General features: G+C 35.8%; 1 protein-coding gene across 1 annotated transcript; it reads left to right on the forward strand.

Moving 5' to 3' along the window:
* Window positions 1-39,574: 39,574 nt before the first annotated feature.
* On the forward strand, window positions 39,575-118,021 carry LOC309802945 (nucleolar RNA helicase 2-like; the record flags this gene model as incomplete). Its single annotated transcript, XM_082618794.1, has 2 exons — window positions 39,575-39,606; window positions 116,165-118,021. 2 exons carry the CDS (start codon window positions 39,575-39,577, stop codon window positions 118,002-118,004), a joined length of 1,872 nt encoding a protein of 623 aa, XP_082474920.1. The 3' UTR covers window positions 118,005-118,021.
* Window positions 118,022-144,179: the final 26,158 nt, after the last annotated feature.

The raw sequence follows: 144,179 nt of genomic DNA on the forward strand, positions 1-144,179 counted from the left end.
CCTGCTAAGATTACCTGGAGAGTTGTAAAGTGGCACTTTAAAGCTGACTGTTTTCACAGTTCATTGAAATTTGAAACATACAACATGTTGCTACTATGAAATCCGAATGTGGTTGTAATTTGAATTTTATTAATTTTCAAAATTTGGTTTCTATTTAATTTGTACTTTTATAGTTTGGTAAAAACATAAGAAATTTTTTTATCTAGTTTTGTGTCTCTACATATTTAAATGATATTAAAAAAACAGTACAAGGAAATATTATGTATCTGTATTTTTCTTTTAAATAAATCCATATATTTCTTGATTTTGAAAAACAGCTTGCTATGTACACTTTTAACCAACGTTTTGTGTCATAAGAGTTACATACTTGTGTCTCCTATTATTATTTCTCTATATTTTTCATTTTATTTCATTTTTTTGCCTTAAAATTAAGTCATAGCCATTTGATGCTGTATTTGACTCATAAAGGCTTACAAATAGTTATATTTAACTGCAGATTATACCTTATGAGAGTAGAAAATAAGCTCTTTTTTTTGTTTGTTTAGTGCTTTCTGCCTTGATTTCTACTTTGTGTGGAATTATGACTCTTACCTCCCCTTTCCTTCCCCAGCTTGTATGTTTTTGTCTAATATGACTTTGAGCATCCCTTTTATTTTCTGTGACATTTTGTTAGGTGTATTTTGTTTTGTTTTTGTAAGTAACATATAGTTGACTTTTGATTTTCCATCCAAACAGAGGTTGCACATTAATAGTGGATGCCAGCCCTTATCCATTTTGTCATAACAGATATGTTTGCTCATCCCTATATCACCCTGCTCTATGCATCATTTATATTTTCACTTTCTTTCTTTCTACACCCTGACCTCTGTATTATGTTCTCTTTGAAGTTAAATTTTAAGTTGACTCAGAAAGAATCCAAATTCAGTTTTATAAACAAGAATAGGAGCAGTAAAGGCTGAAAGCAAGTTTCTGACCTTCCTTTTTCCTCCCACCTCCCTGTGTAAATAGCCCATCTGTCAAAATAAGTTTATAGGTGTGGATAGGGGCTGGGGTGGGGTGAGGGCGGGAGGTGATTCCATGTGCTTTTGAGGTTTTGAAGTATCTGGAGAAACTGAGTCTTCATTATGTGGTGTTGTCAGGCTTTCCCCCTGGGCAGACTGGAGCAAATGTGTCATTTATCTGAGAGTCCTTCTAGATAAATGCAGGATAGAAATCTTCCTGTCCATTTGCTGGCAGCATTGATGGGCAAACTGCTGTCAGTGTATTTGGACATTGACAAATACTTTGGAGTGACTGGAAAGGAAAGAGGGGGCATGTTATCTTTTGTTTGCCTCAGGAAAGGATGGATGACAAAGGGAGGCAACCTCACACACGTCATTCTCGTGGGGACTTCATCTCTCTAGCATGTTTCCTGTTAGACTATTGGCATTAAAGTGCCATGACTTCATCTCAACCCATGACTCCATCACTGTTACAAAAATCCCAGCAACTTCATCTATAAGGTTTCTTAAAACAGTACCTTTGGAAAATTTACCATTTCAAACAAAAACCCATCAGGAAAGAATCCTACAATCCATTTAAAGAGATTTAAGGGAATTAAACTAAGCTAAATAATGAGAACAAGAATGTCCTATTTAGGCAGAATTAATAAGAGGAAAAATAGGAAACATTACATCTTTAAGAATTTGTTCAAAGTTTTGAGAAACATGCTTATAATATTTAGAATTGATATTGCTGCAACTGAAAGAAATGCAAATCAAGTTGGTGTTAAAAGTCAGAATTTAAGGACTGGTATGGCTAATCCAGGTGCTCAAATTACATCACCAGGAGTCAATGCCTTTTCATTGCTAACTTCAAATGTTAACTTAATTTCCAGGTAGTATCACTACATGTTGATCTTACCAAATTCCAGACCTTTAACCTATCAGTTTCGAATCCAAGAGAAAAAGATCTATTAACTAACAGACTTAGAAAACATAAAGATTAAGCATTGAGTTTCAGTGTATTAATCTGGCTTCTCTATACTTCCAAGAGACAGAAGCTCTGGGAGAAGATGAATAGATAGATTTTGAGGGGGATAATGCCTCAGGAAACTAACTGTGCTCTCACCAGAAGAAGCGGTAAGCAAAAATCCCTTCTTATCATTATTATTAAAACTGATGGTGTGAGTCCCTGTATATTATTTTGTTAATTTTATTAATTGTTATGTAATAGGGAAGAACAAATCTGACTCCATATTGGATCTGTTTCTTTTACTTTAACCTTTGTATTCTATTGTTGTTGTTACAAGTTAATCACTAAAGGGACGTTGCCTACAAGCTTAGATTATACATGGTGGCCCATCTCTGGGAACCCTGCCTCCCACATTATGAGTGTTAAGCTAAATTACATTTGTTTAGCTCACAAGAAACGTCCTGACCAGGCCCACCTGTGAGTGCTTCAGGAAGAAAGAAATTAACACATCCCCTCTGGAGTCTGACTGGAACCAGGACATTATCCCCTCCCCTTTTAGTATAAAAGAAGCCTGGATTCTAATTTAGATATGGTTCTTTGGGACACGAATCCACCATCTTCTGGGTCTGCTGGCTTTCTGAATAAAGTCTCTATTCCTTGCCCCAACACCACGTCTCTTGATTTATTGACTTGTCCTGTGGTGAACAGTACAAGCTTGGGCTCAGTAAAAACTGTATTATATATCTTCCTTTTTCTTTTCTTTCTTTTTTTTTTTTTTTTTGTGGTACACGGGCCTCTCACTGCTGTGGCCTCTCCCGTTGCAGAGCACAGGCTCTGTTCACACAGACTCAGCAGCCATGGCTCACAGGCCCAGCTGCTCCGCGGCCTGTGGGATCCTCCTGGGCTGGGACACGAACCCATGTCCCCTGCATTGGCAGGAGGACTCTCAACCACTGTGCCACCAGGGAAGCCCTATATATCTTCTTATAAAGAATTATCATTGGCATTTCCAATGTGATTGTTATTCCTATTTTTTTTACTTATCTCAGGGCTTAACTGATTTAAATGTCCACAAATAGTCCTTTTATTTCACTTTTTTTTTACCACTTTTGTGTTATTATTTGTAGTTCTCACTTAGCAACCTAGAGTAGGGATTAAACATTTTAAAAGGATTTTGAAGATGATATATTTCCTGAAGATTTTTATTATTGAGAAAATACTTCTGTTATAGTTCCATGGAATGTAAAATAAGTTCACCATAATATTTATGTACTAGTATATATTTCTTAAGCTACCTACCTCCCAATTCTAGGGAGAAAAAATTAAGGGATCATGTAATTCTGCTTTTTACCTTGCCTTAGATGATTGGACCAAGGGGAATATTAACTATCAGCTGTCTAGTGACCAATCACATTTTCTCTCTAACACTTGAGACAAAGACCACGGGCAGCTATTGGAGTTAGCTACCATGAAAGGTCACAAAAAAGCAGGGTCTAGTGTCAGAACCATGACAAAGCCAAGTGACAGTCACTCCAAAGTTGTTGAATAACAAAAACTATGACTATGAAATAGAAACTGACTGGTACAGAAAAAGAAGAAAAAAGGCTGATGTGAGTCCAGGAGAATTAAATACATAACTGTCTTATTTCTGGATATATTTCAAGTTTGGAAATTTGCAGCTTCATTAGCTTTCCTTGAGACTTTTGTGTTGAATCTTGTAGTTCAAACAGGTACTTGACTCTAACAATGAGTCATTTTGCCTAAAACACCATAGGCTTTTCCCACTGTGTTCTGGCATCCAGTGTTGCAGAGTCAAAGCTGCCATCAGCTTGGTTATGTTGTATTGATTTTTTTCAATAAATACATATATGTACTGAAAACATATATTCTCTTCCTTATGATTGTCTTAATAACGTTTTATTTTCTCTAGTTTACTTTACTGTAAGAATACAGTATATAGGGGACTTCTCCGGCAGACCAGTGGTTAAGATTCAATGCTTCCACTGCAGGGGGTGTGGGTTCAATCCCTGGTTGGGAAACTAAGACCCCACATGCTGCACAGCACAGTCAAAAAAAAAAAAAAAGAATTCAGTATATAATACATACAACATAAAAATATGAGTTAATTGACTGTTTACATTATCAATAAGGTTTCCAGTCAACAGTAAGCTATTAGTAGTTAAGTTTTGGAGGTGTCAAAAGTTATATGTGGATTTTCAACTGTGTGTGGGGTGAGCACCCCTAATCCTTCATGTTGTTCAAGGGTCAACTGTATGATACTCAAACTCATTCTAGGGCACACAGATGTGTAATAAAAGAAAAACTATATATGAAATAGTAACAACCAATACTTGGTCATAACTCTCAGTGAGTTCATAGTTTACTGGTGGAGAATGACAAAACTAGCTTTAATTTTATTTTATAAATGGTAAATTGGCAATAGGAACAGAGAATGATAGGAGTATAGAGTGAGGAAAATGCATTAAAGAGAGGACATTACCTCCTGAAACAGTGAGTGGTTTACCTTGTGTTGTCTCTGTGATCTTGACCTCTTCCATTACTAGTCTCTTTAATTATTTAGTGAGTAGTAAATATACTTTCATTATGTGTAAATATTTTTGTTATCTCCAAGGTGTGATGAAACCGAGTTTCTGAAACTCTTGACTAGAAAATGTTTAGGGAATGATGGTACTCCTGGTCTGTGGCTCAGAAAAGAATCTGGAATATATAAAATTCACATCATGCTATTTAATTCAGAGAGAAGATATTGCACTCCTGCTGTGAATGAAACCTCCTCGCCGACAGGTTTTCCATTTGTCAGCTCTGACAGGGATAGATCAACATATCCAATTTGCCTTCCTTCTCGGTTAATTTTAATCCAGAGAGAGACACTTGTGCACAAGTGAGGGAATAATATAAACTGTGCTTATCTTAATTTGCTGGTACCTGTTTGAACAATTTTCTCCTTTTCATCTCAAGTTGATCAACATGAGTAAGAATTGAAAGTGTGTAAACATGTTAAAGAGTATAAAGAAATATAAAACGTATGATGGGAAGAGATTCCACTAGCTCCATTAGAGAACTGAGGAGACAAAATCAAAGGAGAAGAATATCACATAACAGAAAAGAAAATTACAACAATGTGAATACTGGCATATATATATTTGTATATATATATATATATAATTTATATATTATATATACATATGTATGTGTATAATTTATTTGGAAAATTACTATGCCTTTTTCCTTCTGAATAGTTAAAATTTATGTGTGGTCTATTGTATTTTGTGACTTTTTTCTTAAGTTTTCTAAGTGAAAAATGTACCTTTTACAACAAATGCTATAAATAGAAGTGCGTACAATGACACAAATCAAATTCTTACTATTCCTTTGGAAATTGGATAACTTAGGAGAAATTCAGTATCTAACATTTAAAATAAAGATTCTTAGAGTTATTTCACAGTAAGACTTCTTTGAAACATTTTTTGTTAAGTACATAACAATACACTTGGTAAATAAGAGGTAATATATATTGGTATTTTTTCAAACAGAAACAGATATATACTCTCACCACCACCCTCTCCCCACACATACACACACCCTGATTTCCATTTTTTATTCTGAGAGCAGTTCCTTTCCTATCTGACTTTTAGTGCTATGTGAAACCACTGCCATATGGAGAAGTAACTCAGCTGGGAGAATTACAGTCTGATGCTTGCTCTTCTGCTTTAGGGCCTTATTAAAATTTTAATTTTACAAATAATATGCAAGGCATATATTCAAATGATGTGGAAGCTTTGAGGTAAAGATGGTACTCTCAATGCAAACAAGATAATCAGATCTCATCAGGGAATCCTCTGATTCTTGATTCAAAACAAAGCATTGTTTTCTCTGTATTTGTGTGGTGAACATTTGAAGACATTCCCTTTCATGGTAGTTAGATGAAGTGGACCAATAGAGGCAAAGACAGTTAAGTAGATAGGTAGGTAGGTAGTTGGGTAGATAGATGTTGAAATTAAATTCCTCATGAACACAATTCCAAATCCATATCTATGATTTTAAAGGAGAGTATCAAAATACAACTATTAAATCAAGTAGTTCAGGGATATGGTTTGAATGTTCTGCAATAAAATATTGGTTAATACAGATGGACCCAACTTAAGATGGTTTGACTTACAATTTTTCAACTTTATGAGGGTGTGAAAGCCATATGCATTCAGTAGAAACCTTACTTCAAATCCTGAATTTTGATCTTCTGCTGCACTATCAATATGCAGTCCAATGATGCTGCGCAGTGGCATTGAGCTAGAGTTCCTGATCAGCCATGTGATCACAATGGTAAACAACTGACACATTTATAACCATTCTGTACACACACAACCATTCTATTTTTCACTTTCAGTACAGTATTCAATAAATTAGATGAGATAGTCAACACTTTATTATAAAATAGGCTTTGTGTTAGATGACTTTGTCCAACTGTAAGTTAATGTGTAAGTGTTCTAAGAATGTTTAAGGTGGGCTAAGCTATGATGTTTGGTAGGTTAGGTGTATTAAATGCACTTTCAAAACATATTTTCAACTTATGATGGGTTTGTAGGGATGTAACCTAAAGTAAATGGAGAAAGATCTGTATACTATATTGGGTAAGCAATATCTTCCTCAAATCTCTTTTTGTTTCACACTCTGTTGCTGAAAAACTGTATATATGAAAATATATATATACAGTCATGTGCATGTATATACACACATTTCTGCCTTAATCCAGCATTAAAAAAAAACAAATTTAAAAAACTTGAGACTTCTATAAATATAAAAATATCATCATTCTGAAAAGCAGGTCTCATTTCCTTATATAGAAACTGACATATAAGTCTAGAAATTATAATTAATTATATGACAATTTCCTAAAATCCTATAATTCGCTCATGTTCCCACCAAAATTTGAAAAATGTACTTGTTTTCTTGGAACATGAATCTTCCTCCAGAAAGTAAAAATTGTGACCAAATAAAATTCAGATAAGTAAGAATTCACTCAGACTTCATGATTTTAAGATTACAATTATCAATACTTTGAATTAAGACAAGAAGGACATCTACCATAAGACACCATGGATTGCCAGACACAAAACACCAAACCAAGGCATGACATTCTAAGACAAGTGGGAGATTTTGTCAGTGAGTTGGTGTAAACACACTTTCTAATTTCTGGTGTTCATCAAGTACTCCTCTTTGTTTTCCACAAGCTCACTGTCCTCATACCAACTGAGTCATCTTGTTCTATTCTATTCTATTCTTTTTTGTTGTTGTTGTTGCGGTGTGCGGGCCTCTCACTGTTGTGGCCTCTCCCACTGTGGAGCACAGGCTCCGGACGCACAGGCTCAGTGGCCATGGCTCGCGGGCCCAGCTGCTCCACAGCATGCGGGATCCTCCTGGACCGGGGCACGAACCCATGTCCACCACATCGGCAGGCGGACTCCCAACAACTGTGCCACCAGGGAAGTCCCTATTCTATTCTATTCTAACTCCTATTCTATTCTATTCTATTCTATTCTATTCTATTCTATTCTAATTCTATTCTATTCTAATTCTATTCTAATTCTGTTCTATTAATTATATTATATTATATTAATTCTATTCTAGTCTATTCTATTCTATTCCTAAGTGATAAATAATAACCAATATGCGAAAAGTGGGTCATTAGTCTCCTTTGAGTAGACACCAGGCATCCACAGCTTAAATATGTAAAGCTCTAGGCTGACAGATACAGGCCTGCCTCTGTATCAAAGCTGAGTCAAAAGCAGGACCCTAAGTGGGAGGGGAGGCCCTCTTGAAATTCTCAAGGAATATGTTTCTTTTCTCTGGCAGGGCTTTTAGCTCTTTACTGTGGTTTCTTTCCTGCACTGAACTCTTAAAATTCCCTTGATCTTTCTAAACCATTTAAAAACCATCATTTATTTAAATCTTCAAACTTGTCATGTCAGGAAGTATTGTAATGATATGTATGAAGGAAGTATGAAGAGAAGTGTAATGTGTGTGTATGTGTGTGTGTGTGTACTTGTGCAAGTCAGTGTGGCAAGTACAGAGAAGGATCATCTGGTAAATGAAAAGGATATTCTAATCAGAGTGAAAACACCGGTCTTCTGTTTTTAGGTGGGAATATTTTACCATTGATCTGCAATGTGCATCTTCTAGTCACAAGCCTTCCAACATTAACATGAAAGAATTGGAACAGAACAAATCTAATATGGATTTCAATTTTGAGATTCTAAGATCCAAACACACAGATCTACAGTAAACACTAGTTTAAACCATTTGACCAACTAAGATCTTCCAACAAGTGATATCCTAGTATTTTCTGGTAAACAAATCAACAGATTAATAAATGTCTAATGTGAGCCAGATCATAGGACTTGGGCAACTGTGCTTGTTGGAAACACACTCCTTGTTGTACACCCTTCTATCTCTGTTCTTCCCTACAGTCATTTGTAAACAATACGGATGCATTATTTGGGCATCAAAAAAATATAGACAATCATTTTTAATCTGAGTGCCTGTACAAGACTCCTTCCCATCCCAGGATCTGCACTTAGCTGAGGAGAAAGATCAAGACATGCGGTGATAAAATTCTATCACCTGATAGCATCTGAGGATCAGGAGAGTCAGGGTAGGAGGTTTGGAACCAGAGAGACCCTGGGTTGAATTTTGCTCTGCCACTGACTGGATGTGAATTTTGCTCAAGTTTGCTCATAGGGTTGCTATTAGGATTCTGTGAAATAATCTATGCATATTATTTCTTTACCTGCATGATTTCTGTAGATAGAAGGACAAGGCCAAAATTTATTTAACTGAATCAGGAAAAAACCCAAAAAACAAACAAAAAAGCAATCTTATTTCCCCCTCTCCTTTCTCATATTTTCAGCAAAGTGCGAGTTCTATTGGACACTTTGAAAAGGTGTGATGTCAAAGCGGAGCAACTGGAACTTCTGATGGAGAAGAGCTAGAGGAGGAAAAAGAACTGACAGGACCATTTCCATTCTAGATTCAGTCAGTACGGCTGATTCAATCTTCTTTATGGAAAATAATAATAATAATAATAATACAAAGAATGTATATCTGGTGAAAGCAAATATATGAGTCTCTTGAAAACTGATGGTCTCTGTGGAAGTTTTTACAAATGTTCTTCATTTTATCACTGTAGAAACAACAAGAGGAATTTTAAAGAAGGAAGCAAGGATTGGGTAGATATTCAGGCACTCTTAGATCTTGCAGTAATATACCAAGTGCTATTTTTCTTTTTTCGGTACACGGGCTTCTCTCTGCTGTGGCCTCTCCCGCTGGGGAGCACAGGCTCCGGACGCGCAGGCCCAGAAGACATGGCTCTTGGGCATAGCCGCTCCGCGGCACGTGGGATCCTCCCGGACCAGGGCACGAACCCATGTCCCCTGCATCAGCAGGTGGACTCTCAACCACTGCGCCACCAGGGAAGGTCACCAAGTGCTATTTTAATACATCAGAGCATTACCCACGTGAGTAGGAGATTTTGAATGCAAAACGGCCAACTGAAGTAGGAATAAATACAAACTAACAGGACTTTAAAGGCAATATGGGATAAAATATCCTGTCCCGTCTATAGATTTTATACATGCATAGTGATTTTATTATTTTATTAAATTAAGTAAACATTATAAAAGCTGAAATAAAAACTGCTTTCTTTTTCAGGGATCACCCCTCTTTCATTATCTGAAAGACATACAAAATAATGCTTAACATCTGGGTTTCTCCCTTATTTAGACTGTCCATTGTAAAATCTGCTCTTCAGGGTATAGGGAAAGAGGAAAGATCCCGTAAGCATCCATAAACACTAGGCTTGTGAGATCTCTTACCCACAGCAGTCTAGTTGAGGATTCCCTGATCTTATAGGAGGTATGCTCCAAATATTTGTGTGTTAGGTTGATCATGGTGTAATGTAGGCATTATTTGGAGCCAGAAAGAGTTAGATTTGACCCTGAAGGCCTCCATAAACTGCTCTGTCATGTCGGGCATCATCAGAGTGCATAAATTTCTTGCATTTCAAGTTGGAGATCATGCAACCCCTCTGGGAAGCTGTTGCAAGAAGTATATATAATGCATGTCAAACACATAATTGTGGTAGCATAGAAGTCATCATATAGTATATTTGTTTTAATATTTGAGGTATCATGCAAAAAGATAAGTGGAAAAAAACTATAACTAGTGTCTGATCATTTGGTATACTTTGGCCTTATTTCAGAAAAGTATGTATAACAACAACCAACCATCTGTTAGCCATTCCCATTCTCCTAGGTAAGTGATTTTGGCTGTCCATTGTAGTCTATCTGCTCAGACTTGCAGACACTGTATTACTTTAAGTTGAAAAATATGTTGCATGCTCTAGTAATTCTTCTGTTCATTGATATTTATCCCAGTACCCATAATAATGCTGAGAACACAATAGGCACTCAATAAATATTTAAAAATTCATAAATATCTAATTTTTATAATTTTTCTTAATTCAGACTCTAAAGCAAACCTAGTTAGGTTTAATTCCTAGGTCTGACATTACCTTGGGCAAGCTACATAACTTCACTAAGATTCCATTTCCTTATCTATAAACAGTGATAATAAACCTCATCTCTTAGGACTTGTATATAAATAAGTTAAATGATATCAAACATTCCCATAGTACTTGAGAAAGAGTAAATCATCATTAAGCTAAATATTATTATTATACCTTTTTAACATTGTGTCACATATCAAATACACATTATAGTGAATATCAGATACAGGTCAATATTTGTTTTTTCTGGAAAGAAAATAGAAAAAAGAAAAAAAAAGGAAAAACTATCTTAACATGAAAATTTGATAATATACGTTCTAGTTTTCCAGTGAAAGGTAGGCTGAGAATATATTCGACTATTCAGGGTGTTACAACAGTTAATTTTTTGAATGAATACAAGTCAGTACTTCTACAGAGAAGTAGCAGCATGCCCTGATCCTCTCTAATGAATCATAACAAAAGAAAAAATTCAAAATTGCAAGGTTGTGCTTTCAAACAGCCTACTAGCATTTCCTCCAAGAAACAGTGATAATTGTATAAGGAATTTTTTCAGGAGTCTAGAAATGGCCTCAAAATCTTCCCAGCACACTCCTGAGAGCCCACACAAAAGATACAACTTATTTGTTATGAATGCTTGGCCTTATTTATCCAACTAGAGAATCTATGGGATGTGATTATTTCCTGTAATCTTGTTTGCTCAGAATTAAGCAGAAAAGATCATTAACTCTCAGTCAGAATACACAGGATCTTTTCTGATGTGTACTAATGCTTGTTAAAATAATTCCAAATCTTTAATCTCGAGTTTCCTTTTCTCTGATCAGTTCTGGTTTATTTATATGAGCAACAGCTGACTGGCTTAAAAATTAAATTACTTGTCTCGAGTTTTCAATTTTAAAATGCTTGTTTGTTTTCTTGCAGTTTGTTCTTTACTCTTAGATGATTAATCGCAGTGACAAGCAGGGATTTTGTCATCACTCTAGAGTACTTTTTGCAATCAATTAAACAAGAATATGAATAGCATTGTATACTACAATATATGTGTTTTCTTTTTAAAGTCAATGTGAATCATCTGATTGTTCATATAATGTGACTGTATTTTAAGGAAATAATTCATTTCCTCTTGCCTGCATGTTGCTATTCATTTTGAAAGCTGGTAATGGTAATAACTAACTTGGTTTCTTTAAGTTGAAGTTACAATGATGACACTTGCATGTGCAACTGTTCCTGAAGAATGAGCAATTTTTGTTATTTTATTTCTAAATTGATAAAGTAGAGACAAAGTACATTTTAGTCCTATGCCAGCATACATTCAGTCAGTCGGGCATCTTTTTAAATTTATCAAGTCCACGTTATACCACCATATTTAAATTTACCATGTTTATGGGAGAAATCATATCAACATATCAAGCATATCCTTTCTCTTTTATTTTTATTTTTGCCAACTTACTTGTAGAGGCATAGTCACAAAGTTGGGACTACATTGTTAATTTATCCTAGTTTGTGATGTCTTCTTTGCTCACTGTGAAATGACCTGAAATTTGAACCTGCATCCAAATTGTAAAAGATCCCCAAATCTATTTTAATTCCCCAAGTATATATAGTTCTCCCCAAAGTGGTATCATTTTAATGTAAATAGTTTAACCCGCTTAGTGCTCATATTTTAGACTCTGAAGTATTAAGTAGGAAAACTTTCAAATCCAAGCTTCTGTGAATGGATTTTTATTTTATCCTGTGCCATACATGTCTATATTTTAAGGCTCTAACTCTTGCCCCTTTCCCCTGTATTTTTTACGTAAATGTATTCTGAGCCTAATGTGTTTATAACTATTAAATGCCATGTGTTGGTCTTCTGTGCGATAATAAAGTACATCCGTGCCTTCCGAATTTCTCATGTTCACTGTCCTCCAATCAGCATCTGCAAATGTAACCACTTAAATCTGATCCCACTGTCTGAACCAGTTACTCAGATAAAAGGCAGCCAAGATCTAAGCCCTGCTCCATGTGGAACTCTCTTAATGCTTCCCCCCAGAGTGGACATTGTTCCTCTTACCAGGAGTGTCTGTTTTTTGTTTCTTTCACTCATTCTTTATCTACTCCCATGTCTCCTCCTGGATTCTTGCAAGCTCTGTCTTAAGCAGGAGCCAATTATGCAGAATTTAACCAAAGGCTTTCTGAAATTCAAACAGTCCTACCATAGGTACTGTCATTCTCAACACTGCTGTTACCACTTCAGATTGGAAAGGATGTTAAAAAGGCATATCTGTTTTCTAAAACTAAATTTATCATTTCTGTTTTAGTCACTGGGTTAAAAAAATCACTATTTCATCAACTTATTTTTTAAATCTTCAATTATTAAATATGTATTTGTGCTGCATAATCCTCAATAAAATTCATCAGATTTCTAAAAACTTTACTTGATTGCTTTTCTTTGAATCAGCTTTAAGCCAATGGACGGTTCTGTTTTGTGCATTTTTTTTCAGAGCAAAATTGTGATATCAGCATGAAAGTAAAATACAAATTTTAAAAAGCTCTGTCACAGGAATATCCAGGTTTTAATTGTGGCTACTCTTAGCAATAAGCTGGAGACTTGCATTAATATATGCTCTTCGAAGCTGTGTTTCATTAAGCTTGTTCCATGACACCTCATTTTTCTCCTATCTATGAAAGCATGGCTATAGTCATTTCATTCTTCACTATGTTAAGAAGATTTTATTTGGAATCATTAAGAGGACTAAATTTTCTCAAGTTTAATTCAGGGACGAGAGTAGCAAGTAGGCTTGTTTTGGCATTGAGTATTCAATAGACGTTCCATCTGAGGTCTAGGAGTGGTAGTGAGCACTTGATATGTGCTTTAAGAAGATGAGAGGTGATTTCATATTTATTTTCATGCTCATGCAGTCTTTTCAGGTAGGTGTTAATATTTCTATTTTTTTCAGCTGAGAAAATTAAGATTTAGAAAAGTCTTAGTAATCTGCATAAAGTCCCACAGCCAAACTATTAAAGCTTGCATTCAAACATCAGAATCATATGAATCTGAACTATATTCTTAGCCACTGAACATATACTGCTCCAGAAAATGTGCATGCGTGCACATGCACACACACACACACACAGACACACACCTGACTCAGAGATTAATCTCACTCATGAACTACAGATCAAGAACCCTTGTTCCAAGTTAAAGTGAAAGTTGAAGGGGATCTTGAGATTTCTTCTGGGTCAGGTACCACATTTTACTGAGAAAGGGAAGGAAATTAGAATCCAGGACAGAAACTCTATCTTAGGAACTATCATTGTTTTCTGCTGGACAATAGGTGGTAATATTTTTCTCAAACCAGAGAGTAAATATCTTGGCATTTGTGGACCATTATATGGTCTCTATTGAAACTACTCAGTTAAGCAGCTGTAGGCAAAAGTCAGCCATTGACAAGAGTAAATGAACGGATGTGGCCAAATTTGATCTGTTGTGGTTCCCACTGGTGACTCCTGGTCGAGAATACACAACATACTGTAGTTCATGGGAGCTTGGGTTTTGTCATCAGGATACAGGAGAAGGCACAGGAGCAAAGTCATGATTTTAAACTTATTCTACTATGGTAAGTCCCTCAGTTATTATTTATTGATATGCTTTATCAAGAATACAGGCTTCTCAAGGGAGCTCTGTTACTACCAACAGAGACCAAACCATGACAACTAGGTTTTCACTCTGGTAATGAAAATAGGTATCCGTTTTTGGCTATTTGAGGGATAAAACAGAGAGTGAACTTTCTGAATGTAGAGCTTCTCATGTACTAACAGTATAACATTTGGTGTGAGCATTTGGTAGTGACAAGTCCTGGAAGAAATTAGTCACATAGTTGCAAGGCTCATTATTTATTAGGTTTTTGGAAGAAGGATAACATGAATGTGATGTCCAAGGAAAGAATTTCACAGGAGATGTAGAAAGTTTAATGGAAATATTAGAAATTAGACTGTGAAATGGTGTTTGACAGCAGGCCTTTAAAATGGTCAAATTACAGGGGAAAAAAGAAGTTGATATAAGGCCCAAGACATAAAACAGTAAGTTAAGAACAGTAACAATTAACAAAGAAGGATTTGAACATAAAAAAGTGAGTATATAAATACGATATACCTTTTGAGTAATTTATTTCAAATGAAGCACTTGCAAAATGCATGCATTTGGTCTTGTCCATCTCAAAATGCATGCATTTGGTCTTGTCCATCTCAAAATACAGGTCAAGAATGAAGTACTTGGAGGTGGGAGAGGAGGACCAATAGGATTATTGTTATGTGAAATTTACACATGAAAAAACGTTCATGTGACAAAACTATTACCTAATAGTGGTCTCTAGCAACAGCTTCATAAAACTCTATCTTACTTCTCCATTTCTGTGACCTCCTCCTCTTTTTCACCCAGTCAGACCTCCATGTGTATTAATTGTTGATCAAGTGGTTGTGAACACCTTATAGGCTTCTCATTAGACTCAGTCACCTCCAAAATTATGACTACTGCCAGGACAGCTTCTGTATAATATGAACCCATGAAGCAGGGAAGGGACAATGTTCTGATGTTTGCCTGGCTTGACATTTATACACATAAAATCGTTTAGAATTTTGTTTGTTTCTCTGTTTTTTCTGGGGGCTTAGTTTTACAAGAACATACAGATGTTTCCATTTCACCTAGAGAAAAAATATGTGCTATATAATATCGAAGATAGAATTTAATTGAACCCATCAGATGATGATAAAGAAACAATGCTACACTTCAGTTGACTTAACTGCAGCTTTGTCCTTGGCTCTTTTCCTCCCAGCACCCTGTGGATTTCTTCCATGGCCTTTCCCCTCTTTGAAGTCAGTGGGATCTCTGAGCTTAGAAAAGTCACCCAGAGTACAGAGGTGCACAGGACAAGGCTGTTTGACTTTCTGCCCTCGCAAGGATCATGGGGTGGGTGAACTAGTAAGCAAAAAGAGAAAAAAAAAATGCTAAACTTAGTCCAAATGCAAAGCAAGCATTTCTTTCTTTCTTTCTTTCTTTTTTTTTTTTTTGAAGTTCAATATTGTTTCCTTTACTTTTTTTTTTTTAATATTTTGTGTTTTTACCTTTGCCCTTCCTGTTTCCAACAGGGGTTGGAAGTGTTTAAAACTCTTCAGAAAGCATGCTCTGTTGATATTTCTAACAGGGACTGGAGCAGAAAGTATGACTTATGAACTTCTACCCCTTTGATGCACTATCACTGAAGCTGGGAGTGCAAAGCATGAATGTATCAGGCTTGCATTAGCTCTCAAGGGACTGCCAAGATCAAGGAGTGTTGATGGGAATTTCAAAAGATGAATAACCAAGCAGACTCCTTCAGTGTGCATTAACACTAATAATTATTAGAGGGCATTACCCATGCTTTCCTTAAAGCAGAGATATTTAATGTTCCTCTTTAACTGTATATGGGTTTCAACAAGTATCATTTATTAAAACACTTTGAATCCATAAAAAGAAAGATATCTTATAAACCCTTATCATAATGGCCCATCACTACATTTTGATAAGCTGTTAGTATTTATTAAACATACAATTACTATCTTATTAAAATAAAAGTTAATGCCGATTAGAGACACTTAATATATTACTACTTTGGCTAGTTAATATCAACCTCTTCCATACTTTCCAACAGATGAATAAAAAATTTAATTACTGTATGTTAAAATTTTCTGGGTAGTTTACTTTTACTGAACTACTGGATTTACTTTCTCTTTTAATCTTCTTTGACTTTCCTGGGCCTACATCAATTCACCTGGTAACTTTTCAATCACATAAGACAAAGACATTTCCCTTGGGTCTACGGTCAAAGAATATGCCTGAACTGATAGATGGATTTTGATAGCAACCAACTGAATTTATTTCCATTCAGTAGATGTTAATTGAGCACGGGTTACATGCAAGAAATGACGCTAAACATTTTAGGGAATAGAGGAAGAAGACTTAAGGTGACCAACTGTGCTGGTTTGCCCAGAATTGAATGGTGCCTGGGAATCGGACATCAAACCAGGACAGGCGTTTCACCCAAAATGAAGTCCTGTGCTTAGGAAGCTTTCTCAAGTAGACAAGGACAATGAATAAAGAACATATGCTGTAATATTAACTTTTATTAGATGGCCCAGCAATGCAAATAGTAGTCATATATTAATTCTGGTTTAGTGGCCAGAAAAGATGCTGCTAAAGTAGTTTTTGTTGCTATTAATAATCATAATTTTTGCCATATCTTGTTTTAATGCAAAACCTCATACAACGTATGGTAATCATGGTACTTTTCTGAGAATTCTGAAGTTCTGAGTAGCTAAAAAAACTGCACTAAGTCCTCCTTGGTGCTAGAAATTTCTTGGGGCTAGAAATTATAAAAATTGAGATAATTTGAGTTATATCTTCACTACCTAGTGCTTTATGTTTTTCAGAGCATTTCCTTAAATAATCTTGTTGGTACTGTTGTGCACGATACATAAGTTAATGCATTCACAACAATTCCATAAGATATTTCAAACTTACATATAGAAACACCGAGGCTTAACGTTAAGTAACTGGTCCGAGTATGAAAGTATAAATTGTAGCCAGGATTTGAACTTGAGCAGTCTAGCTTCAAAGCCCAAATTCTTAACCATAATTATTACCTGGCTTTCTGTATGAGTGTTTGCCTTTGGTATTACAGTAATTATTATTCGGTTTAACTGGAACTTAATAATCAGGAGGGTTATCCCATATCTATATCTAGCACAGCAAGCGAGGTATAGGCTTAAACTAGTTATCTTAAATTTTAGCCTGATTTTCTTTCCATTAAAATTTAGTTTAACTTTTGTTATACCTAGCATAATGTCAGCCCATATAATAGCATTTATTCATTCACCAAGTTATAGACAAAGTAGTGTTGGGGAATCAAAGGGATGCTGGAAAAATGATCACTTTCTTGGCATTTATAATCTAGCAGGGAGAGGAAATGTTAGTTTTGATTTGTTTTATTTTGGATTCATTTATTATTTTTTAAAAGCTGTGGTATTCTTAAGTAGATGTAAGCTTCATATGAATAAGGAAAAATACATAAATAAACAAAGGGTTTCCACTCTGGTTGAAGCAGGTGAGCAAGATTTAGAGCTCCACCTCCCTGGTGCTCATCTCCCTTCATCACCCAGGAGGAGGGATGAGCTGAGTTCTGACCAGCATGGCTTAGGAACAATTGCTAGAGATTCTAAGGCCATGGTATCTGTGATCATGTCTGGGTGAAGTAATGGAGAAAGATCTCACAGACCCGGTGGGATTTTATTTTGGCTTTAAAGCATAAGTAGTATTTCACTGATTCTACTTAGGGAAGTAGTTTTATTGTGTGGAGATGGTCAGCAAGAAAAGCCAGCTGTTTAACAAAATCAGGACATTTGCACTGAGAAATAATGACCAAAACATGGTGTGAGGTTGTAAATGGCTTGAATGTGACATTATGCCTTATGGATTTCTTGAAGAAAGAAAATAGCTAAAAACAGGTAAATCAAAGGGAAGAAGCTGAATAGTCCTCAAAACAGACTCAACATATGTGAAATTTTGCTCTCACAATGATGTAAATAACCATCACACTTAGGTCTTTTCACAACTTCAGGATAAATAATATTGACAGTACCCCTGAACTATTAGAAAGATCAAAAATTCAGTCAGACTTCTTTTTATTATTTTAAAGAATTGTAGAGTCCTATCAAACTAAAATGTTGAAGGTGTGCCATTCAAATCCCAATTTACATTTCTGGTCATATTCAATCACAGTCACCGGAACAGGAAAAGCCAAGGATTTGGGGATGAATTAGTATACCTAACTGAGTTGTATTTATTAACCTGAAGAAGATTAAATTAAGCAGAGAAATATTTAAGAGAATTTAACTTGGATGTCAATATTCTGATTTCAGAATATGCTGTACATATTTGACAATTTGAGAATTTAGCCAATCAGTCTAAATACTCGCAGTTCCTTTTTAAAATGTGTTAGTCTCGTTTTGCAACTTTATATTGAGGTCTAGTAAAGTTTATACACACTAAAGAATTATTTAAGAGATTACCATATATATTGTATTTATTTAATTTACAATATTTACTTAAGTATTTGGGACAGTTTATTGTCCCTTGGATAATAAAAGTACTTAAAAAAAGAAACTATAATTGTTCTATATATACAGTTTAAAATGTTTGAGAAGTATATTTAATAATTTTGTAAATGGAAGAAAGCTGTATTAAGGCTCCTTAAAAGTGATTGTTATCACTTGCCATACTTACTAACAGAGATTGAAAACAAAGCAGAACAAACAACTAAGTTTTAGGATATATAATATCAATAAATTTGATATTGAATATTTAAATCAAAATATTTACAAACAAAATCATCCTTGAGGACATCAAAACTCACATTGGCATTAGGTAGGTGAACTGAATTCACTATAAAGGAAAATACTTTCTGTGATACTTAGTAATTATGGAACAACTTAGAGATGGAGAGGTAGTTGCACTAAAAAAAAAAAATTAAAATGAATAGATAGAAAGCTACTCTGTGATTAGACACTCCCTGAAAACTAAGGAAAAATTGAGATTTTACCAGGTATCATGTTGATTTCTCAAGTGCCTTAGCCTTTGGACAACTAGGAACTGGAATTCTGAGGCAAGTTAGGATGAATACCATTACATAGAAGAAGTTTCCACGGCTTAATGGACCACTTCACACCCTGCATAACGAGTGCCATTATCTGTCTTTCATAATTTTCATGCCACCTCTAAAAACAAAGTGATTGAGATATTTTGTACTGTAATTAACAAGTGTCTGATGATTCCGGCCTTAATTTCACTTGATTGAAAAGTTATGGCACTCATGACTGAAAGTAAGTGTGGGCCACCATAGTTAACACCACATTAGCATTCAGTCCCAGTTGAGGAGTGGGGTTGGGGTGAGGGGTTGGTGTCTGCTGCTTATATTGCAATCATCCATTACTCCTGAAGCCTGCCAGAGGAGCAGTAGTTCTGTGGTGTTATGAATGACTAAATGATCTCCTATCATTTTAAATATGGTTGATAAGGAGATATATTGGGCTGATTTCATTAAATAGCTATGTAGCCCACACAGCCTAATAGTATAATTTGACAATCAAATTTGAAAGCCATTTTCTTTCCTACATAGTTTGGATCCCTCCAGAGGCAAACAAATCCCACACACTTTCAGCCACCACAGAGGCAAAAGTACTCATTTGTGAGAACCACATCAAGGCACTGGTTGGGGGTTTTCTTCAAAATGAAACATTTGCGGCCAGTTGACATTGCAGAAGTTTGGGTTGAGCAAACTGTATCAAGAGGGAAGTGTTTGCTGACAGTTTGACAAAAGTACATGTTGCTTTTGCTTTACCAGAGGAGAGGTTAGGCATTACACCGCCACTCCCAACGAGACCTTGGGGTATTGCGTAGCTATCCATTCACAGCTTTCACGGTGATGAATGAGGTCTTAGCAGATGCCTTGCAGAGAGGGTTAAAGAAGAATAGATTCCTCATATGTCTACCCTTTTCCCCTCAGATTGGACCAGGCAGATGATTAGAGAAAGAATGGTCTGGGCAGTTTAATGAAACCCATCTGCTTTGGCAGTTAACAGAAAAGTCCTTCAGAAGCTCTTGGAAAGTAAAAGCAATTTAATTTAAAAAAAACATATATATGTGCATATACATGATTTTTATGTATAATAATATGCTTATAGTATTATATATTATATATACACATATGCACATATAGCAAAATATGTATTTATTTATTCCAAGGAAAAAACTTTCCTTTTCTGCAGTCCTAGCTAGATGGCTATATTGCTGTATCTATATCCAGCATGGGTCCCTGACTACACAGTTTGGAACTCAATAAATGGTTGTGTTGATTGAACACAGAGGAAACTGAACCAAAACAAATCCAAACCATTTTAACCTGTTAGGTTTTCAAAACAGCATAGGGGATTTTATAGCAAAAGATAATTTATTGAAAATACCTGAATGTCCTGATGGCATGAGGTATTGAAATAATACTGAATGCTTGCTTTCTCACAATGCCTTCAGGACTGGTTTTCACATAGGATCTCACTGAGGCAGCCGAAAGCTAAAATAGAAGGGGTAAAATCATTATTTCAACCTACACACTTCAAAAATCATAGGTGATGTTTGGAAGAGATTTATTCTATACACACTAACTCAGACACTCTTTCATGCCATATGAACTATTTTTGTTTGAATCGGGTTTATATCAAAATTTAGTTAAAATCATTTTTATTCATTCTCAGAATTGAGTGTATTGCAAAATATAGATAAATATGTGTATATCATGCATATGTATTTCATAATGAAAGAATAAAACATGCAGAGAAATACTAGTGCCATTAAAAAAGTAAAAAGCATTAGTTTTTTCTGAATATTTTCATACTGAAACTTAAGAGTTTTTGATACTTTATGACATTTCTTAAAGTTACCAACAGTGTACCATTGCTGCTAGGCAACTAATATTTTTTTATAAAGAGAAATATAATGGGCTGATATATTGTAAATAAATTGAAATTTTAGGGAAGAGCTCTTAAAACAATTTTTATTTTATTAAATTTATTTTTATTGAATATATTCTTCATATAATGAAAGTGTTCATGAAAAATGTCCAGTTCTTTCAAAATCAGGACAAACATTTTTCAAATCTTTATGGAGAATAACAAGGAGGCTAGCCTGGGGATTACTTAACTCATAGCAAAATACATAACTTTTAACTATTAAATGATATGCTTATTCTTCTTTATGAAGAAATGACTCATAATATCACTTTAGAACATGGACTCTCATCTGCTTTAAAGCATAAAAGAAAGCTGTTTAAAAAAAATTAAATTGAGAACTTCCATGCTAAGACAAGTTGAATAAGTCATAAAAACTTCAGGGACCTTAAGGTTTACAACAATGGTTTTAAACTTTAGAAAGCACCAGAATCACCTGGAAGACTTTATAAAGCAGACTGCTGGGCTCCACCCCTGCAATTTCTGACTCAGTTAGTCTGCAATGGAACCGATCACATGTCTTTTCTATAAGTCCCCAGGTGATGCTGAAGCTGCTTGTCTGAGGACTATGCTCTGAGAACCACAAGTTTATACTACCAATTTGATCTTTGAATGTGAATTCACTGCTACTAATAAGAGAACAAAAATATGAAATGATGAGGTACATTAATCGTAAAGAAAGGAAAATGTTCTTCCATCTGTTTGAAAAATAGCATTTTTTGTTTGTTTGTTTCTTTAACTTATTTTGCTTGCCCAGAAAACCAAATAGGAACCAGGAAATTGGAGGAGGAAACGTGAATAAGCAATTTATTTGTATTTATAGCCATTGACCTTGGTGTAGAAGAGTTTTCCGAATCTCACACTCAGCCTTCTTAAGTCACTGAAGCATCCTTCTTTTCCATTTCTGTGACTTACTGAGATGCAATGGTAATTTTATATGGTTATTGTATTGTATCCTTCATAATTTTTTTTATCGTAACTCCATAACAGAACATGCTTTGTGTTATAGTGATATAATGTCTTGCAAAAGTTCTCATTTTCTTACTTATGCAAACATTATTTGTCTAAATTTGTTGGGACATTCTTAGCTCTCTAAACTGTTTCTATTACAAATTAATATAAATGTTAATGGTTATGGCTTTTCCTCTTCCTGACAGGAATTTCCTTGAATAGCCACAGTAGGCCTTACCCTGCAGGCCTAGCAATTATTGCTGCTTCATTACCTGGAACATCAAAACTAGGCATCATGTTTGGATAACAAGGGTGTGCTTTCATACCTGGTCCACAAACCAGTGTAAGCCTCCTTCTCCAAATGAGAGCAAAACCCACCCCTTTCTTTCTGTTTCTTCTCAAAAGGAATCTGAACTTAAGCCCCATCACAATAAGAGGGTGATTTTCTGGAACCCTGGGCTCCTAGCCCAGTTCTCACAACAACATAGAGACTCAACAGGAGGAGACAAAATGTAAGAATGTCATGGCATCATTTTTATATAATTTATTTTTTGTAAAATGATCATCTCTTTTCCATGTCCACCTCCCCTCTTTCAGGCAGAACGTTGATTTGCATAAGCACACTAGTGACTAATGTGTTGCTTTGGGAATGTCCCTCAACATCTCAGGGACTTAGGTTCCTTCAGTGGCTGTCTCTGAGTGCACTCTCACATGCTTTTCAGATTTGAAAAGGGAAGAGACCATGGTGCCAAGTAAAAGAAATTCCTATCACTATCAGAGTTTATAAAACAACTTGGTTTGAAGTCAAAATTCTGTGTCCTTCTTCATCACTAGGCATAATCCCTAGGAGCCGAAGCACAGTAGGTACAAATCTCAATATATAAGCAATGTGTAGAAAGAAAACAGTCCAGCATATAAAGAAGTTCACTTACTTCTAATTTAAAGAATGTCTCACTGGCTGCCTTTAAAATATTTTGTAAGCCAGTTGGATAACATCACTGAAGATGCTAAGTTCTTCACTGGCCTTATACATTGACCCCTGGTCCAGAAAACAAAATGATGTTCTGGGTGGTTTTTTTGGTATCAGAAAATTCAAGTTCATTCAGAAAGAATATCCCCAAATTTTCTTCCCAAAAATTCATTTTAAAGATTCTGGCAAATGATCATATCACAAATATGTGTCATATGGTGGTAGCTGTCTGTACATTTTTCCCCATGTATCCGCTTGTTTTGGTCTTTTGATGAAGTACAGTTAAGGTCTCAGGAGCCCCAACCACTTAATGGAAGTGAACAGCATTTTGAGAGACCCCAAATTTTCATCATTGAATCTATTTAGGGAGGCTGCACAGGAGTCATTCTTCTCCTAATCTCTTACTGATTTTCAATGTAAATACTGCCAGCCAGGCTCTTGGCCACAGGATTTAGTTACGCACTTCACTGAAAACCATGTGTCAATGCAAATTCAGAGGATAAACCAGCATGAAAATCCCCAAGGTCTCAGCAAGTTATAATTCAGCCACAGTATTAGCAAAACAAGATAACAATTATTCAAGAAATCAGCTGAAAGGTTTTTTTTTTAATTTAAATTTTTTTCATCTTTACAGCTGGGAAAAATGAAACCCTGCCTATTCTTTCTTGTAAAACGCACCCAGTAGAAGCAAAAAGTGATATGGTTCATTATCACAGCCATGTTCTAAGATGAGGCACACATATACACACATCAACCTACAGTTACACAAACTGCTTCAGAGTAAAGAGACTTCTGATGAGATTCAATTGTTATATTTTCTTCCAGTGTTTTTTTTTTTTTTTTATCATCTTTCAGAGATCAGAGCATAATTGGCATCCAGTAATCAAAGATAGATATTTGAAGGTAATTAGCCCTGGGCATTTTTTCACCCTCATTTTTGAACACTTGTCTCAGGTCTGACAATTTCTCTTCAATCCCACTTCCAGTGCTGTTGCTAAGGTCACTTAAGCTGAGATGGGCAAAGACAGAGGCTCTACATTTTATCAGTGTGTGAGGACCCATTTTGTGCTCAGAAAAGACCAACTATAATTTATGACTGGTAGAGCTATTTAGTTTATTTAGTTTAGGTCTAGAGAAATGAAAGTCTTTCTACTGTGTTGTAACCCTAAGAAGGCAGCAACCACCTGTGCACGATACCCTGGATACCTTGCAGTACTCATGAATCAGGGGCAAGACAACCACATGTTTCATTGCTGTATTTTCAGGAGCCAGAAAGAGAGGCACAGTTTTGGAAGGGAGACAGGGTAGCTGGTGTGACCGTATTTAGGAATGGCCAGAGTTTAGGAAAGCAGAGAGCATGCTTGAGAACTAAGGAGTCAGCCTGGTCTGGGTTAGAATGCAGGGTGTTCCTTAACCTGCTGGGTAAACTGGACAAGTTACTAAACTTTCAGGACCTCAGGTATTCTGACATAAATGTTTAACTCCTTGTTTCTCAAAGTGTGCCCAACATCAATGACACCTCAAAACCGCTGAATTAAAACCCACCTTAAAGCAAAGTTCCCAGGTGATTGTATGCATGTTAAAATTTGACAATTACTTCAATACCATACAACAGGTCCTGCATAAATGATAACATTATTAATTTACTTAGTACTGACTGTCTCCCTGATGCTGTGTTAGGCTCAGTGGCTATAATAGGAACCAGAAACTACCACTGGTTTTTACTCGCTTAGTAGGAGAAACAGATTTGAACCACATAAATGAAAAGGCTAACTGCAGTTTGAGATGAGGGCTCTAAAGGCATTGGAGGAGGCCTTCTGAGCATAAGGAAGTTTACTTGGGAAGGGGTGTCACAGAAGCTGTCTGATTATTCTTAAAGTTTGTCCTTAGCTCTGTTCAGAGAGACCCCCCCATGTCATTCCTTCTTTCCCAGAGTATTTCGGTCTTAATATCTTATGTGCTAACCAGTCTTGCACTTCTGAATACATTAGATCCCCTGAGGATTATACATTCTCTGTCTCCTCCTTGGCATCCAGTCCTGGACTTCCAAACAACTGTGTGCCCTGCATTAACTCAGCAGACATAAATCGCTCATTTTCTTCCTCAATGGGGCTCTCTAAGAAAGGATATTTAGGCTGGTAGGAGAGACTTATCTCTTTACTATTCAAGGCAGCAAGTGGAGCGTCTGCTGTAGCTCACAGGATTCTGAAAGGTCAAGCCCCCTTGTTGGACATGTTATATTATAGTTAGTACTTTCCCTTGGTTTATCCTCCTTTAAGTACTATTCTCGTGCTCCACTGAATCCTGACCTGCCCACCCAAGACTGCTGGCTCCTGAGTTCCCATATCAAGAGTAATAGCACAACCACACAAGATCACAATGAATGGAGAGACCCAGTGGGACAAAACCTCCAAAATAGGAAAATAGAAAAGAAGGAAGAGTCTCAAATCCGTCAACTTTTGACACTTGAATGCTGAAGCATCAGTATTAAAACAATGTTAGAGACTTATGGGTTCTAATGACCATACCACAGTATATGCCTTCCAGAAATATTTTAACATTGTCACTAACTGATATTTTTAGAGCATCTTATCTTGTTTGGGATTGTTCATTTTGTTTAGCAACTTACCTTTAAATGTAAATCTGACCACAACACTCTCCACTGCTTAAAGTGCTTCAACAGTTTCTATTAAGCAAAGTACACAAGGTTCAATTCCCTACAAGTCCCTTCATCTACTGTGGCCCTTTCACCTTGGATCCTGCCCACCTACTATATGGAAGACATAGAGATTTCCAAATATGTCTTATTACTCTGTGAATCTGAGCCTTATTCTTTAATCTGAAATCTACTTATTCCATTTCCTCTTTTTTTCATCAGTAGTTACTCATATCTCCTTGATGAAGCCTGTCCTGACTCCCTGAGAAGAACTAAGTAATTAGAAATTCCCAATAATGTCCCGATTGGCTATTTTATTACACTTTATTTTTGTTACATGACATATGATACACAAATATTTCTAGTTTTTGCAAGTTTTCACATTCTCTTGTGGCCTCAAAAGCAGACTTTTGAGTTGCTTATTCCCAGAGTATAATACAGGTTCTGAAGCATAGTATGCTCTTGGGAAAAATGTGTTCAGAACATCAGGCAGTAAAAATTGTGTCCATTTAACAGATGAATGAATGAAAGCACAGGGGTCATAAAATGCTTCCATCCATAATTGAAAGCAGTACAAAATTAAATACCAGATCCCTGCACATTGCTTGTTTTGTAATCAATGCTGAAATATTTTTAAAATCAACAAGAAGACTGTATGGAGGGAGACAGAAAGACAGCCCTGTCTTTCTGTATCACTTGCTTACAGCAATCCCGCAAGTGTACTACGTAGGCACTTTCCAAAGCTTTCAAATCCAATGTCATGTTAGGAAAATACTTTTTATTAGTGGTTCAACTTCCATGGCTCCCAGAGCAATTTGTAAATATTATCTTATCAACTCAACTAAGGTAGACAGGCTGAAAACATTACACTTATGCTCCAGATGAGAGAGGCCAAGGGAGTGTGTGTGTGTGTCTGTGTCTGTCTTTGTGTGTGTGTGTTTTGAGTGTAAATCAGCCCTCACTATGCTAACTCCTCCTCAGTCTGTCTCTCTCAGTGCATTGCTAGTTTACATGAAGCTTATCAAGATGACTGGGCAGAGATCCAGAGCAATCACTTAAATGACGCCCCTTCCAGGTTTCACACACTGTGTTCGTTTGTGTAATGCTGGAGGCTAGTCAACAACACAATTTCTTTCTATCTCCTTCTCCATCTCTGTATCAATGTCTCTCTTCTCTTTTCCACTCATGGCTTTCTATCAATACAATACCTCCTGTCCCTGAACTGGGGAAAAACTAGAAAGTATAAACCACATATTCTTTTCCCAGAGAGTTCACAATTTGATGGGATGCCAAAACTTGTTCACTGTTTCAATCATTGTTTGTTTATACGTGACAATAATTACACAGTCCAAACTGTATGGCAAAAATGCAAGTGTCAATATGGTCCCTACTACTTGAGCAGAGCTTCAAGGAGTCATCTTCTCTGTGCCCTTAAACCCTTCAATAGAAGGACAACATCTTAGTTTATCCACTCTCATTTCTTGTGATGCTTCAAGGGACTCCAATCATGCTGCTGGTCTCATATTCTCACACTCATGCTGTGGAGCCCTATATCGAGGACACAGGACAAAACTCTCTGGAATTAACCAAGCCCCTATAGTAACTATTGTCATGGTCTCTCCTGACCTAAACTGGACAGCCCGTGGCTCCATATTAGGTAAAATATTCACCCTGTAACATCCTGACCAATTACCTAATGCCATCCTGACAGCAGGAATTTTCTTTGTCTTGAGGCTATAAAAGTTGGCTACTAGCCCACAAAGGGGGTCGGCTCTCCCTGGTCTATCAGGAAGTCGACCCATTGTATTTGCAGGGCCCCTCACTCTTTGTTCTCCATAAACTCATTCTCTTCTAAAATGCTTTGTGTCTGGAAATTCTTCTTCCAACCCACGCACAGACCACAATACATGCAGCTCCCAATTCTGCTTTAACTCACGTTCTTTCTTCTGCTTAACACACCTTGCACATTTTACCTTCTCTACATAATCAAATTCTACCCCTCTTTCATGATTCATACCCCATCCCCACAAATAAACTTATTTCCTGGTGATTCTTTCTACCCCTGAAGACCTGGTAAATATTACAAAGGTTAGCATATAATTGCATATTGATTTATATTGTTCTCTATTTGTTCTGTGTATGCACATTTTATTTCCCCAAAGATGATCTAAGGCTACAGACTTCTACAAATATAATATCTTAAATTAGTTTGTATTCTCCAAAGGCTGAATAACAGTATGGACTCAATAAACACTTTTTGCTTAGGAGTTGGTATTGAAGCATGTTCATTGATTTTTCCTTTGCTTACACCATACACTCGCAGCTCCACACCTATATTCATACAGTTCTCTATGCCTGGGGTTTCTTCTCTCTACCCTCAACTTTACAAATTTCTACTTGTCCTGCAAGAGCCAGGGCACTGAAGTATTTCTCCTTGGACATTCCCCAAATTAATTTGTTTTATTTTCATGCTCCTATGATACTTTACACAGTGTCTATTTTTGCTGTAATTACATACCCTTATAATGTAACTTTTATAAATTTATCAAATTCATTACCATCTGTAGTAGACTGAAAAATGTCCCCCCCACAAACATCCACCTCCTAATCCCTGTAACCTGTGACTCTTACCTTATAAGGCCAAAAAAAAGGGGGGGGAGGGGAGGTCTTTGCAGAAGTAATTAAATTAAGGATTTTGAGGTGAAGAAATTATCCGAGATTATCCAGGTGAGCTCTAACTGCATTCATATCGATCCTTATAAAAGGGAGACAGAAGGAGATTTTAAATAGATATAAAGGAGGAGGTGATGTGTATGCAGAGCAGATACTTGAAGATACTGATCTTAAAGATTGGAATGATGCATCTACAAGCCAAGGAATGACAGCAGCTATCAGAAACTGGAAGAGGCATTCTCCCCTAGATTCTCCAGAGAGAGCATGTCCCCTCCCACACTGGTTTCAGCCCAGTGATACTGACTTCAGACTTGTGGCCTCTGAAACTATGAAAGAATGCATTTCTGTTCTTGAAAGCCATCTAGTTTGTGGTATTTTGTCACAGTGGCCATAGGAAACTAACAGGCCATCTCTCAAATTACTCAAACTATTTCTTATTCTTTTCTCTCCCCTACATTTAGCATTATACCTTCCTATGAAAATACACTTAAGAAATGCTTATTGAGTTCCTACTAGGTGCAAGGTATATGCTACATGCTCAGAGATGTCGATGCAGTGAGGATTTTAAAGGCTGCATTTACTCTGATGATGTTTTATTTTTTATATATCTAAACTTAAGCTTTCCCTGAAACACCAGATTTGAATGTCCAACTGCCTATTGTACTTTTCTACTTGTATTTCCAAACAGTGCCTCAACTTTAAAATCACTGAAACATAACTTTTGATAGATTCACTCCAACTGTATTCTCTGGATGTCACACTTCTACTTTTCTCTAAACTACCACATCAACTAACCAAACTGCACAAGGTACAAATCTTTTTTCTCTTCCCTCACCCTCTACATCCAACCCATCCCAGCAAGTCCTCTCGTTCCTGTCTCCAAATCACATCCTATATTCATTCATTTCTCTCCATCATCACCACCGTCACAGATTTCCACACCCTTAAGGACTACAGTGGTCTCTTAACTGATTTATTTGCTTCTACTCTTGTCCCTATTCCTTATAATTTATTCTGCATTCATTTTCCAGAGTGTTCTTTTAAAAGAGCAAACCAGTTGGCCTCCTATGAAAAAATACTCTAGTGTTTTACCACTGTAATCTTAGTTAGCTCAGGCTGCTATAACAAAATACCATAAACCTGGTGGCTTATCTGGAGGTTTGGAAGTCTAAGATGAAGGTGTCGGCCAATTCTGTGTCTGGTAAGAGTTTGCTTCTTGGTTGCAGAAGGCTATCTTCTTGATGATTCCTCACACAGTAGAAAAGAGTGAGGTAGCTCTCTGTCCTCTCCATATAAGGGCACCAATCCCATTCATGAAAGTTCCACCCTCACAACTTAATTACCTCCCTAGGTCCCCATCTCCAAATATCATCATATTAGGGGTTAGATTTCAACATATGAACTTTGAGAGGACACAAATATTCAGTTCATAACAACTTCATTTAAAAAAAACAAAACAAAACTCCAAATTCTTACTTCATCTCATGAAGTGTATGTCTCAGAGTTCATTCCCTGCCACTTTTTGCTCTGTTCATTATGCTCTAACACACTGGCTTTATTTTAGATTTTCAAATAAATCAAGCTCACTCTTACCTTCAAGTCTTTACAGTGGGCTTTGCATTTTCTGACTGAAATGGTATGTCCTCAGAATCTCTTGGTAACTTACTATCATCATTTAAATCACAGTCTTCAGACGTTAACTGGTACCCCTCTGCTACAAAAGCCAATTATAAATCTTTGCACAATACTTGGCACATTCATTTGCATACTTTCTATCACCTCCTCACTAAAAGGTAAGCTTCAAGGTAGCAGGAAAGCTCTCTCTTTCCTTTATCTCTATCTCCAAAATCTAAATCAGCATTTAGCATATAATCATTTCTCAATAAATATCTGTTGAAAAAATGGAATGCAAAAATAGGAGCCCATTAACAATACCCAATAAATGAATAATGTACTAATTCTAATATAAAAGGTATTCTTATGTGACCAGTCTGGGTTACAACAGGGGCACAAAAAAATATATTAAGACAGAATTTCTCTGCCTCAGTTCACATCAGCAGAACTGTGAAAACTCTAGACCAAAGGAGAGGAAGCCATCTGTCTTTCAGGAAGTGCCATATCCTTTCTGCACATCTTCAGTTTCATGTTACATTGCTGTCTACCTGTATTATTTCCATGTACCTGATCCGTCCTCCAAGGCAGGCCTTCTGCCAATACTGCCACCTGAAGATGCTCTCCTATTTCTCCTGTCTTGGCCTCTCTGGTTTACCTGGTACCTTTCACAACTCCCAGTGGCACCACCACCAGGGCTTCCCTGTATTTATGATTTTGAAGACACTGCCCAACATAGGCCAGGCAATTGACTGCTCCATTTCTCCACTCTCTGACACTTTTTTAACACTCACTCCAGCTCCAGGAAGTCCCTGCTCCTAAGGAAAGTTTGTACCATATGTCTGCCCCTTTGAAACCATTTGAAAGCGGTCTTGCCTCCTAGTCTGTCTGCTCACAAAAGGATCAAAGCTAATTACCAATCTAATATCTGCTTGTACTTTACTCTCTTTCCTCTTTCTCCTTCTGCTGTAGTTTGAAGACTTGGAAATTTGCAAATTTGGCCTAATACTTATTTAATTATTTTGTAGGAAGTTTTTTTTTTTTTAACAAAAAAAATTATTGTCTATATAGACCTTTATTCCCATTTTGTTTACTTATTAGGCCCAGTTTCTTTAACTACAAGTTAATTACATGAGATAAGACAAATAAAGATGTTCAATAAATGGAAGATATCATCATCATCATTAGTGTTATCATTAAACAATTTACAAGGGAAAACCTAACTTCCATTCTAACTTCTATCTTTTTGCAAATGTTCTGCAAATACAGTGAGTTTTCAATGTGTAAAAGTCCTTTTTCATTTTCTCTCAGTAATGAGTTGAAAACAGAATATTCTGTCAGTCAAGAAACGATTCTTGTACATAATGTCAAACATCAGATTTAATTTAATTACTTGATCAATACACCTTTTGAAGTTGTGCACACATAGTCTCATGTGCACTTCAAGATTACAGTTTGTGCCTATAGAAGGAGAGGAGAAAAAAAAAAAAAACAGTATCCAGCATATGATAGCAATTTCCCTTTGATCATGTCAAAAGGAAGACGTGTATAAAAGATGTGCTCAGCAGTTTATAAAGCAAATTCTCTCTCTCAATTTGTGAATATGGTCTATACTTATGTTCTCAATATTATAACACTGAAATATATTAACTCCCTCAATAAAATCTTATTTCTTCACACATAAACAATATTCCAAAATAACATGTATTATCAATAATACTGCTGATTACTTTGGATTAATAAAGAAACTTTCAGAACACAATCCTCTGGGTAAATTATATGTTTCAGATCCATACCTTGAAATCTCCAAATTCCAAAAAAGAAAGGAATCAGCTCTCAATTAATTAGAGGTTTGTCTTAGAAAAACTATATTAAAGAATTATACAAAAATAGAAATTTATTTCAAAAATGAAGATAAAATAAATCCAAGGGAGGTGATATAAATAATTAGTAAGAGGAAATATCAGAATTTTCAAAATTTAATGAATTAAAAATCACAATAAATGGAATTTCCATTCAAATTGATTTCAAAGAATATTAGGGATGTTTCTAAAGAATTTCTTACCTTTGTTTCAGAATCAGCCATCAGCCACTCAGTCAGTTTTTAAAGGCTAAAGCTATCCCTCTCTTAAACCCTGTCTGGGTAGATTTTAACGCTTTGCCTTTGTCAGCTGGGTCTTAAGCATTTTTTCCACTAGGAGGGTGCCATGGCTTTCTACAAATCCTTCAGGGCATAATACTCTCAGTCATGCAAGGAAACTTCTTCAAGCAAAACTATGATTTATTCTACCCTCTCAGCTCAAGTCTCCCCATAATCTTCCAGGGTCTTCCATAATTCTATACATCAAAGGGGGGAAGAACCTGTAATTTTGACAGCTGTGTTATTTCATTTTCAACCAAACACACTTTCTTTTTTTCAAGGATGAGAAACGAAATAAGTTCATATTGTTTTCAAAAGGAGACTCAACATACTTGGCTATGAAACAGAGGGGTCCCTTCCATACTGTCCCAGCAGAGAGTGCTCTGGAGCACTCATCTTCACCCCAACCACTGGAACTCACCCCATCACATTGCTGGGTGTCCAGAAATTTCTGTCTGGTCTCACAGTTATTCTGGGTTGGAAGACACTGTGGAAAGAGTTTTGTAGGGTAGTTAGGTGGGTAACCAGGAAATTAGTTGGTATGCTGCTGGCTGGATCAGGAATGAAGTTCCCACTCATAGGAAGACTGAGTTGTGATGGCATGAGCAGCAAGTGTCATTTTCAAGAAAACCAAGCAGAGATCTGTCAGGTACTCTGCACGTTCAAACATAATCCTGTTTTTGTTGCAGTGGTTCTTCGATTGGCTCAATCACAGTGACTGCCAGGCATTCGCACACTTAAAAAATTCTCCCAGCTCAAACCCCTACTCTTCTCTTGCTTCCCCAATCTCACCCAATGTAGGTCTCACATCCCCACTACTCCTCTCTACTGAGCTACTATTATTATTTTTATTATTATTCCTATCACAATACACGTAAGAGGCATATCAGGAAGAGCCTGTTCACTCATAACAACAAAACCAAACAAAACCACACAGAGCCAATAGTAATATAAATTAGTGCTCTCCTTTCCACAAGGAAAAGGGGACTCTGACTTTACAAATAACTCAGTCTGGTATTTCTTCCCAGGAAAAGAAAGGAGATGCTCACATTTCATTCTGGGGAAAAATGCCCTCCACGCCACTATAAACAGATGACCCCTAAAGCAGCAATGGAGAAAGCAAGCAAACTAAAAAAAAACAAAACAAAAAAAAAAAACAAAAAAAAAAACAAAACAAAAAAAAAACAGTTGACATTTCCAAACAATTAAACAAAAAAATTGAGTTTTCAGATCCCATTGTATCTGTCTGAACAGCCTCAAGTTTTTTTTTTCTTTAACCTTTCACACAGAGTTCTAGTCAAATTTTAACTTTCATCCAATGATACTCACGAGGCCACTGGTCTTCAGTCTAGAAACATTTTGATTCTCTAAATCCATTGACAATTCCAAGAATTTTTTCCTGTTGGTTCTATTAACTTGTAGTCCAAAGACTCATTTATTTATTTTTTTTCAATTTTGGGGCACTGATGAAAGTTTCAAACATATTCTTTTCACAGTTTTTCACATAAGAAGTGCCCACAAGGTTGATTTAATAATCCAAAAATGTGTTCATTCGTTATCAAATGCTAAAGCTAAATGTAAAATATATAGGAAAATAAAATGTGAGTGATTGTAATAACAGCTAATAGAAGTCAATAATTATCAATCTCACTGCATTCTGCCACATTAACATTTTCTCATTTTTATGTACACAATTCCCAAAGTAACAACCTTGAGCTTTTAAATGTTTGCTTTATAAATTTATATGTAATGGGCCTGCTAACTAGATACAACTATATACAGTTAAAAGAAATAGATTCTGTGGAAGTGAAGTATAGAACCTTAGTTGCTTTTTGTATAAAGAGCTTCTCTATGAAAGAAGAGCATTGGAATAGATGATTTCTGTGTTCCCTTCCAGGTCTTGGGATCTATGATGACTGTCAGGCATTTTGTTCATGTTACTTTTTGGAGACTAGGGGCACCATTTTTAATTGTGGTGTGGTCTGTTTTCTCAGTTCAATTTAGTCATCTGAAAAAAAGATACTATATCTGCACTGCCTTCCTTCAGTGAGTTTCTGTGAAAATATAGCATGTGGGAGTACCTTATGGGCTAGAAACACTTGCAAATCATGATGGTAGATCTACTGTCTATAGCACAAACTGCTACTAGAAAATAGAATTTAAGGATTAAGGTGTGCGACCTGACTAACTCTAACTCCAATTAAGTCTTTATCTCCTCAATGCCACTGAGTCTGGTACCTGACTCCAAAAATAGGGATTCAGGTACCTACTTTATGAGTTTATTGTGAGAATTGAAGGAGATAATACATGCACAGCTCTCATCACAAGATCTTGCACAAGTTAAGCACTCAATAAATGCCAGTAATTAGTTTTGTACCCTCTTAGCCTTGTAGGGCATGCAACTGGGCAGTGATCATGAAACAAAAAATTAAGAGAAAATAAATAAGAAAAAAAGATTTAATTGTACTAATTTCTTAGAGTGGCCATCTCCCAGAGGTTGTTCTATCTCACAAAAGAGGAGGCAGGACTAAATAAAAGTTAAGCCTGTTTGGATTCTTTCCCTTTCAAATGGGAAAGAACAGTGTATAGAGATCTCTGATCTCCATTCTCAAGGTACTGATCAATTATTTTAGGAGAGATGAAGATTGGTATACTAGCCCACCAGGCTGTTTTTTCCCCAAACTGTGCTTCCAAATAACAGCATTCCACAGGTGTTAAATAGGTGTCACATAAGAAATGATTCTGTGATTTAGTAAAGCACGGGGTATGCTGCATTAGACAAAGTTAAACACATTTCTTTCCTGTAAATTTTCTCAGAGGTATTAATAAAGTAACTTGCCTTATAAATCTTTGGAAAGGGAAAACAGTATACGATGGTTTTTAAACCTTTTTTCTGTTTAGAATCATGTCATTAATTTGGCACTCCTCACTGCTTCATTCTTTGCCTGACATCTAGTACAACTTCAATCAATGTTATTTGAACGAATAAATAAGATCCAGGAAGGATGAAGGGCAGAAAAGGCACTCAGAGAAGCAAATGTTAGAAAATTTATCTTTGCAGCTCACATGTGTAAGAAGAAAATGAGCACATTTTCTGGGGAATAAGGTTAAAAATAGAAACATATATTGACTAGAATATTATTTTTAATTGAGAATGGAGGCTGGAGGTGAGTAGATTTTCTATGGCCTAGATTATTTGCTATCCTTTAACAAAAGTTGTGTCATGAATTGAGGGGAGGAAGTTCTTAGTTTCAGTTACAATTGGTTTCTTCCACTGGAGTAGGATAAATTATCACTCTTATCTAAGGACAAGTATACAAACATTATTAGTGATTAATGCAATAGTCTACTCATCCCTTTAAATTATCCAGGCATCAGATATGATTCTGTGACCTCTAATGAAGGAAATTGGAAGAGGTAGGCTAAACTCAATCTGAACAATATTCCTTTCTGTTTGTTGTATATTTAATGGTCTTTAATTTCATCTAAAGTCATCCTGTTCCCATGATCTGGAAAACATCTGCATAGGGAACACTGGAAGCTTTTCACTACATCTGTTGAACGATTGAGAAGAGCACTGAACACCCCATGAGAGTCCTTGACTGTTACAGACGTTGCAATGTACCCGTCACTCTGGCAGTATTACCACTCCCCCTACACACTGAGCACTGGGTTACACAGCATCAAGACACTCTCTACACCTTCTAATGTTTCCCTTTTGCCCTCAAATAAAGGTCAGACTTGCTTGCATGTTTTATGAGGCACTTCATAGTTATCTCATAGACTCATCTCTCCATCTCTCTCACTCACTATCTATGTCTCAGTTATACTGGATTTCTTTCAATGTCTTGAATAAACTAGTTTTTATCTCATCTCCATATCTCTGTAAATGCTGTTTCCTCTGCCTGGAGTGGCCCGTTTCCAACACGCTCCTTCCTCCTTATCCTTCAGGTCTCTTTAGATTGAGCTTCCAACAGAGACTCCATATTGGCTTCCTTTTAATCGGTAAGGAGCTCCTCCTATGAATTTCAGAAACATTCTGTTCCTCCTCTAAGAATCCATTTATTATCACGTTGCATCCCAAACTGCATGTGTACTCATCTGTTCCTCCCATTAGACTTAGCTGTTATTTTTTACCTTTTTTATCTTTAAGGTTTAAGGTAATACCTGCTCCAAAGCAATTACTCAAAAAATTTGTTGAAAGAAGGAATAAAAATATAATGTAGCCAGGTATCCTCTAAATAAATAATCAAGTGCCTATATGTGCCCTGGTTATAACGTAATAAACATGGTGGACAAAGTCCACAAATGAATATGTAATATTATAAAAGCTATTGGTAAATGCTTATAATAATAATAAATGTTTTGCAGGGACGAAACAGTGGTTGAAAGGAGGATAAGGCGTATCGTACAGAGCTATGGAAAATAGGACTGGAAAAGAAGCAAAGTGTATTTTCAAAACAGGTAAATACAAAATAATAAAAAAAAAGAAAAACCGGCAAATTTCAAATCGAGAAAAGCCATGAATTTGTTCAGAAAAACAAAGGGTGTATAATATTGACGATAAATAGGTCATTCATTGGTGTTTATTGAAATGGGTTAATTTCAGGAGAATAAAACCATGCTATCTGATCACCAAAGATACTATCCCTCTTCATCTTGGATACATTGTTAGACTAACTTTCCAGCCTCTCTTATGCTTCTGCTGGCTGGAGGCACACTAGGATGAGAAGGTCGTGGAGCCACAAAATACAAAGGACCTGGGCTTCCAAATCACTGGGGAGTTAAAATCTGCCTCTCGATCAAGAACATACACTTCAGGTTGATTTGTGAGCAAGAAATATTTTCTACATTTTAGATTTTAAAATTTAGAACAGTGTAGTACAAAGATTATTATTATCAACTACAAAGTGTTTTTTAAAATTTTCAACTGTATACATTTCACCTTTTCTTATTCAGACGTTACAAAGACTTTGCTTTTATTAAAGATATTGGGGTTACTATGTTTTGTCTGTAAATACAGTTGCCAACACTAGTATTTTGTTTATATTTATTAGGGGCTATATGTAATCCAGAAGGAAAGGGAAGAAGTACACAACACTTAGAATATATAGATGCAGAGAAAGATATACATACATATATAGTATAGATATCAATAGAGACTCAAGCAAATGTTAAAACTACATAATGATTAATATTAATTTAAGTATAACCAAGCTCCTACTATAAAGAAGTATAGGGCTTTCCTGGTGGCGCAGTGATTGAGAGTCTGCCTGCCGCTGCAGGGGACACAGGTTCGTGCCCCGGTCCAGGAGGATGCCACATGCCGCAGAGCGGCTGGGCCTGTGAGCCATGGCCACTGGGCCTGCGCGTCCGGAGCCTGTGCCTCGCAACGGGAGAGGCCACAACAGTGGGAGGCCCACGTACCACAAAGAAAAAAAAAATGTATATTAGAGACCTTAACTATCACACTTTGCAATCTATTTGGAATGTTCACCACCCTCAATTGATAATCATAAGCTAATCATTTTACAGATGCCTACAGAACCTACCCTCCCTCCAATAGCTTCTGTCAAACTCATCCAACTCCTAAGAATATAGCACTAGTTATTTAAACATTTCCCTGCACTCAGAAAGAACTTGATTTTATACGAGTATACTCCAGTGGGAATTTGAGCACTAACTCTTATCCACTTTTACATTCTATATCATTTTAGTACATATAGGTGTTTAATTGGATTTGAAGGATATTTTCTTCTCTTATAACTTAAAGTACTTTACATCTACTTGATGTGCTTGGGAGGTGGGGGAATGATGAGTCCTGCAGAGATTAATTGCCATTGGAGCCTAGACTAACTCCATTTAAAAATCTAAACAGTGCCAAAAAGAAAGGTAGAAGTATAAGTTCCAAACAGTTGAGTCTGGGCTGGAAAACCCAGTTCTGCTACTTTCTGCAAGACTAGAAAAAGTAAATAAATAAATCCAGATAAATTTGAGAACATAGGTATGATAAATAGTAATGACTAGTACATAGCAAAAATATGTTAACACTTGGATTTGAACATCTTATCAATTAGAGCTAGGGAAAGGAAAGCCAGCAGTTTTTTAGTTTCAGCTACAAAGCTAAATAAGTAAATAAAAGTGCGATTTTTGTTCATTTGGATGTGTGACTTGGATTTGTGACTTTTCCATTCTCAAATCCTGACATAATCTTTACCACAGAAATGCCATGCAGCATCTGGTTGTAGTAGCATAGATAAATGTGCCGTTCAGAACAGAACTGAAATAATGGTCTTATTGTTTGCTTGCTATGTTTTAGAATGTGCCTTATGTGTTTAAATCTTTCTTCTTGTTACTTAAGGAGCACCTGAAACTCAGTGCTTTTATAATTAGCAAGGTCATAAAAATTACATAAGAATTATATAAACCATCCAAAGGGATGGAGAACTTTTCTTATATTCAAGATACAGAAACTGATTACAAATATAAACCTATCTATGTTCATACACAACAATTTAATCAAAATAACACCCTAATCTCAGGGGTAGATTTTTTCACTTATTTAACTTGAATATGAGGGTCATAATTCTCCTAATCAGATAACAGTGTATAGCAACAGAATACAAAGGGCCCACCTTATTATTGCTGTGCAATTATGTTAAACTCACTTTTTATTAATCTTCTACCTCAGGCACAGCAATAATTACTGATGCCAGAGTACCCTCTCACTTAATAATTGAGGCAGCTGTCATATTTATGAAGATGCCAGGGAAGATGCAAACATTCTTGCAACCTTGCTTATTAGCTTTGACAAGTATTCTTTTGCTGTAAGATTTTCACCATCACATTAGATAAGATTAAATGAAAAAATAATTTCCATTTGAATGATGCTATCTTTGTGTTCTTTCTTTATTAAAAACACACAAACCACTTGAAATGTACAATTGTGTTCGAATAGTTATTCATGGAATAAAAGGCACAATTTACTTAAAAAAAGAAAAACTCAGTCCCTATTTTTACATCTCAATGTACTGAAACGTACTAGGATTGAACACATCTGTTAGAAGAATTAGATACGGACCTTGCAGCATTCTTCTCTCATCTAAACCAGCTCACTGGTACTTAAAACAGAACTAAATAAGCTGGCTTGATTTGCTTTTGTCCCAGGAGGAGGGTAAATTCTGATTATCCCTTTGAGAAACAGGCAAATTTGTTCTGTCTGCAGCTAGGAAGTGAAGGTTACACACCATTCAGAAATTGTAATTCAGGTTCATGCTGTAAATACAGAAGAATATGTGAAACAGAAATCTAAAGGCTTAGTCACTAAATCTGAAAGATGTCTATTTGGAAATAATAGCTAGAAACAGGAAGAGAAATAATATACCTCTATATTTGCATACATGAGCTTTCAAAGTAGGTGCATAAATGAAATGAATGAGGTAAAAGAAAATTACAGACAGCCACGACATGGAGGTAAAAATGAATACAGACCTTAGCAGGTAAATCAGAATAAGATGTCCTACTCTGGGCAGAGAGAATTAACATCTGTCTATTGTCCATATCACAATTGTATCAATGGAATATATAAAACCTTTGACCTGTAAATCCAGTGAGGAATATTCCTGAATTCTGCATGTCGAAAGAGTAGGAGAAAATAAAATAGTATAGAATAAAGCTGCATCTTATAGATGCAGAAGCAAAACCCCAATTCTATTTTCTGCTCTCTCCTAGACTAACTTCTAGGTAAAAACCATCTGCTTCAAAGAGAAGATAAAAAATGATTAGGAATTTGAAATTCAAAGGCCATAGAACCAGCAATAGACCAGTGGAAATCTCAAGTGAGTCTTCCTAAGATCTTTGCAAACCATATGTGCTTACTTTCTACCCATTTCTTTAGTATATTTGTCTTATGATACACTCCTATATCTATTTAATATTTTTTTTTATTCTTATGCTAACTTTCTTTTATACATGGTTGTCTTTATTGGGACATTTGTTTGTTTTATTTAAGTATACCACCTTAAATAAAAAGCTGTGCCAATGAGTGGTTGTATGCTAATCCCATTTTTATGAGGCTCAAATTTAAAACATTAATTGAGTTGTTCTTTAATGGGATATCATAGGTAATCCTTTTGTAGCATTAGTTACCCCAAATTTATCTTGTATGTAAATTCAGATTTATACGTACTGGGTGTGTTTAAAAGAGATTTCTAATGTGGTTGTAAGCTTTTCATAGGTAGAGATCCGATCCAGGTCTTATAATTATCTCTTATAATTATAGGATCAAGCAAAAGCTTCTGTCTCGATGGCTGGTCATAAAGCAGCAGTTGCAGCATTTTCTAGAAGCTCTTTAAAAATGCAGAATCACAGGCCACACTCAAGACCTAATAAATCAAAACTTGTATATTGATAAGATCGTCCATTGATCATATGTTCATTTAAGTTTGAAAAGCACTGCACCCGTATAAACAATTTTGTGTGTAACTTGTTTTATAGGTGTATATGGTGCTAGAATGTCAGTGATTTTGATGGTGATAGTGATGGCAAAGATGGCGGTATCCCAGTGGTAATGTAATGGTGGTGGTTTTGGTGGCAGTGGTGGAGGTTGTGATAGTGGTATCAATTTCCTTCCCAGGTCCCACTATATAAAAGAAATATCACTTCTATCACTCTGGTATAAAAAGATCACTGGAAAAATAATAAATAAAAATGAGAAAATTGTATTTACCAGGAGTCATAGGAGGGGAACTTTATGCATTTAGGAAGAAAATACTGATAAATCACTTGACAGAGAGATAAGATTTCCAAAGTTTATGCCAGATAAGGCCTAGAAATGATAGTTCCTGGTAACAAACAGATAATTTGAGGGCAAGAACTGAACCTGACACAATACAGTAAGCTCTGCCCTATTATGTTCAATAAATCTCCCACACAAGACTCAGTTGCTCCTCTAAAGAAATGTTAACCAAATAGTTAATATAATTTTGAAGTATGGATACATTGTTAGCTTTCCCATAACACTCAATTATTAACTTGTTCAATGTGTCTTTATGTTTCATCTCAGCCCAAATTACCATGAATATTTGGACATGAAAAGTTTTCAATTTTTTTTTCTTCCTCTATAATGGAACACAATACAGGAATAATGAACGTTTTGAAAGGGCTGGTGAAAGTAAGAACCTGGCTTCTGGATAACCTTTCATAAGCAATCAGCTCATCCTCTTTATCATTTTAGGCCTGTGGCATTTTCTAGGATGGCATACTAACCCAATTGGATTAAGGTCTGGGGACCTGTAAAGAACATGCATTTTTTGCTGTGTTATAATCTCCCTCTGCAGTGCATAAAGTTTCTACTGTACAAACGATGAGCTGGGAATCAAATTTCATCAACAGCTGTCTGTAGTGCCCTGTGAGGAGTACTGAATGTGCGCCCCCCCCCCCCCGGCTTCAGTGAGTGTCTTCATTGGCTATCAACACGGAGTCTCGATGTGTTTAGGGGTCAATAGGAGACCCTAAAGCAGCATATTAAAATTGTAATTGCAGCTATTCTGTCAAGGAACTTTCTTTGTTCATAATTTATAAAGAATATGATAACATATGTCCATAGTCATTCTGCAACCTAGGTCCTCCTAAAGCTCTGTGTGGACTACTATCATGTCTGGATGACGAAAACTGCTGTGTAGCACTTTGTTCTTAAAGCATGGCCCCTTTATGAGTGCAAAGAGAAAGACAGATGAAAATATAACTGTTTTCATTGTAAAATTAAAAAAAGAAAAACACCCGAAAAGTGGGGGAGAATGGCTACATTTATCCTGGAAAGCCATGATATGTACCATCTTTTAGGGAAACAATTTCGGGGGGTTAATATTCACAGTGTCTGTCTAAGGCAGGAAATTGAACTAAGTCTCTAGAGTTCCACTGTCAATTCATCAGGATAAATAAGAGGCTGCAATGTTGCATGTTCCAGACGAGAAGCAGGCCTGAGGCAGATTCTGCCATATTTCATTAGCAACCTTTCTGATCACTGGGTAATACCTAAGGAAAAACACGTATGTCACATAATGCAATGAAGACCAAAACAGGTGGTCAGAAAGAAAGAAAGTAACCCTCAATCACAGTTTTCTGAGTTCTGTAATTATGTGAGAAGATAAAATTAGAATAAAATATACTCTAAAATGAGTTAATGTATTAAAATGTTTGACATTTTGTTTATTTGTTTGTTTTTCAGTGTCAATGGATTGAACCATTTTAGTTAGAGATTTTTTGTTGCATTTATTTTCATTTCATAATCATTTATTAAGTGCACTGTAAAATATACATACTTACATTAAACATTTGGGGGGAGGCATCAATTAAAGACCATGATCTTTGAGTCCTTCCAGTAGTAGAATGATTTGCTGTATACAGTTTGCACTGAGATATGCATACATCTGACTCTGACCCACAAAGCTTCCAGGTCCCTGCAGAAAATTTTAAATATATATTTTATTTTGTTATCAATAGGTAAATCTTTGGCATCCCACTCATTTGTACTTAGCCCAAGTTTGTGTGTGTGTGTGTTCAAAATGTAAAATATTTACAACTATATTATTACAACCATATTATTATTGTATACAGAATTACTGTGAGAACTAAATTAGCTATATTATGAGAAAAATCACAATTTAGGCTGTAAAATATTGTTCAATTGCTTAATACAAGTACAATGCCATATTGGAAGGAAGACATTTCCCAGTGGGGAAGCAGAGCAGGAAGTGGAGACCAGTTGTGTTCACATATGGGAGATGAAATGACAGAAGAAAAATGACAGAAGAAAATGACAGAAGAGCATTTAGAAATGTACATTGGGGCTATATTACTGAAAGTTTGAATACAGATTTCTGATGGTTTTTGAATTGTGTTAAAAGGAAATAAGCTAGTGATCACTGGCAAAATAAACTTTATTAACTTTCCACTGACTTAGGAAAGAATGCACAGAAGTGGAAATGGAAAGGTAAGTGGAACAGATATTGTGAATAAGACAGCCGAGTGTAGTGTCTTAATGTAGAGAAAGATCAAGAAAGGAAAAATGAGCTTTTTTCCTAAACTAGGGTATCTAAAAACATAGAAAACTAGGAAGAATAGATGTAGATGAGATTATCATTTCTATCCTCAGATTTTCTAAAGAGTATAGTTTCTTATGGTTTTATTTTTTCTGTTGATAAGAATTCCCAGTAACTTCCTGACACAGTTCTAAAATATACACACACACATAAGGAAATTAAATTTTTACAACTGGAAAAATTTTGTTGGAAAGGATTGTTAACAATATAATTAAATACTTGTTTTTCTCATCCTCTGTGTGGTCTTCTGTACTGAAAATATTTGATGGGTCCTAAAAGACCACCCAGAGTTTCAATTCTTGCTTTCCTGACTGCTTCCTTAATAATGTTTACTTTTTCTTCATTTTTTCCTGCTTTATTTGAATTTGGATTCCTTATGTATCTAAACATCCTCATAAATTGGGACTCATTGAATAAAATTGCAGAGGTGTAGACAATAAAGCCAATTCTACAAGAGTCAAATTTTAATGCATTGCATAAATGAATGTAAAAGTAATCTATACAGTATCATCTACAGATAGATTACATAGGACTTATTGTATATCATGATAATAACTTCTAAGCAGTTTAAAGTAATTTTAACAACCAACGGTAAAATCAACTCAGCTACAAATGATAAGGATCCCATTGGTCATTTTAGAGGTAAATTAGTTAAGGATAACTTACCTCCTTATCTCCCTGAAGACAAAATAAGAATATTCAGCAACTACCTATCATGAGTGGCAAAATCTCCAAGATATTTTTCTAGACTGACTCATTTACTATCCAAAACCTAGTGAGTTGTTTAGCAATAAGAATATCACTAAGGTACAATATTTTCTTAATATAAAATTTCCAATTAGTCCAATTATGTTGTTTTTATAGGTGCTTTAAGACTCCAGTATAAAGAATCTGAATTTGTCTCAATTTATCATGTAAATCAGCAAATGATACTTTTGCAGTGGCTAAGGATTATGTTTGTGTCCTTAGTTATAAATTCCTCTTTCTGTGATATGGAAAATCGTTTCTGTGACATTGAAATAGAGTTCAGTAATACAAACTTGTCAGAATTACTGTAAATCCAGATAGAGCCAACCAGTAATTTTCTTCTATTTTCAATTCTTTTACTAAATATCTGATTTTTGAAGCTGAAACTAGTAGTTTTAGAGAAAAATGAACCTTTAAAGCTAAATTTTAGACTCTTAACTTATTTATGTGTCTCTACTGATTTCCATGTGATGACAAGTACATGATTTCAATTTTAATAAGTGATTTGAGAGCTTGGAAAATTTGTCTCTTCTGTATTTAAGTGTTACTCCAAGTTCTTTTCAACACAGAGTTAAGCATTTCATAAGTACCAAATGTTGCTCTTGAGCACCCTAATTAACATATGCAAATTCCAATTTAGAAACCTTCATATTTTTATGAACTGGAATTTTTATTTTTTTTAATTAAGAGAGAGTTAAATCATACCAGACTCTCAACCAATGTGAATTTAATTTTAGGGAAAATGTACAAACAGAAATGTTTTTAAGAAGATTTAAATTTTTTTCAAAGGAAGATCAATCCTGTTTTGTTAGTGTTAAAATTGGTGGGCAAGGGTGGACATGTTACACCAATCTAACCAATCAGAAAGGTTTGAATCTGTTTATCGTACTAGTGCTAAAATTGACAGGAGCATGAATCAGATAGAAATTAGAGACTGAAGAAATTTCTCAATTGTTGCTTGTTACAATTCCTACTGTTTTCACAAATTTTTTTTAAAAAATGAACAAAAACAGAAAGAATAAAACAAAAAAACAACTTTGCATCTTAAAGCTTATCTCTCAAAAAAACAGCTCTCCATTTTTGTTTTGTTTTGTTTTTGTTTTTGGAGTAGGGGTGGGGAGAGGTCATGAACATGACCTCGCTGTGAAGGAATAAGAATTTCTAGTCCAGGTGCCCTCATCCTTCCCTGCAGGCTGCTACCCCCATAATTGCCAAGGGGAGGCTGAGGCAGGAGCCTAGAGGTGGAGGGAGGTGAGTGAGGGGAGGAAACACCAGACTTTCTCTCCCCTTCCTGTCCTTCTCAGGTAGCTCCTCTGGCAGTGGCTGCATCTCCTCCAAGTTCCAGCTCCCAGTGGACAAGCCAGGGCATGGCCTCAACTTCCAGTTCTTGTGATGCTTTCTCCTCACTCTGTCCCACCAGTGGAGGGGTGGTGATAACTTCCTGCTGTCATCTCATCATCCTATTTTATCACCAGGTTAACCAATTGCCTGTATTCCAGTCCTGATTTAAATACTCAAGTAATTTCTGTTTCCTTGTTAAACTCTGATATACTCTTTTTCAGATGTCTAATTTTTGATCATGTAATTTGTATATTCCCTAATATGCTTTTCCTCTCACAGACTGGATTTGCAGTATATTTCTAAAGGTAGCTAATCAGTACTAAATTTTTCCTTTATTACATCAATTGACATGAAAATCTTGGTGCTTGATGTTTTATTTTAAAATTCCTGTAATGTTATGACTTATTTACTTTAGATACTGGAGTTCTACAAAATATGTTTGACCTATATTTTAGGAAAGTTTAGCCTAAACAGACAATTAGAATTTATTGAGCCCTTCACCATTCACCTTTCAGAATAGTGCCTAAGAGGTGATCTCATAAAGAGTTTTGTATTCAGTCAGGAATTTGAAAGATTCTAATGTGGATTATAAGATTGACTAAATCGTCTCTCTAGAAATGATTGGTTTATCTCAAAGGAACCTCTAGTGCAAAGTGGGTGGAATAACTCACATAATATAGACTTAGAGATGACTTAACCTTACAGAATACTTGCATGATTGTTTCTATGCCTGTTTCCTAATAAAAGTTGCTAGGTAAGAGGGAATTTGGTCAGATTCTTCTGTATTGAAGTTGTAGGAAAGAACTAACAGAAACCAACTATGGGCAGCTATTGTTATCCACAAAGAAGAAAGAAAAATAGAATGGAAGAAGGAAGATAGGAAAGAAGGAAGGAAGGGAGGGAGGGAGGAAGGGAGGAAGGAAAGAAGAGAAGAAGGAAGGGAGGGAGAGAGGAGGGAAGAAGGTAGGAAAGGAGGAAGGGAGGAAGGGAAGGAGGGAGGGAGGAAAGAAAGAAGGAAGGAAGAAAGGGAGGGAGGGAGGAAGGAAGGAAGGAAAAGAGGGAGGGAGGGAGGGAAGAAGGAAGAAAAGACTAATCTAGAATTTATAAAATGTGTCACTATTACAAATGAGATAAATAAAAAGGAAGCCACAGCTAGAGATAGCATGAAACCCTGAAACCCTAGAGAATAAATAAATATTTTAAATACAGCTAGAGGAGGAGACAATTCTCTTGAAAATTTCAGAACAATCAAATGACTATATAAGAGTGAATCTCTCTCTCTGGGCTATTTTTCTGTTTCATTAATCTACCTGTTGACCTGGTTTATAATAAGTCTTGAACTCAGGTCTGTAAATTGTCCAACTCTGTTCTTCTTTGTAAAGATGGCTTTTTATATTCTGTATTAATTTTGGAATTGTCTTGTCACTTTCTCCCATTCCTCCAAAAAACCCCTGAGATTACTGAGCTCTTTTTAACTTATGTTTTTTAAAGATTATTCTGGTTTCCATGTAGGAAATATTTTAGAGGGGAGAAGAATAGAGTAGGGAGCCCAGTTTGGAGACTATCATAGTGGTCCAAAAGATGCTGATGGAGGCCTCATATATAGGGTAACATTGAGATGGATACAAGTGAATGGGTTCAAGCTAGGCCTTATAAGGAATTCAAAGAGATGGAGACAATTCGGAGAGCTTAAGAGCATGGTTTAGGGCATTTATGAATGTAATTCAAATGTGATATCATGGATCGATGTGTAAATTTTGGAGTCATTTGACATACAAATGAAATCTGCATGAATCGGATGTGATTACATAAAACCAGCATGAAACTACCTTATTAAATTATTGGAAAAAAAAGTGTTACATGTTATTTTGGGGATGATATGAGGTTAAATGAATTAATCTGCAGAGTAACCTTAGGGTTGGGTATCAAGGAATGATGATCTATAATTATGATGTTCTCTCCTTCAGTCATCTCATTCTGTGAACCTACTTAATCAATCTGGCTGTATAATAAGCCAAGATGTCATGTATACCTCATGAATACATTTTACTAATGGTGGAAATCATTGCTAAATGAGTTTGAAACCTGAAGTGGTAATGGGTGGGGTGGTGGCTAATCCCTGAATTAAAAGAATCATGTTTAAGATGTAAAATTGGCCACAGATGAGGTAAAACCTCCAGGGCCTGAATTACAGAATCTCTCGTGTGGGCGTGCACGCACGTGCGCATGCATGTGTGTGTGTGTGTGTGTGTGTGTGTGTGTGTGTGAGAACAATAACAGTTGGAAGTTGTTCTCTGCTTCATCCAAAAAACAGCATGCTGAAAATCTTAGCTCTAATAATTTCCCTAGATGTAAGCGTTTATACCAAAAGACTGAAAATGCCAAGTCATTTCATAAAATAGATTATTTTCTAAAAAATTCAAGAGGAGAGACTTAACCCTTTGACCCTTTCTAAGAAGCTGTTTATATGAGTGTCACTTGACAAAAGAAGTGGAGATTATTAGACATAAAATATTCATTCATTAGACATAAATTATATGAGCATGTCCTACATACACTATACAAATTCCTATTTAAGGACCTCATTTGTAAACAATTCAATTAATAAGCCTTGCTCCAATACCTTCCTACTTCCTAGTCTCTTAACAATTGGAAAGCCCATTATAAATAACTTCTTTATGATCCTTTTACCTGTATATCACATAAATGTCACCCATCATAGGAACAATCTAGAAGAGAGGGCATTCTTAATAAATAATACTCTAGGTCAGGTATATTTCTAGTCCATTGGGCTAAAGTTCTGTGGGAAGGAAAGAAGTTTAGTAGAGCTATGTTCTCTTAGACATTCATAAAGGCCAAAAATGAATCCACAATAATTATACTTTGGGGAGCTGTAAAGGAACGCTTTGGTGCATATAAGTCCTATAGTTATAGAAGTGCCACTGAAATACCATGTCCTGTTTGGAGAATTATTCAGTCACAGAACATTTCCACACAGATCTCCCCAATAAATTATGAGTGTCATGCCTTGTCTTTGAGTAATATCCCTGAGAATAGTTTAACAATCTATGGAGGATATTCATGGAGTTAGGGAGACAAAAAGAAAAAGAAATAGTTTTGAAGGTGGATGACTCACCAAGGGTTATATTTATAGACAGTCTATCATTTTAACCCAGACTGTTCAAAATAATATTTATTTTGTTTCTATAATATACACAAACCTATGTAGCATGTTGTGACACTTTCAAGAGAAGTAATAAAGCTGGAGCCTGTCTTCGGAGAGTCTATGGCTTATTTAGGAAGCCTGAGATACATAAAGCTGAAAATTCAAAATGACATAGGCATTACCCTAATTTTTGAGCATGCGGCTGACTAATGGAGGTCTACTCCATAAACAACCTCTTTATGAAAGAACCATACTTTTATTCTGTACTGTAACATGCCCTGTTGAAATAGCCACCTTTTCAGAGTACCTAGAAACTGAGAGTACCCATTTGGCTGATTTGTAGCATTGAGACGTAAACAAGCATATCCCGTATGGGTATCAAAAAAGCCATTGCTTCAATGATGAAAATTAATAGATTCAGTTGGCAGCAGCGTTTGGCCATTCGCTGTTTATCTTCTCCCTGCCTGAAATGTGGATGCAATACCTGAAAATGGAACAATCATCTTGTGACAGGGCAAACGAAAGCCACAGGTCAAGAGGATGGGGAAGGAAAAACTGAAGAAATCTGCTACCCCAATGGCAGTATGAGCCACAATCTCAGCTCTGGTGAGCATACCTTTAGATTTCTTATCATGTGAGGAAATATAATCTCTATTTGGTTAAGCTTCAGATTGCTGAATTCAGTCCTAACTGATAAATATGTTATTAAAGTCAATAAGTGAGTCATGACATTATTTCCAATAAAGTCTTCAAATTCTCTGAGCACTATCTCATTTATTTCTCACAACATCCCTACTGGATTAAGTGACAAATCCACTTTTCCAGATGAGAAATTTGAGATTCATGGAGGTTGTGTCTGTTCTAGGATCACACAGATAGTTCATGGTAGGACAGTAATAGCACCTACTTGCTCCACTACATTACCATAATTTTATCAATTCAATATCAATAATATTAGAGGTTACCCTAATATATATTAACTAAAAAAATGCTACTTTCTGTTTTATTTTTTTTAAAACTTTTGCTTGTGTGGGTCTTTTAATTCCATGAATATTTAAGCCACATACCTTACTAGAAGTTCACAATTCTATAATGGAAGAAATAATTCTTGTTATTCATCTTCTACAGCTGGGGAAGTTGAGTTTAGAAGGTGAAGAGCTTGCTGAAGAAAGGGAAGGAGGAAGAATATGCTTATTTTATCCAACACTAATATGTCACCAAACCTTAAATTGATTATTTAAAATCAATGCTTTTATAGGTCTAGTTTGGCATTTAACTCTTTATTTACTCTCCTTTACCCCTTTTTCCTTAGTGAAGATCTGTCTCTGAAACTGAAAATAACGTGTTTAGGAACCTGAGTCAGTACTCTGAGAATCCAATGCCATGTTGGTTCTGTCGATGACTACTGCAGAATTCTGAACAAGTGATTAAAGATAGCTGCTCCTAGCAAACTTGGACCTCATGGCAAACATATACCCCCAAACTGACAAAATATGGGGGAATTCATCTGTGTACATCCAACTACTAAATGATGTGACACACTTATATGCTTAGGTAGGAAGTAGAGTAATGAGGGCTGCAATGGTGCCAGCAAAACATACAAAGGAAGGTGCTGGGTGACCCCTGAGCAGACTGTCTCAGTTATGTCTAGGACTTTTCAAGGTGAGTCTGACGCCTGCTGGTGGTCTGTCTCACTTTTTCCATATTTCTAAGTATGCTCCGTGGATTTGGAAATATTTATGCACCATGTTAAGACCTGCCAGTCTGATTGCCACTGTACCCCCTACGGAGGCACATTGTTGAATAAACAGGAAAGCTTTCATCCTGCCAACCTGCTGGGTGTCTTTCTCCAAGGCTGAGTCAACACACAGCAATGGTTATATGATATATTTGAAAGCTTAGAGGATAGGGGTTATCTTTACCAGATTTATTAGGCAAGGATGTCGTTAAGGTCTTTCAAATTTTTGCATGTATAATGCTGCATTACTCTAATTCAAGAATTACTGATATATGCATTTTATTTAAAATCTAGAATTAAATAAATGTTACCTAAAGGATCTAAATTTTGTGAGTTACTATAAATACTACATTTCATGTAGTCTTAGAATAATTTAAAAGCAAGCACAAATTTAAAGTAAGACACATGGTTTGTATGGAGTGAATGTGCTCATTGGTCATTGCTTTAGGTTTATATTTTATTTTTTAAGAAAATATATATCCTTTCTGTTGTTTCTCAGTGGGCACCAAAAGCATCTGGAGTCAGTTACATTTATTTATGTTCTATTCTAACCAAAATGGCTTAGTTAAAAAGTATTTCAACATTTATTTAAGGAAAAATAAAACTGACTTTAGACTCACATGCCAGATTTTAGCCCAGAGCAAAGTGTCATGGTTGATTCCGAAATGAAATGGAAACACTGACAGACTCTTTATCCTGGCAGTGTTATAAGGATAACAGGTAAATACAATAGTTTAAGCTAATAATAGATAACATTTTCCAGGTTTTGCTATTAAAGGTCTCTCAGCACAAACAAGCTTTATAAAGTTCCTCTAAGAAAAGTTTGTTTATAAGATAAAAAGTCAAAATTCAGCCAATTTTCCATTGCAATAAAATATGATTCTTTTTTTGGTTGTTTTCATATTGTTGTTTTCCCTTTGCAAGTTTCACATTATTAGAATATGTGCTTTTTGATATTAGGCCTCTATTTAAAAGCAACACTATAGGCATCAATAAAAGGAAGGCATATAATGAGATATTATTAAATTCCTTTTTAATGCAACTTAGGTGTTTACAAGATCTTTTAAAAATAGTATTTTTATGAAATATCCCTTATCTCATTGGTTTCCCATATTACTTCAACTTACGATTCTTTAGTGTTTGTATTTAATTGAAATTCTGAACACGCTGACATTGTAGTTTGTATTTATTTTGAAATAAATTATTGTTTGTTTGTTTGGTTTGGTTTTTATCATTAATGTTTCTCAAGGAGAAGTATATAAAATGAGTGCATGGATTTGGGAGAGGAGAGCAGTGTTTAGATCCTGGCTCTGACACTCCTGAACTTTCTAATTGTGGGTACTGTTTGAATTTTTAAAATGGGAGCTAAAATAGTAGCTAAATCAAAGGGTAAGTCTGGAAATGGAAAGAGATAAGGGGCTTAGCCTGGCTCATGGCAAATGCTCTATAAAGCTTAGCTGTAATCATTTACTGTGTAATTTTTTTTTTGTCGGAATAGCATACAGTGAAATTTCCTCCATCAAGCACCAGTTAGCCAACCGCTATGAAGTGGTGTTTAACACCAGTTTTTTTTTTTTTTGTTTATTTTTATTTTTTTATGCCGTACGCAGGCCTCTCACTGTTGTGGCCTCTCCCTTTGTGGAGCACAGGCTCTGGACGCACAGGCTCAGTGGCCGTGGCTCACGGGCCCAGCCGCTCCGTGGCATGTGGGGTCTTCCCGGACCGGGGCACGAACCCCATGTCTCCTGCATCGGCAGGCGGACTCTCAACCACTGCGCCATCAGGGAAGCCCCTAACACCAGTTTTACCGAGCTACTGATGTCGTTATGAATTTCCATACATGTGAGGATCTCTTTCTGTGCCTCTTTTCTATTTAACTTGTCAACCTGCTTTGTGTCTGGGTCAATAAACACTATATTATTGTGGTTTTATAAGATACTTTGAAAGTTAACTGTCCAAGTCCTCTCAGTTTGTTTGTTTTAAAGAGTGTATTGGCTCTTATGGGCCCATTTACTCCTCTTCATATATGTTAGAATCTACTTGGTCAAGTTCTGTGAAGAATTTCATTGTAATATGTATTGAAAATTCATGGACTGTATAGATTAACTTGGTAGAATTGCCATCTTTTGCATTTTGATGCTTTCTTCCCATAAGCATAGTATTGTTTTCTATTTACTTATATATATGTAAATACACATTCATAAACACATATGCATACACATATATACTCTTGTATAACTTCCAATAATATTTTTGTATGTTTTTCATATAGATCTGTTTATGAAAGGTTATTCTATTCATGTATTTATTTTGCTAAAAGTAATTTCTGAAATTAGGTTTCCTATTTGTTGCTGGTGTATAGAAATTTAATAAACTCCATTATTAATTCTGAATAAAATTATGTGTAGAACTTTACTGGGTTTTGTGTAGGCAGTTATACTTTCTGCAATATTTTGAATGTTGAGTGAAAATTTTGAATAAGAAAGAACAGTGAGCATAGTTTTCTTATTCCTGATTTTAAGAGAAAAGTCTGTTATTTCACCACTATGTATGATGTCTGAGTTTTTGTAGATATCCTTAATCTGATCAAGAAAGTTCCCTATTTTTGTTTTGTTTCTTTTAAAAAAAATAAGTGTAGAATTTTATGACTCGATTATTTGCATATATTGAGACTCATGGTCATGTAATTTAATCACTTAATTTGGTGAATTATATTTATAAATTTTTTTCTAACGTTCATTTACATTAATTTCTGGGGTTGACTCCTTTAACATACAATTATTGACAACTTACTATATATAAGGCCCTGGTCTGGGTATGGGGGCTTATCAGTGAACAGAATGGACATACCTTAACAGAGTTCACATTGACTACAAAAAAAATATTTAAAATTGAATAAGTCATATATTACAGTCATAAGTACAATGGAGAAAACCCACAAAAGTAACTTCTTTTCAATACATTGTATCAGATTTTTTGTTCTGGATTTTTGTAGCCAATATTTTGTTTGGGATATCTGTGATCTCATGAATGTGGTTGGCCTACCATTTTTCCTTTCTCATAGGGTCTTTTATTGGATAATAAGATTTTATAAGCCTCATAAAATGAGTTGGGGAGCATTCATTTAAATTTATTTTTGCATTGTATTACTTGTCTAAATGACATATTAACAATTTGTATATGTTTTCTCCAATCAAGTAATGAACAACATTTCCCCCAATATATTTATTCATAAAATGTGCAAAATAATTACCTTCTCTGTATAACTTACATCAGGGATTATAATAATTCAGTAATATTTAGCATTTCTTAATTCAGTGTGATTTATGTCATTGCATCTGTTCTTACTTTGATCATTTGATTTTGTATATCAATGTCAAAAACAACGTGAAATATTTTCTGGTATCAATGTTTGTATTCTGTATAAAATTCTGCCAGAATGTTACCAAATTTGATTCTGGTTTCTGCCAACTGAAGAAAATTCCCACACTCACATTATTTCTGGAATGATCATCTCAGTGCTAGACATGGCCTCGCCAAAAACAGAATCATATAGATCATGCATTCAAAAACAGCATTTTTCTCTCATTTCCATATAATTTTGTTATGCAGAAAGGCAGTTGTTAGTGTTTTTAAAAACCATATTTCAATTTATTATACTTCAATCTATTGAAAATGCACATTTTTAATTCCTGTTACAATGAATATGTGATAAAACTGTTCATCTTTACATGCACTCTAATTCTTTAATCAACTATTTTCCACCTCTAAGATATTTGCAATTCAATAAAATTTAACAAAAATAATTGGAGGCAGAACAAGTAACTAGGATCTGATCACTTTTTCAACATATGCAAGAAAAATGTATTATATATGTCTAAAAACTTCCTACATATACCATCTTTCAGACAATTAAAAGATTGTCATTGAAATGGATAGTTTTCAATAAAAATGACCAATAATTTAATACTGAATTTCAAATTTCATGTCATTTTATCTGCATCAGAAATAGCATATTTATTTTAATGGAGTCTTTAGGACAGTCTCTCTTCCTGTTTTTCCTGAAATTCATCCATGATGACTGACATGTAGGTAGAAAGTATAGATATATCCTCTCCTGTTAGTGAAGTATCTTCCACCATATAATGGCCAAATTAGTAACCCTGAAGTCATTTCCTGTATTCTGGCATTTCACCCATTCTTTCAAAAACTTTATTCACTTATCCAGATAATTGTATTTTATTTTCATCTCTATTCACTTTTTATTTTTTGCTGATAATTCTTTGAAGATGTATTTTTCTTAAATAGTGAAGGAATGCTATACAGCAAAGTAACATAACACAGAATTTGTAAAAATTTTAAAAATGATCTACCTCACTGAAATATTGTTATAGGAATTAAATCTGTACTCATGAAGTTTCTATTTCATCAAATAAATGTTTGCAATAATATAATTAGTGGATCTTTATGTATTAATTTCTAATTTATTACTACTAATAAGTCACAAAGTCACTTACTTTGTGACTTATTAATTGTAAATGAAAATTATTTTCTACTTACCAATTCATATTATGACAAAAGTAACTGTAGAGTTAAATTAAGAGCTTGACAGTATCATTCCAGCACATGAAACAAAGAGTAGACCATATGACTGCAATGTGAAATGTCATATACAGCCAATGTACTAATTCAGGTAGAGGTTTTAGATGCTCATCAACAGACACGTCGGTCAGAAAATGGTTTTAAATCTTAATTATTTGTATTTTAAATATTTTTTTAAATGGGGTAGATTTTCAATGGAGTTATAGTATCCAACACATGCCTTTTTTGGTAAATAGAAGCAAAACAAAATATAATCTCCCAATAGAACAAGAGATTTTATTTTCTTCTGTTGAAAAGAGTCCTAATGTACTGATTTATAAGAATAAATACTCTATCTGCCAGAAAATTTTTATAATAAATGTACATATTATCCACCTTTGGATTTAGCAAAATCATAAAAAATAGAGAAATAAATTCCAAAGAAATGAAGAGGTCTACTATCTGCCTAGCTCATCCTGAAAAGTGGTACCCATATTCAGCCTGCCATGAACAGCCTGTCATGATGATTCACAGAAGGTCTCTACTGACAAATCCATCTATACCATTTCAGGAAAGTAGCCAATGACTTTTTCAATTTTTCTAAATATATTTCCAGAGTTGTTCTGCATTGTTCTTTTTTATTATATAGTTTAGTGACTCTCTTCCTCTAACTCATAAAGCACAAATATCATCCGTTTTCTTAATTTAAGAAAGAGTCTTGGGCTTCCCTGGTGGCGCAGTGGTTGAGAGCCCGCCTGCTGATGCAGGGGACACGGGTTCGTGCCCTGGTCTGGGAAGATCCCACGTGCCGTGGAGCGGCTAGGCCCGTGAGCCATGGCTGCTGAGCCTGCGCGTCCAGAGCCTGTGCTCCGCAACGGGAGAGGCCACAACAGTGAGAGGCCCGCATACCGCAAAAAAAAAAAAAAAAAAGAAAGAGTCTTGTTTGGTTCCAACTGCAGAATCATGGCACCTCGAAAACAAATGATGCTGGAGTGTCAAAAACTCAGAGCTATGTGGCATCATATGGCTCACCAATTCAATGCCATAACTTTATATAAAGTTTCAGTTACTGAGCAGATGGCTGCTAATGTTGTAGATGTGTTTATACATGCAACAGAGCACACTGGTATACAGAGAACAAGCATTTCAGTATCCTCCCTGACAAAGTTAAGGCAAATTTTTTTTCTTGGACAAAGAGAAAATTATTTGATCAAGCAAGCTCTGGGCAGTCCTGCTGGGTAAGAGACTGAAGTTACCATGAGAAGGAAATCAGATTGTCAATGGGGGCGAGGATGGGGAACAAAATTGCTGGTGCAGGGCTGGAGTTATATTTAATAGCTTTTCCTCTCTCATTTTCCATTTTTTTACTAACATGCCTTTCATAATCAAGAGTATGTCATCCAACTTCGGGATTGGCATACAAGATGTAAAATGTATTTACATCAATTAGAGGAGCAAAATCGAATGTGAACAAACAGCAACAACAAAAAAGATGGCAAACATAAACCAGCCATATGCTATAGAAAAGAAAGCTGATGTGCTATGATGATTTCAAATAAAATGGACTTTAAGATAAATACATTACTGGAGATAAAAATTTCAAGTAGGCAAGATGTTATAATAAATACATATTTAAATGAGCCTAATAAATAACCTCACACACACAAACAAAATGTTAGAATATAGAAATTGGTAAATCCATTATTGGGGTGGGATATTTAAACAGATTTTTATTGATAATTTATAGGACAAAAGACTACATTTTTATAAGATTATAGGAAATTTAAACAACTAAATTAGAAGCTCAGTTTAACAGATATACAGACAACCATGTGCCCAAGAAAGAGAGTATCCATATTTTTCAAAGCATACATGCAACGTTTACAAAAGTTGGTGTTATCTGAGGTCGTAAGTTCTCAATGCAGTTAAAAGAGTTAGAATCATGTAGAGTATGTTTGCTGTACCATACTGCCCTTGAATTGGAAATCAATAGCCAAAATACATGAAAAAAAACTTATGGTGGAAAATATATAAATGTTACTCTGAATAATTCATGTATCATAGAAGAAATCATACTGAAAAATTGAAAATATTTGGGACTGAAATATCATAAAAACACATCCTATGAAAGTATGTGATAGAATTCAAATGGCACTTAGAGGAAAACTGTATGGTATTTACATGCTTTCAGTAGAAAAGAAGTGGATTAGTAGCTAGAGCTGCCATAGCAAAGTACCACAGACTGGTGGCTTAAACAAAAGAAATTTACTTTCTCATCTTGAGAAAGGTGTCAGCAGGCTTGCTTTGTCCTGAAGCCTCTTTCCTTGGCTTTCAGATGGCCATCTTCTTGTCATGTCCTCACCTGCATGTGTCTCTTCTGTGAGTACAAAACCGTCTCCTTATAAGGATACCATTCAGATTGGATTAGGGCTCACCCTAATGGCCTCATTTTAACTTAATCACCCCTTTAAAGGCCCTATTTCCCAACATAGTCACATTTTGAAGAACTGTGGGTTAGCGCTTCAGCATATGAATTTGGAAGGGATACACTTCAGCCTAAAACAAGAAGAAATCTGTTAATTAATGAGCAATGTGTCATACATAAGTAATTACACAACAATCAATGATAACTACCAAAACAAGCAGAATTAATGACAATAAAGCAAAGAAAAATCAATGAGATATAAAACCAGAGACACAACAGAGAAAATCCAAAAAGACAAAAGATAAATCTTTGCAAAGACTAAAAAAGTAAAGATAAATAAACACCTGACATGATTGTTCAAAAAATACAGATGAACAAATAACACAGTCGGTCCTCCATATCCACAGGCTCGGCTTTCTTGAATTCAACCAAACTTAGATCAAAATAGTTTTTAAAAATTGCAGAAAATTCCATAAATTTGCCATACTAGCAACCACATATGTAGAAGTTACATTGTATTAGTTATTATAAGCAATCTATAGATGATTTAAAGTGTACGGGAGGATTTGCATAGGTTATATGCAATTGTTATGCCATTTTATAAAAGGGCATTGCACATCCATGGATAACCAATCCCCAGTTAATACAAAGGGATGGTTATATTAGGAATGAAAAAGGAGGAACACAAGCTCTAAGCAGCTTCTTCCATCCAAGAATCTCTGTAAAATTGTTCCTACTAATTATTACTGAGGTTGTGTCTCTGCATTTAAGTGAATCCCTGCCTTCATTCAGTAACTAGGTTAGATATTCCTACTAGTTTACTCCCCAGCAAATCAGTTATTGTAATATATTGTAAGTTCCTATGCATCCCTATTTTAAACTAAACCATCAGAGATGAGATTAAAAAAAAAAAAGGCATCTTTTTGATACAGCTCTAAACTCAGAGTTTGTCTTCTGCCTTGTACAGTGTTGAAAATTTCTATTTCCAAAGCCTCTCCACCAAATGTTCTCTTCACCTTTATGGATTAATAGAAAACTCTCCCTTGATAAACAGAGCCCCCAGCTCTTCATAGTGGAGACCAATTTATTCCTCTCACTCCCTACATACCTCAGGGCCTGGAGATGGGATAGATATCCTTCTTCCTCCCTTCCACACTTCAATATCACATTTTCTTTTCCTCCTTCAAAACCTCCAGCTCTTCTGAATTGCATATCACACAATAAGAGGAACCACTGTCCTTCTTTTTTGCTCTAATGCTTTGACCTCCTCGATGTACCTTCTTGCTGGAGATTTCACCACTTGACTCATACTCGACTTTCTCCATCTTTGCTCTTATCATCATTCTTGGTGACTTCAATATATTGGATGCCCTGAATAATCCATACAACACTCAGGGCTTAAATTTCCTTGGCCTCCTCATGTCCAGTGGTCTATTACTTCATCTTAATTTGACCATTATCAGGGTCATGTCATGATTTTGTCATCACGACCTTACTTCTGAAATTTCAAGTCTAATATCGAAATTTCTCATGCCATCTCCACTTCTTTAGGTGGCCTACTCTTCTCTCTTGTAACAGTCCTTTTGCCTTATCGAGAAGTCTTCTCCACTGGTCTGCCCTAGTCTTTCTACCAGTCATCCTCTCAAGGTCATTAATTTCTTCTTTACTCAGCTTAGATTCTATGGTACATCATTATAAAAATTCCTTGAAAATATCCTCAAGTCCCTTGACCCTTTTTGCTTCTGCTGTTTTTGCCTGAAAACACTAAATCTACCTAAGCACCTACCTTGCTGGATCTGTACTCAAGCAAAAAACACATGGCTAGAGATAATGTAAAACTAAGTTTACCAATCACAATTTAAACTCAGAACCTCAAATACCAAATAGACAATCTTGTTCCATCCCCTTCTAAAGTTTATTTTGCATCTACTGTAATAACTATATCTTCCTCTTTCTCCTAAAATCTAAAACACCACATCCCTCCTCCCACCAATTCAAAGCAATTGGGAGGAATCTACTTTACTTTACTCCTACTCTACAATCTTACTTGCATCTCATCTCACATTCTCTGGCTCTCTTTCTGTTTCAAAAGATGACATTTTGACAAGTTGGTCAATGTCCAAACTTCATTGAACTCTGGATTCCATTCCTTCTGTTTTTCTCAGAGTTTTATTACTGTTATTTCCTCTCTCACCTAAATCATGATTTTCTCCATTTCTACTGATTCATTCCCAGTGGCATATAAACATGCTCTAAGATTTATCATTTTAAAAATTGACAACACAACTCTCTTTCTATATACTTCAACTTCATTATGTCTCTGATCCACTTCCCAGTAAAACCTCTTAAAGCATTAACTATTATTGCTGCTCTACTACTTGTCCTTCCTGTTTCCCTTCCTCTTGATCCAACCACATTTCCATATCCAACATGCTGAAACTGCACTAACTGAGATTCTTATTAATCTGTATGCCACCACGTCTAAAAAACAATTCTTTATCCTTATCTTCTTTTTCCTCTCAGCAGCACTTGATGTAGATGCCCACTTTCTATTTCTTCAACCACATTCTCTTGCATTTAGAGACACCATACACTTCCATTTTCCCTCTTGACTTTCCATATCTTTCCATCTCCTGTGTCTTCTACCTTCCAAAACCTCATCTTCTGTAGCTTGAACTACTTAAATCGTCTCAGAACTTTGTGTGTGTGTGTGTGTGTGTGTGGTACACGGGCCTCTCACTGTCGTGGCCTCTCCCATTATGGAGCACAGCCTCCGGACGCACAGGCTCAGTGGCCATAGCTCACGGGCCCAGCTGCTCTGCGGCATGTGGGATCCTCCTGGACCAGGGCATGAACCCGTGTCCCCTGTGTTGGCAGGCGGACTCTCAGCCACTGCGCCACCAGGGAAGCCCTCTCAGAACTTTTTAATTCATCTTTACCTCCTGTCCAATCTATTTCATGCAGACCATCCAGAGTAATCTTCTTGTTTAGAATGTAAATTATGCCATATCACTTCCCTACTGAAAACTCTCAACTGTTTCCAATTACACACAGAATAAAGTTTAAACCTCCTAAATGACCTATAAGGTGCCTGGCCTGGCTTTTTGTCCTCTTCTAATTTTCCTCATCATAAACTTGGTACAGTGCAGACACATGGGTCTTTTTCTTGTAGCCAAACATAACAATTTTGTTCTTGCCTTAGCTCCTTTGCACTTTCCAGATATTCTCAGCCTGGAATAATCCTTCTCATATCTTTGCCAGTCTGGCTTCTTTTCCCATTCAGCTATAAGCTGTAATATTGCTACCTCACAGAGACCTTTTCTGAGCATACAGAGTAAACCAGCCTCTTCCTTCACTTAGACTATCCTAGCCCTCTTCTTTTTGATCTTCTAATAGTTACTACTATTTCACAGCATATTATTTAAAATTCTCAATAATTTCGAGATAAATATTATCACTACTGTACTTGTATAGATGACAAAATCATGGCTCAGATTAGTTAAGTGAATTGTCTAAGGTGAACATTTAAGTCTCAGTTCTGTTTGTGCCCCCAGATCATTATCATTGAAATTTGCTATACTGACATTCCAAAGTAGATCACACAAAATTCACTCGCGTGTGCACGCACGCACACACACACACACATACACCACAAATAGTTTGTCTTTTACTTAATGTTGACTAGATTTCGGCCAGTCTACTTTATCTAGGAAAGCACTGGGGCAATGGATCTCTATGTCTCTGTAAAATGAGAAATGTTCAACCTTTGACCAGAATGTGATCAGTAATTATGATTTCCAGACACCACTCTTTTCAGACTTAAGGTAGGTAACTCTGAAATGGTTGGGTTAAATCATTAATCCCACCTACGCTGACTGGAGCTAGAGTCAGAAAGTTGAAACACAGACCAAATTCTTCATACTAATGTTTACATTCTTTTAAACTGCCTTGAGTGTGATCACCCAGGGGACTGAGTACCCCATTAGTTGAAAAATGCATGTATATGGGTATTTATAATATTGAGAGGTGGGGGTGAGAAGATAAAGGGGTGTGAAGAATTTAAAAGGCCACAACAATTTAGCAAACAATAAGTCTTTAACCAGGAACATATGGTTTCTCACACCATGTGTAAAACATTAAAAGGAGATAGAAAAAAGAGAATGATGGTGTTGTGTTACAATGCAAAAGTAAAAAAGTTTGTTTCAAGAACACTTTTAGTAAAAATAAAAGCTGTTCTTGGTACAAACTTTCTAATTACTAACTGTGTTTATCTCTGCTTGTATGTGTGTTAAACACATTGTAAAATATTCACAGTTGAGTGCACAAATACTTATCAGATTCAGCTCATGGACTCCATAAATCACAAAAATGCTTTAGTGCATCATGTAGCTTAAAAGGGTAGCTGCTCAACAATATTTAGTTATTTTAAAAGAAATAAAGTTTAATTCATTTAAAGGTAGAGAAGGGTTTGTGGATTTTTTTTTGGTGTTTTTGTTCTTTCTTATTTTTGCTTTAATTGTCATCTCTCTCTCTATGGAAAAAGACCCTGCAGATTTCTTTTCATATCAGCCATTAGATAATGTGGCAGGCAGCGTTCTAAAATGGTTCACAATGATTCATGTCTTCTATTATTCATGTCCTTGTCTAATTCCCTCCTGTTAAGTGCAGGCTGGGCCTAGTAGCTCGATTTAAAGAAATTGAAAATGGTCAATGTGCTTGGGTATCACTTCCAAGATTAGGCTATAAAATCCAGGGACGTCTTTCTTGCTAGCAATCTTTCTTTTGCTTACACTCCCTCTGCTCATTCATTCTGATGAAGCATGCTGCCATATGGGGAGGTCCATGTGGCAAGGTACTGAGAGTGACCTCTGGACAATAGCCAGGCAGAAACTTAAGCTCTCATTCCAACAGCCTAAGAGGAAATGAATTCTGCCAACAAACAGGTAAACGAACTTGAAAGTAGATCCTTCCCCAGTGAAGCCTTCAGGTGAGATGATAGCCTAAGCTGTCACCTTGACTGCAGACTTGTGAGAGACCCAAAAGCAGTGAACCTAGCTACACTGTGCCTGGATTCTTGGACCACAGTAACTGTGAGATAATAAATGTGTGCTGGGGCTTCCCTGGTGGTGCAGTGGTTGAGAGTCCACCTGCCGATGGAGGGGACACGGGTTCGTGCCCCAGTACGGGAAGATCTCACATGCTGTGGAGCGGCTGGGCCTGTCAGCCATGGCCGCTGAGCCTGCATGTCCGGAGCCTGTGCTCCGCAATGGGAGAGGCCACGACAGTGAGAGGCCCACGTACTGCAAAAAAATAAAAAATAATGATAATAAATGTGTGCTGTTTAAGCCAATATGTTTTTGAGTAAATTGTTATGCAGCAATAAATAACACCAATAAACAACATAATCAAAGAATAATGACTTCACAATTTCCTTGACCAATCATATCCAAGAGTAGGCTTCGTCTACTCTACCACCTCAGAATCTATTTCAGTCTACCTAACCATGCTATCATTTCCCTTTTAATCCCCATTAACATTTGCCTCAAATATTTCAACGTTTCCTAAGAGTTATGCCCATCTCCAGACTGGTACATTCCATTCCAGCTTCTACAACAGCATTTCCCAAACTAAGGTTCACAGATTTTCTGGAAGGAAAAATTCCTTTAACAAATTAATCTACAATAGGCAGGGTATTTTATTCTCCTTAAGAGAGTCAAAACTGAAGTTGTGATAGTGTCATACATCTTTATTCAATAAAAAGATTCTCAAATTCATTTGACACCAAGACTGCCCTCTCTTTTTCATATAGTTTTTTTTTAAACATTGATAATATTTTATGGGATCAATTTTGTCACAAAATAAGAAAGAAAAAAAAAAAAAAACCTGTTTGACGAATACTGCTCCAAACTTCTGAAAGAATAATTTTCTGAAATGCTCATTAAGTCATGTCACTGACTTGCTTAAAACACACGTTGGCAACCTTATGTTGCTTATAGAATAAGGTACGAAGAAAGAATACAAATGAAGACATGTATGACCTACCTCAACCTCTCTGGGCCTTTCTCTTAGTTCTTTATGTGACTCACTGCTCTGCTCTGTTCCTCTTTTCCTCCACTCCAGCCTTACTAAACCCCAGTTAGTTTGCTAACTATCCTTGCGGTCTCAAGATTGCTAGTCTCCACTCACATGTCTTCATAAGAGGAGAGTGAGAACTCTTGTTTGTATGCCTACTTCTCTTCCCCAAATGTTCTGACAAACTATAACTCATTTTTCTATTCAGGTCAAGTCATTTAATTTATAAAGCATTTGAATAGTTTAAAGGCTCTAGAGAGTGGGATTTCTTTCATTTCTGAGAGTGTTCTTCAAAAGTAACACTCATTTTAGTACAAATATTTACAGAAGTTAAGGTGTATTTCCTTTTAATATCTTCATACCCCTGATGGTGAAATCATTTCAGGTTTAATTACAGAGAATTTTCTTTCTTCTTTTCTCTCTCAATTTGCTATAGCCTGCCTACAAGAATACTTCTATAATTTTATTATATATAGTTATTTGTATATTTCTACTTATAATAGATAACAATAGTCTTGAAGTCAGGTAATGAGATATTCATTTTTGCACCCTCACAGTGCTTTGATAAACAATTAATGCTCAAATAACAGAACACTCATTCATTCACTCCTTTATTTTTTCAGTAAACTTTGATTTCTAGAATAATCTTCCTGGTTTTTCTTCCTTGAGTTCACTCTTTTAAATATTTCTTATGATTTTTATTCTATCTGGTGCATTCTACTTCCATATTTTATGATTGGATGCATAAATTGTTACATTTAATAGTTTCTTAGTTCCCTAGTATCTTGTTTGATCTTCCTTGTGATTGCCAGAGTGCTCTGATAATACCTGAGCCTGGAGATGTACTCTTTTTTTATAGGAAAATAAAAATCTGTGCAATCACTTTATTTCAGTAAATTTACAAAAATGTTAAATATCCATGGCTTGAGTACTAGCAAGGAATAACGAATAAATACAAATCAAAGGAGTTTATCTAAATCATGTTTTTTTTAATCACTGGCATTCATGTGTAGTTTTCACAAGTAAATTCTTTATCCAATATATGGATACATATTGCTAAAAGTAATGATACTGCCTAGATTATAAATTTTAAAATATATATGTAAAAATAGAATTTGATGAAAAGTTATTTACCTGAATAGTGGGATAAATACTCATAACTATAAATATCCTTTATTTATAGCTTTGATGGCATCAATATTCATGAATTGTGAAACTGCTTGAATTTTTATTGTCTTGTTGTGTGCCACAGATCTCAAAAAAAAGACTGCAATCACTATTTAAAAAGTTGATTGTATATCATACCATAGAACATAATATCACTTTTATTAAATGTTTTATTATTTAAACCTCTGCATGGATCCCATGCTCCACCAAAATTTCATTTGCTTCATTTTTTAATTATATACTCTTCCATAACCAGGCATAAAATTAGGATATGATTAGAAGCAGGAATAAAAAGCCTTTCACCATTATGTGATTTCCATTCATGCCTTATTGTAGCAAAATACACTAGGAAATGTGTATAGAACAGGATTAAGTTTCTTAAATGGTGATTTTAAAAGTTTCTCTCCATTTTCAGAATAAATTTAAGCTGAATTATTTTCAGTTTTATAAAACTATTATTATACAACTGATAACAGTAATGTTACCAGCCTATTGTAACAAATGCCTTGCAGCTGGAAAACCCTCTCTAATACAAATTAATGAAATTGTCTTGTCACAGTCCTATCAAAGAGACATAATCTAGTGGGACTCTGTGAACATCTGTCATTTAGGTCTTACCATCACTGACTTCTTATTTTAGTAATAACATCTCACATTTTTGGCAAAATATTCTCCCCTCTGCGTTCACACTGTTCTTCTGCAGTCACCTATCACAATATCCTTCTGACATAGCTTTAAGCAGATGACCCAAGCCAACTGTAAAACAATATCCTCTAAATCACAAGAAGTGGAAACAGGAATAGTCATGTAAACAAGCAAGATAATCTGAGTCCTGCTTTGGAATTTTCCTTACTGAAGATGAGAGGGGTGCTCCTTTCTTTCCTCTGGGTGAGAGCTTCCAGTAGCCATGTCAACAACTAGGAGAAGCCTGGTGTAATTAGGCCAGTTCATCTGCAGAATGGGAGTCAAGATGGGGAAACGGAATTATATACAAATAATATCATTCAGTTCACGGGATCCAGTCATACGTGTGTGAGGCCAAATCTACTCATATCCTCACCAGTTTCATGAACCACTAAATTTCTTTAAGAAGATTACTTTTTTTGAATTGACTATTTATAATTTCAGTCTTCTCATTTGCAACAAAAAGATGTTTCACTAAAATAAAATAAATGTCTTGGGAGAAATGACCAGGAGTTGAGGGGTGCACATAAGAGAGGTGTGTGGGTGGCTAATAAGACGAATGTCTTATGCGAAGTGAGAGTTTATTAATACTGCAATTATCTATTCAAATAATTAAAGAAAACATACAAATGGCCCCAAATGAGAATATGTGTAAACTGGTTCAAATGTGACATGAGTCAAGGTGGTATCTCAGATTGCTGGCACCTTAGAGATCTTACTGTGTAACATGATCAGAGAAAGCCTTTTCACATATTTCAGCACAGTTACAATTATGATGTGTCTGCATACATTTCAAGTCTAATGAAAATCATATAAACATAACACATGAAAGAAGAATTGAGAACTCTTTCTGTTTGCTTCATAAAACTATCTGGATAAGCCCAGAAGTTGGATAAATGAATTGGGGCTAATATGAACAGATCTGAGTATAAAGTAAGTAGCACTGAATTGCACTCTAGTCTCACTTTATCTCTGAAATACATTTAATTTAGATGCTCTTTCTCTCCTCGGTTACCATAATGCTGGGAATAAACAGCCAAACAAGGAACAAGCCACAAATCCTAGTGACTTAAAACAATAGGAATTTGTGTGGTTCACAAGTCTGCAAAATGGCTGGGTAGTTATTCTGCTCTCAGGTGTGCTAATTCATGCCCCTGTGGACAGCTGTTGGTAGCTCGGGTGGCTTTGCTGATGTTAACTGGTTCTATCACAGGTCAGGGGCTTTGGCTAGAATAACATGGTTTTTTTCTGCATTGTCTGTCCACCTCCAGCAGGCTAATCTATGTCGATTCTTATAGTGGCCAGCTACATATAGAGGAGAAAAAAAGGGGAGGTGCGCGGGAGAGAGAGAAGAAATGCACACATTCTCACATTCTCTTTGGAACTAGACTCAGAATTGGCACAGTGTCCCTTACTCTGCATTCCCTGTGACAAAACAAGGCCACCCCAGCTTCACTGAGCAAGAAAAGGGACTTCTTTAATGGCAGAAGTTACAAAGTGACATTGCAAAAGGCAGATGTATAGCAGAGTGGAGAACTGGGATAATTTTTGCAACTGATCTACAGAGATAACCTAGGAGTATGTGTGTGTGTGTGTGTGTGTGTGTCTGTCTGTCTGTCTGTTTTAGTTTCTGAAATTTCTATATCCACCATTCTAGGCACTTTCCAAATAGCATAAAGTCATTATCACCCAGGGCTCATATTCAACCCTGGATTCCACTCAGGAATGTTATAGGAAAGGAATCTTGTTCATGTTAAAGTTATGAATTATTTCAAATTTAAGTAAAAATAGTCTCCACATTCTAAATGAAGATGCAATTTATTTTACTTCCAGAGAATTATACATTCACTTATAAGAATCAATTCCCATCCATTTCCAGATGGGAAGATAAAAGTCTTGGTGGGCTTCCCTGGTGGCACAGTGGTTGAGAGTCTGCCTGCCAATGCAGGGGACATGGGTTTGTGCGCCAGTCCGGAAGGATCCCACATGCCGTGGAGCAGCTGGGCCCATGAGCCATGGCCACTGAGCCTGCACGTCTGGAGCCTGTGCTCCGCAACGGGAGAGGCCAAAACAGTGACAGGCCCGCATACCGCAAAAAAAAAAAAAAAAAAAAAGAGAGAGAGAGAGAGAAAGTGAGCCCTTATCTTACACTATACAAAAAAAAAAACAATTCAAATGGATTAAAGACATACATAAGACATGAAATTATAAAACTGCTAGAAATGATCATAGGGGAAACTGTATTTGACACTAAAAATCACTGGTAACAAAAAACTTTTAGCACTTTAAAGACATTTCATTTATGTCTGACTTACAATACATAGTTTCTGGTGAAAATTACTCTGTTTTTCTTTATGAAATGTACCTTTTCCCCTAGTCTGCTTTTAAGATTTTCTTTTTAACACTGGTTTTCAACAATTTCATTGTGATGTCTTGGGGTGTTTTCTATATGTCTATCCTATTTGGTATTTTTGAAGTTTCTTGATCTAATGAGTTTATATTTTACATTAAATTGGAAAACTTTCAGCCATTATTTCTTCAAATATTTTTCTCTGTCCTCCCTCACTCTTCTCTCCTTCTGTGACTCTAATTATCTCCATGTTAGACCCCTTGAATTTCTACGATAGATCCACTGAGATGTTCATTATGTTTTAATATTTCTCTATCCATCCTTCACTTTGGATATTTTTCTATTGTTATGCCTTCAAGTGCATTGATTAATTCTTCTGCTGTATCCAATGGGCATTAATCCCATTCAATAGATTTTTCTTTTCAGATTTGTCTTTTTTCTCTAAAAGTTCCATTTTGTTTTTTATATTTTTTATTATCCTTCTATTATGTTCATATCCTCCTTTAAATCCTTCTTTGTATTTATAATAGATTTTTAAAGTTTGTTTCTGCTGATTCCATTATCTTTGTCATGTCTGGGTCTGCTTCAGTTGATGGATTTTTCTTCTGGTTACAGTTACCATTTGCTGCTTTATTTGTGACACATTGTTTTGAATGAAGGGTACTGTGAATGTTACATTGTTCAGTGTTTGGATTTTGATGTCTTCTTTTATAAAGAGTTGAAGTCTGTTTTTATAAGGCCTTTATGTTTCTTGTAGATCAATGTGATCCTTTCAAGATTTATTATTTAGCCTAGTTATAGTGGCATTACTCCAGAGCTAAATAGGCCCTTTTTAAAGGTGATATTTTGGGGGCATCTACTAATAGCTCTAATTGATCAACAAGGTCTCCCTGGGCTTCCCTGGTGCTGCAGTGTTTAAGAATATGTCTGCCAATGCAGGGGACATGTGTTTGAGCCCCGGTCTGGGAAGATCCCACATGTTGAGGAGCAACAAAGCCCATGTGCCACAACTGAGCCTGTGCTCTAGAGCCCGTGAGCCACAACTACTGTGCCCATGTGCTACAACTACTTAAGCCTGTGTGTCTAGAGCCCTTGATCTGCAATGAGAGAAGCCCTTCCAATGAGAAGCCAGAACACCTCAACAAAGAGTAGCCCCCACTCACCGCAATTAGAGAAAGCCCACACACAGCAACAAACACCCAAAACAGGCAAAATTAATAATTAATTAATTAATTGATTAATTTAAAAACAAAAACAAGGTCTCCCTACTCTGGCTAGATGGAAATCAAATATTTTCACAACTCTGTATGAGCTCTGGGAATCTTTAACTTTTTCTTTCCACCTCTGCACATATCTTTGTGTGCATGTAGTCACTCAAGGGGACTCCTATGTAGATTTCTGAAGCTCTTTCTCTGAGTAGCTCCATCTTCTGTAATACTCGGGTTTGCAAATTCTAGCCACCTCTGCTTCCCTGACCTCCCATTTCTGTAAGTATGCCTGATATACTCACCTTGGGATTTCTTTCCCTTTAGTATAGACTGAGAAGTGCTTCCAGGCAGAAAGCCAAGGTGATTGTAGAGATCACAATCTTTGGTTTTCCTTCTTCCGGGGATCATAGTCTTATTCTGCTTGTTGTATAGTGCCTGAAAATCTCGTCTAGTTTTCTCATTATTCATGGCACATGGGTTAGTTCAATAATGATGACTCTAACATTGCTGGACCATGAAGTCTCAGCATTTACTTTCAATACAGCATGATATAAGTATCTTGGCATTAATTTCATAAACTTCATAAGTTTTCATAAACTTATAAAAGTGTCTGCCTTTTTCTTGCTATTCTCACTGTCTGACATTATACCTGACATAAAGTTGGCCCTCGGTGTATGTTTGTTGAATAAATTAATTAAAAAATACTCATGGACTATTATAAGAAACAAGCCCAAGCTTCTCACCAGAAGGATAGCTGCTGCTTCAAAGAATCAGTTAAGACAAGGTCTGAAATTCAAGTTTGTATACTATTTATTTATGGAATTATTTATGGGAGAGTGACATGCATAAAAATATGTAAAGAAGTATTTATATTAAAATCAATGCTCTTGATAAGGAATATCAACCATCCAGAGACACTATAAGTCTAAATGTGTATGAGTCTGGGAGTCTTGAGAAAACTGTTTAATTTTTTCAACCATCATTAAAGACTTAAACTTACCTATTTTATCTAAAGTGAGTAGAAATACTCAAATGCTCTCACTTCAATATGTCAAACATAATCATCATTGGTCCAGAGTTGTCCCAGATGAAACTGCCATGCTTTTATACATCAATCTGCAAGTTACTGAAGTTGGTCTTCCTTAGCCTACTGGTCCTATCCTGCATATGAATACTACTTTGTTACATCTAATAATTTAACCCTAAGAAACCTGGGAAACTCACATCAGGATTAGTTTCTTTGACTTCTGGGAACAATTCAACATTTGACCATTATAGGAACCATTGCAATTTGTGCTCTAATTAACTTCCCAAAACCATAATGAAGGCTTGTTTTATTATTATTTTTTTTTGAACCTCCACTCGTTGTTTGCTTTTAAGGATTTCTTGGCTTAACAGGGTAAGGAGCTAAAACTTAAATTTATTTCAGATAATTTGGCAATAAATATATCCTAGTAAGAAAACATTCAAAGAAAAGCAAAAGAAAATCCATGAATGTCAACTAGTAAACATGCTACAGAGGAAATTCCTATAATCAAGGATTTAAGCAAGTCAGTCAGTCACCAATTATAAATTTAGTTCCCACATGGGGCAAACCATTTAAGACACTAAAGTCACTCAGCTTTAAGACATATGGTTTCAAGTTTTGATGCAAATCTAAAGGTGAGGCATTTAATTTGAATAAAAAATGAACAAAAGATGTTTAAATTCAAATCATTTTTTGCAATGAATTTACCATCTTTATTGTTTCTTTTATTTAATATTGTCCATGGCTTTTTGCATATTCTTATAGAATCACAGAACTTTAAATGAAAGAGGATCTATAGAAATTATGAAACACACATGTTCCCACTCAGGGTGTTTCTTGAAACTACAGATTTCGGGGCCTATCTTGTAGAGATTTTAATTCAATTGATCAGAAATGGTCCTATAGTCTGATTAAAAAAATAATAATAACTGAGCAGAAGCACTGATATAATTTAATTTTCATTTTACAAATAATGAAACTAAGACCCAGAAAAGTTAACTGATTAGCCCCAGTTTCTACAAAAGTTGGTAACAAAAAAAAGAAAAAACAAATGAGATCATAATCCTGGAATGCTGTTTTATACTCTAGAGCTTTTTCTATTGCTTCATAATCAAAAACATTTCCTGTATAATATTAAGTGGTAGAAATCCTTGAAATTCTGTCCTAAGTTCGTGTCTCTTATCAAGCTGTACTTTCTATCCAGGAGATCTCATCTACTGTCATGTTGTTTTTCCATATCTGCCTTTCACATCCATCTCCAAAATTCTAGAATTATATGTTCAATTGCTTAATTAACCTTTTTATTTTAATCGACTTCAAACAAAACACATGTAAAGCTCAGGTTTTCATTAATATGCAGCAAGCCTTATCTGCCTCATCTGCCTTATCTGTTCTGTCTCAGGAAATCACACTATCAATATACCCAGTTAAACAAGTTAGAAGCCTGAGAGTGATTCTGGACACTCTTTCTCCCTTATCGACATATCCGACATATCGTAATTCACAATTTTTCTAAGTGTTGTTAAATTAAACAGGGAAGCCAAGAGATTCAAGTGGTTTCTATACCTTAGCAGCTTATGTAAGCAAACCCAAACTAAAGCCTGTAAATGCCTCAAGGTTAAGAAATCAAAACGTAAAGCCAGCCAGTCAGAATATGCCTGCACAGCTTTAGTTTATCATAACCTAGCTCTGAAACTTCGTTTTGCCCCATGTAAGTAAAGTAACCCTGCTAACCAATCAGCATTTGCCCAGAATAACTTCTTCATTCCTCCTCACTTTGGTCAATAAAACCCTCTCCCTTTGTACAACTCTTCAAAGCTCCTCTCTATTTTTTTTAGACTGGATATTTCCCTATTCATGATTCACTAAATAAAGCCAACTAGATCTGAAATGTACGTGTCTGTGAATTTTTTTAACAGTATTTAGCAAGTTTGTTCAGATCTTCAAAGCCACCTTCATCCATGCTAAGATCATTTTACTCATTGACAGCAGCAACTGATTTGGAAATGATCTCCTTCAGCATTGACTTCTTCCAATCATTCTTCACACTGTTGAAGATAAACCTACTGAAAATGTAAATCTGATCATGTCAAATGTTCCAATGTTTTCCCACTGCCCTTGAGATATATTCTAAACATGTCAGACTAATTTATGTGGCACCACTTAATCTATGCCTACTTTCAATCTCAATATAATGCAATCCTATTTTTGCCCTCTATGTTCCAGTCATACTGGGACCATTTTTTGATCATCAAACAGGGATTAATAGCATTATAATTGTATTTGAGGAATAAAATGAATTTCCTCTTGTTAAACATTAATCCAAAACCAACATAATTTCATTTGCCATTATTTCCACTTTATTCTCGTTCATGTCATTTGTAAGTTGCCCTTGTTCTTGGATTGATATCTTCTGTTACATAAAGAGATCATCTAAATTTTAGTTGTGCTGTTTTAATACTATTGGCACACTCAAATAAATAGAAAATACTTTTGAAAAAAGATTATTCTAAAATAGGATTTGTTGATTTGACAAAAGGTCTTGAGGAAATGAAAAGAAAATTTAGAATATCACGATCATTTATTGTACTAGTCTGTTACAATCTTTACAAATACCATTAGTTTAGTTCATTATAATAGTAACATCCAATGGCCTTCAGAGTTAGTTTATTATTCCTACTCTTCACAGTCCATCTCCCTTCTTCTGTCTTGGGGAGAAATTTGGCTCAAACTTTTTTGGGTCCTCTGAGAATCTGCTTTTGGTCTTGGCACATACAATAAGGCATTTCATAAAACACTGTCCTTCAAAGAAAAAGGTGGATCTAGATTGCAGCCAGCCACGAAGTGAGAAATTTTAATTTTTTTGACAACCAAGAGAAAACAATTATGTTCTTTTTATTCGTTAATAGTGTTGCCACAGTGGTAGTGGTGGGACATTTTTTCTAAACTTTTGGAGCTATTCTAATTGGCTATCCTAACACAAAACACTGATTTTCTGATTCTTAATGGGGGCATCATTTAACTCCCTTCTTGGCTACAAATTGCAAGTCTGTGGATCAATTTTTATCCTGGTACTGGTCCTTCTGGTTTGCAATGGGCCTGTTGCCCAGCTTGTTTTCTGGGCTGGTGGTTAGCCATCAAATCCTATTTGGCAATTTGAATAACAATTGGGAAGAACAAGCATAGACAAAATCTGTATGCTACACATTAACTTCTTGGGTCTCGAGGGTTATGAAGTTAGCGATGGGTTACAAAAAAAATAAACAAATAAAAACAAGGAGTTAAAACAAAATCTGTTTGACATAGAAGCAAAGAAAAAAGAGGGACTAAGGGGAGATGATGTAAAGGAAAAGACAAATGGGATGTGATTTTGCCTGTACCAAGTATGCACTGGTTAGAAATGGCAATTGTTTCCAACAAATTAGGAATGAGCATGAGTTTGTATTGTCTTTTTGGAAAGCTAAAAATATCTAAAAGTTCTAGCTCCATGACACCATCCTAACTCCTGGACAATGAGCACTTTGTCATGTCAGAGGGCCACACCACACTGGATAAAATGTTGCTATTGATGAGTGAAATTTGACATCATCACCATGCATCTCTATATGATACTTAAGAAGAAAAATTAAGGAAAAACAATTTTTTGTATAAACAAAATTTGTTTCTTAACTATTTGACTTAGTTGCCACATCTCAGCACTCATGCAATCTGATTTGGGGCTGACCTCTTCTTAGGATGATATACACAGGACTTTTAAAATCTGAGTATATACTCTGTTGGATTTGGAGGACACATCAGAATCCAAAGGTCCAATATGGACTCAAGGAATTTCTTTCACCTAAGATGTTTGTGACCTTTCCCCCAGTTATTTGATAACATCAACATTAAATAAAATGTCAAATGGAACACCATAGATGATAAAATGAGCTAGAATTAAAGAAAAACAAATAAAGGAGACTGTCTTGTTTTCAAGAACACTGATTGTGTTTTACCCAGTTCCATGCCATCCCCAACGTAGTTCAGTGCTGGATCTATACTTCAGGTTCAACTGCTGATCCATTCTCAAAATCACCTTGAATCCAATGGAGAGTCATAATGTCATTTCCTTTTTTCTTGTTCACATCTAGATACTATGCTTTTTGTTTTCCATTCTCCGTACGTTGACACTCTCCAAGGAGCCTGCCTCTTTTGTTTTCTTATTTTTTTTTTCCTTAAGAAACCGTTTTAGATCTCCTAACCTACTGGCTCAGATGAACTTCCATCAAGATTGAATATTGCTATAAGGCACCCCTCCCTTCTCTCCTGAACTGATATCTTTCTACTCTTTTCACTCTTTCAGATGTGTGTTTAATGTGTTAGTGCTTATTTTCTCATTTCTGGCCCAAATGTGTCAGTAATACATGAAAACTCATTTCACATAGATGTCGTGAAAAAGAGACCCTGCAGGAAGAGGCCCTGAGGCCCTGTTCCAATGTGGCCAGAGATTCCATCTCGGGAGTAGAAGATGGAATCCTGGCCAATGGATATGCTGCTTGTCTTTAATATGTGGAAGTGCCTCACACCTCTCCATCTAAACACACTCCCCAGCTCAACTTTGACACATTTACTACAGGTTTTGCAAACCTGAGGGGAGAACAGGACTAATTCTGAAAACAGGAGCAGAGAGTATGATCTATAGAGGAATAAACAGTATATCTTGGGGGCCATTAATACTGGAAGAATACCACTATGCAATATGTGAATTTGCTAAATTAGCACCAAGATTTGCTCAGCCTCATTAAAGGAATAAACTGGTCTGCAATGAGGGAATCCCTTTGGTGTAGTTTTTACCAGGCCCCATTTACTAAGACCTCAGGGAAGAAGATTTGTTACTAGGCAAGTGGAGAGATTTTTCCCAAATTGAGTTCCACTGGGTGGGAGGTAAGTTAATGAAAACAACTCTTTGAAATTCGGCTGCTCTCTCTGTCAGCTGTTGGAGAAAATACGAACATCATCTAGTTATAGCTTTTCTACCTGATGATTTGGCTGCCTGAGTGAGAGCCTCTTACACATTTTGAATTCTCAACACAACCCTAGAATCCTGTAAAATGTAGGCCAAGAGCCAAAGAACCCACAAAAGTCCTTGGTTTGCCCTGGATAAGAAAATAAAGTCTTTTTGAGTAACAACACAGCTGGTAATCGACCATGACAATGAATGTGTACAGCCTTTTCATGTGCATGAAGGCAGTCACCACAGTGTTCTATGTGTCACACTCTGCCTATGGTTTACTCTGTATCACTGGCACTGGGTGGTTGCTAAAATGACATATTTCTGAGGCAGAAATTTTATATTTTAATATAAAGGAAAACACAGTATTTTTTAATAAAACACTCTGAAAATAGAAAAATCGTTTTTTGGTTTTGTTTGTATTATTTATTTATTGCTTGCTTTGTTTGGGGGGAAAGAGTAATGGTAAATTTCAAGACTCCACAGAGTAACTGCATTTCACTACTGTAATGGACATTGTTGGAAGCCATCCAGCCCTCCTTATCTAGCTTCTGGCTTCCATTGTCCCATCGTTTATTTATAATTGTATCACACTCATGGCCAAATGGACTTAAGGCCACTTAATCAATTGCTTATAATGTGAAACGAAACAGCCTGGTAAGGATGAATATATAACTCTCAGGTCTTCTCTCCTCCAGGACACTTTTTATTATTAAAGTGTAGTTTCTTGGCAAAGGGGGTCAGCCAGACATTGACAAGTACTGCTAGTTACTTGACTTGTGGCTAAAGGTCAATCATGAATCCACTCTAGACATCAGTTTCTTCAAAAAGAACATGAACAGGTTGGGCTAGATTACACCTAAAACTCATCACACTTGGAATTCTACCACGTTAAATTTGGGTATCCAACTATAGACTTTGTTCCTGAATTAGAGTGTATTTTTTCTGTTTCAAAGACATTTGGAACTATAACGGATAGCAAAGTTCACTCCCACCGTTCTTAGATTCTCTGATGTGGCCATGTGCAAAGGCTATCTATAAGTCCTAAACTTCTAAATCTCAAACATCAGAAGGAAGCAAGGAGATGTGAAAACTGCCCTTGTTTCCTGTTTCCCAGATCACATCACTAAATGATATGACTCAACTTCTAAAATCCAGGAATGCAGCAGGGTAGTCTTCAATATTTGTTACTTAATCCTTTAATGAAATCTTTGTAAGGAGAGTTTAATTTAAGAATGAACCCTCAGTTTCATATAATAAAAAGTATTTTAAAAAATTTAAGTGCTTTTCACTACTCGTGAAATGCAGATAATATAGGTCTTTTCCTACACGATTTGTAGTTTGTGTGTGTATGTATGTGTGTGTGTGTGCATTTTACCTTCATACCTGACTAGGGCAAAGCCAAAACTAGTGTAAAGTTTTCAAGCTTACCTATATTCAAACATATGTTTCAAAAATTATCTGAAAGTTTAGCCTTAAAAAAATTTAGTATCTAACTTCTTGGCATTAATCCCTATTCTTTTTGATGTGAAAAAATTGTATAATAAAGAAAATAATTGAGTAAGTTGAATTATTTAGCAAGTTGAGTGAAAGATGCATTCTAAATATTAGATAATTATGAAGCTACTGTTGGCCCACAGAAGCATGTGGGGTATTTGAAACCATTAAAGATTACATGGTGCTCTTCTAAATCTTAATAGGTAATATTTTAAAACTCTCTCCCAACTCAAAAGCATAGATGCTAGGTAAATGTCTACTAATAATGCTTTCATGTATTGCTAAGTTTATAGGTAAGTAAAAGAATTTCCCAAAAAATGAAAAAAAGAGTTGGCTATGTACATTGTCATTTATTTTAGAAGAATCATCAACAGTTAAGTAGTTCACTCATGCATTCAACACACATTCATATACAAGTAACTATGTATACGATTACCTAGGATTAGAATGCCAAAAACCTCAGAATTTTCCATTTGACTTTATCACTGAGGCTTAAAATCCAATTAGTTCTGTACAAGCGTATCCAGTTTGAGATGGGAGATTGGCTGTATCCAATTCTATTACATCTCTGAATTTTATTCCTAGTAAGTAATTTGTGAAAGGAAAAAAATTCTGTTCTATTTCTCAGTGAAAACTTTAACACAATTCTCTACCTGTTAATTGTTTTTATTCTATTAGACAATAACAAAATTATCCTAGAACACTCACTAAACTTATAAAATTGTTTGAGAATAGAGATACATTTCTTGCACCAAAAAAAAATGAATAAAATGTTGATGACAGTGTCCTGAAGCTTACTGCCCCTTATAGGATGCAGCTCTGTCATACTCCTCAATTTGGAGACTTAAAATGAAGTTTAGAGCATGAGAAGTCACAAATATGGTAATGGGCATCAAAATACCAAATACCATGGTCACCCAAGAAAAAGTGGTATCTTTTGCACCAAATAATAACATTTTTTAAGAGCAAACAGGGGTGGGGGAGAGAGAGACAGAAACACAGAGAGAGAGAGAGAGAGAACAGTAAAGAAAAGAGAGGGAAAGGGAAGAAGAAGGAAGGGAGGCATTGGGTGATAGAAGGGGAGAGCAAAAAGGCAAACAAAAGGAATTGTAAAAAAAAATCTACTCATCCTTCAAGCTACATTTTGTGAGTTTTGTGACTGATGAAACCTGTCCACAGTAATGAATTTACTATCAACTAAAGACTCAACTTCTGGATTTTGTTTTTGCTTTGTACTTTAGTTGTTTTTTTTTTTTTTTTTTTTTTTTTTTAATGCTATCATCTTAGAAAGTCCAAGCCTGAGATTTCCCATATATTCCCTCTGGATCCTCTCAAACTGTGATCCTTTAAAAAAAAAAAAAAAAAGTACATGATTTAAAAGATTGTCTGCCCAGTAGTAAAGCAGGTTGAAACTTCAAATAGTCAGAGCACATGTTACTTTCAGGAAAGTAGAACTCTTCCCATTAGTATAAGTGATGGACTTGTTCTAATAACTCACATATAGTTAATGAAGTCTTATGTTTACAGGATAAAATAAACTACAGGGTTTTAAAAATATTTTATTTATTTATTAGCTTTTTATTTTATAATGGAGTATAGTTGATTAACAATGCTTTGCTAGCCTCAGGTGTACAGCAAAGTGATTCAGCCACACACATACATCCATTCATTATTTCTCAAACTCCCCTCCCATCTAGGTTGCCACATAATATTGAGCAGAGTTCTCTGTGCTACACAGTAGGTCCCTGTTGGCCATCCATCCCAAATATAGCAGTATGTACATGTCAATCCCAAATTCCCCAACTATCCCTCCCCCCAACCATTTCACCCTAGTAACAGTAAATTCATTCTCTAAGTCTGAGAGTCTGTTTCTGTTTTATAAATAAGTTCATTTGTTTCATTTTTTTTTAAGATTCTACATACAAGTGATATCATATTTCTCTTTCTCTGTCTGACTTACTTCCCTCAGTTAAGATAATCTCTAGGTCCAATCATGTTGCTGTAAATGACATTATTTCATCCTTTTTAATGGCTGAGTAATATTCCATTATATATATTACCACATCTTCTTTATCCATTCCTCTGTCAAAGAACATTTAGATTGCTTCCATGTCTTGGCTATTGTAAACAGTGCTGCAATGAACACTGGGGTTCATGTATCCTTTCAGACTATGTTTTTCTCTGGATATATGCCCAGGAGTGGGATTGCAGGATCATATCATAGCTCTATTTTTAGTTTTTTAAGGAACCTTCATACTGTTCTCCATAGTGGCTGTATGAGTTTACATTCCCACCAACAGTGTAGAAGGGTTCCCTTCTCTCCACACCCTGTCCAGCATTTACTGTTTGTGGATTTTTTGATCATGGCCATTCTGACTGGTGTGAGATGATATGGTTTGATATTAACTCCTTCTTTGACCCTCTGACATCCAAAGCTACATTGCTCTATTATCTAGTACTGTTCATCAAATTTATTTATCAGGAATACCATCACTGTGCCCTTTCATTCTACTTACAGAAAGTCTTCCCCTAATGGCACATCCCCATTCCTAGTATCTCTATAAGAGAATGACCCTTTGGCTGTCTCTCCAGCCAGAATAAAGCCAGTGCTCCACAGTCCTGTTTCCACATAGCTTCTTCTTCAGAGCCATTTATACCCTCATTTTGATGATCAGTTTCAAGAGATATTAAATTACAAGGTATTTATAACACTACCATACAACATTTTATAGTTAAGGAAAATAGTATTTCAAGAGCCTATTACAATATAGTTTATGATGTTTGTTTTATAACATTTCAAAAATCGCTTGCTCTATTTTCACATATGATAGGATACATATTTTTAGAGAATCTATGTGAAATGGCTTTTATGTATGTTTGTAAGCATTGCCATATAAATGATCCAGGGAAAAAGGAATCAAACTATTATTCAACTCAATTTACCATTTGACCACTTATACTTCATGTCATTCATGTATTAATTAATTTATATATTTATACATGTAGATGCATGCATATATATACATCCACTTATATACTCATTTATTTTAAAAAATGGATCAATAACTCCTCTGTTCTAGGTATTCTTTTGAGCCAAACAGTAATATATTCATGATTATTTGGCTTTGCTTTTTAAAATGTTTTGTTGTTTTTAAAATCCAATGTGTCCTGTTAAAGCAAAGTTTGTTTACAAGACCATTTTATTCTCAAATTTTTAATGGACACTGGATAGCCTAATGGAAAATCATCTTCAGAGAATTTCAGGGTTTTTTTTTAATAGAAATTACAAATATGTTCAAACACCTGCACATTTCTTAGCATTGACCATCATTCAAAGATCCAGTGACAAATTCCTCTGAACCTTAAAATCTCTAAAGAATTGATTTCCTATGTTATATTGATTTGCTTCTTTTTCTTTTTCTTTCTATAACAGGCATTGTTCTGACTTGGGCTTCCCTTTAGCAGAACCTAGAAACAAACTGAGGGGAGGCCATTAAGAGAAAATCTGGATCTGGAATATCTCTGATGCTGAGAGGGGAACAGTGGGGATCAGGAAGCAGCAAGCAAGATGCTTAGTTTAAGTAAGATATCCAAAATACATAGGTCTTTTCAGAGTACATACTTCTTGTCAAAAAAAAAAAAAAAAGACACTATAAGACCTAATTTTTTGCCATCTTAAAACTCTTCACAGTATTCCGTCTACCAAAAACTCATTATCTTTAGCTCTTTCCATTTAATTGCTGACTATGGTATGGTTAACTTTCCATGCTATCCAGCATTATTGTAAAAAGAATTGGTGCAAACAGAGTTGACAGTGAGACTTCTACACATTCATTCTTTATTCATCTTCATGTTTATCCTTTAAAAGTTCCCTATAGAGATCCATTTGAATGATACCATTTGAATATTCATTTGAATATTCAAGAAGCTGGGAATATGATACTAATCCCAGAAAGGTACAACTAAGAAAATATTAAAGATCATAATGGAAATAAATGAAGTAGATAACAGAAAAATGATAGCGAGTAATCAACAAAACTAAAAATTTGTTCTTTGACAGGATCAACAAAGTTGATGAAACTTTAGATTGACTAACCATGAAAAAAAGAGAGATTGCACAAATTAATAAAATTAAGAATGAATGAGGATACATTACTACAGACTTCAGAGAAATATAGAAGATTATAAGAAAATATCATGAAAAAATATGTGCCAAAATTTTGATAAATTAGATGAAATTGATTCATTCTTAGAAAGACACAAAGGACCACAACTCAATCAAGAATAATTTTAAAATAAGCATAGACATATAACAACTATAAAGACTGAATTAACATTCAATAAATTTCCCTCAAAGAAAAGCCCAGGCTCAAATAGCTTCTAAGGGAAATTACAACAACCATTTAAGGAAAAATTAACATCAGTTCTTCACAAGCCATTTCAAAAACTAGAAGAGGAAGAAACACTTCCCATTGCATTCCATGGGGCCAATATTATTTTGATATCAAATCAAAGACAGAAAAAGAAACAAATATCTCTTATAGACGTAAATTCCTCAACAAAATACTAGCAAACTAAATCCAGCAATACATAAAAAAGATCATAGCATGACCAACTGAGATTTATCCCAGGAATGCAAGTTGGTTTAGCATATAAAATCAATCAATATAAAACACCATGTTTATATAATAAATGGCAAAACCACATGATAATAGATTCAGAAAATCATCTTACAAACAATAATGATATTTCATGATTAAAAAAACACTAAAAATATCTAGAAATAGAAAGGAACCATTCTGATAAAAGCAATCTATGAAAAACTCACAGCTTGCATCATAATGGTGAAAGATTGATAGCTGTCTTCCCATGCTCAAGAATAAGACAGAGATGTCCATTCTCATCACTTTACAAAACTGTGCTGGAAGTTTTACCCAAGAGAATCAGGCAAGAAACATAAATGAAAGCCATCCATAATGGAAAATAAAGAACATATAAAAGTTTTCCTCTTCACATAAGCATAATATTGGATGTAAAAAATCTTAAGGAATTCAAAAAAAAAACTATTATAGCTACTAAACTGTTCAGCATGTTTGCATGATATAAGGTTAATATGCAAAGTAAATTGTATTTCTCTACATTAGCAATGATAATGTGAAAATAAAATTAAGAAAAAAATACATTTACAATAGTATCAAAAATAATAAAATTCTGAGGAATAAACTTAACAAAAGAAGTAAAAGGTTCATACACAGGAAACTCTAAAACATCACTGGAAGAAACTCAAGGTGACCTAGTTAAATAGATAGGCATTCTGTATTCATGAGTTAGAAAATTTAATATTGTTAAGATGGCAATACTCTAAAAAAAAATTGATCTACAAATTCAACAATAATCCCCTCTCAAAATCCATGCTGCCTTTTTAGTTGATCCTAAAATTTACATAGAAGTGCAAGGAATCTGGAATAGCTGACACAATCTGGAAGAAGAAGAACAAAAAGCAAAGTTGTAGGACTCATACTTAGCAATTTCAAAACTCACTACAAAGCTACAATAAAGACAATATGATACTGTCATAAATATAGAGATATAGATCAATGGAATAGGAACGAGAGTACAGAGGTAACGCTTCTCATTTTTGGTCAACTGATTTCAGACAAAAATGTCTAAAGCATAATCTTAGCAACAAATAGTTCTGTACAACTGAATATCCACAGGAAAAAGAATAAAGTTGGACATTTACCTAGACAAAAATCAATTCAAAATTGTTCAAAACCCTATATGTAAGAGTTGAAAGTATATAACTATTAAAAGTAAACATAAGAGTAAAAATTCATAATCTTGATTTAGGCAATGGTTTCCTTGATGTGACTTAAATCATAGAAATAAAAGAAAAAAAGGCAATTTGGCCTTCATCAAAATTAAAAATTTTTGTGTTCCAAATGACACTATTTTAAAAAGTGAAAAGAACTCACAGGGTAAGAGAAAATATTTGCAAATCATCTATCTGAGAAGGGGCTATTATCCAGAAAATATTTTTAAAAACTCTTAAAACTCAACAATAAAAAGACAAATATCCAACTTTTAAAAATAGAAAAGGGTTTGAATACTCTTCTCCAAAGAGTATGTACAAATGTCAATGAGCACATAAAGCGATGCTCAACACCATTAGTCATTAGGGAAATGCAAATTCAAACCACAATAAAATACCACTTCACATGCACTTGGATGGCTATAATTAAAAAGTGGGACACTAACAAGTGCTGCATGGATGTGGAGATATCAGAACCCTCATATTACTGATAGAAATATAAAGTGATGCAATCTCTATGGAAAATAGTTTGGCAGTTCCTCAATATACTAAATATAGTGTTACCATATTACCCAGCAATTGTACTCCTAAATATCTACTCAAGAGACATGAAACCAAATATACATACAAATATTTTATATAAATGTTTATAGCAGCATTAATCATAAGAGCCAAAGAGTGAAAACAACCCAAAAGTCCATCAACTAATGAATGGATAAGCAAATGTGGAATATTATTCAGCAATAGAATGGAATGAAATACTAATACAAGCTACAGCATGAGTGAATCTTGAAAACGTTATGCTAAAAAAAAGAAGGCAATCATAAAAGACCACATATTGTATGATTCCATTTATGTAAAAAGTCCAAAAACAGTAAATGCATGAGACATTTTGAGGGTGAAAGGTTATTGTTGCATAACTCTGCTAATACACTAAAAATACTGAAATGTAACTTTAAAGGAGAGGCTTTTATAGTATGTGAGTTATATCTCAATAAAGCTGATATAAATAGGAAAAAGATCCCCCAATTATCATGTAAAATGTGATTTTATGAGAGCAAGATCTGATGTCAGATCTTTCATGTTAGGTGGCTAACCATATAGGTCAGCAAGTGAAGATGGTGATTTAGACAAAACTAATCCCAGTTCTTATTGTTCTTCAAATATCACTACAGCTTTGGGGGAAAACAGTATGAAAAGCAAGGCTTCAACACTGCATCATTCTAAAGCATTCTAGTCCACCAGGGCCAATTATCTTTAATGGGACGGAAATTCCTACTGCCACTGAGTTGGGGATGATTTGAGATTAGGAAGCAAATTCTCAAAGGGCAGATGATCTTCAAATCACTGTCTATGAAAGTATCAGAAATAACAAAATAAACTGGTCTATTTGTCATTGGTACTTTTACAATGATAATGTGATATTTTTAAAATATGAATTTATTCTCCTATTCCTAATTTCTGTCTCATTCAAAACAACTATCCCCTTCAGTTTTATTAAGATTTGGTGTTCTTGCATTACAGAACAATAGGATATCCCTAAACTGTGAGAAACATTGCCCACGAACCCCAATTTCAACGTGTCCTTGAAAAGACAAAAGGAAAAGTTTGCAAAGCCTCTACTTTCACCCTCTCAGGAATCACTTCATCACACAGCTAATCTAAACCTCTCTGCTGTTTCCCACTATCACGTGTATCTCTTGTCATCAAGATCTGCAAATTACCCTCTAACCATTCAATTCACATCTTGTAGTGTTTAATGTCTGTCTTTTTTGTCTTTTCTGTACATTAGTTTCTGCCAAATGCTTTCTTTGAAGAGAGAACAAAATAAATTCTGGCCACTAAGAAAGGCCAGACCTAATTCCATCTTCAAAATGTTCAAGTGATGAAATAGCATTTTACCCCTTTTGGGTCATAGTTATGGAAGGGAATGGAAAGTTTTCTAGTCCACGTAAACAATCCTATCAACTGCACAAGGAAGAAAGAAGCCTGAGTAAATGCATCGGGTCTGACATTCTTAGAGGAGAGGTACTTTCAATGTTGTAGCTGGGAGCAAACTAAGAATTTGCATAGTGTAGGTTGTTTTTACTCTTGGCAACCCTTAAATTCCTAGCAAAAAAAAATTAAAAACATCTTTGAAGTCTTCTTCAATCCACTATCACCCTGAGCAAACACTATTTTGATGAGCGCAGTGTCAATGAATCATAAACAAATGGATTAAATTTCTAATAAACTACTCGAGTTTTAAAACTTAGATAGCAGTCTACTTCCTGCTGTTTTGAATTTTAAAGTAAAAAAAAAAAGTGGTTGCAAGTTATGTGCCGATATTAAATTTCTTTCTGTTCTTTATCAAGCATTTTACATAAGAGACCAGAAGTCACTCTTCTGACTTTTGATTGGAGAAGGTTCACATAGCACTGCCTTTTTATTTTGTTTTTTCTTCCAGAAAAGCTGCCAGAAGTCTCTATGAGTCTGGCACAGTCATGTTGAATCCGCGTACAGATGGTCAAAGTGAGCACCTCTAAAAAAACATCATTAGTTTCACCAACTACAGTTACCATCACACCAATTAATTTGGGGTGGAGGTAGAAAAAGGGAAATCCTACAATTAGAATACCACTATTATCATTCAATAGCTTCCATGCTGTACGCCTGCTGTTAACTTGTTGGATTGACTTTTCAAACCCAAGAAGCATTATGACATCCCCTTTACCCTTTTATTTTCTGTCACTCAAGTAGCAGCCTCTCTCAGGTGATGAAAATGGAGTGCAAATGTTCTGCTTTCTTTATCCCAGGGTGAGAGAGAGAGGGAGAGAGAGGGAGAGAGGAGAGACAGAGAGACCAATAATGGGATCACAGGAATGAGAATGAATGACAAAATGAAAAGGGGGAGGAAGGGAAGGAGTGCATGTAATGAGAGTGACAAATTAGTCACTGGAGGAGTCAAAGTGAAAAAGGACAGCTGTATAACACAAAAGTGCACAAGCACTGCTATCTCATTAGGGTTTACTAGCTGCAAGGAAATGGGGCGTGAGAGAAAGCCATGGCTCTGCGGAAGAGAGGAAGTCCTTCATATATTATCTGGAGGGGTAGAGTTTCAGTGTTCTCAGCCTTCCCTTCCTCTCTCCCCTCCTCCTACCACCCAAAAAGCATTACTTATGCCTGATTTGCTTATTTCTCAAGATTCAGTGAGTAATTTTAATGTGCTTTGTGGATAAAGCCAACAACGTTATGGAGAAAGAAGGAAGAAAAAAACATTTTTTTTCGATATTCCATCACTATTCTCTTGATGGAAATACACTTGGCCCTAAATTAGCTGATCAAGCATTACTGGCATTCCTAGTATGGGAGAACCCATGGAAAATTAGCATTTTGTGTGAGACTGCCTTTATGAGCAGGCTGAGAAAGCATCTATCGCTCTTGTGATTTAAGGAGCAATAAAATTCCACTATGCTCCAACACATCTCCTCATATTTAATGCCACCTACTAGAAAGTTCCACATTGCTTTCTCTTCAGCTTCCTTCTTCCTTTTAAAAAATGGATTTTTAACTTGAATTCCTTGGGTGTTTTCAGGACACCCAGAACATTTTTTACTTGGAAGACTATTAAACTGTATTGACCAAAGAAAAAATAATTTGGGGTGAGGGGAATGGGGTTAGGTGGCTGAGAACCGATACTTCTGCTCACTGTAAAGAGGTTTTGGGTGGAGGAAGGAATCAATTCATTATCTGTTACTCCATTTGACAGAAGTGGGATTACAGGTTGAGATGTTGAAGGAGGTCCAGTTGGGCTCAACAGGGAATTGTTCAACGATTAAGCAGGGAGCTTCTGATTGTGGTGAAGTAAAACAGGTTAAATGCCACCCAATATCAGCAATATTTCTTTTATTGGGTAGGAATACTCCCTGTCTCCAGAGATCCCATCCAATATCTGTTTATTCTCATCAATTACACCTTATATGAAGAAACACCTTTCCAATATGGACTTTGCCTTAGTATAAACTTTCCAAAGTTCTCTAGCTCTGGAAGAAAAAATCTATTTATGTTCCATTTTAAAATCTTACTGTTTAAACCATCTGACCTGGGACTACAGAATTCTGCTGAAATACATAAAATGGCTTTTGTCACTGACTGAACCATAACAATCACTGAAAGCCATTCTGGGGGGAAATGTCAATGGCTTCATCCATAGTTTCAAACATGGTGTTTCCATTCAAGCAACTGGATCACACTCTTTCTAAACAGGAAAATCTCAATATTTGAGTCCAGGCAAACAAAATACTCTCTCCTATTGTCATTTTGTATTGTATAGCATTTAAAATTCTGAAGTTAGATTAAGTATAAAAATAAATTATTTACAAAAAAATTGCAAACTGAAAGTATTTTTAGGAGGAAGAGATACAATTTTGCAGCCAAAATTTTTCTATATGAAGTTGCTGGGTAATATAACAAACTAACAAATCCTTTCATATCACAAATCACAAAAACATGGTAAATATGAATTGAGAGGAAAGAGAATGCAAAGTGCAGCTATAGAAATATTGCTTCAGAAAAGTTGTTCCAGGTTGAGAATAACCTGAGTAGCAGGGTTGGGACAACAGAATGTGAGGAAGTGAAACACAGGACAGTTAAGTCTGTCTGGGTATGATTTGAGTCAGGGAATTGTGGCTGAACCCAGCTGGCTGAACCCAGGAGAAATTCAATAGATGGTATATTTTTGAACACCAGTGGCATAATCGTTCTGGAATTTTGGCAAAGGCAAGGTTATTATAGGTATAAGGAGATGGTCATTCCTGAAAGGAAGATAAGAATCAAAGACAAACTGCTAATGCCAAATTTTGGCTAAGGCACAAAGAAAAAAAGATTGCAAATCCTTGAAGAAAAACTACATCTGTGTCAAAAGTGTACTTTAAATTGATTTAACGAGCAAGTTCTTGTCATTAACAGGATTAGACTGCATGCTACTGGAAAAATGTGACACATAATAGTATTTGTTTTTCTGCTGAACAAATAGAGAATGGGGAGAAAAACAATAACAGATACCATAAAACTTTCATTGACCTTGAAATATCATGTGCAATTCTCATGAGGCTGAGATATCGGCAGCTTTTGAACATGGTTAAGATTGACCAGATCACAATTTAAAATATTTTACATAGCTATATGAAACTAATAAATAGTAGCAATAGGTAGGCGTTAGATGATGAAGCTATTCAAGCACATTAGGCAAATAGACAATTGCCTACATTTTGACAACAGTGGTACATCTGCTTTACTTGGTAAGGTCTGCAAGACAGAGTAGAAAGAACAGAGGCTTTAGAATATAAAGGCCCTGACACAAGCTCCAGGTTTACCACTGACTAGGAGTAACTGTATTCAGGAACAGTTACTATCTCTGATTTCCATGAGCTACAGTTTGCATATAAAGAAAGGGCCACATATGAAGAAAATAACAGCATGAGTATCTGTCTCATAGAGTTATTGTGAAGATCCAATGGTATGGCATATGTGAAAACATTTTCTAAATTATAAAGTGCTATGAAATTGTAAGCTATGATTCATCAATAATCAAATACATCCACAGATGTTTCCAAAAGTCAACTCAACTATAAAGGGTAACTTCAAATCCATGGTTGCAAACCAGCCATGTGCTATCACATTCAAAACTCAGTCATTTAGGCATCTAAATATTCTGGGGATAGTGTTCATTTTTATTAAAAGAAGGTTTGGTGAAGCCGTTAATTTAATAATAGGTTGTACTCTTTTCAAGATTAGTCATTAGGGTTTAACATTATATCACTGTTAGAATAAAGACCCTAAAACGGAGAGCATTTAAAAGAAATGAACAAACTACAGTGGGAAAATGTAATACCAATAAAACAAAATGAACTGTTTTGCTAATGGACTTGTGTCTTTATCAATAAATCATGTAAGTTCTTTAAGATTCATTCAAAAGTTAATGAATTTTTGGTTTGTGATTTAAGCAAAATATGCTGTTAAATCAGAAAAATGATGGTAAAAACCATTTGTGCATATAGGAAATGTCCCTACGGTCTAGTTACCTAGCAATATTGAGGGTCATAATTTGGATAGTATTTTAGGAATGACCATTAAAAACAAAATATATCATTGTTAGTAAGTTTCAATACAACTTGTTCTGCATGTCTATCTTAACAACCATAAGAAATCACATCATTTTTTATTTCCTGGAGTCCTTTAAAATGCAAATTGTTTTTGAGTCTAGTACTTTTCCAGTTCATTGACAACTAAGGCTATGAAGTGGAGACAATTATAATGTAAGTCTTAATTCTCTGGGCTTGGATGACTGACAGGTCCCAGGTGCTGTCATCGAGAGATGATATTCTCCGGGTGGCAGAGCATGGGTCCAGGGTAGATTTCACAGGCAGTTAGGCTGATGGCTCTACAATTGCTTCCTGGTCTGTCACTCACCTGCCTGTTGATGGGTTTCAATGGGCTCTCCAGGTCCCCTTCGGTGTAATTTATTCTTGACTTCTCTTTGATCCTAAGGTAATGGAGCATTTTATCAATTTTAGTGAATAGGTTTTGATCAGATTTTTTTTTTTTTCAGAAGATCAGCATTCTCAGCTGTTTGGTCAGGGAAAGCAGGAAAGGAGGTGAGGCAGAAGGCCTCTTTCCCTGTCTCTGGATGCTTTTTATGTTAACCTTTATAATGCGTTCCAGGTGGCATTCCTCTAGTCATCCAAAAGAGAAAGTTTTAAAAAACACAGCAATTCTCACTTAACCCTATCTAGAATGAAAGGCCCCTTATCAGAGGTCCACTGGCAAGGGATTTGGATGTTGAGTTTTTGTAACCTTACCTTTGTTGTGGTAGTGTGATTTGGACCATTTCAGAATCCCTTTTTGAGTTTTAATACAACTTATTAAGCCAGCAGGATATATTTATCCAGTCATCTCCAGGATGAAAGGAGAGTGAAATGGTAAGCTCCAGAAAATTCAGTTATTACCAATATTGAGTGTTGGCAGATAAGTTACTGTGCTGCGACTTGGTTCATCAAAGAGAGAAAGAGAGAATTTTTTTTTTTAAATTTTCAAATTAAGAGCAATTATTAGAAAGCTACACTGGCACAAAATTTAATTAGATTTATCCTTGGCTCTTCATTAGCATTCATAAAACTTTAAATTGTGATACGACTTAGAAGAAATGGAGGAGCAGAGTTTATCTATTAGGAAAAAAAAAAAGGAGTTAGTTATTTACTTTAAAGTACTGCTCATAGGGCTTCCCTGGTGGCGCAGTGGTTGAGAGTCCGCCTGCCGATGCAGGGGACACGGGTTCGTGCCCCGGTCTGGGAAGATCCCACATGCCGTGGAGTGGCTGGGCCCGTGAGCCCTGGCCGCTGAGCCTGCGCATCCGGTGCCTGTGTTCTGCAATGGGAGAGGCCACAGCAGTGAGAGGCTCATGTACCTCAAAAAAAAAAAAAATACTGCTCATAAGATGGGTTAAGACCCTATGTCTGGGCTTTGAAGTGGAATATTTCTTTAAAATATTATAAACAAGAAATCGAAGCCTCTAAAATTCAGTGAATACTATTTTGTCGATCTCATCTCATTTAAGTGCATTAAGTTTTCTGAATGAAGCAATAATATGGACAATATGTAGTGGATTTTTTGAGACAGTTCTGATTTCATGCTCTTTCATCTTCTTATATAGGTTATTTCTTTAAAGGTATAATACATGCAATTTAATGTCAAATTTAAAAATAACCCCCCTGCTAACTCTATGTATTTATGGAATGCCTACTCGTGCTCAATTAATGTGGTGTTTGGTACAGAGACTATAGAATTGAATAAAACACTTGTCCTCATGGGTTTTCTTTAAGTTTTGTCTTCAAAAGCATGGCTACCACGACATTTCTAAGTCTTCTTTTCTCTGGCTGTTTATTCTTTGTTCTGGCTGCTAGAAAATCAAATTAATAGTTCATGACTAGCATCTGTCCAGAATTATATTGCATGTAATTTTCTTATTCTTACCTACTGTTTTAGTCTTATTTTTATGCTCATTTCATTTATTTAAAACTAGTACTCTCACAGGCTGCCTCATATTACATTTTAAAATGAAATGTGGCATCCATAAATAAGAAGACTAATAAATACATTGTTTTTCTCTCTCATCGAGCATCTATAAGACTGAACATGCAGTGAGTTTTCAATAAATCAGTGTTGATTGATTAGTCATAAACCCAATGTTTTTCACACTAAGTAGTAGGTTTTATGATTGTTGGTGTTTTGCTACGTATGGTTAGGAAAGACAGTTTTTTCCAAATATAGGCCTCTCTTTTGTGAAAGAATTGTTCTGCCCTCAGATTTCCACAGCTGGGATAGTTTTACAAGAACTAGAATAGGAGGGTACCTCTGCTTCTTCCCTGTAAAGCTCTGTCTTAAAGATGGAATGTGGCCAACTGAATCTCTACACTTTGAATGCTCAACCCTTTTCCCACACAATTTCTTATGCTTTCTTCACCAGGACTGATTATTTATTAGCCAGGTGAATCATAGCAAGAGGATGGGATAAGACATTTTAAAGTTTCAAATATAGGCTCACAATACTGTAGAAAAACACAATGAAGACTGTTCTAATAATGAATACGGCAAACAATTCCCATTGCCTGTACCTTTGCTGAATAAGTGAATGGATAAACTGGACTTTTACAGACGAATCTCTAGTGAAATGATATTTCAGTGGGTGCTCTGATGGATGTACACATGTATACTATAAGCCTTCTTCCTGTATTGAAACACTACTACTTACGTTGAATACATAGTTGAATTATGACCTAAATTCTGACCTAGAACCTGTCCTCAAACTGTAAACAACAACCTATGGAGGAGACAGAAATACCACAGTCAAATACTTGCATAATTTTAAGTTCTACAAGGAGAAACAAAGAGTAATGGGAGTCAAAGCTTATGTAGCATTACTTATGGGCCAGGAAAATTTTAAATACCATAAATGTAGTAAATTATTTCAATTTCATGAGAACTCTTCGAGATATATAATATTATTAATATCATCTCTATCTTACAGAAGAGAAAAAGAAAGTAGAAGTTTAAATTTACTGCCTAAAGTGGAAATAAAGAAGGAAATTAAAAAAAAAAAATTTGGGGATCTAGGGCATTTTATAGAATAAATAAAATTGGGGTTGGGGCCAGATCATGAAGGATCTTACATAACAGATCATTTAATATTTAATTTCACAAATATTTATTAAGTACTTCTAAGTACCAAGAACTGTCTTAGGAACTGGTGGACGTAGCAATGAACAGTGATATTATGGACATAATTTCCTCAGTGCCATGCTGCCTTCTCCAAGTTATTTTAATTTTGTTCTATCTGAAATTAAGTATTTTATCCTCTATGTGTACAGTGTTTCTCCTTTTCTTGAGGTCAATTTTACAGAGTTGCAATCTCTTAGGTGGGCAATGAATGCTTATGGAGTAAATCAGTGGAAGTTAATGAAAGTTAAAGGCAGATTTAACCGTCGGGATTTTGCACTCACAACTCTCTTATCCTAAGTCCCACGTCTGTCAGTTATTTGCTTAGCAACTTTCCTCATCTCCATTAAGTTATTTTATTTTTATTTTATTATTATTTTTAATGTTTTTGCAGTACGCAGGCCTCTCACTGTTGTGGCCTCTCCCGTTGTGGAGCACAGGCTCCGGACGCGCAGGCTCAGCAGCCACGGCTCATGGGCCCAGCCTCTCCGTGGCATGTGGGATCTTCCCGGACCAGGGCACGAACCTGTGTCCCCTGCATCAGCAGGCGGACTCTCAACCACTGCGCCACCAGGGAAGCCCACTTTTTTCCTTTTAAACTACATGTCATCAAGTTATTTTTTTTCAAAGAGAAGGTGAAGATATGTTGAAGAAAGGCAACTGGTTCTCTGCCTCTGTATAAGTGGACTCTGGTCAAATGTTTGTTGACTGCTGCTTCAGATAATAGTCTTTACTGGATTTAGTGATGTATTTTCCACAACTTCTTGTGTTTTATACACATCCTCCAGTTGCATCCCAAAATATAAGACCAATTCTGTTGTTGCCGAAAATACAAGAAGGTCTCCATCATGGTTCAAGACTCAACATCAAGTAGGCTTTCATGAGCAAGACTTAGGCTTTGATCAGCAAGACTCAGACTTTGAACCTAACTTCCAGGGAGGCAATTGGAAGAGGAAGAAGAAAGCATGCTGAGTGCTATGACATCCCTGGCCCATTTACATTCATTTTATATCTCACAACCCTAACTAATGGAACTCATCTGAGATCCCTTGACTTCTCAGTGGCCAAATTCAGAATGGAAGCCAGAATGATCTGACCTGATGCCCATGCTTTTTACTGCACTTTGCTACCTTGCCTAAGATGCTCAGGCCATTAGGACACTGACATTACGTGTGATCAAATCCTCCCCTTTTATCCCAGTTCTAGCAACTACATCTTTGCTTTGTTGCTTCTGAATAAAAGCCCTGCCTCAGATTCCCACTGCCTTTCCATCTTTTCATAATAAGGAGTACATAAACCAATTAGCCCATAAAGTAGAGAAATTCAGTTAGAAAACAAAAAGTCTATGATGCAGACACTTATGATACTGACCTCTAGTCAGTAGGTAGTGTCTTCTGTCATCCATAAGGCAAAGGCAGGCATCAACATCATCTAATATGTCATATTAAATGGGGGAATTATTTGGTACCAGGGGTGAAATCAGGTTTGTGCCACATAACATAATTAATGTAAAGGGAAAAATAATGAATTTGAAGGGATGCCATATGGCAGGCCATAACCCACTCACACCAAGCATTCTATGAACAAGTAACTCTTTTCCGGTTGGTGCACAAGGTTATTTCGGGAGATTTCAGCATCTCTTCTTGAAGCGCAAATTTTAAGTCCGTGCAGAACCCATGAGCTTCAGTGTCTGGACAAAGGGACTTTTTAAGTTTCATACCATTCTTAGACTTTCTTGCACCAGCTGTGAAAATCAATTAGCCCTGGTGAAAGCCGAGCTGCTCTATGTTCTCAGTAATGAAAAGGGCCAACTGCACATAGCAATTTTCTCTGTCCTCACAAATACGAATGGGGACCTTGAATCTTTTTTCACTGCTCCATGGAATTGCCTTTAATTTCTATTTTGAAAGTCGCCAGACATGCCAGGAGATTAACACAGAAGACTCTTTGGAGCGGCAGGAAAATTATACCATCGCACAGCAGTGGCATTTGTGACTCCCTCAGGCTGGTATGCAGCCACCAGACAGTCAAAACAAACACCTCCCAAACACACTCCAGAACTCAACTCCCCCTCGCCTCTGCTCCCTTAATAAAAATGGAAATTGCTGATGGTACCTCATCAATTTTAAAGGCCCAGTCAGTAGCTCAGATAATGCTTCAAGAAAACAACAGTAAGAAAATGCTAGTGTAAAGCTGGACAGGGAGGGGACCACTGAGATAATAAGTGAGCACTGGGAAGTACCAGAAGGGCAGGGTTCACTCAATGGGTAAAAAGATTTGAGAGTGCTCCTTACCATCCTGTCCTTTGTGGAAGGGTAGCCACTTCTGGAGAGGAGGAATAGAAAAGAAGCCTCTCTCCATCTCGTCCTCTGTAACACTGCCATCATCATGCTCATCATCAACTGCTTTCTCTAAAAAATAATGACCTCACAGTAAATTCTTCACTCAGTTAAGCAGGGTTCCTCAGCCTTGGCACTACTGACATATTGGGCTGAGTAACTTTTTGTTGGGGAGTTGGAGGGACCACTCTGTGCATTGTAGGATGTTTAGCAGTTTCTCTGACCTCTACTCACTAGTTGCTGGTACTCAACCTCTCCAAGTTACAATAACCAAAAATGTTTCTAGTCATTGTCAACTGTACCCTGGGGGGGGTGGTGGAAATTCACCCTAGTTAAGAATCAATGTTACATTGATGCTTCTTTTAAGTCCCCAGAGAACAAAATAATTAGAAGACTCAAGGAAAATTCATGCTATTAAAACTGTTGAGTATGTACCTAAACTGTGTCTGATACATACTGGCTCCATATTTATAATGCAATTAATCAAAAGGTAACTGGCTTTTTTTTTTTTTTTTTTTTTTTAGGTAACTTGCTTTTATTATAAGCCTTTAAATGCACATGGAGATAGAAAACTAGATAAACAAGGTTTCATTTTTAAAACAATTAAATTCAAAGATACTGCTTGTTTGCTTATATATTATTAAGATATTTTGTCTCACATTATAACCGATGCTGCAATTCTCGCATATATTGTCTCATTTGTCTCACAGGTGAGAAAAATCAAATTAGTTCCCATTTTTATTTTGAAACCAGAGGCAGTGAATTTAAATGACTTGTTAGAGAGCAAATGCCAAGCCTTTTAAAATAAAAGTAATGCCTTTTTCTACACAACAGTCTTTCTATGTACTTAAATAAGACTCATATTTTGTACCTTAAAGTTAATAAAATTTAAGTATTTTAATTAAAACTGAATTATAAAGGAAGAATGACTAGATGAAGCTTAGATTCTTCCTTTCTCAGTTAAAAGTAATCAACAACTACCATGAGCAAGCCACTGTATCCATGGATGTTGAAGGCATAGAACAGTCAATTTTGAAGGGGATTATGGTCAGTTTTAGCAGTGAATAGTGAGTACCACATTCAACAGAATGTGGTAGATTGCAGTATTACAATGGTTACAATGACTACAAATTCCTCCAACACCTGTATGGATAATACCCTTGATCTTGCAACTCCTCCAAGCTAATGGTGAAGCTTATGTATTTTTCTACTCTCTAAATCTGGACTTGGCCATGTGACTTGCTTTGTCTAAGAAGTCATTAGAACAAATAGCAAAGTAGAACTTGAAAGTGCTCCTACGTTGGGATTTGCTCTCTCTTTGAACTGTAACCACGACCATTGAAATGAGCCCAAGATAGCTTGCTGGGTAATGAAAGACACATAGGCAAGTCACTGTTGTGGTCCAAGGTGACATCATGCCAACTTCTCACCTGTGAAAGAGAACATGCTAGACTAACAAGCCCAATCATTCTCTGCCCAGAAAGATGGCATGACTTAGCCCAGACCAAAAGAATTGCCCAGAGGATACACAGAATCAGGAGATAATAAAGATTATTTTGTCTTAAGCCATTACGTTTTGGAGGTATTAGTAGCAGAAAAAGATAACTAATGTACGTACATAAGTAGTAAGCTTTAAAGTACATAAGCTCGCAAGCAAACTACTATAACCAAGTTGGAGATCAAAATGAGTCTGTCACATGGTCACATTGCCTCTCGTTTAAGTGATCTGTGAGAGAAATACAAGTTTGTTGGGCGAATTTCTATAATAGGCTGAAGGTAATAACTGAAGAATAGACACTATATAAATTCATACATATTATATTGCTCTTAAGCTATAATCTTCACCATCATCATCATCACACCACTTACTTTGAGACAGGTATAGAGTGTTTTACCTGTCTCATGTCCTCATCAAGGGGAAAGATAGTAATACCCACTACCTAGAATTATTATAAGGAGGAAATTTGACTCAAGGAGTTGGTTACTTGTCCAGAATCCCATAGCTGATAATTATGAAAGTTAAGATTCGAACCCAGGCCTTAATAACATCATAGGTCGTGTTCTCAGTCACTACTCTCACAATCTTGTTTCAATTGATCTGTCTCCTTAAACTGAATTTTGTCATATTTTTCCATCTACCAATTCATTCATCCACTTAGGCATGAATGGATGCGTTCAACAAACTTCAAGTGCATAATATGTTCTAGATATTATTAATGAAAATTTAACAAGATAGATACTATACCAGCTCCTGTAAAGCATATTTAACTTACCCACTCTTAGCCCTCCACATCCTACCTCTTTCACACCACCTATTCTGAAATAATTTTCTTTCTCTGTTTTTTTTAAACACATTCACAAAGAGTTTCTTTTAGAATCATAATAGACTTTTATAGCTTGTGGTAAGTCATGTTTCTCCAGAAACCAGAACCAATGATATGTGCCATATATATATATATATATAGAGAGAGAGAGAGAGAGAGAGAGAGAGAAAGAAGAAGAAGAAGAAGAAGAAGAAGAAGAAGAAGAAGAAGAAGAAGAAGAAGAAGAAGAAGAAGAAGAAGAAGAAGAAGAAAGAGAGAGAGATTATAAGAAATTGACCTATGTATGTATGGAGGCTGAGAAGTCCCATGATCTGCCATCTGCAAACTGGAGGCCCAGGTATGCTGGTGTTGTACTTCTAGTTCAAACCTGAAGGCTTAATAGGAACCAGGGGGTCTAATGTTGTAAGTCCCAGTTTGAGTCCAAAGGCTCCAAAACCAGGAACACTGATATCTGAGGGCAAGAGAAGCTGGTTGTCCCAACTCAAACAGAGACAGCAAATTTTCCCTTCCTTCACATTTTTGTTCTATTCAGGCCCTCATTGGATTGGATGATGTCCACTTGCATTGGTGAGATGAATCTCTTTACTGTCTATGATTCAAATGCTAATCTTTTTCCAGAAACATCCTCACAGATACACCCAGAAATAACGTTTTACCAGCTATCTGGCCATCTCTCAGCCCAGTCAAGTTAACACATAAAATAACCATCAAAGAGCTATGGAGGAGGGCTTCCCTGGTGGTGCAGTGGTTGGGAGTCCACCTGCCGATGCAGGGGACATGGGTTTATGCCCCAGTCCGGGGGGATCCCACATGCCACGGAGCGGCTGGGCCCATAAGCCATGGCCGCTGGGCCTGTGTGTCCGGAGCCTGTGCTCTGCAATGGGAGAGGCCACAACAGCGAGAGGCCTGCGTACAGCAAAAAAAAAAAAAAAAAAGCTATGGAGGATCTTTAGGGACAGATTAGGTTAGGAAACAGAACTCTAGAGAGTTTATAATTTCACCAAAATGAATCACATGTGTGTGTGTCCACCCATGTGCATTTGTGGTATCCACATACACAAACATCAGGGAACATTTTCTGAGAAAATTAAAAAGGGAAAAATTTTAATCTCACTTAGCAGAGTGAGAGCACACACAGCAGCCATTATTTTCAAAAATGGAATCGGATCTATGGATACAGAGCCATCCTCTGTTCCAGATGTCATTGGAGCTATTTTACATAAATTATTTCCTTGAAATCTCACAGCCACTTGTAAGGTAAAGAGTGGAAAAAGAATGGCAGCATGGGTACAGAGCTCCTACTCCAAATCCTGAGCTCTCTACATGGCCTTCTAACTTATTAAACACATCTAGAATGGATAAACAATGTCCTACTGGATAGCACGGGGAACTATATCTAATCTCTTGGAATAAACCATAATGGAAAAAAATATAAAAAGAACATATATAGGGCCTCCCTGGTGGCGCAGTGGTTGAGAGTCCGCCTGCCGATGCAGGGGATACGGGTTCGTGCCCCGGTCTGGGAGGATCCCATATGCCGCGGAGCGGCTGGGCCCGTGAGCCATGGCCGCTGGGCCTGCGCATCCGGAGCCTGTGCTCCGCAACGGGAGAGGCCACAACAGTGAGAGGCCCGCATACCGCAAAAAGAAAAAAAAAAAAAAAAAAAAAAAAAAAGAACATATATATATATATATATATATATATATATATATATATGTTTGTGTGTGTGTGTGTGTGTGTAACTGAGTCACTTTGCTGTACAGCAGAGACTGACACAACGTTGTAAATCAACTCTACTTCAATTGGAAAAATAATAAAGTAAAGGTATTATTTTGGCTGGAAAAAAAACCCATCTAGGCAGGTTACCTTTAAAATCATGTCAAGGCATTCCCACAAATGTATCTCTGACTCTGACAAAAAAAGGATGCACACAGTAAGCCAAAGATGAGCATGCAATACTGGCTAATGTTTCATGAAGGAAGACTAACTAGTGTATTAACAGTTTAGCACCCTCTTTAGGATATAATATAAAATTCATACATTCCTTTTTATTTAAATCATAGAATCCAGTTTTATAAAATAGTGCTAATGCAAGAACATTTCATGAAACCTTAACATTTTATACTCTGTATGTTCTGTCAGTGGCTAAGAGCACTGACACTCTCAAACACCAGCATCCATACTTGAGATAAAATATTTTATTTAGTGCTTGCTTCAGCAGCACATATACTAAAATTGGAATGATAGAAGATTAGCATGGCCCCTGCGCAAGGATGACACGCAAATTTGTGAAGCGTTCCATATTTGAACAGTCACTATAGAGAAGAGTATGGATGGTCCTTAAAAAACTAAAAATAGAACTACCATATGACCCAGCAATCCAACTACTGGGCAATATATATCCTGAGAAAACCATAATTCAAAAGAGTCATGTACCACAATGTTCATTGCAGCTCTATTTACAATAGCCAGGACATGGAAGCAACCTAAGTGTCCATCGACAGACGAATGGATAAAGAAGATGTGGCACATGTATACAATGGAATATTACCCAGCCATAAAAAGAAACAAAATTGAGTTATTTACAGTGAGGTGGATGGACCTAGAGTCTGTCATACGGAGTGAAGTAAGTCAGAAAGAGAAAAACAAATGCCATATGCTAACACATATATATGGAAGCTAAAAAAAAAAAAAAATGGATCTGAAGAACTTAGGGGCAGGACAGGAATAAAGGCACAGACATAGAGAATAGACTTGAGGACACAGGGTTGGGGGGAAGGGTAAGCTGTGACAAAGTGAGAGAGTGGCATGGACATATATACACTACCAATTGTAAAATAGATAGCTAGTGGGAAGCAGCTGCTTAGCACAGGAAGATCAGCTTGGTGCTTTGTGAGAACCTAGAGGGATGGGATAGGGAGGCTGGGAGGGAGACGCAAGAGGGGGGAGATATGGGGATATATGTATATGTATATGTATAGCTGATTTACTTTGTTATACAGCAGAAACTAACACACCATTGTAAAGCAATTATACTCCAGTAAAGATGTTAAAAATTAAATTAAATTAAATTAAAACATAGATAAACAACAAGGACTTATTCTACAGCACAAGGAATTCTACCCAATATTTTGTAATAACCTGTAAGGGAAAACAATCTGAAAAACAACATATATATATAACTGAATCACTTTGCTGTATCTGAAACGAACACAATAGTATTAATCAACTATACTTCAGTTTAAAAAATATCTGTGAAAAAAAAGATTTTATTTAAACCAACAGATTATCATTTGTTACAACAAAAGTGTAACATAAGTGATTTGTGAATTGCAAATTGATCTTCCCTGCTGGGAGCCATAACTAGTTTTAGATCTTTTGCTAGAACAGGCCACATATAAATTAAATAATGCCCAGGTCTTGATGACATAATTGATTCTTCTGACACAAGCTGTTTTATTTTCTATCCACCTGTTAAGTGTTTTGTTGTAGTAAACCAAGGATAATGAATCAAACATGACACAAACTCCAGCTCCTATGGGTAGACTGGGGCAAACCTTGGATAATATGTTTCATTTAAAGCATTGACAAGCAAAGATTTCTAAGGTCTGTAAATCACTCCAGTGGTTGCTAATTGGGACTACAAACATTTCACAGGACATGTTATAAGAATTGTTTTTCCCACTTAAGGCTTCTCAAGAGCATATAAGAAAATGTCTCAGTATATTCAGCAGGTGTTCTGAAGACTCCATGAAACAGCTACTAGTATGGAACCTTCCAGGTAGGTAGAACTTTGACCAGCATCTTCTGAAATGCTTTTCTCAGGCCTGGTGCATAAGGATGTGTTGTGTGTGTGTGTGTGTGTAAGAAACAAACAGACATTAAGTGCATATACTGCCAAGTTTGTAGAAGCTATGTTAATCCCTTGAATGTGGACATGCCTGCCAATTTATTAAGCAATGCTTGGTCTTCTTAATCTTATTTTTTTGCAGTTTGAACTTTGTTTCCCCACATTACAAGCATTATTTTAAAAACAAGAATGCAAGAATGCTTTTAAGCTTTGACCCCACTGCGCATCCTCTCTGAGTCTACATACAATCAGAAAGTCGAAAGCATTGTTTTTTTGATTAAAAAAAATTACCCTCTATTAACTTTCCTGTCAAAGGGAGACATTTAACTCAGAGTACACAGAAAGGCAGTATTAGCCATTAGTAAATTATCAACTCTGATCCTGCGATGGTAAACAAATTATTTTGTGCATGCCTCTAATGAGAGTAGACAAAACAAAATATTTCTGTTTCATCTGTGCTTCTAACATGACTCCATGTGTGCAATTTGATGTGATCTCATTGCATTGTGGTGAATGTTACCATCTGAAACAGAACTCCAGGAAAGGAATGGCACTTCGAAAGACAAATACATATGTTGCTTCATTGTGTATTTTTGCCCATATGAAGTGATTAATAATAATATCCTTCCATCACTCACATTCTACAGTTTACATCCTGCATCCAAGAATGAAAAAAAAAAAGTAAAGAATTAAGGAAAAAAATACATAATGGCAGCTTATCATATAAGTAGTTTCTCAACCTTGAGTCCAGTTTGGAATATCGAAGTTGGTCCTGCACTACTAGTTAAAAATTATATTTATTTAAATTGACATTAAAATATATATATTTATCTAAAATGTATATTTATTCATTTAAAAATAACTATATTTTTGCATTAATAAATTGAATCGATTTTTGCACCAATATATGTGACAAAATACCGAACACCTAACAAAAAATGTAATAAAGACAATGCTAGCAGTTTCATCCAAAAAACAATTTAAAAATTAAAGATGAGCCATGAAATGCAAGTAATATACATTAAGCTAAATTTCATTTTAATAATGATTTTGCATGCAAAGTATAATTGCTATAATAATCCATCAAATAAATATCATTAACCATATTTTAACAAATGAGGTAACTATGATCCAGAGAAGTAAAATGACTTGTCAAAGATCGTGTGTGGAAGGGCCAGCACACAAACCTGGGTTAATTTGACAAGAAGTCCCAGACTCTGATTTTGTGAGACTACTGGAATGCCCCGATGAATTTCCTGGCTTAAACTGATTGAATCTGCCATATATTTGCCATGTCTCATCATAACCCTATCTTATTCCTTGTCCCCAAGACATTAAACAATAAGAATTAGTTTTTATCTGAAATATGGTTAGATTTTCCATAATCTAGATTTTGCCTAGAATTTTAGAAGTATATGTATTTCAGATATGGAAATACCCTGTCAGATGATAGACTGGAGAATGCACTTTGGAAGTTAGAAGTAAAAATTTTTTCTAGAAGAGAAAATGGGTAAGTTGGCTGGAGTCAGGAAGCCAGAGAAGCTGCTTTAGAGGAAGAGGTCCAGGTAAAAGGGAGAATTCAGGGCGTGGCAGCAGGTGAAGAATCTGAGAGTCAGTAAAGGGTTGTGTTATCTTACTGTGGAAGTAATTTGTCTAGATTGTTCCCAGCCCTAGAGATTAAATTCTCTCTGATAAAACCTGAGAGTGATGTCGGTTTTCAACCTAAATCCATTCTAGGAATCTTCTCTACAGGTACCTATAGAGAGCAAATAGCAACTAAATTTCTGAAGCTCTTCCAAGCTGATAATAAATCCTTAAATAAGGAGAGCAAATATAATAAAGGATTTAAATGCTCTACATTTTAATAATGTTCTTTACTTCAGACTTGTAAGTTTTGTAGGTATTTTAAAAGCCAGTCATTCAATAATTTATTCAAACATTCCTTAGGAATCAAAGCAAGAAAAACAATCAGAAAAGTAGTGCTTCTATACTGCCTGGGGTGAAATCATATTTTAAATGTACATTCCTCTTACAAACTTTATTACAAATACACTTAAAGACTTCATTTTTGGAAATCCAATGCTGTATTATAGGAAGTTAGTATTTAAACCCTTCTGCACAGGATTTACCAGGTCATGTGGGATGAGGTGAAGGATGTTTTATATCCCTGAAATCATCCATAGTAATGTACATAATTACATATCTAAGAAAATGTCCATAATACTTTATTTTAAAGGGAAAATACATTTTGTTTCTCTATTAAAATACAACATAATGAGCTTCTATATTTGGATCATGAGAAATACTTATATTCCCACAAATCAGTGTTTTCCAAAGTATTTTCCTATCTATATTAAAATTACCTGGGGTATTATTGCAACTGCAGCTCTTTGAGCTTCATCAGAGACCTACTAAATCAGACTCACTTGAGTGGGAGTCTATTTTTAGGGTCTGTGATATTTATTTATATTAAAACTTAAGTATCTCTATAAAGATAAGATCAGGATGAAATGTAGTCTATCATCTCTTCCAGTCATTTTTTTCCCCAAGGTGAAATTAAAAGAATATGAATCTTGGGCTTCCCTGGTGGCGCAGTGGTTGAGTGTCTGCCTGCTGATGTAGGGGACACGGGTTCGTGCCCCAGTCCGGGAAGATCCCACATGCCGTGGAGTGGCTGGGCCCGTGAGCCATGGCCGCTGAGCCTGAGCGTCCGGAGCCTGTGCTCCACAACGGGAGAGGCCACAACATTGAGAGGCCCACGTATCCCGCCCCCACCCCCCAAAAAAAATAATATGAATCTCAATAGGCAAAAATAGTCCTGGTGCTGTAAGACTGTTCTTTACCAACTCCTTCCCCTCCCACTGACCTGAATAGCAGTGGTGATTTCAGTAGCTAATGACCTTATTATATATCATGATAGGAGTGGTCTTAGTCTTTTAACTTCTGCTCATTTCTGCAACAGTCACTTCTGAGACACTTCTCTGCCACTATCCAATGCATGGTCCCTGACAATAAGCTCATATATAATAGTTTGGGCTCATTAGACCCCAAGTGGGACCATGAGTAAGACAAGCTAAAAGACCCAAGGACTGGCAAGTTTGCAAAAATGTGCTCTCTTGTTCTCTCCCAGAATTGTAAAGAGGGGAAATCAATTTACATAGGATTTCAAAAAGCTGTATCATTCTTGAACTTGCACCTCTGTGCTATCTCTGATTTTCACATACCTGGGCTTTTTAAAGAGGGCACGATGATAAGTCATCCACATATGGTACACACATTTTCTTAAAGAATGTATTTCACTAGCTTTAACTCTTTTTGACAGAAGGGAAGAACAATCAAATGATGATCATTATTCAGCAATGGTGTGATCTCCAAGAAGGCAGTTATTTAAAAGCTGAATGCAGTTTTGTTCTAATTTTCTGTGAAAGAATCCGCTTATAGTACATATGAAGGAACATAGCAACTAGATCATATACACTAATGACGATGAAATTTAAACCTTTCTCTTATAGTGACCCTCCGAGTATTCTTTAATTTATTTTTATAGTTATTCAACAAACATTTATATAGGGTCTCTTTTATTCCATCTATTAGAGTGGGCACTAAGAATAAATTCACTGCCTCTTTTGTGTGTGAACCCATAACAACAAACTGCTAAATGGACAAAAGATCTTTAATCCAGGTCACAAACCATGTATCTAGTCCACTAGATTTTTTAGTCCTCAAGAAGAAATTCGAAATATCATGACAGCATCTTATGTAAAAAGCGGTGAGGGGGCTTTAAATTAATTGTTCATGCAATGACATCTCATTTTATCTATTTTATACAACTCAATTTTTATGGCATCTTTTGATCTATGATTTGGATGCATGACATGCTGTTAGACACAAATGATAAAATGGGCTTCTGTAAAATTATAAATGATCCAAATGGCCATCCAAATGTTATGGCTTACACAAACTATAAGAGCAACAAGTTGTTTATCCTTTGGTTGGGCTAAAGAACGAGTAAAAAGTGATGGGGAAACGGTAAGTAAGAGAAGTCAGAGTTTGAGTTCCATTTACACAGAAGGCCCTAGGCACCCAGAGCTGCCTGAGGTTCTACAGATCTCTGTTCAGTTCCATGGGGAGGCTACGCCTTTTACTCTCTTGTTGCTGTTCTTCCTGATTTCTGGTGGTTTGGCTTCCCCTTGTTTCTACTCCACACCAAGAGTTGAAAAATGGCAATGATAATTTGTAGTACTGGTTCTCTACTGTCTTTCTTCTCCTCTACACATTCAATCAGTGACACTCATTGCTTCAACAGGTTAGTAAATTAGGGGAAAAGTGGGGTATTAGAACAGAAAAATAGAAGAGTCCTTGATCCCTGATGACAACCAAGTACTTGCACCATCTTGCAACACCTAGCTCGAGAATATTTTTATGGTAGAGCTCACTTCTTGTTCAAACCACCTTTATTTAGATCTTCCTTAATATGGAGTTGAATCTCATTTTAAATGATATACTCACCAAAACCTTTTGAAATTCATTTCTCACTGCACCCCTTTCCCTATCTCAAGTTATTATGTCTGGAGAACTCCTATTTATCTCATGGAGCACATGTTCAATGCAATAATTTATAAATATATTCCAGTGATATTTACACTTGAATAGTATACATATCCTCATGTCAAAGGAAATGAGCTCTAATGCTATCATATCAGACAGCTAAAAAATAATTAATCCAGTGAAGCACATTGAGGTAAAAGGTCTTGAATTTTTATTACTTAACCATATCTAGTAGCTTTACATGAAAATTATAGCACTATACTCTCAGCATTTTCTGTGTCCAGTCAGGGCAGATACCCTCAATGAAATACACATGAGCTTTTTTCTAGTGTAGTGTTTGTATAGTTTCTGGAAATCCTAACTCCTTTAAGTAATGTGCATTTGATTTTGTCTCTGAAAATGGTTCTTTTTTTTTTCCTATTTTTCAAGTTTCCAAAGACCATGTTAAATAAGATAAGGTATTAAAAAGAAGAGAGCATGAAGGTGGGAAATTCTACTATGAACTTTAGTTTGAATGACTTCCTTTCTGATTTTCATCACCAATGATTTAATTTCTCACCTCTAGGGAAATGCAAGTTAGCAAACTAAAGCAAATTTATCACTTCTGAAAACTGCTGCAAGATGCCCAAGACAGAACGATTACCCCTAAATTGAATTTAAATAAAAGTAATTAGTTTTATCTTGTTTTTTAATTCATTTACCTCTGCACAGAAATCCTCCTGGAGTTTTGAAACTCATCAGTGATTATCCCTGGAGCTGATCCAATAATGTGAGAATAAATACACCATTAACCAATTATACATAATGACTCCAAGACATACCAATAGTGGAACAGTTCAGGTGATTTATAAGGCTCACTTCCAACAGCCTATTCACAATTCACATCTTTTCTAAAAAATGCATTAAAAGTTAAGCAAGATTTTAGATCTGCTTACATTCATCTCCTCAGGATATGAATAAATGAAACTAAGCTATTTATTTAAAAATTTTTGTTTGTCACATATATAAATCCTTGGGTGTTGGGAATGAAATATTTATTTGAAGCCAGCAGAACATAATTTAGATTTTGGCTTTTGGTGTCTTGATCTGGTCCTGCGTGTTGACACAGCATAAAAGCTACTGAATCTTGACTTTCAGATTTATCAAAACTCTGAGAGGCTATGTTATTTTTTCTTTTCTCTTTCAGGGTAAAGTTTTCTGTTTATTTATTTCTTTCTCAGCTTTACTGAGGTGTGATTGAAAAATAAAATTTTATGTATTTAGGCTGAACAACATGAATTTTTTTTTTTTTTTTTTTTTTTTTTTGCACGGTACTGGGCCTCTCACTGTTGTGGCCTCTCCCATTGTGAAGCACAGGCTCTGGACACACAGGCTCAGTGGCCATGGCTCATGGGCCAAGCCACTCTGCGGCATGTGGGATCTTCCCGGACTGGGGCACAAACCCGTGTCCCCTGCATCAGCAGGCGGACTCTCAACCACTGTGCCACCAGGGAAGCCCCAACATGATGTTTTGATATACGTTATGAAATGGTTACCACAATCAAGCTAATTAACACATCCATCACTTCACATAGTTATCTTTTGTATGTGTGGTAAGAACAGCTGTGAACTACTCTCTTAGCATATTTCAAGGATATAGTACATTGTAATTAATTATGCTGTACATTAGGTCTCTAGAACTTATTCATCTTCTAACTAAAATATGTACCCTCTGACAGCATCTCCCCTTTTCCTTTACCTCCCGGACTCTCATAACCACTATTCTACTGAGAAGTTGTGTTTTCAATATTTAACAAAGGAGTTGAAACATGTGCCATATGGATCATAATCAGATCATTATTTGATGCACTATTTGATATAATCACCTTCCTCTAAAAAATAAGAGAATATAGGGCTTCCCTGGTGGCACAGTGGTTGAGAGTCTGCCTGCCAATGCAGGGGACATGGGTTCATGCCCTGGTCTGGGGAGATCCCACATGTCATGGCACGGCTAGGCCTGTGAGCCATGGTCACTGAGCCTGTACGTCCGGAGGCTGTGCTCCATGATGGGAGAGGCCACAATAGTGAGAGGCCCATGTACCACAAAAAAAAAAAAAAAAAAAAAAAAAAAAAAGAGAATATAAAAATGGGTTGTTTCAGTTTAAAAAATGTTTAAGGATTTCTGGAGACTAGGGAGATATTCTTCCATTTGATGACATTCAATCAATTATACATTATCAACTACTCTCTAGACAGTGTATAAAGCAGAATTGAAGAGTAGACTCTAAAATAATGGAGATTTCATTCAAATACTAAGTTCACCAAATTCCAACACTGATGAGCTATTGGACTTTGAGTAAGTTCTTTACGCTTTCTGAATCTTTAGTTTTCTTATTTGCAAAATGGATATGATCAAAATGGTAGCTTAATGACAGGGTTTTTGAGAGGTTTAAAATTAGTAATCCACTCATAGCCTTAACAGATGTCAAACACATGGTCAGCTTTCCACATGTCAATCATTATTATTATATAATAAGGATATACTCACAATTTATTTGTATTTTACCTTTTGTGCTCTACAGATTACTACATGAGAGACTGGGGGTATATTCTTTTGCTTCTACCAATACTAATGGACTTATGCATTTTACCTCAATAAGCATGGATCATTTAACAACAACAACAACAATAAATGAATATATCAGGAAAATATAGAAAGTTACTGACATACATTGAGTGAAATGTGTGCTAAGTTCTATAATGGATTCTTTTTACAACTCATTTAATTGTGAAACAGCAATATACAAGATTATCTCTGTGTTATACAAAGGATAGCGCTTAAGCAGAGGTTGATAAAATTATCTGAAGCCACAGAGTTAGTAGGTAATACATACCACCTACTGAGGTGTCTCACACTTGTGTTCTTTTCATTGCATTGGGCTGTGCTTCATTGAGCTGGCACAAGAGCAGTGGAAAAAATTTGGGTTGGCCATGTGTGCAGACACTATAAGTATAGTTGCCTATCAAATGCCAAGCCATAAAAATATAATTATTAAAATTATTTACTGCATGACAAAATGAAGTCACATTAAAAAAAAATTCTACATGCCTGTTTTAGTACTACAATCAATGAATCATGCAATGTCCTTTTATTACCACTTCAGGGAATGCAAATAGGACAAATAGACTCACACCATAAGGCTAAAGAGTTGATAAAACAAGTGCTATGTTGAGATGATAGAGACGAAATATAAAACTCCACCAAGATTTCTGATGAAGTACCAGTTGGTTAAAATGTTTTGTTTATATAAGATGAGATTCCTATGTGTTTGTAGATATCCTAGGCTTTTTTAATGTGATCAGAATGACAATTCTGTCAAAAAATAAAAGCATATCCTGTGGAGCTTTATGTTAGTAAAATCAAATATGCTTATCATTAACAAAACAATAAAAATATTTCTTTGAAAAATACCTTAAATCACACAAACATGTATTGACCTGTAACAATCAGAAAACCAGACTACAGTGGCTTAAATAGTAGTTATTTTGTGTACATACCTAATCTGAGCTTTTTGCTGGCATTTGTTTGAGCACTTAAGCATGCTATCTTTCTGTCTTCCTACTTTGCCATCCTAAGACTGTTGGTCTTTCCCCACTTGCCTGGTGGTGATATGAGCTTGTAGCAGCTATGGATAAATCACCTATTCTGAAGGCAAGAAGAATGGACAAGTGCAGAAAATTCACCACATGCTTTTTTATAAGGGAAGCAATTTTTTTTTGAGAACTAGACCCTCACCATCAGCAGAATTCTGCTTATTTCTCAGAGGCTGGAACTGGGTTAAATACTTATTATAACAGAAAATATACTGGGAAAATAAATATTTGGCTTTCCAGCTCCTTTTGTGGAGGTGGTAAAAGAAAAGGAGGTTGGAAACGTCTTTTGAGTAGCCAATTAAGAGAAACTGCAGCAAAAGTGGACAAAAATTCAGGTCTGCTTTGATTAGGCCAGTGGTTGACAATTTGAGGCTGGGATACACAAGTTGGCAAGTGAGTAGAATTTACGATGGTAGAAAATACATCTGTGCATAAGGACTGACCTTGTGGAGATTGGTTCAAGATGGCAGAGTAGAAGGACGTGTGCTCACTCCCTCTTGCAAGAGCACCGGAATCACAAATAACTGCTGAACAATCACTGACAGGAAGACACTGGAACTTACCAAAAAAGATACCCCACATCCAAAGACAAAGGAGAAGCTTCAATTAGATGGTAGGAGTGGCACAATCACAATAAAATCAAATCCCATCACTGCTGGGTAGGTGATACCCCACATCCAGAGACAAAGGAGAAGCTGCAATTAGATGGTAGGAGTGGCACAATCACAATAAAATCAAATTCCATAACTGCTGGGTGGGTGACTCACGAACTGGAGAACACTTATACCACAGAAGTCCACCCACTGGAGTGAAGGTTCTGAGCCCCACAGCAGCCTTTCCAACCTGGGGGTCCAGCAATGGCAGGAGGAATTGCTAGAGAATCAGACTTTGAAGGCTACTAGGATTTGATTGCAGGACTTCTACAGGACTGGGGGAAACAGAGACTCCACTCTTGGAGGGCATGCTCAAAGTAGTGTGAACATTGGGATCCACAGGAAGGAGGGGTGACCCCATAGGGTCTCCAGACCCTCAGTCTGGAGACTGAGCCAGACATATCTGCTGGTGTTGGAGGGTCTCCTGCAGATGCGGGGGGTGGCTGAGGCTCATCGCAGGGACAGGTACTCTGGCAGCGGAAGTTCTGGGAAGTACACCTTGGAGTGAGCTCTCCCAGAGTCTGCCATTGGCCCCACCAAAGAGCCAGGTAGGCTCCAGTGCTGGGATGCCTCAGGCCAAACAACCATCAGGAGGGAATTCAGCCCTGCCCATCAGCAGACAAGCAGATTAAAGTTTTACTGAGCTCTGCCCACCACAGCAACACCCAGCTCTACCCACCACCAGCCCCTCCCCTCAGGAAGCATGCACAAGCCTCTCAGATAGCCTCATCCACCAGAGGGCAGACAGCAGAAGTAAGAAGAACTACAATTCTGCAGGCAGTGGCAATAAAACCACATTCACAGAAAGATAGACAAAATGAAAAGGCAGAGGACTCTGTACCAGATGAAGAAACAAGATAAAACCCAAGAAAAACAACTAAATGAAGTGGAGATAGGCAAACTTCCAGGAAAATAATTCAGAATAATGATAGTGAAGATGATCCAGGACCTCAGAAAAAGAATGGAGGCAAAGATCGAGAAGATGCAAGAAATATTTTAAAATACCTAGAAGAATTAAAGAACAAACACCTGGAAGAATTAAAGAACAAACAAACAGAGATGAAGAATATAATAACTGAAATGAAAAAATACACTAGAAGGAATCAATAGCAGAATAACTGAGCCAGAAGAATGGACAAGTGACCTGGAAGACAGAATGATGGAATTCACTGATGCAGAACAAGATAAAGAAAAAAGAATGAAAAGAAATTAAGACAGCCTAAGGGATCTTTGGGACAACATTAAACACAACAACATTCGCATTATAGGGGTCCCGGAAGGAGAAGAGAGAGAGAAAGGACCGAAGAAAATATTTGAAGAGATTATAGTCGAAAATTTCCCTAACATGGGAAAGGAAATAGCCATCCCAGGCCAGGAAGCACAGAAAGTCCAAGGCAGGATAAACCCAAGGAGAAAAAACACCAAGACATAAAGTATTCAAGCTGACAAAAATTAAACACAGAGAAAAATTATTGAAAGCAACAAGGGAAAAACGACAAATAACATATAAGGGAACTCCCATAAGGTTAACAGCTGATTTCTCAGCAGAAACTCTACAAGCCAGAAGGGAGTGGCATGATATATTTAAAGTGATGAAAGGGAAAAACCTACAACCAAGATTACTCTACCTGGCAAGGATCTCATTCAGATTCGACAGAGAAATCAAAAGCTTTACAGACAATCAAAACTAAGAGAATTCAGTATCACCAAACCAGCTCTACAACAAATACTAAAGGAACTTCTCTAAGTGGGGAACACAAGAGAAGAAAAGGACCTACAAAAACAAACCCAAAACAATTAAGAAAATGGTAATAGGAACATACATATCAATAATTACCTTAAATGTGAATGGATTAAATGCTCCAACCAAAAGACACAGGCTCACTGAATGGATACAAAAACAAGATCCATATATATGCTGTCTAAAAGAGACCCACTTCAAATCTAGGGACACATACAGACTGAAAGTGAGGGAATGGAATAAGATATTCAATGCAAATGGAAATCAAAAGATAGCTGGAATAACAATACTCATATCAGATAAAATAGACTTTAAAATAAAGAATGTTATAGGAGACAAGGAAGGACACTATATAATGATCCAGGGATCAATCCAAGAAGAAGCCATAACAATTATAAATATATATGCACCCAAAATAGGAGTACCTCAATACATAAGGCAACTGCTAACAGCTATAAAAGAGGAAATCGACAGTTACACAATAATAGTGGGGGACTTTAACACTTCATTTACATGAATGGACAGATCACCAGACAGAAAATTAATAAGGAAACACAAGCTTTAAATGACACAATAGACCAGATAGATTTAATTGATATTTATAGGACATTCCATCCAAAAACAGTAGATTACACTTTCTTCTCAACTGCACATGGAACATTCTCCAGAATAGATCACATTTTGGGTCACAAATAAAGCCTCAGTAAATTTTAGAAAATTGAAATCATATCAAGCAATGCTATGAGATTAGAAATCAATTACAGGGAAAAAATAACAAACACATGAAGGCTAAACAATACATTAGTAAATAACCAAGAGATCACTGAAGAAATCAAAGAGGAAATCAAAAAATACCTAGAGACAAATTACAATGAAAACACAACTATCCAAAACCTATGGGATGCAGCAAAAGCAGTTCTAAGAGGGAAGTTTATAGCAATAAAAGCCTACCTCAAGAAACAAGAAAAATCTCAAATAAACAATCTAACCTTACACCTAAAGGAACTAGAGAAAGAAGAACAAACAAAACACAAAATAGGTAGAAGGAAAGAAATCATAAAGATCAGAGCAGAAATAAATGAAATAGAAACAAAGAAGACAGTAGCAAAGATCAATAAAATGAAAAGCTGGTTCTTTGAGAAGATAAACAAAACTGATAAACCTTTAGCCAGACTCATCAAGAAAAAGAAGGACTCAAATCAATAAAATTAGAAATGAAAAAGGAGAAGTTACAATGGACACCATAGAAATACAAAGCATCCTAAGAGACTACTACAAGCAACTCTATGCCAATAAAATGGATAACCTGTAAGAAATGGACAAATTCTTAGAAATGTATAACCTTCCAAGACTGAACCAGGAAGAAATAGAAAATATGAACAGACCAATCACAAGTAATGAAACTGAAACTGTGATTAAAAATCTTCCAACAAACAAAAGTCCAGGACCAGATGGCTTCACAGGTGAATTCTATCAAACATTTAGAGAAGAGCTAACAGCCATCCTTCTGAAACTCTTCCAAAAAATTGCAGAGGAAGGAGCACTCCCAAACGCATTCTATGAGGCCACCATAACCCTGATACAAAAATGAGACACAGATACTACAAAAAAAAAAAAAAGAAAGAAAATTACAGACCAATATCACTGATGAATATAGATGCAAAAATCCTCAACACAATACTAGCAAAGAGAATCCAACAACACATTAAAAGCATAATACACCATGATGAAGTGGGATTTATCCCGAGGATGCAAGGACTCTTCAATACACAGAAATCAATCAATGGGATACATTATATTAACAAACTGAAGAATAAAAACCATATGGTCAACTCAATAAATGTAGAAAAAGCTTTTGACAAAATCAACACCCATTTATGATAAAAACTCTCCAGAGAGTGGGCATAGAGGGAACCTACCTGAACATAATCAAGGCCATAGATGACACACCCACAGCAAACATCATTCTCAATGGTGAAAAACTGAAACTATTTCCTCTAACGTCAGGAAGAAGACAAGGATATCCACTTTTGCCACTATTATTCCACATAGTTTTGGAAGTCCTAGCCACAGTAATCAGAGAAGAAAAAGAAATGAAAGGAATACAAATTGGAAAACAAGAAGTAAAACTGTCAGTGTTTGCAGATGACTTGATACTATGCATAGAGAATCCTAAAGATGCCACCAGAAAACTACTAGAGCTAATCAATGAATTTGGTAAAGTTGCAGGATACAAAATTAATGCACAGAAATCTCTTACATTCCTATACATTAACAACAAAAGATCAGAAAGGGAAATTAAGAAAACAATCCCATTCACCATTGCAACAAAAAGAATAAAATACCTAGGAATAAACCTACCTAAGGAGGTAAAAGACCTGTACTCAGAAAACTATAAGACACTGAGGAAAGAAATCAAAGATGACACAAACAGATGGAGAGATATACCATGTTCTTGGATTGGAAGAATCAATATTGTGAAAATGACTATACTACCCAAAGATTCAATGCAATCCCTATCAAATTACCAGTGACATTTTTTAAAGAACTAGAACAAAATATCTTAAAATGTGTATGGAGACACAAAAGATCCCAAATAGCCAAAGCAGTCTTGAGCGAAAAAATGGAGCTGGAGGAATCAGACTCCCTGACTTCAGACTATACTACAAAGCTACACTAATCAAGACAATATGGTACTGGTACAAAAACAGAAATATAGATCAATGGAATAGGATAGAAAGCCCAGAGATGAACACATGTATCTATAGTCAACTAATCTATGACAAAGGAGGCAAGGATATACAATGGAGAAAAGACAGTCTCTTCAATAAGTGGTGCTAGGAAAACTGGGCAGCTACTTGTAAAAGAACAAAATTAGAACACTTCTTAAGACTATACACAAAAATAAACTCAAAATGGATTAAGACCTAAATGTAAGACCAGACACTATAAAACTCTTAGACAAAAACATAGGAAGAACATGCTTTGACATAAAGCACAGCAAGATCTTTTTTGATCCACCTCCTAGAGTAATGGAAATAAAAACAAAGATATACAAATGGGACCTAATGAAACTTCAAAGCTTTTGCAAAGCAAAGGAAACTACAAACATGACGAAAAGACAACACTCAGAATGTGAGAAAATATTTGCAAATGAATCAACTGACAAAGGATTAATCTCCAAAATATATAAACAGCTCATGCAGCTCAATATGAAAAAAACAAACAACCCAATCAAAAAATGGGCAGAAGACCTAAATAGACATTTCCCTGAAGAAGACATACAGATGGCCAAGAGGCTCATGAAAAGCTGCTCAACATCACTAATTATTAGAGAAATGCAAATCCAAACTACAATGAGGTATCACCTCATACCAGTTAGAACGTGCATCATCAGAAAATCTACAAACAACAAATGCTGGAGAGGGTGTGGAGAAAAAGGGAACCCTCTTGCACTGTTGGTGGGAATATAAATTGATACAGTCACGATGGAGAATAGTATGGAGGTTCCTTATAAAACTAAAAATAGAATTACCATATGACCCAGCCATCCCACTACTGGGCATATACCCAGAGCAAACCATAATTCAAAAAGACACATGCACCCCAATGTTCATTGTAGCACTATTTACAATAGCCAGGTCATGTAAGCAACCTAAATGCTCATCGACAGACAAATGGATAAAGAAGAAGTGGTACATATATACAATGGAATATTACTCAGCCACAAAAAGGAATGAAATTGGGTCATTTGTAGAGATGTGGATGGATCTAGAGACTGTCATACAGAGTGAAGTAAGCCAAAGAGAAAAACAAATATTGTATATTAACATATATATGTGGAATCTAGAAAAATGGTACAGATGAACCAGTTTCCAGGGCAGAAATAGAGACACAGATGTAGAGAACAAACATATGGACACCAAGGGGGGAAGGTGGCAGGAGGGTGGTGGTGATGGGATGAATTAGGAGATTGGGATTGACATATATACACAAATATGTATAAAATATATAACTAATAAGAACCTGCTTTATAAAAAATAAATAAAATTCAAAAAGAAACAAACAAAAAAAAGGACTGACCTGTACTAAATTGAGAAGTACATGCCGTCTCTTTTTGACACCCTCATCTCTTCTGTGTTTTCATTATCTGACTATTCATGGTCTATCTTTCCAAGAAACCATTAGCTTATGTACTTCCACTCATACTTTCCTTTTTTAAGCCACTCACTCACTGGGCCAAGTACAACACAAAAAAGGAGGGGCCATTAGCAACCCTTCCCCTTTTACAATCTATTTCTGATCTTTGGGACTTGACTTTTTCAATTCTATGGCTCTAAGAATTCATTTAGAAAATTATTATTGATGCTCATCATAGCTTTAGAGAGCTAGTAGGTTAGCTAAACAATGTAAAAGTTTATTGGTTCTCTATATCTGGAAAGCACTGGCATGAAAACAAACTGATCCAAGGTTGCAATCAATTCACAAGGAATTGTTATATTTAGACTGGAACATGAAGAGAATATAGCTCCTTTGTCACTGTAATTCTCTTTACTTTGCATATTTTACAATGATTATAACAGCTTTCTCAGTGACTTCAACAGTAGCTATAGATATAGGAAAAGATTTGGAAGGAATTTTTGTAAACATTTATGAAATCATTGTAAAGATTTATGTGATTATGAATGCACTGAATATTTTCTCAAGTTGTCTGATGGTCATTATTACATATGTCCTTTCAAGAAATTGTATTAACTGACTCACTGCCATGACTGTGGATGTGATCTCCATCTAGGAAAGAGGATAGAATGTTTAAGAAAACAGACCGATTCATCTTGGCTGTCAAAACAAGAGATCATGGAATTAATGATGCTAACCTTTTTATTAACATGAACACTCTCATGTGGAACGAGTTTGCTCTAGAGGTCAGTGCATTATGCTGAAACTTCTTCATTCCTCAGACTCATGTTTTGCCTCTTCCCGGTATCTACCCAGGGAATAAAAGAATGAGAGCAAATACTATCTGGAATTCCTCCTTTGTTATGCAGCCCATCAAACTTGATTAAATGTAGTACAAGATTAGACAATATAGGCCATGGGAAAGGCACGACTTAAAGGTAATATGGGCTCCTCTTGTTGTACCATAAACACTATAGCAGCGTTTATTAAGAGACCATTTGTTAATCCATTAAGAACCAGCAAGTTTTCTTTTCTCCCTCTTTCTTTCATCTCCTATGTGCTCTGTAAGTTAAGACCATCAAGGAGGTCTGAAATTACAGCATACTGAATTCCATATATATTATAATTTTTTTCTTTCCTTCGTTTCCCTCCCTCCCATCACATCCCCTCTTTCTTTGTAAGTTTTAAAATTCTTCCTTCATGGGGAAAATCATTTTAACAGACAAATTCCAAAGTCAGAGCACATATTACAACATAAGACAGCACTCCCACCTAGCATTTCAATTTTTTTTTCTTTTGTCAAGTATTAAGAGCATTTAGCAGCCACTATGGAAAACAGTACTGAGGTTCCTCAAAAAATTAAAAAGTAGAATTACAACAGGATCCAGCAATTTCCCTTCTGGGTATTTTTCAAATGAAAACAAAAAGATATATGCACCTCTATATTCATTGCAGCATTACTCACAATAAGCAAGATATTGAAGTAACTTAAGTTTCCATCAATAAATGACTGGATAAAGCAGATGTGGTGTATATGAACAATGGTATATTACTCTGCCATAAAAAAAGAGTAAAATCTTGCCATTTGTAACAATGGGGATGGACCTAGAGGGTATTATGTTAAGTTAAATAAGTTATACAGAGTTAGAGCAGGAAATAACTGTGGAGCAAAAAGAAGGAGCTTTCTCTAATTTTCCCATATCTGAAGAAACTATTAAACTTCTCAAAGCCCGTGGGGTGACCTTCCTGTTTCCTATACAAGCAAAGACGTTTCACCACGTCTATAGTGGGAAGGACTTGATTGCACAGGCACGGACAGGAACTGGGAAGACATTCTCCTTTGCTATCCCTTTGGTTGAGAAACTTCAGGGAGAACTGCAAGACCAGAAAAGAGGCCGTGCCCCTCAGGTACTGGTTCTTACACCCACAAGGGAGTTGGCAAGTCAAGTAAGCAGAGACTTCAGTGATGTCACAAAAAAGCTGGCAGTGGCTTGTTTTTATGGTGGAACTCCCTACAGAGGACAAATTGAATGCATGCGGAATGGGATTGATATCCTGGTTGGGACACTAGGTCGTATCAAAGACCACCTGCAGAATGGCAAGCTAGATCTCACCAAACTTAAGCATGTTGTCCTGGATGAAGTTGACCAGATGTTGGACATGGGCTTTGCTGATCAAGTGGAAGAGATTTTATGTGTGGCATACAAGAAAGATTCAGAAGACAATCCCCAAACATTGCTTTTTTCTGCAACTTGCTCTCATTGGGTTTATAATGTTGCTAAGAAATACATGAAATCTACATATGAACAAGTGGACCTGATTGGTAAAAAGACCCAGAAAACGGCAATAACTGTAGAGCAGTTGGCTATCAAGTGCCACTGGACTCAAAGGGCAGCAGTTATTGGGGAAGTGATCCGAGTGTACAGTGGTTATCAAGGGCGCACTATCATCTTCTGTGAAACCAAGAAAGAAGCCCAGGAGTTGTCACAGAATGTGTCCATAAGGCAGGATGCCCAGTCATTACACGGAGACATTCCACAGAAGCAAAGGGAAATCACCCTGAAGTGTTTTAGAAATGGTGATTTTGGAGTTTTGGTTGCAACCAATGTCGCTGCACGTGGGTTAGACATCCCCGAGGTTGATCTGGTTGTACAGAGTTCTCCACCAAAGGATGTGGAGTCCTACATTCATCGTTCTGGGCGAACAGGTAGAGCTGGAAGGACTGGGATTTGCATCTGCTTTTATCAGCACAAGGAAGAATATCAATTAGTCCAAGTGGAGCAAAAAGCGGGAATTAAATTTAAGAGGATAGGTGTTCCTTCTGCAACAGAGATAATAAAAGCTTCTAGCAAAGATGCCATCAGGCTTTTGGATTCTGTGCCTCCCACTGTGATTGCTCACTTCAAGCAGTCAGCCAAGAAGCTGATCGAGGAGAAGGGAGCTGGGGAAGCCCTGGCAGCAGCCCTGGCCCATATTTCAGGTGCCACGTCAGTCAACCAGCGCTCCTTGATCAACTCAGATGTGGGTTCTGTGACCATGATCTTGCAGTGCTCAATTGAAATGCCAAATATTAGTTATGCTTGGAAAGAACTTAAAGAGCAACTGGGTGAGGATATTGATTCCAAAATGAAGGGAGTGGTCTTTCTCAAAGGCAAGCAGGGTGTTTGCTTTGATATCCCTACTGCATCAGTAACAGAAGTACAGGAAAAATGGCATGATTCATGGCGCTGGCAGCTTTCTGTGGCCACAGAGCAACCAGAGCTAGAAGGACCATGGGAAGGATATCGAAGCTTCAGGGGACAGCGGGAAGGAAACAGAAGCTTCAGGGGACAGCGGGAAGGCAATCGAGGTCTCAGGGGACAGCGGCAAAGAAATAGAAGCTTCAGAGGACAGCAATCAGGAGGTGGCAACAAAAGTAACAGATTCCAAAACAAAGGCCAGAAGTGGAATTTTAGTAAAGCATTCGGACAGTAATTTGAAGTAGAGGATTTATGTGGCAAAAACAGAACTATGTTCAGCAACAGGAAACTGAACATTATTTTTCATACAAAGTTAAAAGCACATTGTATTTCCTTCCTGACTACTTGCCCAGTCCCCATCTCTTCAAGAGAGACAGGCTTCATCTAAATTATTTCATCTGATCATTGTCATTTATAACTTTGTTGCTACTTCTGTATCGGGTATTCCTTTGGAAAAGGTGTGTGAATTCATTACATATTCTAATGCAGTGTCTACAGATTATAAGATAAAATCAAGCATGTATCTGCTGAAAAAAAATAAATAAAAGTAGAAAAAAATAGTGGGGATAAATGAAATATCCAGGTACAAGAATAAGAAATAACAGTATTTAAAGTATTAACAGAGGAAGGGAATCCCATGAGTAATATATAGAAGCAGATTAATAGGAAAGCAACAAGAAAAGATAGGAATGTTGAAGCTCAGGGAGAGGAAAACTCCAAAAGGAAGCAGTTAATGGGAAACAGTGAAACAGACAGCCCACTCATTTTTAAGGCTAATCACTTCAGCAACAAACATTTAGTTTTCTTTGAGTTGGAGGCAGAATAATTAGGAATAGAAAGTGAGAAAGAAGACATGTTCCAGGAACTTGGCTATGAAACGAGATGAGTTCTAAAGAAGAAGCTAAGTGGGGGCTTGGTGTGGAAGAGAGTGTTCCTTTTAGTTTTTAAGAAGATAGGATTTAAACATTGTTTACAAGCTAAAGGAGTCAGTAAAGAGAGAAAAAGTTGAATATATAAGGAAAAAAAAGATGTAAGAGCCAATGAACCAAGGTCACCTGGCAGGCAAAAGGGGGTGGGAAGCAGAGTAATGATAAAATTTGTCTTATACAAAATGTATGAGAAGGGACAGCAATGATTAGGGTGGTTGAATTCAGATGATGGTGAGAGTGAGATAAGGATGTTGAAGAAATTCCTGTCTTATGATGTCCAATTTTGTATGGAAAGGGGAGGAAGTGGAGAAGGGGGTTGCCTTAATATTAGTCTATGTTCAAGTATGCTACAACATGGGGATTAAGTTTAGCATAGCCAAACTTGTCATGATTTTGAGATTGTATCAATATTGCTATGCAAACAGAATTCATTGTGTTTACAAAACATTATAGAATATAAGAGTACTGCAAAACAGAGTCTATTCCAAATGAATCAGGCAAAAAGGAAGGATCACATGTGAAACATAAATATAAATATAAAATAGGTTAGGTAAAATGTAAAATAGATAGCTAGTGGGAAGCAGCTGCCTAGCACAGGGAGATCAGCTTGGTGCTTTGTGACCACCTACAGGGGTGGGATAGGGAGGGTGGGAGGGAGACGCAAGAGGAGGAGATATGGGGATATAAGTATATATATAGCTGATTCACTTTGTTATACAGCAGAAACCAACACAACATTGTAAACCAGTTATACTCCAATAAAGATGTTAAAAAAAATACGTTAGGTAAAAAATATAGGGTGAAAATAGCCCAGGGCAATTTAATAGCAGGTATTAACTGTAAAATAGACAATAAATGTCAAACAATTCAAAAAGAAGAGCCTATATGGATCTAATATGAGATTAGCATATAATGAGACAGTATCATGTAATAGTTGGGACTGAAACTTCTGGAACAATACTACCTGGGTTTAAACATATTTTCCCTCCTACTTGTAGGACCTTGGGGAAGTTACTTAATATTTCTAGAATCTTACAAATTTTAGGATATAATTGAATAATTTCACTAGGCTGTTGACCTCTCACCACCCACGCAAAATACTCAGAACAGCACCTGGTATCTTGTAAGAACTCTATAAATTATCAGTAGAAAGTGACTAACAATATAAAGAAATCAAGGTTTGAAGTAAACTTTGAAGAATGGGCAGAGAGGTATACACATTGGAATGACTTTGGCTGCAAATAACAGACAACCAAATTCAAAGTCTTTTAAAGGAAAGGGATTGTTTTGGTTTATTTATTGGGAAGTCCAGAGGAAGGGAGGACTTCAGGTTTTATCTTTTTTCTGCAGTCCTCTGGGCTTCTAGTTAAGTCTGTGTTGGTTTCTTGCTCAAGCAGAATAGCTGTAACAATTCTAGGACTCAATCTCTGCAAAAGAAACCAGAGGAAAAGAGACCATCCCATAATATGGCTCTCTCACATAAAGGAGGGAACAAACCCCCCAGGAAACTCTTTCTGATGTCTCTTTGACCTCGGTTTGGTCCTGAGAATTTATTATAACTCAGAGAATATTATGCCCTAGTTGGTTTAAGCCTGGCTCCTGAAGCACAGAGTCCTAAAGTTCACCTCTGATGTGCTGGTGTTTATCTCCCCAAATTGTGACTACTCTACAATCAATCGAGGACAAATGGTTATTGGAGAAATTATCACATAATCCCTAAGCAGGGAGAGTACTTCAGGCTTAAGTAAGGTATGCAGAATTGGGTTTGCTGATGGCTATTGTTTAAGTCACAGTTATGGGCTTGATTGATGCCCAGGATTTTAGGGGAGAATAGAGCAAATTACATTTGGGTAGTTTAGTCAGATTCTTTTTCAGTTCACGAGAACACTGAAAGCAGCCCGAGAAGCCAAGCCTATGATGATAAATGTAAACACTATCTTCAGTATGATAAACTCTAGTTCAATCTTCATATTTTCTTTGGTCTTGAACCAAGAGACTATCACATTTCATGAGTAGCATGCATTAACTTCAATCCATCCAGATCTAAGTGAGTATGAGGAATCTGCTCTAGTAGTTTCCTGAGAATAGTTTGGTTTTATTTTCCCTAAATATTAGCCCTGGAATTATGGAAAGTTTTCTCTCAAGGGTTTTCATACACTGCGACAAAGATTCTACTGTACATAAGATAAAACTGGAGTTCTTATGGATTAAAGGTATCACATTATGAGCATTGAAACGGTCTTTTAAGGTAATAAGTCATCTTGTGGAGAACTTTAGCTGTTATAGTCCCCTCATTATAGCTCATTCTTTTACTGGATGTAATTTACAAAACTGTCCTCACAATTTTTTAAGGAAAAAGTAAGCTAAACTCAGTCTCAACCTCTCAGTGGGACTGACTTTCTCTGTATATACTGAAGACAGGATCATTGAGGATAGAGTAAGATGCCAAGAACTTTTTTCCATTCATAAATCTTCATCATTAAAAAACAGTTCTCTCTACATATAACCCTTTTATAGGAATCTATCATAAAGTCTCATCTTACAATGTTGATGAAAGATTTTCATAGCAAATATTTTTGTCACAAGATGAATTCAACATGCCAACTATCAAGAAATGTTTTGGCACTTGTACAGTGCTTTCTCAGTTTATTTATTGAGTCATGTGTATCAACTGTTCTGTCTGCCGAGTACCTATGTGGCAATGTGTGCCAATTAACAAAATACAATAACAATCACTAATCTCCCATCCTCTTGACTAATCATATGCAAGGCAGAAGGAATGAAATAGACATGATGTCAAGAAAAACATCTGATCTGTTTATTCTCTGAGACAAAGCATCTTCTAGGGAGTGAGCCTTCTTAGACTCAGTAGAAAAGAAAATTTAAGTGGAAACATAACAGCCTTCCTCTGCCTTTAGTCATGCTTCAGTGTCCATGGCTTTTGTGACCCTTGAGTTCTATGCAATAGTAGAACAAGCAAAGCCATTCTGAAGACAAAATGATGACTGACATTCAAATTATGCTTAACATTAGCCAGAAAACAAAAGGAATGAGTTAGTTTTGATGAATTAAGATAAAAATGAACTATAAGTTTATTTGGACCTGAATAAATAATGACTTATGGGATTTTTCACATGACTTCTCAACCATTCCTACTAGAACTGTGGCAAGATATTTCCTTTAGATTTCAACCTTATATGTTCTTTACAAAATTCAGAATCAATTTTAGATCAATCTACATTTAGGTTTTATTGACTTTAGCAAGTTTTACTGGATAATAAGAAAACTGTTATTCTCATTCTTTTTTGAAAAAAATAAGAAAGCATGAAGTGTGTAAGAAAGGAAGACAAACATTTCTGGATATTTTACTCTATTATTTGAACTAGCTTCTATTTTCTTCAGTTTCTGAATAAGTCATTAACAAAGAAAACAATGAATCTTTATTACTTGAAGCACCTACTTTGATTTTCTTTTTTTATTCAAGCTTTATTGAGATATAATTGACATATAACATTTTGTAAGTTTAAAGTGTACAACCTGTTGATTTGACATATTTACATATTGCAAAATAATTACCACCATAGGGTTAGGTAACACTGCCATCATGCAACATAATTACAATTATTCAAGGTGCAATAACTTAGCAACTTTCACGTATATAATACAGTATTATTAGCCCTAAAATCATGTATATTAGATCCCTAGAACTTATTCATCTTACAACTGGAAGTTTATATACTTTCACCAACATCTCCGTTTCCCCATCCCTCAGACCCTGGTAACTACCACTCTACTCTCTGTTATAGAAACAGTATATAAGTTCAGCTTTTTTAGTTTCCATGTATAAATGATATTGCACGGTATTTGTATTTCACTTATTTCACTTAGCATAATGACTTCAAGGTTCTTACAAACCGTTGCAAATGGCACAGTCTCCTTCTTTCTCAGAGCTAAACAATATTCCATTGCATGTATATACCACATCTTCTTTATCCACTTATCCACTGACAGACGTATAGGTTGTTTCCATTTCTTTGCTATTGTGAATGATGCTATAATGAACATGGGAGTGAAGTTATCTCCCTGAGATTGTTTTCATTTCCTTTTGATATATACCTAGAAATGGGATTTCAGTATCATACTTCTATTTTTCATTTTTTGAGGAAACTTCACACTGTTTTCTATAGTGGCTGCACCAAGTTACATTCCCACAAATGGTGCACAAGGTTTCCTTTATTTCCACACCCTCACCAACACTTGTTATTTGTTGTCTTTTTGACAAAAGCCATTCTGACAGGTGTGGGATGATATATTCTTGTGGTTTTGATGTGTATTTCTCTGTTGATTAGTTATGTCAAGCACCTTTTCATGTACCTGTTGGACATTTGTATGTTTACTTTAGAAAACTCTCTATTCAGTTCCTCTGTTCATTTTTTACTCAGGTTGCTTTATTTTATTTCTACTGAATGTATACGTTCTTAAAATATTTTGGATATTAACCCCTTATCGAATATATATGATTTGCAAATATTTTCTCCCATTCTGTAGGTTATTTTTCATTTTCTTGTTTCTTTTGCTAAGCAGAAACTTTTCAGTTGGATGTAGTCCCACTTACTTATTTTTGTTTTTGCTGCTTGTGCTTTTACTATCACACCCCAAAAATCTGCAAAGACCAGTATCAAGAAGATTTCTCTCTATGTTTTCTTCCAGGAGTTTTACAGTTTTAGGTCTTATGCATAAGGCTTTAATTCATCCCGAGTCAATTTTTGTGAATGCTGTAAGACAGAGGTCCAATTTCATTCTTCTGCATGTAGTTATCCAGTTTGCCCAACACCATTTATTGAAGAGACTACTCTTAGTTCATTTAGTATTCTTGGCACCCTGGTCAAATATTAATTGACCATATGTGTGAGAATTTATTTCTGGGCTCTTGATTCCATTCCATTAGTCTATGTGTCCATTTTTATGGCAGTACCATATTGTTTAGATTACTACAGCTTTGTAGTATATTTTGAAATCAGGACGTGTGATCCCTCCAGCTTTGTTTGCCTTTCTAATGATTGCTTTGTCTATTTGGGGTCTTTTGTGGCTCCATATAAATTTTAGTGAAAAATTCCATTGGAATTTTGATAGGCATTTCATTGTATCTATAGATGGGTTTGGGTAGTATGGACATTTTAACAATACTAATTCTTCTGACCCATGAAAATGGGAAATATGTCCATTTGTTTGTGTCTTCTTCCATTTCTTTCATCAAAGTCTTGTACTTCTCAGTGTACAGACATATCTTTCACATTTTTCATTAAATTTATTCCTAAGTACTTACTGTTTATTGATGCTATTGTAAATGGTTGTGCTTTATTTCTTTCTTCAGATGTTTTGTTGTTAGTGTATAGAAATGTAACTGATTTGTGTATGTTAATTTTGTATCCTGAAACTTTACTGAATTTAATAGCTCTAAAAGTTTTTTGGCAGAGTGTTTAGGATTTTCTATATGTAGAAAATCTCATCTGCAAACAAAGACAATTTTACCTCTTCTTTTCCAATTTGGATGACTTTATTTATTTATTTATTTCCTAATTTCCCTGGCTGGAAATTCCAGAGCTATGTTGAATAGGAGTAATGAGAGTAGGCATTCTTGTCTTCTTCCTGGTCTTAGAGGAAAAGGTTTCAACATTTCACTATTGAGTATAATGTTTGCTGTGGGTTTGCCATATATAGCCTTTATCATGTTGAGGTGTATTCCCACTACACCTAACTTGTTGAGCATTTTTATCAGGAAAGAATGTTGTATTTTGTCAAATGCTTTTCTGTATCTATTGAAATAATTACATGATTTTTATCTTTCATTTAGTTAATGTGGTATATTATACTTATTAAGTTGCATATATTGAAACATCCTTGCAACACAGGGATAAATCCAACATGATCATAGTGCATGATCCTTTTAATGTGCTGTTGAATAAAGTTTGCTAATATTTTATTGCAAAACTCTGCATTCATGTTCATCAAAGATATTGGTTTATAAAATTTTTTTTGGTATTTATCTGCCTTTGGTATCAAGGTAATGCTGGCCTCATAAAATGAGTTTGGGAGTCTTCCTTCCTCTTTAACTTTTTTGAAGAGTTTGAGAAGAACTGGCATTAATTCTTCTTTAAATATTTGGTAGAATTCACCAGTAAAACCATCTGGTCCTGGGTTTTTCTTTGTTGGGAGGTATTTGATTATTGATTCAATCTCCTTAATCACTATTGGTTCTCTCAGATGTTCTATTACTTCATGATTCAGTCTTGTTTGCTTGTATATTTCTAGGAATTTTTTCCATTTCTTCTAGGTTATCCAATCTGTTGGTGTATAGTTGTCTATGTTATTATTAGCACTAAGGTCTAGGCTGGCTGTTGGTGGGGTTCCTGGGCTCCTGCAGGGGCAGTAGAGAGAGGGTGTGGGAAGAGATTCAGGTAGATTGTGTCTACAAATGTAAATACTCATGTGATGAAAGCTATTGAAATCTGCAGGAGATCAACAGAGGCTGGGCTGGCCATTGGTTCCTTCTTCAGTGGCAAAATGTTCTGAATTTGCAGAGTAGATCTCTGTGAACCACACTTGTTCCCACTGCATTGTTGCTATTAATAGCCCTGTTTTTTTTTTCTAGACAATTTGGTTCTCTGAAATTTTATCATGTTTTTAGCTTTATGTATCCACCACCACAGTCTAAACACTGAACAATTCTAGCACAAGAATCCTTCATGTTGCCCTCTATAATCACACCCATTTCCCTTTGACGCACACCCTTCCACTGTCCCTGAATTATGGCAGCCACTAATCTATCCTCAATTTATAAAATGTTGTCATTTCACAAATGTTATACAAATGGAATTTAAATTACTATATGTATCAATACTTCCTCCATTCATATTGCTGAGTAGCATACATGGTATATTTGTACCAGTTTGTTTAACTAGTCACCTGTTGAGGGACATCAGTATTGTTTCCAGTTTGGGACTATTACATCTGTGTTCATCTGCTATGAACATCTGTGTATAGGTTTTGTGTAAACACAGTTTGAATTTCTCTGGAATAAACAGCCAAGAGTACAATTATGGGGTTCTATGGTAATTCCATGTTTAGTTTTATGAACAACTGCCAAACTGTTTTCCAGAGTGGCTATACCATTTACATTCCCATTAGGAATGTATGAGAGAACCAGTTTCTACTCATCTTTGCCAGCATTTGATGAGGTCACTTTATTTTTTTTAAAATTTTAGCCATTTTGAAGGTGTGTAGTGATAAATCATCATGGTTTTTATTTGTAGTTCCTTGATGGGTAATGGTGTTGAATATATTTTCATGAACTTGTTTGACATATGTTTATCTTCTTAGATAAAAGACTTCTGTTCAATTTTTTTTTTCCAATTTTCTAAATGGGTTTGTTTTATTTGTTGAAAGATTTCTTTATATATTCTATATACTAGCTTTTTGTCTGGCATTTGCTGCCAGTCTGTAGCTTGTCTTTTCATCCTCTTAACATGGGCTTTCATAGAACATTTTTTTTTTCTTTTACAGATTATTCTCTTGGTGTCGAGTCTCAATAATTTCAATTTTTAATATCATTTTAAAAATAAACATCATTTATTTTTACAAGTTTTTTTATTCTTCCTAAATTTCAGCACATGTAAAAATCACCTCTTAAAAGACTGTCTCCTGGGATTTACTCCTAGAAATTCTGATTCAGTAGGTCTGTGATGGGCACTGAAGATATGCATCTCTAACAAGCAGCCAGGTGATGGTGATGCCTTTGGATTACAGACACATTTTGAGTATCAGTGAAAAATTAATTTCTGGTATTTCAGGTTTCATCAGAGACCATGAAATGGGAAAATTAAGACTGCAAATGACATAGAACCAACCAAACAAAACATTCTTACATTTCTTAAGAAATGAATTTTAGGAAAACAAAACATTGTTTGGAAACTCTCTCATCTCTAAGGATCACCTAAGAGAGAGATCATGAGGGGGGCCTTATCAGTGACAGCAAAGTTAGGAAATAACATAACTTTAAAAGTTTAAGTGAAGAGATGGTTGGTGAAGATATATTGGCCTTAATATCTTGACTTTTATGGAAAAGTTTGATGCTAACCAACTTGTGTGATATCAGAGGCTTTATGAACCCTAATACTAAAAGTGGGAGATTTGTGTTGCTTATCTCTAAATACTTACATTATAGAAACTAAATATATTGATCAAAAAAAAACCCCATAAAAAATATACTTCAAGAATTAACAGCTCTCTTGTCCAATGGTTTCCCTTTTTCAAAGCTAAATTTTATAATTTCACATGCATGCTGGAGATCTTTTACTCTCTCGCTATTTCCCTGAGAATCATTTTCAAATGTGCCAACGTGGCCTTTGCAGCCTTGTATTAGCTTACCTTTGATTAATTCCTAGGTTTATCTCTCCTACGTCTCATTCTAGAACATAAAACTCTAGCCAGTTCTTGAAATTTCCCAAATATCTCTGCAAAGCCTTTGCAGAGTCATTTTCTGTCTTTGAAGTGCACTTGCCTTCAGTAAGTTGGTATTTTCTTACCTACCACTTTCCTTGAATGCCCTGCTTCCCTACTGGCTGAGGGAGATGCCCCTTTTATGCTCCCAGACCACCACGCACTGGTTCCCACAAATCTGTTTTTATCTCTGCCACCAGTAATCTTATTTACCTCTTCATATTTTAGACGTAAGGAGGGAAGAATCAATATCTACATTATTCATCACTGTATCTCCACCCCATAGCACAGGACATAATGAAAAAATGGTGCTTAATATTTATTGTATGAATACATGAATTAATGAAACAGCATATGATTATTAACTGCCACTGCCTCCTTTCTAAATAAAATCTCTTAGGAAATAACTTCTTATCAAGGTCACTTGTGGGCCTAAAGTAGAAGGTCAGGAGGCCCAAATAAATCAAATTCTGTGTTTTCTTTTTTTTTCTTGTCTTTGCTTAACTTTATTGAAGTATAGTTGATTTACAATGTTGTGTTAATTTCTTCTGTACAGCAAAGTGAAAGTGACTTAGTTATTTATATGTATGTACACACACACACACACACACACACACACATATATATATATATATATATATATATATATATATACTTTTTCATATTCTTTTCAATTATGGTTTGTCACAGAATATTAAATATACTTCCCTGTGCTTTACAATATGACCTTGTTGTTTATCCACCCTATATAAAATTGTTTGCCTTTGCTAATCCTAAACCCCCATTCCTTCCCTCTCCTACCACCCCTCCTACTTGGCAACCACAAGTCTGTTCACTATATCTGTGAGTCTTTTTTTGCTTCATAGATATGTTGATTTGTATCATAGTTTAGATTCCACCTATAAGTGATATATGGTATTTCTCTCTTTCTGACTTACTTTGCTTAGGATGCTAATCTCTAGGTCCACCCATGTTGTTGCAAATGGCATTATTTCATTCTTTTTGATGGTTGAGTAATATTCCATATATATATATATATATATATATATATATATATATATATATATATATATATATATATATCACATCTTCTTTATCCATTCATCTGTCGATGGAAATTTCCATTGTTTCCATGTCTTGATGTCTGGGCTATTGTAAATAGTGCTGCTATGAACATAGGGGTGCGTGTATCTTTTTGAATTATGGTTTTGTCTGGGTATATGCCCAGGAGTGGGATTGCTGGATCACGTAGCAACTCTATTTTTAAATTTTTTGAGGAATCTCCATACTGTTTTCCACAGGGGCTGACCAATTTACATTCCCACCAACAGTGTAAGAGGGTTCCCTTTTCTCCACACCCTCTCCAGCATTTGTTATTTGTAGACATTTTAATGGTGGCCACTCTGACTGGTGTGAAGTGGTATCTCATTGTAGTTTTGATTTGCATTTCTTTGTTTTTTTTTTTTTGTGATACGCAGGCCTCACCCTGTTGTGGCCTCTCCAGTTGTGGAGCACAGGCTCTGGACACGCAGGCTCAGCGGCCATGGCTCACGGGCCCAGCTGCTCCGTGGCATGTGGGATCTTCCCGGACTGGAGCACGAACCTGTGTCCCCTGCATCGGCAGGCAGACTCTCAACCACTGCACCACCAGGGAAGCCCTACATTTCTTTAATAATTAGTGATGTTGAGCATCTTTTCATGTGCCTATTGGTCATCTGTATGTCTTCTTTGGAGAAATGTCTATTTAGGTCTTCTGCTTATTTTTTCAATTGAGTTGTTTGTTTTTGCTGTTGTTGTTGTTGACTTGTATGAGCTGTTTGTATATTCTGGAAATTAAGTCCTTGTCAGTCACATCATTTGCAAATATTTTCTCCTATTCCATAGGTTGTGTTTTTGTTTTGTTTATGGTTTCCTTTGCTGTGCAAAAGCTTGTAAGTTTGATTAGGTCCCATTTGTTTATTTTTGTTTTTATTTCTACTGCCTTAGGAGGCTGACCTAGGAAAACATTGGTACAATTTATGTCAGAGAATGCTCTGTGTTTTCTCTTCCCTGTTCCTCCTACCTAGTCACATTTTTATTTCTGTGAAGTTATCTCAAAAGGATATACCAAATTTAGTCTGTAAAAACAGAAAAGAATAATAAAGAATTAATCTTTCCTATATAAAGGCAAAAGAGCATTACATCAGTTTTTCTCTGAATTTGATGAGGGAAAAGAAGAGGTGCTGTATGTTAATTGAAGTTATATTTTTGCATATTATCATCTTATCGCCCTACTGAATTGCCTCTTGGGTTCATATAGGATCCATCCAAATTGCCATTTTGTTCACAACTACTGTATCTCATCCAGCAAAATGTTGGCAACAAGCCCATTACCCAGATTTGCCTTCTTATAAAATGGGGCATGGGAATATCAGCTAACATTTCTTTAGTGTTTATTATATGCTTTCTGCTAGATGCTTTATAGCATTTATATCAGTGAATCCTCCCATTTCTAAGTATTGGTTGGAATGGAGAAAACAGAGATTTAGAATGGATTAACAGATGTTTCCAAGGCCACACATCTGGTAAGGAGTGAAGCATAAATTCATGCATAAATGTAACTCTATTCTCCATGCTCTCTTTAATACATTATGTTACATCAAAATTACTTTGAATTTTAAAAATCCACATAGGTGAAGGCTAACACTTTTTATAAAGTTAAAGTCTTCAAAAATGTACATTAAAATCTTTAGAAAAAAATGTTGGTATGATATACCTTGGTAGTTCAGTGAGAAAAATATGTTCTTAAAAAAAAGAAAAGAATGGGCTTCCCTGGTGGCACAGTGGTTGAGAGTCCACCTGTTGATGCAGGGGACACGGGTTTGTGCCCCGGTCTGGAAAGATGCCACATGCTGTGGAGCGGCTGGGCCCGTGAGCCATGGCCACTGGGCCTGTGCGTCCAGAGCCTGTGCTCCACAACGGGAGAGGCCACAGCAGTGAGAGGCCCACGTACCACAAAAAAAAAAAAAAAGAAAGAAAAGAAGAAGAAACATGGACAAAGGCAAAAGAATGCAGTGGTTGGGATTAAATCACATAACAATCTTCTGCCTCTTGACAATGTAAATGTTTCATGATTCACATGTTAAGCCTTTCTTTCATTTGCGTCACTGTAGACACTAACCAATGGGTATTTGTTGACAATTAGCTCTCAGTCTGTTTGGTGTCACTATGTGAACACAACACATTTTAGACATTGGAATCTCAACATGTCATTCATGAACAAGAATCCTGGGTGTTAGAAAGAAATCCCAGAAAAAAATAATTTACAAAATATTTTAGTCATGTTATTTCAACTGTGTCTATAAAACCTTCGATATATTTCCAGCATATCTTTGAGAAGTGCTGACAGGTGTCCTTATTATTGAAGAAACTGTGGTGTTTCCAACGATCTTTATTAAGTAATATTTTTAGAATATATGTATATTGCAAATTATTCTTTTAGAATTCAAACTTATTACCATCATAGTACTAACACAGAAGTTAGATAATTTTTATGACAAAGTTGTGATCTATGAGAAATCAAAGGCCACATGTTCTTTTATTCTTTGAATTTTCTATAATCAGAAACAGTCCCTGTCAGTCTTTGTTTAGTTTGCTGAATAATATTCAATAAAAATAGAAAACAATTTACAATTTTAAGGGTAAATAATAGCATGGAATTTAATATGAAATAAAAAAGAACCTAAAATTAATCATGCAAGTTTTTTCTGTAAAAGTCTTTACTTATTTCCAAGAGAAATACAATTTAATTTTCAATTAGCTGTGTTTTTTTGTAAGGTGAAAGCAATATAAGACAATTCCTTGAGAATAATTTCCAGAAAAATAATACTTAAAACATTAAAACTTCCTCAGTGAAATTTACCAAGCAACTGACTACAACAAAATTCTTTTTAAATTATCGTGATCAACTATAGAAAAAAATTACTCTATTTTAATATACAGAACTATAGAATAAATAAAATGTTATTTCCATATTATTGATTTTGCTATGAGCAGAAAAATGTCTACAAATCTCATTAATTCTTAATCTGAAAACCTCTAAGAAATACTCCACAGTTTTTAGAAGTCATTGAAAAAAACAGAATGTAGGTTGTCTTTTACTTCTTGTATATGTCTCACCTTTGTTCCCCAAGCATGTTGCACTCAGTAGGTGCTTCATAAAAGACATAAAAGGCTAACACAAAGACTGGCATCTGTAGATATTTTCCAGATAAAGTTAAAGGGCTAGTGAAGGTCATGACATTTTGAAAACATTTCAAGATGCAGGAATTTTTCTTAAGAAAAAAAAAAAAATCTATTGTATAATCACTTCCAAAATGATCATCTCCTTCACAAGGAAATTTTTTATCCTTCTTTGAAACTCCCTTTCCAAATTCAATGAAAGTTGTACTTAAATGTTTCTATGAAATTTCTCCTGGTTTTTATCAAAATAAAATTATCCCACTAAGTCAATCTGTGGCATTCCAGGGAACGAACAGGGAGAAGATGCCATTCTTATTCTCTATCAAACTCCTTTTCCAATTCCTAATTCGAAGCACTGGATCTGAATATATTTGGCAACAACTTTCAAAACATGAAATTTGTTGGCTGAGAAGTAATGTTATCTGTTCCAGCTTAACTACAAACACAAGAAGATTTTTTTGTGTGGCTGCTATGGAGGAGGTATTTTGAACAGCTGCAGCAGCGATTGGAGTAAAAAATCGGAGGTCAAATTGTCTTTATTCCAGATTATACAGCTCAGCATTTGTAATATGCAAACAACACATCATAATGAGCTGTAGGTTTCCTGTTTGCAATTTCCCACAGTAACAATTACCATCACCGCAGTGGTACTCTCAGTGGATTATTTTGGGGCTATTTTAGAGCCAGCCCTTGGGAAACATCTGCTGAATTTGAACGTCACTACCTAAACCATACCACTTCTTTTTTTTTTTTTTTTTTTTTTTAAAGCATCAAGATGAATGTTCATTTTCCTGCTGTCAGTCATCTACTCACTCTTTTTTTTTTTTAATTAATTAATTTATTTATTTTTAGCTGTGTTGGGTCTTCGTTTCTGTGCGAGGGCTTTCTCTAGTTGTGGCAAGTGGGGACCACTCTTCATCGCGGTGCACAGGCCTCTCACTGTCGCGGCCTCTCTTGTTGCGGAGCACAGGCTCCAGACGTGCAGGCTCAGCAGTTGTGGCTCACGGGCCCAGCTGCTCCACGGCATGTGGGATCTTCCCAGACCAGGGCTCGAACCCATGTCCCCTGCATTGGCAGGCAGATTCTCAACCACTGCGCCACCAGGGAAGCCCCATACCACTTCTAATAATACTTCATAATAACGAATATTAATAATTCCAGTACACACTTTTGAGCACTTACTCTATGCAGGCACTGTGATAAGCATGTTGCATGTTACACAATTATTCCACGAGTTAGTTACATTAATATCCCTATTTGAAGGATATAGGACCTGAGGCTACAAAGGTAAACTGACTTTTCACTTACAGGGATGGTCATATTGATAGTTTGTGGCAGAGTTGGGAATACAGTTTAAGTGTTTCTGGCATTTATAGTCTATATACATGTGATTGCCTCACTTTGTCCTGATAACCCCCTCCTCTGAACTTCTTTGGTATTTATGGGCAAACAGCTTACATGATGCTTAATCACAAACTGCTTGCAGTATTAGTTTTTTTTTAATCCAATATTTTCTTATATATATATATATATATATATATATATATGTGAATATGTATATATATATACATACAATATAATAGATAATATAATATGATACAATAAAATAGATAATATAAGCAAGATGCCAGATAAATAATACTGAAAACAATTGCTACATTTCTTAGAATATAGACTAATAACAATGAGAGGACAAGGAAAGGTAGGCAACTAAGGTTTAAGGATTATGACTTGATATCATATACCATGTGCTTCATTATATAAACAGTAGTAAAAAGGCATCATTTCTTTTGCTATCAAGAACCCCATCTCCCTCCTAAATGCACCGTTATTTCCTTTGGGGAAGTTATCTTTCCTTGGTTGGCCTGCTTTCCTAGTGAGAGTTAGTAGAAGCAATTGGATCTTCCTCCTCCACACCTCCCACAGGGTCAATTGTCTGAGATTTTATATCTTGAATGTTATTTGCAGAAGCCAGTAAGCCAGAATCGACACACAGACTGTCCTGCTGCTTCACAGTCCTTCAGAGCTCAGAGCTCAGATCTTAGTGTCTTCCATCTTCAAGCCTGCTTTTCCAGCCTCCCAGTGACCCTCTGGAATGCTAACTTTGCAAGAACTCCCCCTGTGTTTAAGTCAGCCACAGTGAAGCCAGAACTCCCTGGCATGACCATGCTAGTTGTGTGCCTCAGGCTCTCCTCCTGATTGGTTGGGTCTTGAGTCACAGATAGACACTGATAGGTAGAGGATAACTACTGATAGAGAATGTGACCATCACTCCTAGTCAAAAGCTTGCTGTTAACTGGGGAGAGGGGGAGAAAAAGAACCAGATGAGGCACAGTAAAAGGGCCTCTGAAATTTTCTTATGAGCTCAGATTTTTTTTAAAGGCATGTAAGAATTAGAAAGAGACATAGTTGGGAGTCAAAGAGGTACTTTAAAGCAGTTGAGTTAGTCTAATTCTTACATGTCATTGAAAAATTTGAGCTTAGGAATCAGAGGATCTGTGCTCAAGGTAAAGAACTATCACTTATTCCGGGACAGGAAATTGGCAAGTCTTACAACCACATGAGTGCACTTCATAAACTATACAATGAGGGGTAGACCTACCTTTTATCTAAGAGTCTAGTAGCTTTATTATTCATTGTTAAATATAACTTGAAGAAATCAAAATAATATGTTTGTACCAATTGAAGATAAATGAATGTATATTCATGAAATATGTTAGTTATTTTTAAAAAGATATACTTATATTTCTTCATTATACTTATATTCTTCATTGTACTTATTCAACTAAGAAATGCATTTTAATGCAATATACACTTTAATGCAATATAAAATGAGCACTCATTTGTACCACAAATATCCCCCAGACCAATAATGAACGTTTGTCACTAAGAGTTCCAAATGACTTTCATTGATGACAACATTTTATTTTAAGGTGCTTTAAATAGTCCCCTAGTGACAGATCACAACTTCTGTTTCTTAGCAACCTTTAATTTGTTGTAATGAAACATCCGATTCATGCTAAATAATTTAAATTACACATATACAGGTTGTTTCTGCTGGAGAGTGAAAAGAGAAATGTTAATTCAGGTTTTGTCTAATGATAACATATTCTGAAACAGCATGGTCTCAGTTGAGAGTTTTTCCCTGAAAATTTCTTAATTAGTTTTGATTTGTTTTTGAAGTAGAAAAATCACACAAATTCCACAAAAATAATTGTTTTAATAGCTCACAGTCTGTTACTATAGATCACTTAATAAGATAATTTGTAGGGAAGTTCACAGTTAATCAGCCTTTAAAGGAAATCCAAAGTATACTGTATATACCAAGAAACTGCCAAGACTCCACCAATGTTGGTTAAATTCCAGATGCCTGAAGCAAGGGCACAGTGATCACTGCAGCAACACACACTTCTAAGGGATCATTTGACTCCACTAAAAGTCATTTTTCAATTATTTATATTTGAAACTAAGTGATGTATCTTTATTCACAGAGGAACACTTTGTGCAAGCTATTAGGTGAATCTTCTATTTAACAAATATATCTTTGGAAGGTGTACTATTATCTATGGGAAAATATAGGAAATCAATTCAATTAAATCATTATATTCAATAACTATTTATTAAGGCTTATTTTGTACTGGTTACAACAGAGACTCAAAGATGCTATACTATGTTCCTGTATTCAGTGAGCCTATTTTTTTCTGAGGACCATATAGGGTCATAAATACCTTAATGAGCTAAAGAAGGGAATGATTAATGTCAACCGGCAAATTAAGAAAAAGCTTCATGGATAAGGGACTCATGGAGGTATATTTTTAAAGGATAGAAATTCCATAAGAAAAGACCAAGTATAAGAAGAGAAATCGATAAAAGCACAAATACATAAAAACTTGTGCTTACCAGGGATGCAAGGTAGGTCTCAGATCATGAATGACAGAAGTAGATGAGCTAATTTTAATGAAATTAATTTTAGATCACAAAAAAACTAAAGTGCATCTCTTAAAAAAGGCACTAGCTCTTTGTATATGTAAAAGTTTACTTTAGAGAAGGAGAGTTCAACTTGCTGAAGGTCTTTAAGCTTTTTAATCTAGCTGGTGAAATAGAGTGTTTAGGGGATTTGTTAACCCTCAAAAATTGCATGCAAAATTTTGTGTTTGGATTTTTCTACTTGGTCTGTGACTCCTCAAAATTGTAAATATTGCTGTAAGATCATCCAGAACCCATAAATGGGGAAATAGTTTCCCAATTTCAGTAATTTAAATGTCCATCAAGTTACTTGCTAAAATCAGAAATCTGAGGGTAAATCTTGGCACTATGTTATAAATCACTATTCTATTTCCAAAATATGAAATCTTTATCTGTCTATCTCTACCAATATTCTTTTTACCTAAATCACCATTTTCTTCTCACCTGGATTAATTCAATTATTTCTTTAAAGGCTTTATTTCCTAATTATCTCTTCTCCATTTTCAGTGTAATTTTTAAGAATATAAATCAGCTCTGAGCTTTTTCTTAAAAATCCTTCAGTGTTATTCTTTGAATTACAATGCAATTCAAATTCTGCAAAAGGGACTACCTACCAATCTTTCCTCTCACCACTCTCCTCCTGTCTGTGTTCCAGCTATACCAATAATCTGAGGTGTTTTTTTTTTTTTTTCATTTCCCCAAACACAGACAGCTTACTATCAATGCAGGGCCTTTGATACCTTCCACCACTAGCACTTTTCCTGGCTTTAATGTTACTTGCTCAGAGACTCTACCCTAAACAGAAGTCTAAATTACCTCTTGTTATGAATCAGAGCACCTGATTACTTATCTTTATATTATACGTTAGAGAATCTACCATCCTTGTGTTTGTTTCGCCTAAGGGGAGACTAGGTAGGACCAGGGCATAAGCTAAACTGAGTCATATCTCATTCATCATCATATACACAACATCTAGAATGATGTCAACCAGCTACTTGATGCTCAAAATGTGTGCTTGAAACAATTAATAAATTTGCCTTCCCCCAATTTCTCTGCTTATACTTTAAAGGTAATGCACATTAGAAGACCACACCATCTACTTGTATTTCCTCAAAAAAAAAGGCAAAATATTTTATATTAGTAAGGTTTGAGCAGCCAACATTAGGCAAATAGTAGTCAGAGGGGTAAAGCAGGTTAAAAATTCTGGGGTTTTCACCAATGTGTGTGGTAGATCAAATAAGAGATGTCCCCAAATGTTCTTGACTTAATTCCTGAAATCTGTGAATTTTATGGCAAAAGAGATTTTGAAGATGTGGCTAAGGGGAGGGACCTTGAGATGTGGAGATTATCCTGTATTATTATTCAGATGCACCCAATGTGATCAAAAAGGACTTTAAAATGGAGGCAGAAAAGGACAGAGGGAAATGTGACCTCAGAAGTATGGTCAGAGGGAGATGCAACATTGCTGGCTTTAAAGGTGGAGAAAGGGACCATGAGCCTCTAAAAAGTGGAAAAGGCAAGGAAACAGATTCTCTTCTAAAACCTCAAGATAGGAATTCAGACCCACCCACATCTTGATTTGAGCCCAGTGAAACCTGCATCTGACTTCTACCTACCATAACTGTATGATAAAAAATTTGTATTTTTAAGCTTTTAAGTGTGTGGTAGGTTTGTTACAGTAGCAAAAGAAAATAAAGACAATGCCTTTAATGAAATGCATTCTGGGCAGTCCTTTACTATTATATACAGCAGTTCCCAAAACTTCTTTCAGTCTCTAAGTGTAAAAGTATCCAATAGGGCATATATCCTTCTAAAGATCTAGCAAGTCTTGCTTTTTTTTAAAGATGGTGTGACAAGTCACACCAATGGCCCTAATTGTTCACACTCAGTTAATTCCAAAACAAATAAAACAAGTTAATATCTCATTAGCTGATTGCTACCCATTATGCCTACTGATCAGCAGTTAGCTTTCAGGTTAAATTATAACAGTTTAAAAGGGAGAGAGTTATCAGCTGAAATTCTGAGCACCTGTCACTTTTCAGAGAAACTGTACCTTATCACCAAACTACTCTCCTCAAGAGCGACACCCAAGTATTTGGCCATAGAACTGTCTCTATTTTGCAAAAAGTGAACCATCTGGGTCTAAGGCAGAAAGGATCTTGACAATTAGTTTGCTTTATTTTCCTTATTTTGTTCTCTTTTTTTTTTTTTTTGAAAACTAACTTTCTCTCCTTTGATTTGCTACACCTGACAGAATAAACTTCAATGGAAAAAAATCATACATGTTTATTTCCCTACCTTTTTTTGGAGAGGGAATCTTCTGAGTTCTCTCAAAGATATTTCCTCCATGGTAAAAGAGCACAGAATATAGATCTTAATTTACTTCACTGAAAGAGATATTTCACTGAAGTTTCACTCTCAACCCCCCTTTTCTAAGTACTAAATTCTTTATGGTACCTTTCCTCTTAAGCCCCTGCTAGCCATTCAACACAGTCAGTGCTTCTGTAAAATGAAATTCTATGGTCTGAATTAAAAGGGGCTTTGGGGAACTTACCTAAATCCCACAAGGGCTTCTAAAACTTTTACATTCAATTACATCCAGTGGGGGAGACAATTCTAAAGCCACAGCCCCATCCTGATATTTCTATACTTACATTTACCTTAAAAATTCATGAAAACTTTGGCTTTTCTGCCAGTATATATTTGTGTCTACTTTAGTATATATTTGTGTCTACCTCCATTCCCTCCAAAATTTTATGTTTAATAGCGTCGAAGAACATACTTATCCATTTCTTAATTTATTACTGAATTATTCAATTTGAGAAATTTTCTTATATTAGTATGTGTCATTAACTCTCACAGGTAGTATGCATAAATGAGTCAATTGTGTAAATTTGGCCCAAAAATATAATTAGAAGACAATCTGAAACATGTCATGGTGTTAAAAAGGAAGAACCCTTAGGGTTAAATCTCTATAACTTCATGGGGCTCAGATTTAAATGTAAATAATTTTCAGGATGGTAGCATACAATGTATGTGGATACTATGTATAGGTCTATGTAGAGTATAATGTACAGTACTATGGCTGCAATTTTCAGAATTAGCACTGAAGCAATGAGACTCAGATAAAATTTGAACAGGATGTTGAGGATGGAAAGGAGTGCCTAGCAGACATTCAGGGAGTGGGGTTGGCAGTTCTGGCCCCTGAAAGTGAAGAAGCCATTTTAGTTCCCAAGGTTAAGCACCTGGGGATATGCTGACCTGCTGCACAGCAGTGTTCTCACACTTCAAGTAGTGTATCAGAATTGCCTGGAGGCTTTGTTCTTGGCTTACATCCCCAGGATTTCTGATTCAGTAAGTAGATCTCAGGCGGGACTGAAAATGTGCATTTCTAATGAGTTCCTAGGTGATGCTGATGTTGCTTTTTCAGAGACAAGACTTTGAGAACCACTGAGCTAGAGGAACTCAGCAGACAAATTTGGTCAGGTTCATTTTTTGGTTTTTAACTATGAATTTGAGAGCTCCCAGGAGAGAAAAACCAGATGTAGTACTGACAGATAAAATACTGCTTTTCTAATCAAAGGTATAGATTTGTGTCACACTAAGTGGCATGAAATGACCCTTTAAGATACAATTAAGTATTAGTAACATATACGCAGGGTTAAAATAATAATAGAGAAGTTGTTTAATCATTTTTAAATAGTTATTTTTACAATGTTGAAATATTTTACTTAATGTTTGGTGCCTATAACATTTCAAATTACTAAATGCATACGTAAGGCACTCTATTTCCTAGTCTTTTTCTGAAATGATATTAGTTATTTATTCTTTTAGCAGTCTTGTTTAAATAATTTGTACCTTTTAATGATACTTTAGTTATTTTGAATTCTTTGAAACAGACATTTTATCACCTGTCTGCTTTCACAAAGACTGAATTGTCATGTGGGAAGATTATATTGGTTTTATCTTTTCAAAGATTACTTTCCACATGAAGTGACTTCAGCCAAGAAATGACATATCTTAATTTCTTTCTTGTTCACTACTTTAAAAGTCAGTGGAGGAATATAGTTCAAAGCCCTGGTTCCCAGGATATACATCTCTACAAAATGCTAAGCTCTGATTTAAATCTTTAATATGCAATTATCCTAACAGATAATTGAGTTTTTCCAGTACTTACCCAGGACAGGACATTATATAGAGACAAAATGTCCATCTTGAAGATTAGTTAGTGATATGTCAGTTCTTCCTATTTTCTAAAGCCTCTTACAGAACTGCACAGCTCTGCCTCTCATTACCCCACACCTACAACTGAAGAAATGAACATATTGGTGCATACCCACTCCTCCTGTCATCTTTCAAGTAAGTAGAGGAATAAAGTCCATAAGGAAGAAACTCTCCCAAGCGGCCTAACCCACTCACAATGATCTATCATATCAAACTGCCAGCAAAAGTTTATTAGCAAAGAAACCAAAGGAATGATGTATTGTGTAAAGAAAGGAAGAAATATCGCCTTTACCTTCTCCATTCCCAGCCTTCAATATTCAAAAGAAATCCTAGAATATTGTTTTTCTTTTATCTGGTACCTAGAAAGAAACTAAAGCACATTTGGACTGTGAAACTCTATGTCAGGATATTAAAATTTATTTGATTTCCTGTTATGTACATTTATAAGTAGTCATGTATGCACAAATTTATGTAGTTAGGGACAAGAAACAATTTTGTAAATATCAGTCTCCTGAGACCATATTGCTATGGTCTTCCCTATGTAATTTTTGCTATCTTTCCTTTGGCCAGTTTCCTTGTCTATATTTTATCACTTGAATAAACTATTTTTTTCTTTTTCTGTGATATTGCCACCTTCCCAAAATTAAAGCTATTAACTCTACATGCATAGGTCTGGAAGTTGATTTATTCACATACATCAATCCAATTTTCCTGCTGTTGATGATCTTAAAAGGTTGGCATAAGATTTTCTTCTGGGCACAGAAGTTCCTCATGTTTCTATTATAGATAATATTTTTTTATAACAAGAAAGGAAATTTTAAAATATTTTATGTTTGGGGGCAGAGAATACTATTTAGAATTGCTATTGCATGACCATGAGGAAGAACCAAGGAACACATGTTGCGGGACAGAGTGGAAGGTAACTAACTGTATCCAAAACACACATGTTTTCTTCTGATGATGCTCCAAAAACTTGTTTTAGATAAAATCCAAATATATCCACAGCCATTTCCAAAACTTAAAAGTTTTTAGTTATTTTAGTTTTCTATTTGAACTGAACTTCATGCAATTCTAAACTATTGGAGATTCGAACAGGACACCCTATATAGAATCTGTGGTTGAGATTTAAAGCTACTTGTATACATTCAAGGAATTTATGCAGTTCAAATATTTGACAGTAGGTATATATAATGCTGAAAAGATAAGAGTCTAACAGAGCTATCAGTTAGAGACCAACTGTCATACATGCAACCCTTATTGTCTCTGAGTAACTGTATGAGGAAGGTATAAGAGAGAAATGGGAGAGGGAACCAAAATACCTATTTTGTTCCAGTATTTTAAATAATCCACATTAAAATAAGACGGTCTTAATATAAGATCAGTTTACCTATGGAATCTTGTCCTGATGTGTTAAAACCATAGGTTTACTGCACCCTGTCATTGTATCAGTAAATACTATCTAGGTTTGTAATAATTTTCAGAAATTTTGTTTTTAATATGCAAGGTAAGGAAAAATCTTTTCCTCTACTGACTTTGTTAATTTCTTTTACATTTTTTATTGAATCTTGGTAGGTAGTTCAATTACATGAGCACACTAAATACATCTCTCTGTATTGAAATTTGTGGTTTGAAATCATCAGTGTGAACTTCAGTCTTTTGTGTTATGGTTAATAAAAAATATAAAATGTGAATAAAAAATCATACCAAAATGTTATTAGAGTCTTTCATGCTTTACTTTCTAACAGTAAATGAATACCACAAGAGGAAGCAGAAAACTAATGAAGTTCCTGTTATCTAACAACCCCTGGTAAAATAGACTGCTTCTTTGAAGAAATCAAAAGTGCCACTTATAGTTTTGTCTCAGGCTCAATTTTGAATGTTAATTATTAAGTATCCTGGGGAAAATGTTTCTTGCATATCAGGTTGGATTCTAGTTCACTGGCTACATAAGTAGTGATTTTACCTAAGATATGTGTTATAAATGATGTAATTTACCCAGGCTACAGAGAAACAACCCAAAAGACAACAGAAAAGTCCAGCTTTTATCCACAAATGATATATGATGGTCTTCTGATTTGAATAAGAAAGGTAACTCTCCATAAAATATTTATTCAAGGGCTCCCAGATTAACTATTTTGATGGAAATGACTGATCTATTTTAATAAACTGGATCAATTCATCCAAACAACCAATTTTAATTATTTTTTCTTTACTTTGATCATTAATTAGAGAATGATTTATATGGCACAGCCAAGACATAGTCATAAAAACAAATGCATTCTTCACAAGTAATTTTTTAAAATGCCATTGAGATGAAAAACAGAATAAAACTGTTGCCCACCTTTCCCCCCATTTTCTATATTGCATTCATTAACGTTTGTTCCAGCTTTAATGTAAATTCCCAATGATAATATGAGATTAATAATATCACACCTATTTTTTAACTTTAGCCTTCAGGTATTGGTTCCTACTTTATACATTAAATGCAAATAAAATTGTATAAAATTTCACGCACTCACCGCAAACTAACATATGTGTGTGTGTGAGTCAGAAGAAAGGAATTGAGAGAAAACTTACTTTTAGGGAAAATAACAAAATTTTTGACATAGGCCCTACTTGTTTACTGAAAAATCTAAGTAAAAAGTTCCTTCTGGTGAAGTAATTATCAAAACAAATATGTAGGAGGCATTTCAATGTTAATCAAAAAACAATTTATTATCACAAATCTTTCTTTCAGATAGATAAAGCTGAATTTTAGTTTTTAGTTTATGCCAGTTCTTCATAATTACCAATGTACCTACACAGGCAACTGTCTGTTCAGACAAAGAGTAGACAAGAGCACTTGTTTTGTCAGTATGAGCATATGAAGAGCTGGCTAGATCACTAACATATACAAACCCTAATTCACTGAAAAATGGTTCAATAATACCACAGTTTTAATAAAAGATTCAGGCATGGGTCTCCTTTAAAATTTCCCCTCCTGTCACACATTCTTAGTTGAATTCGGTACTTGAACTTTACCACCATTTCAAAACATCAGTAAGTTCAGCATCAGCTACTATAAGCTTAGAGTTGGTGATATTAATGCAAAACCTGATGTCCAGGATCCCTTCTTTCATAGACTCCCTCATTCCCACCTCAACCTTCCCCGCCCCAGACACTTGGCCTAAATTAAGTTCATGTTATCCCAGTTCTTCTATGTTCTAGATTTCTTCCACAGATTATAATGCACCACCAAATCCAGGAATCATGCCCTAAATTCTGGTCCAAAGGACTGGGCTTTTGAAATTTAATGCCTGCCAGTGGTTGGGACCAAGCCTCCTCTTGGTAATTTGCTCCTTACCACGTGGGCCATCCAAAACAGGACCTGAGTTTTAACAACTACCAAAAACTCTGGACAGTTAGTTACCTGAACTCAAATAACATGTTTTATCCTCTATATTATTCTCCTTTTATTTGTCTACTCTTGGTCCTCTGGTCTCCAGATGTCTATCACATCTTAGGAAGCTGCTATATTTCATTTATTTCTTTGAAAAAGGAGAGGTGGGAAGAAGATTTAGATGTGAAAGCAAGAGTCTGGAGCTGAGAATATGTAAGTATCAGTAAAAATTCAGGGGTTTTCTTATTGAAGGTTAAGCAAAATACTCTTGTATGCTTTTCAGTAAAGTATTTTTTAATTCAAAAAAATTATATGCCATTTTTTTACTTTCAAAAATTTGGAAAATTCTGGCCTGACTCCAAAACTAAGAGAAGAAGGGGAAGGGAGAGAAATAGAGCACAGCTGCTTGCATACAAGTAATGCAGACAAAAAATTAAGAGCTTCCTTCAAGTGGAAGGTAACACTTCCCGAAAACAGATGGTCAAGATTTGCACAACTACATCTTCCCACATAGAGTGATTGCCTTTCAAAGTTCTCCCCTGCCTTCCCCTCAGGTAAGATTCCATTTAAGCTATCCATGTTTGTCTTTTGAGGGTGACAGTCTCCTAAACATCTAATAAGAAATGACATTATCAGAATATAAAACTGCTATTTATTTTGTTTTATTGTTTTTACCTCTTATGTTTTAAATGATTATTTAAAACATAATCATCTTTTCTTTCTGCCCATCTATTTGTTCCATTTTGTTGATAGCTAAATCAAGGACAAATATGAAATCAAATTATATTCTGGTTAAAAATGTAGCTTCAAATAAAATTCATGCTTGTGATGATTGACACTCAGTGGCATCTGGAGAAGAAATGTGCTGTTTCCAGCTCACACTGATTAGGGAAAAATAATGGATATTAAATCAGTACACTAGCACTAAATAAAATGAATTTCCCACTTAGTCGCATTTTGAAAATGATAATGGCTTTTCAAGTTTTATGATACACAAAATACTACCAATGACATATAAATTACAAGCAAAATGGAAAAAAAAAGAAAGGGAAAGATACTGGCCCCTTTGGTCAGTATCACACCAGACAAGTTTGTAAATAGGAGACTGACATTTATGAAACTGTAAATCTGAGATGGATATTTAGTAACTGCAAGTTTCATTAAAGATTTCTCTTTGTATAATGTTTTAAAG

Source organism: Mesoplodon mirus (genome assembly GCF_964341445.2).
Source record: "Mesoplodon mirus genome assembly, chromosome: 4".
Classification (NCBI taxonomy): Eukaryota; Metazoa; Chordata; class Mammalia; order Artiodactyla; family Ziphiidae; genus Mesoplodon; species Mesoplodon mirus.